At 36.9% G+C, this 116,278-nt stretch overlaps 3 protein-coding genes across 3 annotated transcripts; all 3 read left to right on the plus strand.

The window, feature by feature from the left end:
• The first annotated feature begins 14,850 nt into the window (after window positions 1–14,850).
• LOC140142151 (macrophage mannose receptor 1-like) lies at window positions 14,851–57,318 on the plus strand. The gene is made up of 22 exons (XM_072164117.1): window positions 14,851–14,866; window positions 17,001–17,218; window positions 18,346–18,453; window positions 20,270–20,423; window positions 32,581–32,686; window positions 37,502–37,584; window positions 39,455–39,574; window positions 40,519–40,590; window positions 41,196–41,228; window positions 42,150–42,308; window positions 42,892–42,980; window positions 43,436–43,589; window positions 45,857–46,071; window positions 47,593–47,812; window positions 48,209–48,235; window positions 49,364–49,537; window positions 51,221–51,337; window positions 51,844–51,957; window positions 54,082–54,318; window positions 55,520–55,735; window positions 56,987–57,147; window positions 57,271–57,318. The coding sequence occupies exons 1-22, from the start codon at window positions 14,851–14,853 to the stop codon at window positions 57,316–57,318; spliced, it is 2,841 nt and encodes a 946-aa protein (XP_072020218.1).
• A 1,634-nt stretch (window positions 57,319–58,952) lies between these two features.
• Window positions 58,953–69,712, plus strand: LOC140142152 (macrophage mannose receptor 1-like). The gene is made up of 8 exons (XM_072164118.1): window positions 58,953–58,981; window positions 59,765–59,913; window positions 63,005–63,216; window positions 63,518–63,651; window positions 64,803–64,855; window positions 66,504–66,632; window positions 67,341–67,385; window positions 69,546–69,712. Exons 1-8 carry the CDS (start codon window positions 58,953–58,955, stop codon window positions 69,710–69,712), a joined length of 918 nt encoding a protein of 305 aa, XP_072020219.1.
• Window positions 69,713–70,370: 658 nt separating this feature from the next.
• On the plus strand, window positions 70,371–84,212 carry LOC140142153 (macrophage mannose receptor 1-like). The gene is made up of 11 exons (XM_072164119.1): window positions 70,371–70,468; window positions 71,262–71,359; window positions 71,925–72,197; window positions 76,969–77,120; window positions 77,762–77,861; window positions 78,669–78,922; window positions 79,246–79,417; window positions 80,291–80,533; window positions 81,524–81,697; window positions 83,204–83,356; window positions 83,903–84,212. Exons 1-11 carry the CDS (start codon window positions 70,371–70,373, stop codon window positions 84,133–84,135), a joined length of 1,950 nt encoding a protein of 649 aa, XP_072020220.1. The 3' UTR covers window positions 84,136–84,212.
• Window positions 84,213–116,278: the final 32,066 nt, after the last annotated feature.

Here is a 116,278-nt window from a genome sequence, read left to right on the forward strand (position 1 = left end):
TTATGCCTTAAAGACATACCAAAGGATTAAGAGCACAGAAATAAATCAAATGCTGGAACTTACGTTTCGTTAACACGACGTTTCGTCCGAAACCATCGGACATCATCAGGTGACTGAGGTCGATTGGTCACGTGATCAGTCACCTGATGATGTCCGATGGTTTCGGACGAAACGTCGTGTTAACGAAACGTAAGTTCCAGTATTTTATTTATTTCTGTACTCTTGATTTACCAACTGGATGATTAATCTACACCAAGATATACCAAAGGATTGCGTAGTAAAGGGGTAACATCGCGTGGGGCGATGTTATGCCTAAAAGACATACCAAAGGATTGCGGAGGAAAGGGGTAACATCACGCTGAGGGGCGGTGTTATGCCTAAAAGACATACCAGGAAAGTTGAAAAAGAAGGAGGGAGAACGGAATTATATCCTTGAGATAATCCCGTAGGTAATCCTGTCGCACCTATTCATAGTCCTTTATTCTCAAGTAGTTACACATCTACTTGAAAGTAGCCTTTGATGTGATGTGTGTTGCCGACTACGGTTGATTAATTTTCACTCCAGAATTGAAACCATATCCAATGTTTCTATAGAGAATCCCTTGAAAGTATGACACGTGTGTGTTAAGTACCTGATGTTGCTCTGAAGGGATGCCACACGTGGATACTATAAGAAAGAAATGTAGTTTTGTAAAGATTCAAAAAAATCCGCCAATTTTGGAACATATATTAATTATTTAGGAGAGTGTTTTAGGATTTTGTTAGAAAAGGGATGATTTTTGATCATCTATATTTTATTGTTTTATGTATTTTCCTGTCATTTCCTGCAAACCTAATAAAGATATTTTGATAATTGAAAATAGGCTGTATCATAAATCGTAGAGGTTGAAAGCGTAACCAAGCGTGCAAAATTGTTATTTGCCATGGAACTTCGGTCATATTTTATTTGAAATAAACTGGATGTTAGGATCTGCATGCATGGTATGCTAGTAAGCAGCAACCTTTCCCTAAAACTAGTAAGCAGCAACTTGTGTATCACACCCGTCATGGGTTCGAACCCTTTTGTTGTATTTTATTGTTAAACCTAAATAGCGTGATTGCTTTTGAATGAGCGGCAACACACATATTTTGTTTGAGGATAGCTGGATCTATCTCCTTTCTTTACATCTTCTCTGGACATACCAAAGGATTGCGGAGTAAAGTGGTAACATCGCGTGGGGCGATGTTATGCCTAAAGGACATACCAAAGGATTGCGGAGTAAAGGGGTAACATTACGCTGAGGGGCGGTGTTATGCCTTAAAGACATACCAAAGGATTAAGAGTACAGAAATAAATCAAATACTGGAACTTACGTTTCGTAAACACGACGTTTCGTCCGAAACCATCGGACATCATCAGGTGACTGAATTAGGTCGATTGGTCACGTGATCAGTCACCTGATGATGGTACTAAACTGAGAGATACCTCAACTAAGTCTGAGGAGTATTGTGGTTTTTGGGAGGATACCATTTTGGTGAGTTATATATTTTATAATCAAGAGATATTATTTGGTGAGTCGTGTATATTTTTATTATGCTATGTGATGGTAGTGCACATTCTGTTGGAATCATATTGGGGTTTTTTTTGTCGTAATTTTAAGATCATGATGCATGATACCTTGCCATACATGCGTGCCATGTGTTTGCAAGTGTCATTACTATTAGCATGCGCTGAGCGGGGCTACTATGCCCAATTTTTCGTTTGCCAAAAAGTAGTTGTGTTTTATATAATATTTGATAAATTTTATGATGATACCTTGCCAATACATGCGTGCCATGTGTTTGCAAGTGTCATTACTATTAGCATGCGCTGAGCGGGGCTACTATGCCCAATTTTTCGTTTGCCAAAAAGTAGTTGTGTTTTATATAATATTTGATTAAGATTATGATGATACCTTGCCAATACATGCGTGCCATGTGTTTGCAAGTGTCATTACTATTAGCATGCGCTGAGCGAGGCTACTATGCCCAATTTTTCGTTTAGTACCAAAATAACCTTGCCAATACATGCGTGTCATGTGTTTGCAAGTGTCATTACTATTAGCATGCGCTGAGCGAGGCAACTATGCCCCCGGGACTATGCCCAATTTTTCGTTTAGTACCAAAATAGGCCTTTCATGTTAAATTGTATTAACACATTTTTTCTATTGATTGTCATTCTCGTCCTTGCTGCAGAGAGGGTGCTAGCTGTGTAGTATTGCAGAGGTAGTGGTAGGAGTAGGAAGCTAGAGTATAGGATAGGGGTGTGACTGAGTCTTGTATGTTGTAGTCTGGAAATAAGTAAATAAAGTACTGTTGAAGTTAAATTGGAATTATTTAGATGCACTTCTGTTTGTAAAAGATACTCTGAAGGTGGGGTTCTGCCCCCACGACTTGCCACGTCTCATTACAAAACTTTTCGTGTTCCCATTTTGGGAACTGGTGTCAACCCGGCCACCTGACTTTCATATTCAAAGTTACCGACCAATCAGGTTTCATAATTAAACATACATTGAGACAGTTCCCAAATTTGCATGGGCGTCCTCACATTATGACATCATAGCGATATTATGTGGGGAATGTTTGTACCTATTTCGAGATTACTGGATAGAAGAGACCCATAGCTATACATTAGTACCAAATATAACGGTATACGACGTTTATAATTATAAGGGAGTCGCAACAACCCCCCTCTTCGTAGTGCCTGTTACAAAATATGGCTCAATAGTTCTTGGGTTAATGTCTGGCATATATAACATGAAAATGGAAGGTATTCTAAAAGAGCCATGTACACCAGTAGCGTACCGTGGCCGCTCCTACCCGGGGGGGCTGAAGAAAATTCAATTTTGCCGCCCCTTCCTCAACAGCCCAAAAAGGTTCACCCAATTTTTTTTTGGTGGTTTGAAAAAGTGAAGAGCAAAAAACAAAAAAAAAACCAAAACAACAGGATTTTAGGTGCTAGCGCCCAAAAAGCAACACATTGTACCAAACTGTGTAGACTCTCAGATTGACCAGATTTAAATTAAATCTTAATAACACATTGTACCATTTTTTCACAATTTTTTTACTTTTTCAAATTTTTTCCGCCCTTTTTCTTTACTAATTCTTTTTGCCGCCCTACTTTTTTGCCGCCCCGTTTTTGCCGCCCTTCTTCTTCCGCCGCCCTTCGTTTTGGCCGCCCCCTGCTTTTTACCCTGTGGGGCTCCTTTCCAAAGCTCCCCAACAAAAAAATACTCGCATGTACACGACCCCCCCAGAGTATTTAGTTTTAAGTTTGAGTTTCTTATATCATTGTGTACTGTGTTTATTCCTGATTCAAAGTTGCAACTGGATAAATTTTATGAAAAATTACTTTGATCATTATTCAACATCACTTGCAAAAAGCAACTTGATTTGAAGATCTGGTGCTACATTTATGATAATTATTATATGGTGCCCACTTTTGTGGGCAAAATAATCTACGTTATTGGGCAATGGGCAAGTTGAATTTACAGGACGGGCAAAATAATTTATTGAGTGGGCAAATTAATACTCACCCAGTTTCCTGTTATTTACCTCCCTGAATTCTTTTTATTACTATTTATTGAATTATTTACTTACGATAAATATCTCTTTGAGCTCAACTGAATGCATTTATTGTGATTAAAATATGTTATTGTCTATGAGAGAGAGAGGGGGTAGTGAGTGAGAGAGAGGGGGAGGTGGGGTATATGCAGTCACTAGATAGATGCACACATCTTTATTATCATATTATGGTGTGGTTTACTTCAATTCTCTGTGTCAACTATGCGCTGAACCTGGGTTTGACCTGTTTTGTCGAATTATGAACTAAAATTGGTGAACTAGTCTGATGATTCTTTTTAATATTGTTGTTTTTACACACTATAGCTCTATATAGGTCACACCATACACTCCCTCTTCTGAGTTTAAGTTTCTCTTTTCTTCAGAAACCAAAAATCAGGGGATTCAAAACAGGACTCAGAACTTGTCTGCAATCATAACGCCTAAAGGCTGAATTTATACTACATCGCTGAGCGATAGAGATTTGTTTGTAGCCAATGAGGTAGAGCGCTTTTTGTTGCGTTGGGAAAAGCGCTGCTACCTCATTGGTCAAATACCAAACGCTTTTCGCCCATCAAATTCAAATTCAGTGTAGGCAGGACACCCACTCGTGCATTATAGTAATATAAGTATATAATAATAGCCTATTGTCATGATTGTAAGCATACATATCCACCAAAAAAACGTTGACAACGTTAAGAAAGCAGCAAGTTTAAAAAGCCCCCACCTCGGCTCACTTTTTGAAACTTGGTCCCATTTGTAAAAGATACTGATTTAATCTTTGTCATAATTATCAACTTAAAACATTTCCAGAAGTGTTATGTATCTTTAATGTGCCGATGAGATATTGTTGTTAGCATTCTGGAACGATCAGAAAGGTTATTATGTTGTTCTTGGCCAATATCCTATATATGTTTTTTTTTATAATAATTATTAAGTTCATGACCAATGATTGAATTAAACGAATAACAAGTAGGCATGTTAATGGCAATGATGCTATTGTTTAAACGTTAAAAACACCGATTTGCTGTTGATATTCAAAATGGGACCAAGTTTCAAAAAGTGAGCCGAGGTGGGGGCTTTTAAACTTGCTGCTTTTACGTTGTCAACGTTTTTTGGTGGATTTTCTTTCTTTTTATGAATGTAGCCAAGCAGCTCTAAGCTTGGAAAGTCATCGGGTTACGAAGTACTCCATAAAACGAATAAAACGAAAAATAGATGTTTGAAAATATGTTATCCTTGATTTATGACAGTAAATAATTTAATAAAACTTTATCAGCCGTTTATTTTGTATACTTGCTGGTCACTGCTACCGCGTGACTGTAATGTTAATAGGGATACTTATACATTTTAATATACTTTAATTATTCAAGGCAACTAAGAAAATGTAAATACGAACAACACATACCCAATGTTGACGATACCAGCGAGACACAGAGTCAGTCCGATTTACTTCAAATTGAAACTATGTAGCAAGGCTTATACTACGGAAGCGTCTAAGTGCCACGACTTAGCAAGATAATTATGTTTTAATGATTGTGGTTTTTGTAGCCCTGCGGGGCAATCTAGTTGGATATCCAAATTTCGCGGTTGATAGTTCTTTGTAGCCTGCGGGCCAATCTAGTTGGATTTCCTATTAAGCGGCGGTTGTTGGCGGTCTTTCGCGGTTTGTAGTTTTAATTTCCTCATTCTTCATGCCCTACCTTCAATCGGGGGTTAATTTATAGTTTAAGCTTGTTGGATAACTATACTTCGCGGTGTGTGGTTCTTTGTAGCCCTGCCGGGCAATCTAGTTGGATATCCAAATTTCGCAGTTGACAGTTATTTAGATTTATAAATCTAGTTGGATTTCCCTATTAAGCGGCGGTTGTTGGCGGTCTTTCGCGGTTTGTGGTTTTGATTTCCTCATTCTTTATGCCCTACCCTCTATCGGGGGTTAATTTATAGTTTAAGCTTGTTGGATAACTATACTTCATAGTGTGTGGTTTTTGAAGCCCTGCGGGGCAATATAGCTGGATGTCTCTATTGAGCGGCGGTTGTTGGTTGTCTTTCGCAGTTTGTGGTTTTAATTTGTTGGCTATCTAAATTTTGCGATTTGTGGTTCTTTGTAGCCCTGCGGGCCAATCTAGTTGGATATCCCTAGTGAGCGGCGGTTTTGGCGTTCTTTCGCGGTTTGTGGTTTTAATTTTTCTACTTGTTCAGGCCCTGGCCTCTATCGGTGGCTAATTTGTCTTTTAAACTGGTTGGATATCCATATTTTGCGGTTTGTGGTTCTTTGTAGCCCTGCGGGGCAATATAGTTTGACATCCCTTTTGAGCGGCGGTTGTTGGCGGTCTTTCGCGATTTGTGGTTTTAATTTCCCTCATTCTTCAAGCCCTATACAGTCTCTAGGGGGATTTATAGCTTAAGCTTGTTGGATAACCATACTTCTTTGTAGCCCGCGGGGCAATTTAGGTGGATATCCAAAATTCGTGGTTTGTGGTTCTTTGTAACCATGTGGGGCAATCTAGTTTGACATCCCTATTGAGCGGCGGTTGTTGGCGGTCTTTCGCGGTTTGTGATTTTAATTTCCCTCATTCTTCAAGCCCTGCTCTCTATCGAGGGTTAATTAAATAGCTTAATCTTGTTGGCTATCAAAATTTCGCGGCTTGTGGTTCTTTGCAGCCCTGTGGAAAATCTTGTTGCACATTCCTATAGGCTGTGGGGACAGTCCCTCCTTTCAATAGGCCTTTGTGTATTTTTTTTGCCGCTTTGCTAATTTGTCTTTACGTATGACTTTAATGGCCTTCCATATTTGGTTGTCTCTTTTTTTTTTTTTTTTGTCCCTGCTGGCCTTCCATATTAGTGGAACAATTTTTCACACCTATAGAGTGTATGCAACAAACCAACCGGAACGGTATAACAATTGAAATGACATTCATGTAGGAATACAGTTCTACGATAGCTGAAGATGACAGAGGGACAGGTCTCTAGATCGATTCAACAACCATTCATACATATTACATGTTTTATTGTCCTATTATCATGCGAATCGCCCCGTGGTAGGACAGAACTTTATTTAAATGAGAAAATATTGGTAACCTGATCTAGTTTCTTGTGTTATTCAGATTGTTGTGTTGTTCAGATTTAAATAAATAAAGAAAGTAATAAAGAGATTTCTTTTATTATTTGTTCTAGATGTTTTTTTTTTAAATAGGCCCTTAATATAATAAATAATAAACCTGAGAATCAAACATCTTGCTTTGATAAAAAAAAAAAAAATATCACAATAGCACTGGATGATTAAAATTGTGTTATCCTTGATTAAGGGTAGACGAGGTGTTGTTGGTCGAAGCATCCAAAAATAACACCTTGATGTTTTGCAAAAGTTCATTCTACAAATTATATAATTTGAAAACCTGCTTAATTTATTGTTGTTAATGAATTATGTACTTTTTACAAAAGTGTTGTTGTTTCAGCCCTCTTTACAACATAACTCAAGAACCACAGGACCTACAAAATTATTTCTGTGATATTTGAATTCTTCTACACGCTCGCAAGGAAATGAGCAATGCAATTTTTGCCAAAGCTCATTACCATTCACAAGATGTTGTGAACTACCAAATCGCAACACTTTAAAATAGTGTATTACCTTAATGACAATAAAGTTATTGTTTAATACAATATTGAAAAAAACCAGTTGATCATCGGGTTTCGAACTCGGATCCCTGGATCCGGAGTCGAACGCCGAAACCGTTGAGCTACGGGACTCTGATATAAATTGCTGTGTCGAAGTACATTATTTATTATATGAATGGGTGCATCGTCCGGAAAGAACAAAAGAATTGTGAAAAACTTGATTTTTTGGAGAATGGGGCTCAGAATTTTTATCTAGGGTATCTCAGAAAATGCTAGGGTATAATTGGAAGTAAATCTGAAAAAGTAGTGTGTAGGTGATTGCCCGCTAGTGCTGTAGCCTTCTGGATCAGCATTATTTTCCACTAATTTTCGCTATGAAATACCGGGTGAAATGAAGCAAAAGTGTTTGTTTATTATTAAACAATGGTTGACTGTAGGATTGGTGTCCTTTTTGAATTAATGAGTTGTCAAGATATTACATTTGGGACTCTAAATAACATTATACATGGTTTTAGATACACTTTGTACACAGCGAAAATATCATAGAACAATAGAAGTCAAGTGTTTTAATGTTAGGTGTAAATATAGTCTCGCGGGAGCATCTTATTAGTCTTCTTTAACAGTCTTTTTTTTTTAAAACTTGCTGGTCACGGCTACCGCGTGACTCTAATCCGTCTTTGTGTTATGTTGAATGTAGACAACATGGATCGGATATCAATCACACGCGTGCACGGTGACTGGTGCATTCATAAGCGACATTCAAATGTTTGTTTTGTTTTTAATCTGACAGAATTTCATAGCTCAATATGTAAAACCAACGGGAATCCAGCATTGGATTGGTCTTCATGATATTACCACTGAAGACGTGTGGACCTGGAGTGTGGATGAGGAAGTAATGGACGATGCACAAAAGTAAGTTGTAGGATTTTCAGGAAATGGTATCAGTCTGTGCTCCAATCTCTTATAAAAACTCTCACATAGTATGTGATGCGATCAAGCAAAATCAGTCGGAACCATTCGGAACTCGGCAATCCTAGTTTTGAGATATGGGCGAAATAATATGTGTAGGGGTAGAAAATCAAAATTGATTTTTTTGTTGCAAAAATGAAAGAGAAAAACATTTTTCTTTCACATGAACATAATTTTGATGAAATTCCAAAGGAAAATGGGATTTTTGACCCCATACAACTTCGATGATTGTCAAAAATCGTGAAATTATTCCAAAAGAAGCTCGGATTTAGCGTTTTATTATGCCAAATTTCATAGCCATATCTTAAACCAAAGGTATAGTTGCTAAGTTGACTATGTATTTACATGTATTTTTAGGTGTGCTAAAAATAACTCAAGTAAAGTACTCTAACTTTAAACTTGATTTTCTCCTTTATTTTTTATTTTTTTATTATTACTGTACCGGTATTCACATTGTTGTAACTTTGTAACCAAAGGTCGTATTGAAATGGGTTTTTCACTAATGTGGAGCTTTAATACGCTTAATGAAAATATAAGAATCCCAGAATTGACCTGGGCCTATTTTAGACTGATTTTGCTTGATCGCATCACATATGAAATATCCAGAGGGTTCATTTTCCCCACTACCTAGAACTATCCGCACAGCGTCATCATCCCCATATCTTCGTGTCAAAAATTGCCGGGATAGTACGGCGAATCCTCTCGTTTTTCAATAGCTACGCATGGCGATTTTGTTCGAGATTGGCCGAGTGACTCAGGCTAAGCATACCATTTACACCATACGACTATCATATGAGATACCACCAAGTTTCTATTCTACACATTATTACGATTTGCGCATGCGCTAGTTCCCCATTATAATGTTGTTATTACAAGAAAATTCGATTTGTTTTCATGTAAAACCCAGGTTTTATTTTTAATACACTAACTTGAAATTAAATACACTAATTAGTGGCCATGGCTGTTTGATGTGGATATATTTTACTGCATTTTATAAGTAACGATTTTTAAATCGTAAAAGAAATTGTGATATATTTAATTTTGAGAATTTACAATTATATAAAGGAACACATTTAGCCCATTCACCTAAGATCCAGGTGCTTGTATAGAATATTCAATCATCATGGTCTATAACACAATGCATATGTAAACTTTATTTATCTGTGTCTATTCGCTACTTGCACGGTTCCGCCATTATGCACTATGTGCGGGAGAGCCTCGAACTGGCAGCATACATGAATGGGAATTGAACTAGTCATAACGTTCTGTGTAAGGTTACATAATTCTTCCTTTCATGTATGCTGCCAGTTCGAGGCTCTCCCCGCACATAGTGCATAATGGCGGAACCGTGCAAGTAAGAATAAGGCCAAACAAAAGGTTTGTCTCAAAGCTCACGAGAAATTTAAAAACAAATGCGAAATGCGATTTTTTTTTTTTTTTTTTTATTCCCGACTTTTTTCATGAGAAATAAGTTTGATTTTCACCGATTTTTTATGGAAAAAACTATAAAATTTTTTTTTGTCAAATCTTGCGATTTTGCAAACGCGCGCGCAATCTTTGAGACAAACCTTTTTTTTTTGGCCTAATAGAGTATTGATTTCAATATAATCACCAACGGAGTATGGAGCTGTATGGAAAAAATATTTATAACATAGGGTGTTGACACTGTGCTCCGTAGCTCACTTGTCATTATGCATAAATGATAAATCTGATTTGTGTTATTTGTTCACAATTATTTTCCTGATCTTTACTCCCTTTGTTTGCTTGATACACAAGTGATATGATTTTTGCTCGGGATTTCGCGATCAATAAACTGGTAGACCCCTAAATCAGAAATGTTAGGCAGTATGCAGACTCCGACTAATAGACGTATAATATTTGATGTAACATATCTACGTTATTAAATCTAGTCCCATTCTATTTCCAGTAATGTTTAAGTTCTAACGAATGTTTGATGACGTAAAATCGATAATATGTTACGTATAATATCTAGTAGAAATATTAAAGGGGCATTTCGTGATCCACAGCCTCATCCCCCCACTTTTCTCAAAAAAAGTTGAGATTTTTATATCACTGGAAACCTCTGGCTACATGTTTATGTACAAAATATTTCTTGCAGATTAATTCGTTTTGCAAAGATATCGTGAAATTTGAATTTACAACGCATTGTCTATGGAGCAGTGTAATACACATAATCATGCATAACTCGCAAACGCAAAATCGGAATCAACTGAAATTTTGGGAATAGGTTTTTTTCGTGGATATGTACTGAAAAATATCATCAAAAAGGATGCTAGGATCACGAAATCCTCCTTTAAATAGAAAAGATTAAATAACGTAGATATGTTACATCAAATGTTTTACGTCTAATAAGTCTGCATACGGCCTAAGTATAAAGTAAGCCCTTATTATAATTATAATTATACCAAGACAAGTTGCATTCGTTAAGATACATATACTTTATTGTCATTAATTATATGAACTTTTTATGACCATTTATTGAATACTTTACTTGTGATAAATATCTTAAATAAACTTAAAGATTGCAGGGTTGCCTATAGGTCAAGAGGGGGGTGTCTCATCTCATTTATATTTATCTGTTGTCTTGTCACTCTGTCCTACATTTTTTACTTGAAAATGTTATTGTCTCAAATTGATCAAATTGCTGCAAACACGAAATGTGTGCTGCCTACATGAAACAAACTTTTTTAGCCTTATGATAGTCTAAATCTATAGGCCTATCAAATATCTGCATGTTCGTGTGTTTTCATTGATAGTATGTGGGATGCAGGACAACCTGATAATTATGGTAGTGGCGAGGACTGTGCAGAGATGCGAACAAACGGGAAGTGGAATGACATACCTTGTCCTGCCTATGATCGACCATACATTTGTGAAAGTCCCAATGGTAAGAAGCAATGTGCATCAATTTGCAATAAGCCCAATCGGCATTGTAACTTCCGGTTTTTGAGCGCAGTTTTGGGACACTTTGACCTGTGACATATCGGGAAAATTACTGTAATTATTATTAATTTATTTATGATTGTAATAATGGGTAGCTCCTAATGATGTTATCATTAAACATATATAGTTAAATAATTAATTTATAAAATAACCATATTTTTTGGTTTGATTTTATTCTTGTACAACATTATATTTTGTACACACAAAAACCAAAGAGGGCAAAAAGTAAAAAAAAATGCAGAAACTGTCCCACAATGCATTGCAAACTTCCAATGCCAATTTGGCTTATTGCCAGTGCCCTTCCTCAAAAAAAATATGTACCATTATGATAAATGAAATGAATTTGTTGTTTTTAACGTGTGATATTTCATCTGACGGAGTAATCGATGCAGTACGACGGCCACTCACTTCCAGTATTTTTACCGGCGTGACCTCTGTTTTCAACAAAATGTTGAAAATAAACCGGCAAATACGATGTTTTGGAAAACACTCAAAAATGGAATACATGAGTCGTCGTCGTCGTCGTCGATCTACTCATATCTGAGTATTCGTGACCTTTCTGATGAAGTTTCTCCACTCATGTCGATCTTGTGCTTTGGTGTAACAACTGTAAATTAACATTTTGGTTAACGAAACAATTCCATCTGTCCACCTGAGTCTCTGTCTTCCTCTGCTTCTCTTCCCCTCAACTTTTCCGAACATTATCACTTTCTCTAGATTGACTCCTTCTCGCCTGGCAACATGTCCAAAATACTGTAACTTCTGTTTCCTCACTGAGTTGATGAGTGAGACTTTCTCCTATTTCATGCCGAACACTCTCATTTGTCCTTTTGGCGGTCCATGGGATGCATAGAAGTTTTCTCCAGCACCACATCTCAAATGCTTCAATCCTTCTTTGATCTGCCGCATTGATCACCCACGTTTCACACGCATATGTTGCGATCGGGAAAATCAAAGAGGAGACAAGTCTAATCTTTGTTGACTTGCTGATACTTCTGTCCTTCCATAACTTGTGCATGGTGCATATTGATGTTTTTGCCATTGCTATGCGACGTCTGATCTCAGTAGAGCATCCGCCTTGGTTTGAAATCATGGATCCAAGGAAGTTGAACTGTTTGATGACCTCAATTGCTTGGTTTCCTGCATGAATAGTGGTGTTCTCTTCTTGTTGGTTGATGACCATCACCTTGGTTTTGCTTACATTTAGAAAAAGGCCAAAGTTTTCACTCTCCGTTCTCACTCTTTCAATCAGCTCCTCAAGTTCACAAGCACTGTCTGCTAGTAGGGTAGTGTCGTCCGCATACCGTAAGTTGTTGATGGTTCTGCCTCCGACAGATATTCCAATGCTGCAACTCTCAAGGGCCATTCGCATAATATACTCTGCATATGCATTAAACAGATGAGGAGACAAAATGCATCCTTGTCTCACCCCTTGCTCGATTTTGAACCAGGTACTGTCACCACATGTTGTTCTAACAATTGATTCCTGATCGTCATAGAGTGTCCTAAGCAGTTCTTCCACATGTTTTGGGAAGCCCATTGATACTAAGGTGTCCCACAGTTTTTGATGTTGAACAGTATCAAATGCTTTTGAATAGTCGATGAAGCACATGTAGACTGGACGGTTGAATTCAATAGCTTTCTCTGTAATATTTCTGATGTTTGCTATTTGGTCTCTTGTGCCTCTGCCTTCCACAAAACCGGCCTGCTCTGGGGGAATCTCACGACGCATGTGCTGTTTGATCCTCTCAACCGTGATGTACAGCATGATCTTACTTGCATGGGAGATTAGAGAGATGGTCCTGTTGTTTTTGCATTCTCTTGTGTTGCCCTTTTTGGGGAGTGGTAGGAATATTGATCTGGTCCAGTCTATCGGCCAGCTCTTGTCTTTCCATAGAAGATTGCATAATTTGTGCACCACATCCACTCCTTCACCTCCGGTTTCTTTGATCAACTCTGCTGGGATATCATCATATCCTGGTGCTTTACCTGTCCTCATTTTCTTCATTGCCATCACCACTTCTGATCTCAGTATGTCAGGTTCATTTTCATCAACCTCAATTGGTTCTGTTTCACCTCCTAAACCATCTTTACTTGCATACAGCCCTTGACAGTACTGTTGCCACCTCTGTTTGATTTGATCACTCTCAGTTAGAATTTCACCATCTTCATCTTTGATTACATCCAGCTTTGGTGTTTTCTTCCCTGTGATTTCTTTCACTGCTCTAAAGAGATCCCTGGAGTGGTTGGTAGAAGAATGTGATTCAACCTCTTTGCATTTCCTTTCAAGAAAATCCTGTTTATCTTGTCTGGTTCTGCGTTGAATTCTCCTGCTTAGGTCTTTATACTGCCTTTTGTCCTTCTCCGTTAGTATGCCTCTTGCTTTCACCTGTCGTCTTTCGTCTGCCATTGTACCCACTTCCTCTGATATCCATAGCGATCGGGTTTTCTTTGGTTTCGGCAAGTTGTTCTGTGCTGCTGTAGAGATTGCCTTCTTGGTTTGTTCCCATAATTCATTAGGTGTCCACTCTTCTTCCTGTTCAAGGAGTATCTGAAAAGAGTTCCTGACTTCCACTCGGTACTGTTCATTAATACGATTAACATCATATCTACGTGGAGGAGTGTCCTGTTTGACTGACTTCAGCTTTGATCGAATTTCAGCAACCAGAAGCTGGTGATCTGAACCACAGTCTGCTCCTGGGTATGTTTTTGCTACCTTCACACTCGACCTCCATCTTCGTTTGATTAAGATGTAATCTATCTGATTTCTGGTCCTCCCATCTGGAGATATCCAGGTGTAAAGCCGTCTAGGATACTGTTGGAATAGCGTATTTGTTACGATCAGCTCATTTTCGTTGCAGAAATCAGCTAGTCTTTCCCCTCTCTCATTAATTAGCTTTGCCCAGTCTAGAGCAACTTTGATGACTTATTAAGAAAAGTAAATCTCCCATAGAACACCACAGTTAGGCGGTCAAGATAATAAGTGTTTTCTTTCATTTTCATTTTACCTCGTTATTTCTGCTTTAAATGATACAGAAAACCTTCCTGACAGTTATTTTTTACCCGAAATCGTATATTATGGCTTTAATAAAAGAATATGAATAATAGGATTAAAAAACAAAACGAAATAAAATCAAAAATCAAATAGAGGTGCTAGCGGGGTTCGATCCAAGATCGCACGTCAAATATTTTTCACTAAGCCTAAAACTGAGTGATTCGTTAGATTCGGTATTAATAGCTATCTTATTCTCACTCAGTTGCTCACTTGTGTATTCTATTTCTGGAATGAATTAAGGGGTACTACACCCTGCCCAAATTTGTGCCTATTTTTGCATTTTTCTTTAAAATGATAGCGCATTGGGGACAAGTAAGATATGTATATTATAGGGGAAGGACTACAACAACTTCACTGTAAATTTTATTTCTATTTATTACAATAGGCGGCAGAAGCGGGAGGGGGCATGACCCTCCTTAAGATGAGAAAACTGGGAACAACTATTATGATATTTATTCCCACTTTAGGAGCTTGCAGACCTATTGTACTCTGTTGCCAGGGACTTATGGCAATGGAATTTTTATGGTAAATGACATAACTGGTTTGATATTTAGATAGCTGAGTGGGCACGATTTGCTTCCGCAAACTGTAAATTCTTACTGTTATGTGAATAATCATTCATGTCATATAGTTCATTTGCGTTGGACTGTACAGATTGAGTGAACATGAAAGCCCAGATTCGTAGTAACCAAAATGATGTGACAGGAAAAGGCCTTGGCTATTGCACGACTATTGCGTGCGGAGTAAATATCACAATAGTTGACCCCTAAAATCCTAGTAAAACAGAAAGTAAATAATTGCCCTCTGGTTCAATCAATCTTTATTTCAACACAGCAAGCGAAATACATACTAGCAGGAAAAAACAATAAAGATTGGATACAAATGCCCAGGACATGTACCAGGACATGACAGCAAAGCTGACCCGGATACGGTGCAGGGCTGCACGAAGACAATAAATTAAAACGCAAAACAAGGTCTAATCAAGGCAATATATACAATAATGCAAGAGGCAAATGAACGCAAAACACTTAAAGCTTGAGATGGGGTTGCAAATAGTATAACTGGAGAGGATATCAAGTTTGCTTATGTCCTTTTTGATTGACCTTCGGGTGGTTTGGCTTTGACAAAGGAGAAGATATTTATCCTTTTGATGATATCAGGTGTAAACAACCCACGTGACCCGATTTCTATGCAGGTGAGATTGCAGGTGGAGCCATTCTCGGAAATGTCTGTTATGAGGTCGGTATATTTTTTAGTTTTCCGTTCATGAGCCTTATTAATATTTTGTTCAAATGGGACTGTCAACTCAAGCAAGTGGACATACTTCTTTATATTAAAACAATATCGGGACGGAGTTTTGAGACTATGACATTGACAGGAAGTGTGCCACGTCGGAAGAGGGCATGTCGGAAAAAATCTGGATAGTTGTTGTACTGGCATTTTTTAGATGTTGTAGAAGCTTAGGATTGAATCATGGCGCCACTTCCATCATTGTAAAAATACCGAGTTTTGGGCCAAAATAGGGTAATCTTGCACAATTTTGGGCGTTTCGTGCACTGGTGTATCAAATAGCAAAATAGTCTGAAATTGAAATAATATTTTCATGCACTTCACGCCCAAATGTCCCAGTATTACCAGAATGAAATATACCTAACCCTTGCCCTTACATTTTGATGATTCCACCGCCACTGATTATGACCAAAAGAGTTTATTTCACATGGTAAATCATGGTAAAATGTTCAGATATTTCCAATAAAAAGTATACAATGTAATAATATGAATGTGTACATCAACAAATTCAATCATGGCAACTTCCTGACACCAAAGGATTTTTCTGTCTATAGACTCATGGTTTAGCATATGCCCATCATGAGATTTAATATATGTGACCGTACAGCACGAATGAGCCGTAAATTCCCAAAATTGTATTCTGAGTTACAGTGTAAAACGTGTATGAAGGTCGTATTCGTCGGTAAGGAAGGAGCAAAGTTTAACAAACCATAACCCCGCTTCTGGATATCGTTTGAAGTCAAATGATATACCATTTTAAAGCTTATGATGTAAATTTTCTAAATACGAAATAAAACAAAATTGACCGGGGAGGAATTTACGGCTCATTCGCCGTGTACGGTCACATATGAAAGTTGTCGTGTGGTGACTGTGGTCTTTATCCTGTTGCAGTGGCGTAGATTTCATTTTGACATTGGGGGGATGGGGTTGGAAAAAAATCTTAAAGTATAGTGAATCCAGCACCTTTTGGCGACATAATAAGTTTATGGTACAAATGCGCGAAAATTTTTGCTATTTTGAAGCTAAACTGATAAAATATGGTGCAAAAGTGGAATAGATGCGCGCTAAGTGTGCAAAAATTTGCACTTTTGGGGCTAAAATGGGCAATATGAGGTTAATTTGGTCAGAAACCCATATTCAGATGTCAACATTGGTGGGTGATGATTGTATGGACCACCCCCTGGCAAAATATTGGAAGGTAAGGCATTGGTCCCATGTATACACGTATATCACAGTCAGCTTTGAAAATGTTGTGAAAAGGGAATTTTCTCCTGGTTGTCCCAATACACCTTCATTTGTTCATTGGAAACTCTTAAAATTGGCTGGTGCAGTTATAACATAATGGTGTTTTCTGTCTCACATTGTGACCCATCAAAGGAAGATGCGACAACTTTGATCAATTTTGTCCCGGTACTTTAAGCCACCCTGCATTTTTTAACACGCTTAAGATTAAAATTGCTATTTCGGGTGCCTTCTGCTTAAGCACTAACATCCAAATAAATAAAAATTTCCATTTTAATTTCAGACGTGATTATCAAATGTGATGAGTCTAATGGTTGGATGTCTGCAGCCTCAGCTTGCTATAAATATTACTCAAATGACTACACGTGGACGGATGCTAACAACTACTGTCTAGCTCTTGGAGGAGCATTGATAAGTGTAGAGAGCCAAGAAGAACAAGATCTTGTCACGTTACAGGGATCCACATACAAAACAGACATATGGATAGGAGCAAGTGATATTGTAAGTTGACCGTACCGGTCAGATTTGAAATGAAAAATGTACAAAACCTTTTGTTACTTGAGGCTCTCATTTTCACAGGGTATTTTGGTAGGGTGTTTTGTTTCAATTTCATTACTATTGCAGACAAATTACGTAAATTTATTATCTAAATATCTGCTTTGGAAAAAAAATCTTCAATTAGGTTCTCGTAGGCCAAGCAATCATTTTCATTTGGAGTCATGCACATTATACCAAATCAACCTGGTGTAGATTTTTCAACAATACTTCATTTTTGAGCAATATTACTTGTACGTATTGGGGGTAACGTATCAGTGGTAACGTATCTGTGAAGCCCTTTCCCACCTTTGTCTTCATCGTGCAAGTGTAAAAACTTACTGACTTCATACACATACTTGATCAGTTACCAACCAATGTATTATAGTCTGGTATGGTATTTGGCTTCATTTATCAAAGCGTTTTTTCCTAGTGGAGTAGAATGTAGGTAACGTATCTGTGACAACATGAACGTAACGTCAGGACTTTTTGCCATTAATAGACCTGATTTTTTTTACTTTGAGACCATTGTGATATATATCACATATATAATATATCTATGGAGCCTGATTGATCCATCCCATATGAGAATATTCATCTAGCCAACCTGTTGGACAAATTTAATAACCTGTGTTTTGATGTTTTATACTTTATAATTAGGGCATGATACCGGCTAATGAAAAGTACCTATAATCTATTATATGCGCGCACCTTGGCTGGCGACATCCAGGAAAACAATGGATATGCATAATCAGCTTTATTGTTTTATACTTTCTAGATATGTTGCAACCTCTAGCCCCACACATTTTAGAAAGCAACTCCTAAGTATTAGTTGTATTAATAAAAGTCATTTCTTTCTAATGAAACAAGTCTGAATACGACTTGAATCTATGGGCGACACAAATTTGGCATTTTGAACACTTTATCGGAGAATGAGCATATACCGTCTAGTTGGAGCAAACTGATTAATGGTTTTGTGTTTTTAATGCATATCACAGTTTACAGAAATTAATTTAGTTGTTAAATGCAACACAACTTAAATGTGATTCAGTTTAATAATAATGATATTGTGTTTTCAATGTTTCATATTTCAGACAAGTGGTACATCTGGTGTATATCAATGGCCTGATGGTGTTAACATAGGACCATACACTAACTGGGCACCTGGACAACCTGATAATAGGTTAGTAGGGGAGACCGGGGCAAGTCCGCCCTCCCCGTGTTTCTGAACTCGTGACTGCTGGAAAAGAACAATGATGATGTAATTAGCTGACACACGTCATAGCTAAGTACCAAATAAAACAAGGCAGTCCAACATATCTCGCCACAGAAATTATCGTCAAAAAACGTTTCCGAGTCAAGGAAGTTTACTTTTTTAGAATTAATAATATTGTAATAATCTCAAGACCTTGCAGAGTTGGTTTTCGTTCTTATATTTATTTGGAAGGTGAGCCTTTTGCCCAACATATTATGCAATTAAAAGATCGACATTTTGTGTTTAGTAGGCATAAAACGAGGTAAAGAAAAAATGTACTGTTGGGGAAGTCTGCCCTGTATGTGAAGGGACACGTTCGCCCTGTGTTTTCCCATAGATTTTAGGTATTTAAAAAATCTATGGTTTTCCCCAGGCGGATTCCCGGGGCGGATTCGGCCCATCGGCGTATTATGCAAAATATTGATTATAATACCTTTAAAAAGGTTAAAACTACATGCAAGCATATTTTTATTAAAGTTAAGTGGTATCAGTATTACTCATACCACCATTTATGCCCTAAATCCATAAATGCCGAAGTTGTAAATAAAGGTTTTGCTCATTTTGTACACCTACATTTATCAGCTTACATTATACCCCTTCAATAAATTTAGTATACTCTTTGGAAAAGATTAAGTACCCAATATACCCTTTACTAAACGTTTGCATTAATTTTATCATTGTTATGCAATATTATAACCTTTTCTTTTTTACCAGCACGGGGCAAGTCCGCCCTTGCATCGTGATTTTTATTTTCACTTCTCTGCCGTTACTGAAAGCTCAATGTTCTTATAAATGTGATAGTATTTAGCTACAATATACAGTTTTAAAGTGCAAAACTAACATGAGAATTGCCCTCTCTAGGCGAGATTGAAAAGTAGGGCGGACACGCCCTGGTCTCCCCTATCCATATTATTAACACCTTAGATAAGCGGTGTACCTGGAGGATATACATAGCCTAGTCCGATGGTGTTAACATAGGCCCATACACTAACTGGGCACCTGTACAACCTGATTATTAGATTACTATCCATATTACTTATTACTAACACCTTAGATAAACGGTGTACCTAGTTGATATACATGGTCTGATGGTCTAACCAGTCTCTTACTCAGGAGCGTAGCCAGCTTTTTTGGTCAGGGGGGGCAAAATAAAAATTTTGGGGCACAGACGAAAACAATTACTGTTGCATCATACAATACATAGAGACAAAAGGCTTTATTGGGACGATGTGCGCGCGTAGCGCGCAAAAAATTGGTATTTTACACTATTTTCGCACTTTATCAGGACGGAAAGGGCTTAATCTTTGTAATATGCGCGCGTAGCGCGGAAAAATTGTGTATTTTCGGGCTGAATTTCGGTAGAAAAGGGCTCCTTGCCCCTTTTCTTTTCCTTTGCCCTCCTGATTTTCCCTTTTATTTTTTTTTGTCAGAGGGCACTTTTTTCTTTCATTTTTTTGTCAGGGGGCACTCTGCCCCCTGCCCCCCCCGCTGGCTACGCTACTGCTCTTACTTCCATGGTCTAACATAGGACCATACACTAACTGGGCACCTACATGTACCATGATTCTTACCATGTTGATAAATATATATACATATAGTACTCATTGTGTTAATAAATTCGGTGTTTTCAACTCTGCGCCAATGAGCCATTCACAAAATTTACCAGTTGCCATTTATTACAAATGTAACAATTAGATGCTCATAAACTTAAAATAAGTTTTAGTAATCACTCATTTTTTTGTGATTTTATCACAAATTGTTAGTGGTTTTCTAAGCTGCTAATGACAGAAACTAAATCTTGCAGTTATTCCAGTATGGGTGGAAATTGCGCAGAGGTGGTCAGCACAGCATCAGAGGGACAATGGAATACAGCAGCATGTCCATCAGGAAGAAAATTTATCTGTGAAAAACCTGAAGGTAAGTAAAATATTAATGATACACAGAATGAATACAAAACTAGAAGGCTTTATATTTGTACACAAATACGGCTATACCCGCATGTTATCGGTGTACACAAAATTACAGTCCTTATTTGCTGAGGACTTAGGTTGCTGTTGTCAGTCTCTCTAATTCACAGTGAAGCTATGCAATTTAATAGATTGAAATTCACAATATGCAATTTGATTAGGGGAAAGCTATTCTAGAGGGAGTATGTAAATTAAATGGAACAGCCATTTCAGAGGGAGTATGTAAATTAAATGGAACAGCTATTTTGGGACCATTTCATAGGGAGTATGTAAATTAAATGGAACAGCCAAAGGTATGTAATTTAAATGGAACAGCCTTAACGCTTTACACATGGTATTTCCAATTATCATCATCTATAATTATTATAGGCCTAATACGCTATTGAAATTCACAATATGCAATTTGATTAGGGGAAAGCTATTCCAGAGGGAGTATGTAAATTAAATGGAACAGCCATTTCAGAGGGAATATGTAAATTAAATGGAACAGCCTATTTTGTGGCCATTTCAGAGGGAGTATGTAAATTAAATAGAACAGCCAATGGGTATGTAATTTAACTGGAACAGCCTTAACGTTTATGTTATCTATATTATAATTACGCTATTGTCTGTGAATCTGTTTAGTCCTACGTGTATGGGGTGGGATGGGATGGGCGTTATTAACAATATAATTCTCAGGTGCAATCTGTGTACAAACAATGAGCCCTGAAGCTGCTTTATTTGATGACAAACGGACGGCCATTTTTTAACATTTGGGGACCATAATATTTGACTTGTGAGGCTCATGTACATATGTTGAAGTATAATTCTCAAGTGCTATCAGTAGACTCAAGCTGGGCACTGTAGCTGCTTTATTTACTGAGTAACGGCTGGTTTTAGCGTTTTGGGCCCTGGGGCCAATGGAGTGACATATGGGGCTCATATGTACATATAACAATATAATTCTCAGGTGCAATCTGTGTACAAACTCTGAGCTCTAAAGTTGCTTTATTTGATGAAAAATGGCCGGGCCTTTGCTTTAACATTTGGGGCCCCAGGGCCCATAATATTTGACTTCTGGGGCTCATGTGCATATGTTGAAATATAATTCTCAAGTGCTATCAGCAGACTCAAGCTGGACATTGTAGCTGCTTTCTTTACGGAGTAACGGCCGGCCCTATGTTTTAGCGTTTGAGGCCCTGGGGCCCATATTATGTGACACACGGGGTTCATATATACATATAACAATATAATGCTTTAGACCTAATTAGTGTACCAAATCTAAACCCTGTAGCTCCTTTATTTGCTGAGAAACGACAGGCCCTTTATTTTAACATTTGAGCCTCTGGGGCCCCTAGCCTTAAACATCTGGGGCCAAAATGGGCAAAAGGCCATTTACAACTTAGCGCCCATATATGTGCCACATATGAGCTCTAGTGCCCTTGTAGTTTTATAGCTAGCCTTGTCAATCTGTTGCCCCTTATTTTAACATTTGGGGCCCTGGGGCCCATAATATATGACATGTGGGGCTCATGTATACTTGCATATATAGAGTACCCCTGGATCTATCAGTGTACCAACTCAGGGCCCTGAGAGGCTGCTTCATTTAATGAGAAACAGCATGCTTTGTATTTTTACATTTGGGCCCCTGGGGCCCGTGACCTTGACCTCTGGGGCCGAGATGTGCAAAGGATAAATCTACGGGGTAGGGCCCATAAGTGTACCACATATGGGATCTGGGGCCCTTGTAGTTTTAGCGCTAGCCCTGTCAATCTGTTGCCCCTTATTTTAACATTTGGGGCCCTGGGGCCCATAATATATGACATATGGGCTCATGTATAATTGTATATATAGAGTACCCCTGGGGCTATAAGTGTACCAACTCAGGGCCCTGAGGCTACTTCATTTGATGAGAAACGGCATGCTTTGTATTTTTACATTTGGGCCCCTGGGGCCCGTGACCTTTGACCTCTGGGGCCAAGATGGGCAAAGGATAAATCTACGGGGTAGGGCCCATAAGTGTACCACATATGGGCCCTGTGGCCCTTGTAGTTTTAGCGCTAGCCTTGACAGAATGTTGTGTTTGATTGAGGAGGAAGAAGAGGAGAAGGAGAAGAAACCATAGGATGGCAATATACCCGTTCATGCTTCGCATGCGGGTATAACCATAGGATGGCAATATACCTGCTCATGCTTCGCATGCGGGTATAGCAAATTATAACTCTCTTTCACCAATTATGGGGTGGGGTGAATTATGGACCTTTGTGTACTAAAACTATAAGTAAGGCCCTTAAGGTGACTGTGCACTCTCAGAAATGCATTATTGAAAGTGGTGTAACTTCTTATAAATTATTCATGAAAGATGTATAAAAGTATACTTTTTGGAATGAAAATTAGTCAAGGAATCTAAATATAAACACAGATTTGGTGTAAAATGATTTAAAAAAAACCTCTTTTATCTACTCAAATTTGTGTAAACACACTTTAGAAACAAGACAAATCCAAACTGCTTTTTTGCGTGTTTTTTTTCAATTTTTTCTAAACTCTGTGTACTATAATAAACTAATAAACGCATACCAAAAAGTAATTACCCCTCCCCCCTTCATTACGAAATAAAACTCAAAATCTATGAAAAATATTTAAGAATGAAATAGCAAAATTTTGAATTTTGATACCTCATTTGCCTGGATAGCTCAAAGTTTGTAGCCATGGTGACTCATTGAATGGAAAAGAAGCATTTTCAAAAGTTGCACTAAAAAGCTACTCAAGTCATTGAACCATTACATTCTCTACATGACTGGTCAAAGTCAACAGGGATGGTGCTATGGTACCAAACTTTCGGGGTGGGGGTGGGGTGGTTAGTAAAATTAATGTCTAAATTATCTTGCCAGCTTAAGGTACAGTGTTTCTAACATTCCCTAAATTAAAAAAAAATAAAAAAATAAAAAATTTACCATCCCTGAAAGTTGGTGACCATAGCACCTTCCTTGTGGGCTACTAAAATCAAAAACTGTCCAAAATTTAGGGAATTTTCAAAAAATAAAGAAAAACATAAGAATTGTTACAATTCTTAAGACTCTTAAGGCCAGAGTAATGGAAGACACATTCGTCCATACCCGAATTTGAGATTTCTTGATATCTATCAACACTAAGGTGTATTCTTTCACTTGAAACTGATAAAATACAACTTGCTAATACCTACTCGTATTTTTGTTTGATTTATGTTACTCTTTTCGACTCCAAAAATTCACATGGCTCAAGACAGCTTAGTAAATTCACCTTTTCGGTAAATCCCATAACCCTTTGCGAGTACACCTGAGAACTCGTCATTTTACGTCACGCCGACTTGCAATGCGCAGTACAGCTCAACTGATCATACTTTTCCTACATTCGACCTTGCATGATTTTTGAGTTGACACAGTCATGAAAAATAACTATAGATACTTGACAGACCATTAGTAGCCCCGTTCTGAACCTTTTCATTGATCATTCATAACAATAGGTATCTGATGGATCAGTGAAGATAAGAAGGATTATAATATATCCGTAACCTTGATATTATAGTACATCTCGAGGAAAAAGTGCAATGGACATGTTTTCATTTTATGTGTCAAATATCCCGCGCATGAAAATTGAGTATTTAAATTTATTGGAAATCTGTTTTAACAGATTTTGTTGACATCTTTTTCTGCACTGTATTATACCTAAATTAAGAAATTTGATAAATATTCAAAGAAAATATAGGTCATCCAAAAATGTTGATTTTTACACATTTTGGGGCAAAAAAGGAAAAATAAGCAAAAATATCAAAATCTGTTTTAACAGCTTCATTCATCAAGTCATAACAAACGGCCTACATGCTTAATTTCTAATAAAATATTGAAATTGTGAAAAATATAGGTATTCATTGATTTTCATGTTTTTTCTTGCAAATATGCTAATAATATGCAAATTATGAAATTGCAAAATAAAGTTTCTACATAGCATACATCTTTCAAGTGTGATGTTCAAAATGACAGACATCAAAAAGAGATTCGATGAAATGTAAAGGTGTAGTAACAATTTTGGCATGGACTGTCTGGTTAGGAAAAGTACGGTAAGTTGAGCTGTAACGATGTTCAATAAACGATGCAGGTGGTGGCCGCATTGCATTCTCTAAATTCAGTAAATTTTCATCGTCAACCGTGTAATTGAATGGGATTATTTTGAAATTTTAAAACGCTTGAAATATCACAAACAAATGGGCCTATGTTAATAAGTAATACCAAGGGGGTGACACTAAATTCACGGTTGTTCTATTAGCAACGCAAAATCTATGAAAAATTCAGCTGGTTTACTAGCTAGAAAGTGAGGCCAGTTATCGATCCGTTATAGCTCGTTATGAATAATTCATGTTCGACCCTTGGATCATGTTAATTGAGTTTGGCAAATAACAACGTTGTTAGTTTTGCGAACTTTGCCTGTTCAATGAGAGTATAGCACGCCCCAATACATCTGGGCGCAAACCAGGCGAAAACGATCCAGTTTAATGAAATGGCGGACGGGTATTCCCATCAGGCACCAGTGATATGTTTTTTTCAAAGAAAGTCTACTAATTTGATATGAAATGACATTTTGCAGTAGCAAAGTCAAAATTAGGACTTGCTGTCAATAATATGAAGGAAATATGTGACAGAGGCAAGGTGGGAAATACAAGTAGTATTTAAGTTATAATAACCTTTGATACCCGACCTGACCTTCCATCATGGCGCCATTATTCGTTTTATGTATTTCTATTATGCTCTCAAGTAAAATAAAATACCAATCTGCGCTGAGCAGACAATGTTACTTGGCTCCCAGCATGAATTATTGATTTTATACGGAGGTAAAGAAATGCACAGTGTATGTGCATGATGTGCAAGCATACTCCAAATATTTACGGTAAATCTGAATAGTGGTCACATGGTGACATATCATGTGTTCGTGAAAACACGTGGCAACATTTTAAGATTTCAGGCTTGTTTACTAGTTAATTGCCATTTGTACTCTTTATTATTTATCTTTGTTAATTAACATATATTTTAAATGCTGATAAATCGTGGTTGGCTGCCCATGATATCTGTTAAATTCAATGTTTTATGAATATAATTCTACCACGCAGAGGGGTCACGCAGCAGAATTTCACATCACCTGACTTAGCTAGATTTCGAAGCTCTGCTCTTCAAATTCATGAAACTTTCAAAGTTTATACATTTAATATATTTAATAAGATACTAATTTTTTGTTATAACCAACTGGTACACGAAATATACTAGCTTATCACCTATACAGAAAGGTGATTATCAGCCTTCACTCAGCAAATTCACATGCCCGGCATATATGCAGCCATTCTCCGTCTGGATAACATGACTGTCGCCCTCAATACGTCTGGGCGCAAATTTAAATAACAATACGCTATTTACATATCAATGTGGCCTCATGCTAATTTCTAGCGCCGCTTCCAGGCCTATTCCGTGGTAATACATACTAGCGGGATACCCGCGCTTCATGAGTAAATGGGAGCGATCACTATAACAGGAAAAATACTGAACAGGTAGAATCATTGAATCATTATTTTCTAAATCTGTTCTTTCTTACATTTCCCTTTTAGCATCTTTTTTTTAATTTGCTGCTTGTGATTTCCCGTTTCCATGTTTTTTACTTAATTCTATTCTAATTATTTTAGCTTCTTTTTTTCTTATAATTCCTGATTAGTTTCTTTCCTTCTTTGTTTCGTTCCCGTTTCATTTAGTTACTTTAACCCATTGGCCTATTTACTCGTACCTTTTTTTTTTCTTTTTAATTTAATTTTTCTTTATAGTACCGCTTCATGTTGTTTATACAACACGCATCTTTTCCCGTATTTATTACGTCCTCTCATAGCGTGTCTGCGGACGTGTTCACCCGGTATTCCGTGACCCGTCCATGTACCTTTTTCTCCTTTATTTTTCCTTCTTTCCGTATTATCATGTCCACTGGTCTCTGGCTCGCAAGTCGTGTGGCTCTGCGCCGTTTACGCGCGCATTTGCGCAATACGCACGCGGCGCCGACGCGCTGCCGGCCAGCTGCAGTGACGCGTAGGCTGGTAACCGATTTTCATAACAAAAACCCCGTTTTTACCCATATTTTCACTGTTTTTGCAGCCAATTCTTTATCATTTTCAACCAAATTTTCGCATAACCGTCTCGGTAAGTTACCCGTATGAATTTGGCGACATTTGGATCGATACTGACGGAGCCTTTATACACTATACATAGATACATAGATAGATAGATATTAGATAGATACATACATACAACATTCCCCTATTTATAGTAAGATAAATACAAGCTAAAACCGTTGGGGTTCGATAATGAACCCCACAAAACTAACCGAGTATATTGAAAATGCCATACGGCCGGGCGGTTTCACGAGTTGCCGGCTCGATCATGTCATCCACCACCTGAAACGAACAAACGATGTGCACATCGGCGCAGATAGGCGTGACGTAAAATGACGAGTTCTCAGGTGTACTCGCAAAGGTTTATGGGATTTACCGAAAAGGTGAATTGGCGGGAAATAATGAGTCAGAAATGTGCGAATGCGAAATATCGTGATTACGCGCGCGATTCGCGTCGCGTGACGCAGCGCAACTCTGCGCGTATGTCCAATGCAGTAAAGACGCATTCGATATGTTGTTAACACCGGCAAATGTGGTGTAAATAAAACAAACATTTGCCGTCAAAATGCCACTTAGATTTGTTAATTATTTTGAATTTTGGCGCACTAAAAGCAGACATTATAGATTCATTATGCAAAAAAATACATATTTAGGCCATGCACCAAATACAGCTTTTACAAGCGTGAAAGTCTTACCGTTTTAAGATACAAGAACATTTTGTGCATTTTTGAGATAACTTTTTGCACTATCGTTTTGAGTACACCAAAGTCTAGGGAAGGTTTTCGCATTTTCAAAAATATGCACCATTATGTGCAATTTTTAGCTAAAAAATTAAAGAAAACATTCCCTAAGTTCATGTCTCTTCTTCATGAAAAAAATTGGGTTAAAAAAGTGAATTTTTGTGATTTTTTCAAAAACTCAAAATTGTTGAACACATCTGACATCACCATGGGATTCCTTGACTCATTTCCTTTCCAAAAATGTATAGTTTTATATACTTTGGACATACAATTCAGAAATAATGATGCTCGAAAAGGTCCATGTTCTCTCCCATTACTCCATACTGCAGTTACTGTCCGTTTTCCTATACACAATACACAGTGCTCTCACAATTGACGCGTGACCTTTACAAATGATGTACGTTGCAAGAATGGGCACTTGCCTAGTTAACATCACTGTGTGAAAAATAACCAGCCAATATTTTAGCTATTCTCCAAACTTCTAGCAAATATATTTCTCTAACATGACCTAAAATTACAGCTAGGTTAGATGTTCAGAAATAGTCGCACTTTTGTAAAATATGAGTGAGGGCAAGGCATAGCTAGCCAACTTCCCGTGTTAATTGAATGGAGATTTGACCGAAAATATTGGTATCGGACCGCTCACTTCTGAAGGATGCCACAAAAAAACGGTACAAGCTACATCTTAACTATTCTCTGGCAATCATCATGATGAGTTTCTTATATAGTATGCCGAAATTGGGTACTGTAGGTGATTGACAAAGGGTCGCACTTTTCTGATAAATAAGTGACAGTGAACATGAAATATCAGCGCCCATAAACCCAAGTTAGTAGCTAGTTAGTGGAGGCCGTCACGGGACTGATTATTGATTATTGAAGTGCCTTATTAATAGATACGCAAGATGTAGGGCAAGAAAAAACAAACCGGGACACTTTTGGAGACATCATCATCATCATCATCATCATCATCATCATCATCATCATCATCATCATCATCATCATCATCGACATCATCATCATCATCACTTTCTACATTTTTTCTAAACAACATAGGGCCTACCGTTTTAATAAGATTTTTTTCTTGAAATGCATGTAACTATAATTATTGTTTAGAGCGTGATGAAATAAAACATCACGATTTTCATCACAAAACAAATATAATGCATAAGAAATCGTTTGTTTTAGAGCGTGATGATGAAATAAAACATCACGATTTTCATCCCGAAACAAAGTAATACATAAGAAATCAATTTTTCGTGAGTGATGAAATAAAACATCAAAATTGTCATCACGAAACAAAGTAATACATGAGAAATCGTTTGTTTTAAAGCGTGATGAAATAAAACATCACGATTTTCATCACAAAACAAAGTAATAGGCCTACAAAAGAAATACATTTTTCGAGAGTGATTAAATAAAACATCACGATTTTCATCACGGAACAAAGTAATACATAAAACATCGTTTGTTTGATTGCAATCAACCGCGACAGTTCGTCTCACACACATAACAATGCACTGCGATCAAATAGGTTGATGACAACATTTGATTGAATGGACTGCACTGCGCCATGATTACGTGCACCGGTTCAAATCCTTTGTTTGGAGCCAATCAATAATTTCACGTACAGCCTCTATGCAAATTAGAGTTTACACACGCTGCAGCTGGGGTAATCGACCGAAGCTGGTTGCCGTTAGTAGTGATCGAATGCATGAGCTTATTTGCTTTACTGAATTGATTTACTGGATTAATTTCCTGTTAACTGGGTTTAATGCCACAAAGGTCGAATCGCCTTTGCCATGGACCATGACTGCATCATGCTGGCCTTAAAATAGGTGGGGAAATACTTTTACTTTATAAATGAATAGACCTGATTGATTTGACACAGGAGCTATTTTCCTGTAAGGGTGTTATATCCGAGGCAGCTACCTTAAAGGAGTATTTCGTGATCCTAGCATCCTCTTTTCATAACATTTTTCAGTAGATATCTACGAAAAAAGCTTATTCCCAAAATTTCAGTTGATTCCGATTTTGCGAGTTTACGAGTTATGCATGACTATGTGCTGCTCCATAGACAATGTATTGTAATCTTTGCTAAACGAATTAATCTGCAAGAAATATTTAGTACATAAACATTATGTAGTCCGGGGTTTCCAGTGATATAAAAATCTCAACTTGTTTTGAGAAAAGTGGGGGGATGATGCTCCCCTTTTAAATATAACGCATCAAAATACAGGTCACATTCGACATTATAGTGGCTCGCATTGGCGACATACTAGTATGTGCTGGTATAGGCCACAAAAAAAAGAGATTGACAAAATCAGGACAAAACAGAATTTGTTATCATTGCCACCAATAGAGCTCTCAATAAGCTTCACGTCATTGACCTGAACTTGGGCAACCACTCTACCAAACCATTTGCCAATGTTAAGAATTTAGGTGTTATTATTATTTTTTTATTCCCTGTGCTTGGAACTGATGGAGGGAGAAAAGACATACATAATGGCCATCAGTTCCCAACCAGGGCTGTCAACTTTTTGAAATTGCTTGGCGTGAGACAGAGGCGTACCGGGATTTGCCGACTCCAATGTTCATTTTGTACCATGAATATTTGAGCCACGGCGCTAGGGAATGTGAAAAGCAGGGGGGGGGGGGGGGAGGAGCAACAAACTATTAGCTACTATTCATGACGATGCGTGAGATTTTACTCATTTTCCAGCTTTTGCGTGAGATTTACTACCTAGGCGTGAGATTATACTACCTTGGCGTGAGACCGTGAGAAAGTGACCCAATGCGTGAGACTCACGGCCAATGCGGGAGAGTTGACAGCCCTGTTCCCAACGATCAGAATAATTACATAATAATCAAAAAATTCTTATTGAGCAACAGGTATAAAGAGAGACAGACGAGACAAAGACTATGGACGAAGACAACGATCACTCTAGACTACCCCGTAGTTCACTTGCCCATTGTGCATACTCTGGATATTGTATTTAAGCTTTAAACTCTGATTTAATTAATGTGTGCACAATTGATAGATTTTCACATCTGATCTTTTCAGTCACCCTACTCCCTCTTCCAAGTGGACTACTGACTTTGCTTTGCGGTTAAGATTTTTAACACGGGACTCTATGGAGAGTTAGGCCAATTTCTGGCCTAACTAAAATTGGCCATGATGTAATGCATCTTTAAATAGATCTGCCTTGTGATTGGTCGCCCATATCTCGCTATGGTTTAAATCTTCTGGGCCCGCGCCGTACACAATTGAATACATGAATACAAAAGCCACCTAAGTCCATGCGAAGTTATTTTGAGAGAAAAACCCGTGTATCATTTTAATTCCTTCAGTTAGATTTACCTGGTCAATATGGTAAGTTTTACGTGCAAATGAGTGGATTAACTTGTATTAGGTATGACGATTAGCATTTCAGGGACTTCGTGGGGTTCATTTTAAAGTTTGGACTTAGGTGGTTTTTTGAATCATATACAAAGACAACAATGTTAGAATGAGATTACCACTAGTAAGATAATACAAAATAAAGCACACAGGTATGTATAATGTTGATAAGCATTCTGCCATGTACTATAAACCACACACTTTCCTTTATTAAACCCATTTTTTGTTCAAAAGTCATTCTCTAGCAATGAATGTGTTACAAGTGGACTTTTATACATACTGGATTTCAATCAATGTGTTACAAGACTCAAATCATGGAATTGGGTGATTCTTTCATACATGCTATTTTTCACATGCCCAATAGACACAGAGAATGAATTTGAGTTGTTCTTTCATGCATATGACAGGCCTATGTATAGCAACAATTTCCCATGCTTAACTCAATTTGGCCAAAGTATGGACTTAGGTGGCTTTTGTATTCATATATTCAATTGTCTGTGGTATTTGTGGCGCTTTTGTGTTGACGCGAAAGTTAATCTCTCATCAAACATCCAGCGCGTCCATGCTTAGTACTTGTGGTTAATGGACTGATAAACAGGTATGCTTGACAGTGTGTTTTAGAGAGCAAAGTCCAGGGGGTAAAGTTCTGCTTACAATTCAAAGTCCATAGTCGAATTTTCGGGGTTCGCTATCAATAAACTGGTAGATTCCAAAATCAGAATTGTTCAGTATTAAAGTGAGCCATTATAATTATGCAAGATAATGTTGCATTCAATTACTTTTATTGTCACTAATCATCTGATATTTTAACTCTTTATGACCATTTTACTATTGAATACTTTAATTTTAATAAACATCAGTATAATTTTGAGTTCAACGAAATGGGTTCATCATGACTAATAATAACATATTTTAATAAAATTCGACTATGGCATAGTCTACGATCACTCTCACTCACACAAAACATACAAAAGGACAGAAGACAAACAAGAAAAAAGGATTCATATTGTACTCACACACTTAAACAATCTAGCCATGATAAATACATAATATAAAAGTTACTTGAAAAAAAAAGCAATCAAATTTTATCAATGTCGAAAGAAAAACTTTTTAAAGTGTTTGCCAAGATTGCCATTTTTCTCAGCAATTTTGTACTCAATGTTGAATTTAAGGGATCTAAAATGAGCGTTTATTGCGTTTCGACAGTATTTTTTGTGGGACATGAGAGCACCTCAGACCTATCGAATTGCATTCTGAATACGAAGCATGTCTTTCTGATATCAAATAATTTTCATTTTTGAAAATCACAATATAATACAAATTTTATGACAAATTATAAAAATTTGATATTTTTCAATTTTTTGATATATAACAGTCCTCGAAGTAAATTATATAAATCTAATGTTATATTCTTAAAGTGTATGTAGCAGGGAGGAAAAGCCGACGGTCAATTGAAAATTTTGACCTTTCATATTGAAGATATGGATTTTTTCTGCAAAATCCAGCTTTGTAAATGCTTGTTACAATCATATAAAGAACTGAAAATTTAATATTTCCGAGCTCCGACTGATTTTGCTTGATCACATCACATTATCTTGTCTTATCTCGCATAGATTATGCCAACTTCCTTATGGTGAACGTGGTTTTATTCATAACTTTATTTTGAAACAAGCAACATAAATCAATTTGCTAAACATTTAGTTCTACACATCATTTACGAAATTACAATATCACCCCTTGACCTAATAACATTATTTGTGTACATTTTCTACTAATATATAGTCTTACTATAATGATTGTTATTGTTTTACAGGAGTATGTCCAACTGGCTGGAGAATTTTCCGTGGCAACTGTTACCAAGTCAACACAATGAATAAATACACATGGACTGACTCCAAACATTACTGTGAAACACAAGGGTCTTTCTTGGTTACCATTTTAAGGTTTGCATTCATTTATTCATTATTCATCTTTTTAGTTTTTATTACAACACTTTTCGATAAAACACATAGGCTTAACTATTAGATTTACCTAAAGACTTTGATGTGGAGTGCAGAGTAGTTGTCTGATATTATATTCAGCGTTCAGCCCATCCCAGCTTATTCAGTAGATTAATGTTGTAGGGAATGGGGCTTTTGGCAAATCTGCTAGTATATGCATGTAATTTAAAGATATGAACTGCATTTCTCACCTACATGGACTTCACTTCTACTAGGAGGTCGAGCAACATGTTGGTATGCTTTGACTTAGCAAGCGAATGCAAAAACTTAAGCGAGTGTTGTTCCCTCCTGACAGAGAGAGTCTAGCTTACAAACTAACTACATAAGAAATACGCCCATCGTCAACTCAACGCTGACCTATTTTCACTTTCGTTCCAACGTGAAGTTGATATCTGTTCATAAAGTATGGTGGATATGCAGACTTGGTCAATATGATACTAGTGTACCTGTAGCTGAAAGAGCACCTGTAGCCGTGATAGTGCTCCTGTGATATGGAAAATTACTTTCACCAAGTTTAAGCCAAATCAGATGAAGTTTAAAATGTAGCTCCTGGATGACCTTTGACCTCGGATGACCTCGATTATAGTTTTACGTGTTCCCCTCATATCAAGGACTCCACCCACCAAGTTTGAGCCCGATCGGACAAAGTTTGAAATTTGACCCCTCCGTAATGACCTTTGACCTCGCTTGACAATATTTTATTTCGGGCATATATTCCCCGCGTATCAAGGATTCCACCCACCAAATTTGAGCCCGATCGGACAAAGTTTGAAATTTGACCCCCTACGTAATGACCTTTGACCTCGGTTGACCTCGATTTTATTTCGCGCATTATATTCTTCTTGTATCAAGGATTCCACCCACCAAATTTGGGCCCGATCGGATAAAGTTTAAAATTTGACCTTTGACCTTGACCTCCGATGACCTTTCAAACCACCCCATAAACGTGGAATGCCCGATACCTATCTATATCCGAAATATCGGAACGATGCGTCGAAGCGCAGCGAAACGCATAGCCGGATAGACAGACAGACAGAGCTCATTATTTTATTAGTATAGATTAGGTTGAAAATTTGGACCTTGATACAACATTGATTGGACGTCGATTTGACATTGACGCGAACTGTCCAATACCTCCCTAATCTACAGTAGCAGCCAATTTGCATGCCTCTTCTGCCACATATTTCATATGACAATAAGGTGTTCACATATATTATTTAGGATCAAAGGTTAAGGAGGCTGTGTACTCTCAGACATGCATGTAGTAAAAGTGCAATAACTTTGTAATTATTCGCTCAAGACATATAAAAGTATACATTTGTAATGAAGGCAAGACATCAATAAATCTTAATATAAATACAGATTTGGGGTAAAAACAACAATTATGAAGAAAATCACAAAAAAGTGAGTTTTTGGCAATATTTGTTAGGTACATCATAACAAAGAAACACTCTTTCCAAAATATTTTATTTTGTTTTTAGCTCAATCTTGAGGCTCCATTCCAAAAACGTTTTTTTTTTTTTTTTTGATATTGGCCATATTTTTTGAGATATTGACCATATAAGGCATCAAATTGAACGTTTTAAAATTCACAAACGCCTATTTGCACAAAATGATGCCTAAAATCGGAAATAGACCAAAATATTTAAAAAAATGAGAAAACCGTTTCTTGAGTCGATCATCCTTTTTACGATGATCATATTTGCTGACCTATAGATGCTGTATTTATTGAGTTATCGTGTACCTAAATCGTAATTTTACCGAGAAAATGAACATCGGGTAAATCCACGGCCCCTTGAGAAGTTTGAGCGAAATCCATTCATAACTTGATATTTAAATCGGGGGAAAGAACTTGAAAAACCCCACATTTTATCAGCTAAAACGGAACCATTTGACCACTAGGTTTTGTGCTTCCGTGGTGTTTCCATAAGATGCGCCGCGCATGCAGATAAGCGTCGCGTATGCGTAGCGTATTTGTGCGTTAACAAATTGCGCGATACGCAACGCGATGCGTTGTTGCGTGCGTGTATCCTGCTGGTACAACAAAGATTTTCTTTCCTTTTCAATTTCAAACACGAGTGGAATAGTGAAATAAAATCCTTAAAATATTGCAGTTGGAGTTTGCAAATCTGGATTTTCATTCCTTGTATTTATAAAAAAAACCATAACAAAGTACACATGATGCAGTCATGTCTACAGTAGAATTCATCTCGACCTTTGCAGGACTTAACCCCATTAAAAGCTATTAAACCAAGATAACACTCATTGAAACAGCTCAACTGATTAAATCGGATCTTCTCTGGTTGAGCACAAGTGACTGTTTTTCATGTGCGATATCGCACTAAAGCTCGTATTCATAGCTTCAGTTGGGTAACCGATTATAAAGGAAACGAAAGGAAACAATGTTATGTGTGGCTTTGTTCACGAAATCAGACAATGGCGTGCTTTTTGTAAACCAGCATTCTTGAAAATGAGCAACATAATGATTTTTGACTTAACACGGTTTGGAAATAATTTCTTCATATTTTTGGTGTTATCTGTCGTTTACATGTCCTTCCTAAAACACAAAGGTACGACCCTCTCCAAACACCTAAATTAGCTAAAAATTTAGGACATGTTACAAAACTATATTGTCTAGAATTTTAGAAAAGTACTTTTAATATTGGCCGGTTATTTTTCACACAGCGACGTTAACTAGGCAATGTACTATTACCTATAACATTAACTAAAACACCAAAGTACGAATATTTCCAAACATCTAAATTAGCTAAAATTTAGGACATGTTAAAAACTATATTTTCTAGAACTTTAGAAAAGTAATCTTAATATTGGCCGGTTATTTTTCACACAGCGACGTTAACTAGTCATATCCCCATACTGTTAACGTAGGGCTATTTGTAAAGGTCACGCGTCAATGGGAAAGAGCACTGTGTATTGTGTATAGGAAAACGGACAGTAACTGCAGTATGAAACATATCAAAAAACTCAATTTTGCGAAAGAAACAATGTCTAGAGTACACAGCTGCCTTAAATTGTTCGCTTCCGTTCCGAGACAAAAAAAACAACATTCAAAATACACTTTCTGCCACAAATAACGTTTGCAGAAAACGTTTAAATGTTGGTTTATACAAAGGGTATAAAACGTTTTGATAACATTCAGAAAACATTTCTGAAAAAACATTTTGACATTATGTTACTAGAGTTGACAAAATATTCTGCATAAATGTTTCCCAAACAATGTTTTACAATAACATTTAGACAACATTTTTAAAATGTTGTTGCAGTGATTTTTGTTTATATAAAATGCTTTAGAAATATTTTCATGACCTTTCTATAACCCAAAATATAAATGTTATTTTAAACGTTTTGATCATAACCACAACGGTTATAACATTTTATGAATATTTTTATGTTTGCTGGGTGCCCAGCAAACATAAAAATTTATGAGTTGCTAACGTTTATTCAAAACGTTTTAATTTATGCGCCATCTCCCCATCTCCCCTGCCGGACTTCCGGTATGAGATGAAATACCTTCAATATGCCTCTTCTGCCACAAATAACATAGTTAAATGACACCACTTGCACGCACACATGAAGTGACATTAGCCAATATCTATGGGATGTTCTGTTCACATATTTCTTGTCAATGGTCTTTAAAGGGTAAATTTCCGGTCTAAGATAATATACCTTCTCAATGCCCCTGGTCTCACAAGTAAAATAGCATAGTGTCACCAATTGCTCATCTGCATTGACATAAGTAATTATATAATAGGACCCAGGCCTATGGTGTTTTGGGTGAAAGGTCGATTAGACAGCACAACTGTGTTTGTGGTCGGATACAACCCAGCAAACACAAAACGTTTTCGACATCATTCGCAAAAGGTTATAAAAGGTTGTCAGAAAACGTTTAAATGTCGGGTTATATAAAGGGTATATTAAGAGTATAAAACGTTTTCATAACCTTAAAAACATATTTTGATAATCTACTGCTCAGCAAACAAAAATGTTTTACAGACAACGTTTAAATGTCGGATTATATAAAGGGTATGAAAACGTTTTAATAACATTCCAAAAACATTCTTGAAAACTTGATACAAAACATTCTAAACAGAATGTTATTTTGGGGTTGAAAAATATTTTGCGAAAAATGTTTGCCCAAAATATTTTCAATAACGTTTTAGAAACGTTTTCATGACCTTTGTATAACCCGACATTTAAATGTTATTAAAAGGTTTTGGAAAAAAAACCATTTTAAGAACATTTCTGTGTTTGCTGGGTTCAAACATTTTAACATGTTATTTAAGTATTGACATAATATTTTGCAAAAATGTTTGTAAAAATAGTTTACAATAACATTTTGTGAAAACATTAAAAAATATTGTTGTAGTGTTTTCATACAAAACGTTTTAAAACGTTATCATTACCTTTATATAACCCGACATTTTAATGTTATTAAAACGTTTTTACCTAAACCAAAAGCCAAAATATAACATATTTTAAACGTTTTTAAAACGTTTGTGTGTTTGCTGGGTAGACGGCACAACTGTGTTTGTGGTCGCATACAATCTATTAAAAGCTGTATGAATTTACATGATATTTTTTTCCCAAATCAACCATGATTTTTCATTTTATTTATTTCGTTCTGTGATTACTTCGGTGAAGTTCAGACTTAAATGCGTTTATTTTTCAAATCAAAGTAATTTGTTTTGATCTATGCTAATTAATTAATTGCAGTGCTATTGAGAATAACTATGTTGTCAGCTTATTTGAAGAACTGGAAAATGTTGGTATCACTGATATATGGATTGGAATGTCAGGTAAGGTATCGATCAATCTGTTAATCAATGAATCACTCAATCATGAGATTGGTTTATGAGCTATACTATCCATATCAAATTATCAAGCAATCAATTTAATCAATCAGTCAATCAATCAATCAGTCAATCAATCAGTTGATCAATCAGTTGATCGATCAATTGATCAATCAATTGATTAATCAGTTGTTCAATCAGTTGATCAATCAATTGATCAATCAGTTGATTAAACAGTTGTTCAATCAGTTGATCAATCAGCTGATCAATCATGACATCGTTGTTCTTCCATACTGGCACATTTTAAAAACTTGCCGTTTCGAAAAAAAATCAACTTTATAACTATAATACCTTTCTCAGACACGGTGAAAAAAGTGGAATTCATCATAATTATAACTTCCAGGACACAGTTATACAATATTTCAAATTTAATTTAAACGTGATAATAACATTACCCCCCCCCCCTTGCCAATTTATAGTAATCTTATATACTGTATGCCAGTATATCAGAATATCAAAAAACACTATACTCTTATTGTACAATATGTGTCATATGCCGGTATGTCAAAATGGCAATAAAGTTTAAATTTGTCATACAGCAGTCATATGCCAGTATGTCAGAACAGAAACAATGTGGCGGCCTTATTATTATCCAGAACATAAGTGTTTAACAAAAAAAAGTGTTCATACGTCAAATTAATTAGCCCAATATCTCTTTAATGAATTGCAATTTATTTCTCAAAACTTCATCTGATTGTAGATTAGGTGTCATCAGAGATTCGTAATATCAAATAACTAATAACAAAATCGTCATATGCTGGTATGCTAGAAGAGTGACGAGTAAATGATCAGTTGATCAATCAACCAGTTGATTAATCGATCAGTTGATCAATCAATAAGTTGACAAAGGGTCTTTTTATCTTTTTTGTTTTTTTGCCCCCCCCCCCTGATCAGTCTCCCACCTCCCTCCCCAGTCCCCACTCTCTCCTCTCGAGTTCTTCTCTTTCTAGTCTTACAGTCTCTCCCTCTCCTCTCTTTCTTCCTCACCCCTCCCACTCTCACTTGTTCAGTCTCAATTATTTCCCTCTCTCCCTCCCTCCCTCCCTCCCTCTCCGTCCCTTGTGAAATTTATCAGTATGATCCATGACTGAAAATAAACTCTGCAAAAATAAACATTTAAAATAAACCCGAGCCTTGCATATAGACCCAACCAATTATCAGATTAGCTTGCCAGTGATACGAATGAATAGAATACATTATCTTTACTCCAATGCAATTCTTTTGTTGTATTTCAATATAAAACATGATTACCAAATCACCACTTGTACGCGCCTCATTGGGAGATATTTGACTATTTTAGACGCTCGTTTCATCGCCAATATGAAAAACTTTTGCTTATAACTTGGCAAATGGTTAGTATATATTTCAATGCAAGACAATTTTTACGAGCCACTTACGTCTAGGCGTAAGTGCATATACACCAAACACAAGTCAATTGAAGCTGTACAATTTACCGCGAATTTAGGACCGTAAAATTTAGACTCTTCTTTTGTCTAGATTAGCACCCAACCGCACATCTCAAGGTTTTATGTAAAAAATCTATATAACTTACCAAAACGAAAACTGAAATTCATGAGCTTCAAATTTTCAGTAACTAACAAAAGGCTAGAATAAAAGATTGGCCACACCTGGGAGACTACCACTTCAGAATAACAATGACTTACAAAAACTATTACGGTTACGGAAACAGAAACTGAAAAGATAAAACGACGGAAAGTTCAATAAGTTGATCACTCAGTCAGTTAATCAATCAGCCATTCATTACATCAGTTGATGAATCAGTCAATTAATTACTGTATTTATGTATATTCCTCAGATGTTGCTACTGATGGTATATTTGCTTGGAGTGATGGTTCATCTGTGAGCTATACCAACTGGAACACCAACCAACCATCAGATATCGCTGGCTCTCCTGATTGTGGAACTATATTTACAGGCAAGAAACCTCTTAAGGGATCTGGAATGAGCGTTTGAGCGTTTCAACAGTATTTTTTGTGGGACATATGAACACATCAGACATATCGAATTCCATTCTGAATACGAAGAATGTCTTTCTGATATCAAATAATTTTCATTTCTTGAAATTCACGATATAATACAAATTTTATGAAAAATTATTAAAATTTGATATTTTTCACATTTTTGATATATAACAGTCCACGAAGTAAATTTTATAATGATATATTCTTAAAGTGTATGTAAGCTGGGAGGAAAAGCCGACGATCAATTGAAAATTTTGACCTTTCATATTAAAGATATGGATTTTTTCCCAAAAAGAACTAATTTTGTTTTTGTGTTTTGCGAAAGAAATCCATATCTTCAATACGAAAGGTCAAAATTTTCAGTTGATCGTCGGCTTTTCATCCCACCTACATACACTTTAAGTATAAATCATCAGATTTATAAAGTTTACGAGTACTGTTAAAAATATCAATTTGCCATAAAATGTGTATTACATTGCGAATTTCAACAAATCTAAATTATTTGATATCAGAAGGACATTCTTCGTATTCAGAATGCAATTCGATATGTCTAATGTGCTCTAATGTCCCACAATAAATACTGTCCAAACGTTCATACCCCACCCCTTTTCTCTTAGACCACATAGCCAATATGCAGAGTATAAATGTTGCATAATTGCACTCAAGCAAAGATGGAATTACTACCAGTAATATGTGAGATCTTTTTTTTTTAGTTTTCAGTTTTCCTACATGTATGTGAAAGTAATCACCATTGAAGAACTATCGGCTGATACAATTGTTGAAATATAAGTACCCACTAGAAAATCAAAGAAGACAAAGTGACAACAAGCACTAAATCTTAAACTTTGACAGATTAGAAATATTAATAAATGGTATTGTTGTGGTTTCTCCTTATCAGGCACGGAATCTGGTCAATGGAGCACTGATAATTGCTTTGGTCTTCAGGCTTTTGTTTGCCAGGTTCCTGTGGGTAAGTAGTGCTTGAAACTCCCTTGCAATTGCTTGAACTCGCAAGCATGATGGTGACAGGGCCTTCTCTAATGCTGCCCCTACCTTTGAAATTAACTTTATCGCCATCAAGAATGTCAATACCACCAATTTTCCTTAAAACCCACCTCTTCTCCAATATCTAGTCTCTGGGGTTTCTTGTTATCCCCTGTTTCCTGCTTTGTTTCTTTCTTTTCATGGCGTCTTGCATCCTGTCAGTAATAGCGTTTTACAAAGCCCTTCTTTATTATTATTATTATTCCTTTGTTACTGTTTTGTTTCATAAAGATTTTTTCAAACTAGCAGTCAGTTTCAAGAAGAGTAGAGTAGTAAATGATAATTCTCCTCTATCTTGCTGCTCTGTAATTGACCCAATCTAGGAGAATGGTATCAATCACTGGTTGTGATGGTGTTATCAATTTTTTATGCTTTCTTGTCTATATACTCTGTTAGAATGGAGTGAGTTTTTATTTGCTTGCAAAGGAAAGGAAAATTCAAGGAAAACGCTCGCTGCTATTCACCAGTTAATAATACGAATAATTCTTAATAATTAGTATTTTGTTTCTCTTTCTTTTATTGTCTTTTTAGGTCAACCTGTGAAGCCAGTTCCACCCAATGTGCGTAAGTACAACATCATTTAATCTTAAAAGATATCCAGATCAATTTTTCCCTGGCCCCAACTCAACACAAAAGTTGGTAACCATGAGAGTTACCAAATCTTTCAAAGACCCCCTTTGCAATGATGTTTCATCAAATTTACCCCCTTTTTCATGCAAAACTGAGGACAAAATTTGGCCAATAAAAACCCCGTTTTTGTGGTTTTCAATGACTAGAATTTCCAGAGCCCCTTTTCAATAACACTAAATATTGACATAAAATTACTGGATTTTCCCAAGTACCCCTTTTATCAAAATTTTGCGGAGAGTGCACATTAAATACCCCTTATTTTGCTGATTTCACGGTTAAATTTCGTGGGCAGTGCACATTAAATACCTCCTATTTTACCAATTTCGCAGTCCTCACTACTGGTAAAAAAATTACCCCTTTTCTGCGCTATTTGGTAACTCTCATGGCTACCAACTTTTGTGTTGAGTTAGGGGCCGGGATTTTTACAGTGAAAGCATGGATTAAAGGATTGGTTTTATAACAGAACCATAACATCAAGATAAGATGTTTTCAGCTGATCTTTAAAAAATATCTGTGACGATGTTTCTGTAATATGTTTTCGTTTGGGGACGTACGTTTTTGAATAAAAAAACAACAATAGCAATATCAACGACAACAACTACAGGCCACATGGAGCAGTTTTTAAGTGGGGATGCAGACCAGAGGAGTTTGTGGCCACAGCACACTCCACCTTCTGTAGATCTGAAACACAGACAATTTAACTTTTAAGTGCTATATTACAAAGCTCCACTACCTTTGACTTTATGGTTCATATATTTCATACATGCTTTGTTTCAAATTAATTTTTGTGCTCTAGTTTGCTCTTATACAATATTTATTCTCCGATCACAAGTTGCTTCATTTTTCACCCTATAGCTCTTGGTGATTGCCCTCCTGGCTGGAGTTTGTTTGATGAAAATTGCTACTACCTAGAACAAACCAAGAAGACATATGACAATGCTCGTACAAGCTGTGAAGCTTTTGGGGCTAAACTGACGAGCATACATAGCGCTGAGGAGCAGTCATATCACTCAAGTAAGTTTGTGTGTGTGTTGAAATGGTCACTGCATGTTGAGGCAAACTTCTGATGATAATCTCAGGGAGGGTACTTAAGTTTGACTTTGGTAGGGATATTCTTCCAAGAATCTAAAAGAGAACCCATATTAATACCTATTTTTCCAAGACAATTTGATTGATTTCTTTACCCAAGACCCAGATTACCTCAGAATTTTGGCCAAATGCAATACAATTTTGTGAAATTTCTACAAAATTAAAAACAAAATAAAATTTAGGCTCCAAGTAAGTGACATTAGGCATGTTAGGGTATTGTTTTCGAAACTTTTCAAAAAGTGACCCATTTTTATACCACAATTGAAAAGGAGACCATTGTTATACCAGAGGCATAAAAATGAGACACATATTGGCATGTCCCTGTAATGATCATAATGTACTCGGTATGACCATGATGGCCCATTCAATTTGAATGGAAAGGATACAAAGATGAAGATCATGAAAAATTAAGGCCACTCCCATGCAATAAAATAATGTACTCCTCTAAATGTGAAACATCATAGACCAACAGAGGTCGATTTGAATATTTTCTTCTGCTTCTTTTCAGTGCGTGTGAATACAGTGAATGATTGGATATGGATTGGTTTCCATGACATCACAGATGAGGGACAATTTGAATGGGAGGATGGAACTCCGGTAAGTTACTCTATGGATTTGTTGCTGTTACATTAATTTATAATGACATAATATTATTTATTATGGTGCTATTATGTAATTATTTAAATATTATGTTATGATGGCATCATAACACGAGAAATAAGATGAGAAATGTGGAGACTTGTGCACTGCTATAACAGAAGCTTTATCCATATGATGTCTCAACCATCCTGTCAGGATGCCTGGCAATAGATTACCAAACCAAGTCTATCGCCTTGACTTCACACAGACTGCTGTATTTTAATTTATGCATCTGAAATGTATTATGGTAATGTCATCCTCAAGTAGCAGGGTTTGCATTTTATATAAATTTGTATTTGGGCTGGTATGTGCCTGCAAAGCAACCAGATAAGTGATAGGAATTAGGAAGGTAATGAATTTGCCAGGGATTTCATTTACTCATTTAATATTATTATTTTACATTGATTTCAAAGGTTGACTTTACCAACTGGGCCCCAGGACAACCAGACAACTGGGGCGATGCAGGGGAAGATTGCACACATATGAGGAATGGGGAAACCCAGGCTGGACTGTGGAATGATTTGCCATGTGATTATACATCCTACTACATGTGTAAACTACCCAAAGGTGAGTGAGTTGATCAACATTAAGGGCTGGGGTAGTGAACGTTTGGACAGTATTTATTGTGGGACATTAGAGCACATCAGACATATCGAATTGCATTCTGAATACGAAGAATGTCATTCTGATATCAAATAATTTTGATTTTTGAAATTCGCAATTTAATACACATTTTATGGCAATTTTTGATATTTAACAGTACTTGAAGTAAACTTTATATATCTGATGATTTATACTTAAAGTGTATGTAGGTGGGATGAAAAGCCGACGATCAATTGACAATTTTGACCTTTCGTATTGAAGATATGGATTTTTTCCCAAAACACCAAAAAAATTAGGTCTTTTGGGAAAAAATCCATATCTTCAATATGAAAGGTCAAAATTTTCAATTGACCGTCGGCTTTTCCTCCCTGCTACATACACTTTAAGAATATGTCATTAGATTTATATAATTTACTTCGAGGACTGTTATATATCAAAATTTGAAAAATATCAAATTTTTATAATTTGTCATAAAATTTGTATTATATTGTGATTTTCAAAAATTAAAATTATTTGATATCAGAAACACATGCTTCGTATTCAGAATGCAATTCGATAGGTCTGAGGTGCTCTCATGTCCCACAAAAAATACTGTCGAAACGCAATAAATGCTCATTTTAGACCCCATAAGGACACTGTTATGTCTCGAATTTGCTGAAAGCTACACCCTGAGATCTGGTACTGTTGATTCAGGCTACCATAGACAGATAAGGGTGTATTGAAGAAGCATTAAAGCTATCGATCTATGCTGCATGCTGCAATCATATCATAAACGCACTATTGTGTCTCACGCAATTTGACAGGTGTATCACATAGTGACTTTTTATAGTCGTTTTTGGTATAGAGGTTATAAATATCTTTCTTTCCATTACGTCAATTCCTAAAGCTGTAAATGAAGTAAATAATTTAATTAATTAATTAATTACATTGGCGTATAGTAAGAAAATGGTAAAAAAGCCAGAAAAGGTGTATCACATAGTGGCATATCCATTTTTTCTGTTTATCGAATCACACAGTAGCGTATCGTGAGGAAGTAAATTGATTCTCATACCTATGTAAACAATGGTGCTATTCGCTATAGAAGTAGTGATGTAACAGAAATAATTACCATAGCAATGGATGAAAACAATATTTGAATATAATGCCCTGCACTGTACCTCGACATCGCACCATTGATTATCAAAGAATAGGTATAAAGAACTGGATCATAATTCTATTTGCAATTTCACATGCATAGTCCCTGTACGTTTCACTCTCATTTGTACGATTAGTGCATATGAAAAGGTTTGACTACAAAAACGATTCTCTTATAAATGCATCTACGCACAGTTTCCACCTCGATACACCGAGCGCACAGATATGTCCAAGCACAGCGAGTCTATACTCTACGCAGACTGTGTTTTACTACACGGTGGAGTGCATAGCATCAGAAGAACTGTGTGAGATCTAGTGGAAAATAGAAATCTGTGATTGGTGTTTATCAGGGGCTATTTTAACGTGTCTCACTGTCACGTTCGTGCCGAGATAAAATATTCATGCAGTGACAATTAACAATCCGTGTAGATATACTTTAATAGTAGACAATTTCTTACGGTCACATTCAGGTAAAATGTCAATTTTTAATTTTTGAAACGCACTCTACTTCATCAACAATTTTATCTCATTGCACGAACGTGACGGTGAGACACGTTAAAATAGCCCCTGGTGTTTATCAAAACCTCAAGTGTTCCCTTCATCCAATCAGATCTTTTTTATATCGAACGAAAGCTAACACTTTCCACTAAAACACTTTTTCTCATTAGGTCAACAACAGATAACACAATTCAATATTTATAGCAAGGCGAATGTGGTAAATGTTTGACCAAAATGTAACTTTAAAAGTCAAACCTCAAGTGTTCCTTATATTGTCCATAATTATACTAGCCTCATTTTAATGAGCTATGGCCAATTCTCTTTAAATTGCAAATCTTGTGCATAAATTTACTATTTTCGCCTGTTTTGTCATATGGTTGTAAATTCAATGAACTGTGACTTTGTTAAAGAACGCTTACAAATCTATAATCGCTCACATACACACACATGATAGGTGATGAGTGCAGTCTACTTGTAGTGCAGGGCAATACATTCAAGAATTGTTAACACCTATCGCTATGGTAATTAATCCTGTTGCATCACTACTTCTACGGCGAATACAAAAGATTACGCCTTGTTTATGTTATTTTACTTTCCAGCTTGTGATGAGTATACATCGGGTGATACCGATGAAGATTACTACTATCGCTACCATCCAGCCCAGAAGTCAGTGGAGTACATATATTTTGAAGTGCAAGCTGATAATGATGTACATATAGGCCTATCACCAATAGAAGGTGATGCTGACCCTATGTATGAGATTGTTATAGGTGGATATGGAAATACATTGTCAGCTGTCCGTAGATGTAAACAGGTAAAATTACTGAGCCCATACCGGGAAGTCGGCCATATTGGATTAAAGGTATACTTCAATTTGAGTAAGGCAGTCAAAATCGAGAGCCATGGTTATAATGTATAATTAATATGCTATATGCTAGCTGTCGACACTGGATAGCAATTGACACTTCCAGATGGTCGCAATGTTTATGATATGCACATGAGATATTATGATCAAATCGGCCTATTTGTTGAGCATCTGTTGGTGCAGTCTGACAAAATGATATGAAACATCTTTGCCAATCCCTTTAAACAGGCAAGATTGGTAAAGTTGGCAAAGCCATACACCCAGCAAACACAAAAATGTTTTAAACACGTTTTAAATAAGTTATATTTAGGGTTTTGGTAAGAACGGTTTAATAATATTAAATGTCGGGTTATATAAAGGTCATGAAAACGTTTTAAAACGTTTTGTATGAAAAACACACAACAACATTTTTAAAATGTTTTCAAAATGTTATTTTTGCAAACATTTTTGGCCAAATGTTTTGTCAACACTTAAATTACATTATGTTAAAATATTTACACCCAGCAAACACAGAAATGTATGTTCTTAAAATGTTTTTTCGAAACGTTTTAATAATATTTACATGTCGGGTCATGAAAAATATTTTGGACAAACGTTTTTGCAAAATATTTTTTCAACCCCAAAATAACATTTTGTTTAGAATGTTTTGTATCAAGTTTCAAAAATGTTTTTGGAATGTTATTAAAACATTTTTATACCCTTTATATAACCCAACATTTAAACGTTTTCTGTGAAACATTTTTGTTTGCTGGGCAGTAGATTATCAAAAAATGTTTTTAATGTTATGAAAACGTTTTATATAACCTGACATTTAAACGTTTTATAAACGTTTTGTGTTTGCTGGTCAGCTAAGGAGTACGGGGGCACTCACATGCATTAAAATGTGGTACGAGTATGTATGACAGTCAAGCTTCTATGTTCAAGCTCCGGAAGTTCCTTAAGACCACCTACGTTTGGATCATGCTCCAGTTCTTTGAGCCTCAAAGTCTGACAATTGTAGATCTTTTAGCTCAAATTTGGACATAAATGTTGCCATTTCAATTCATCAAGCCCCTATTTTGCTCGAAAATCAATTCTTATCCCAACATCCTTACCAAAATTTCAGTTTAGTACCACCGGAGCCCCATGAAGACCTACAGCTAGCTTTGACTACATTTATAAATATGCATGTATTATCTCTGCGCTGCCATAACAGCTTGTAGCCAGGAAGTGATCTTTGGCATAACGGGTGGTCTTCCTGTACATTTGAATGCAAAGTAGTAAAGTGACACCAGATTACTTACCAACTTACTTTTGTTTAAAAAGTTGCAATCTTTTTTGTGTTATAGTAGTAAATTGTGTCAGGATTTGGTCACACTTGGTGATCCTGGTATAGCAGTGCCATGGTCATGTGCGTATGTGTTTATGAATTGAAGCTAGCTGACCCATAGATACACTACACCTTATATACAATTGATTCAATAATTTCAGTGTGCCAATGAAATCGATGTACCAACACCAAGCATCTTAAACATAAATGAATGGCGTGGGTTCTGGATCACTTTTAACATTAACACGGGCAAGATGGAGATTGGCAAAGAAGCACAAGCAGCTTTCTTGACCTACACCGACCCTGATCCAATCGACGTCCAATATGTTGGATATTCAACAGGATGGGGAAGTGAAGGAAGATTCAGATTCTGCAATCTAAGTACGTATATATTTTTGACAAATTATATCAATTAAAGTAAGTTACTTTAATCTTAATTCTTTAGTAAATCAATCAATCAATAAATAAGTAAAAATATGTAACATTAAACATTAAGTGCTAATTTTATTAGGTTCATGCAGACTGCCATTTTCTTTTCAAGTTAATACAACTTCTATATTCAAGCTAGATCAAAGTTCATCTCATCAGTGGCGGCACCAGGAATTTTTTGAAGCTGTTCGGGGGCTTGTCACAGTTGGTCAGCAGGCATTATTTGTATCATTTCTTACTTACATTGCCAGGTTTAATAAACAATCACTACAAATAGTTTTGCATTGTTATACTTGCATTTAATGTAAACCAGAGAATTGTTTTGACATATTTTTTTCTTTATTTCAGCTGATGCACCTACCCCTGAACCAACACGTAAGTAAATACTTTGCTCTGCAGCATACGTAAACTGGCTTCTCTGTTACTAATATATAGCTTATACTTATTGTTATAGACCATCCTTAATATAATTGGCACGTTCTTGCCATTGAAGGGGTAAACATCAATATTACATATGATAAAATATTTACAGTATCCAAAGATTGGCGCTCTGTGCGTCAGCATACCCCTAACTTATTGAAAGTTGAGTGCCCCCTGGCATGCCTGGGCCTTGGATATAAAACATGGTAACATTTTCTTGGACAATTGGTATAAAAATGCAAAGTGTACATTGGTATAAAATGTCAGCACATTGGTTGATGACATCAGTAGCCCATCCAGATAGACATACAAGTCCAGTTTAGGAATTGAATACATGAATACAAAACCCACCCAAGTCCATGGGAAGTGATTTGAAAGAAAAACATGTGTATCATTTTAATTCCTTCAGTTATATTTACCTGGTCAATATGGTAAGTTTTACTTGCAAATGAGTGGGTAAAACTGTATTAAGTATGACGATTAGCATTTCAGGGACTTCGTGGGGTTCATTTTAAATTCTGGACTTGGGTGGTTTTTTGAATCATATACAAAGACAACAATGTTGGAATGAGATTACCACTAGTAAGATAATACAAAATAAAGCACATAGGTATGTATAGTGTTGATAAGCATTCTGCCATGTAATATAAACCACACTGCACACTTTCCTTTATTAAACCCATTTTTTTCTTCAAAAGTCACTCTCCAGCAATGAATGTGTTACAAGCGGACTTTTAAACATACTGGATTTCAATCAATGTGTTACAAGACTCAAATCATGGACTTGGCTGGTTCTTTCATGCTATTTTTCACATGCTCAATAGACACAGAGGATAAATTTGAATTGTTTGTTTTTCATACATATGACAGGCCTATGTATAGCAACAATTTCCCATGTTTAACTCAATTTGGCCACAGTATGGACTTGGGTGGGTTTTGTATTCATATATTCAATTATAAGTCTTTGTGAAATGGACTCATGACATAGGTTGATATAGGTCTTCTTGGTAGGTATTCTATAAAACACACATTGTGAAATGGACTCCTGACCTAGGTTGATTATTATGAATATTCAATTTTCAGCTGTTTTTGACCCTCGCTGTGGTCTTGGATGGGAGTTGGACCCTTCCACACAGAATTGTTATCTATTTAGTGACACAGACTATTTGAGTTGGCCTGATGCTGAGGAAGTTTGTAACAAAGATGGAGGCAACCTGGCCAGCATCCAAGGAGTAGAAGAACAGACATATATTAATGGTAGGTGCTTGAATGTACTAAAATTGTTCAGTAGGCCTAACCTTTTAAATGTCGGGTTATATAAAGGGTATAAAACGTTGCAAACATTCAGAAAACATTTTTGGTATTCTAGTCTCTGGCCTTAACTTTCCTAAACTATTGACTACTTTGCTTTCCTAGCCATATTATAACATTTTCAAACAAAATAGATTAGCATTTCTTTGCCATAAAATGTTAGCTTTTACTGTCAGATATATCCCCTTTTATTTTTGAGCCGAACAACTACGGCAAAGCAAAGAAAATTGGAATTTACTACCAGCGCACATGTCGCCACTCCTTCGGCCATGTTATAGTACGACCTTTTGTTGTGTATATCACCGTCCCGCATGCCGTGTACGTACTGTGTGTTATGAACATCGTGTATGCGTTCGACTAATAATTCCATCGTAATAATAAAGCGCCGAATCCGGATTTTGACAAAACTACAGCACCTAGAGTCTTGATTTTTGCAGGCTATATTGGTTTAATAAAGTACAATTTATTTGTGTAAAAAATGAATTAAAAAATTCAGTGAGGGCGTCCTCCTCAGCAAATGTTATAATATGGCTTTTAAGTACCAGCCTATTACTGAATAAGCAAAATGTAAGGTATCATCATTTTGTCAATGGAATGAATAGGGTCAGGTGAAATGTATGTAGGTTAAGTAATTTACAAGTGACCCAAAATGTTGTCTGCATGGCTGCTAGCTCTTCTGTCTGTCTAATAAACATACTGATGTGTGAGTTTTTGATAAGTCAGATGAATTTGCCATCATCCTTAATTTATCATTTTTTTATCCTTGTCAAAATGGTCCATTATATGGTGACATATTTATTACACATCAAGAATAAAATGAATGCAAGTAGTGTCTTGGTCATTTATCATGCATTCGAGCATGTCAAATAGCATCGACGCCATTTTTTGAGTGAAGCACTGCCCCAGCAAACACAAAACGTTTTCGACATCATTCGCAAAAGGTTGTCAGAAAACGTTTAAATGTCCGGTTATATAAAGGGTATATTAAGAGTATAAAACGTTTTCATAACCTTAAAAACATTTTTGATAATCTACTGCTCAGCAAAACAAAAATGTTTTACAGAAAACGTTTAAATTGTCAGATTATATAAAGGGTATAAAAACGTATTAATAACATTCCAAAAACATTCTTTTAACTTGATACAAAACATTTTAAACAGAATGTTATTTTGGGGTTGAAAAAATATTTTGCGAAAAATGTTTGCCCAAAATATTTTCAATAACGTTTTAAAAACGTTTTCATGACCTTTATGTAACCCGACATTTAAATGTTATTAAAAGGTTTTGATAAAATAGATAGATTGATAGATTTGGCAAAAATGTTTGCAAAAATAGTTTACAATAACATTTTTTGAAAACATTTAAAAATATTTTTGTAGTGTGTTTTCATACAAAACGTTTTAAAACGTTATTATGACCTTTATATAACCCGACGTTTTAATGTTATTAAAACGTTTTTACCTAAACCAAAAGCCAAAATATAACTTATTTAAAATGTTTTGAAAACGTTTTTGTGTTTTTACTGGAGCATTCTTTTTGAAAATGAACATCGCTCATTCTTTTAGTTGGAGAGAGAAATAACATTGGCTAGGGCCTACCTGTTGCAAACCATGTCTTGTATCTTTGCAGCGCGACTGAAGTACTTGAGTGAGGCCACCATGTGGATTGGAGCTAATGATTTGTCTGTAGAAGGCGGCTGGCAATGGAGTAGTGGAGATCCATTTAGATATCTCAACTGGAATCCAGGTATGTGCTTAGGGTTAGGGTGAAAAAAAACAACTTTCTCAGATCAACTTCAACTATTATGCTAAAATTGTAATACTATTGCACTGAAATATCAGTAACATCTGAGCATGTTTACAAATCCCTGCTTATTTGCTATTCTTTCCATATAGAAAAATCAGTAGGAATAAAAAAGGATCTGGTCCAGACAACGGCCTATGATTGGGGATTTAGGTCATTGGAGTTCTTGACATCCTCCATGCAGTACATCCACATCTGTCTCTAAATGAGTAACCTGGTGAAGGGTGTCGCCGTAGATAGCTAGTCGGGGTATTTTTACAGGACAGGCAAGTGTAGCCGACAATCCGGGCGTTACCCTGATCGGAACTGACTGTAACAAGGTCTTTTATCATGGATCATCTGGCAGAGCAGAGATATTTTACGGGGGGGGTCCTGCTGGGAATTGCACCCGGGACCTCATGCACCCGGGACCTCTTTATACTTTATTTTATATGGTATTCTCTTTACAGGTGAACCGAATAACTATAATGGTAATGAGCACTGTACAGAGGTTTTTGCATCTAATGGAAAATGGAATGATGATAGTTGTGATACAAAGATGGGATATATATGTAAAAAGACAGGTTAGTCAATCAATTCATTTCGATCAGTAATGTTGATGTCTTAAAATGGCCACTTTGCCCCAATCTATCCATACTTTAACAGCTGGTCATTTGTGCTCTTGAGAGAGGTCTTGTCAGTATCGTGGTCTATTCGGCAAATGATTTCCTGCCATCATTTATCCCCTTCACTCACAGAGTATAAATGTACCAACAGAAGAATTCCACTCCTTGCTCACGGTGCATATATGCGCCCATAACACATGGCTGAGACGGCCATCTTGGATATGGTTAGCAAGGAAAACATATAATATGGCAAATAAATCATTTGAAATGATTATTCTTCATATTTAATAATTCACCTATACTGTACATGGCATGAGCGGCCATCTTGGATGCCAAGGGAATATTTCTATTTATTGGTGGTGTGCAGAAGTGTTAACTCAGTGGGAAATGCTCAGGGCCGCCAGCCGCCGAGAACCATAATATAATGGTATAATGAAGACACAGAGCCCCTTGATCAGCAGCAATGACGTACAGGATTTACTCCCATATTATGATGAACTTTCTTGGCCCAATTTTAGGACATAATTGTCCTTAATTTGATTTGACCCATGTTAGTGTTTGAATAGCAAAATTGTGTTCACTTTGCATTCATTAATCCCGGTAAAATTGTTTTAGTATTGGATCAGTAGGACAGGTTTGTTAATATTAAGGGTCCGTAAAAAGGCAAAGGGCAGATACATTAAAGCCATATTGTAACATTTCTATATTAGTATTTCTTTTCCATAAAATGTTAGCATTTACTCTCAGATATGTCCCCTTTTAATTTTGAGCCGAACAAGTGAGGTGAAGCAAAGAATATTGGAATTTACTACCAGCGCCAATGCGTTACTCCGGCAGTCATAATTCGGATCCGGAACGATCCTTTGATATACGTGTATGGCAAGCCAAGGGGGCCAAAAGCGTGGAACAGCTACGCGTAGCTTCTTTCTCGTTACGAGCAGCTGTTTGACCAATCAAAATAGTCAAATTTAATCACGTGGTTGGGTCGTTAGCTCCGCGTAGTATAGTTATAGGTATCCTCTTTCACAATTATTATCTTGTAATTAATTTACAGAATTAGCATAGATAACGAACGGGTAAAGGAGGCCAAATCACAGCACGTGTCAAAAGAACATGTTGCTAATGCCTGGCTAAAATGACACAAAGCATATTTATTTAGTGTTTCCAAGTTTACACCGTATTCTCTATTAGCCGTGCAGGGGATATGAAGGTCAAACAACTACTACTGATGTAAAGCGCTGTGTAAAGATATTGCAGGGAAAGCGATATCACATGCCACTGTGTAAATATGGAGAGAGTAATGGGTCATCATTTTCTTCGGAAGGGGGGTCCTAAATTTACAAAAAGTCGGCGTCAATAAAATTGCGGCCCTCACTATTTTGGCATCAAAAATGTTATGACCCCGGCTCCCACCACCGAGACACCTTACCCCCTAGACAGGCTAAAATTGTATTGAAATCAGTCTTTTTGAATACAATAAACACATCTTATGACTCCCTACATTTTGTTATTATCAATTTAAGCCTCCCCCTTATTTTGCTTTCCAAAAAGTATGACCCCCTATATTTGGGACCCCCTTCCGAAGAAAATGATAGCCCCCTAAATATAGAACAATCATCATTCTGTTCAGATATTACTTTAATAGCACCTATACCATTTTTTGCTGATATACTACAGATATTTTCATTTACAAAAATTAACAACGTAATATTTGTGAGAGAGGATGTTTACATCAGCTCCACGTGTTTAAAACCGCGAATCTGATTGGTTAATAAGCTGCACGTAACGAGAAAGAAGCTGCGAGTAGCTAGTCCCACGTTCTGAGCCGCTTAGCTTGCCATATACGTGTGTGCCTATCCCGCACGCTGTGTACGTAATGTGTTATGAACATCGCATACATGTTCGACTAATATTTCCATCGTAATAATAAACCATCTTATTAAGACGTTTTATTCAAAATCTCGGATTTTGACAAAACTACGGCAACTTTTCCTGTTAAAATAAGTTTCGATGGTGAAACTGTTGAAACCTGATTTCATGTGTTAATTCCCATTGTTATCTCATATTTTGATTTCTATTCAGGTTACATTACATCTCATTTCACTGTATCACCCAACCTGTACCTGCCTGGCAATGATAATTTCCGTCTACGAGATGTCTACCCAGATGAATGCGCTAGAGCTTGCGTAGAAGAGACCTCTTTCGATTGCCTGTCATTGGACTATAACAAGCTAACAAAAGAATGTGATCTGAGTGATACAACAGGACAGTACAATGGAGAACTGATCACTGACATAAACTTTGATTACTACGAAAAAAGTAAGTATTCATTGCCTTTTTAATCTTGAGCTAGTTAAGTGGTTCTTAATTAGTTTTGATATACAAAAAAAAGTATTTACGGGCCAGAGAGCTGCTGGTATTGGTTTTTGCACATAATGCTAATAATCACACAAAACATAAATTTTCCCTTTAATAAAGCAATGTTTGGTCTGAAATTATCTAAAGGGCCAACAATATTCTTTATCAAATCACATGGACTGCACACACAACTAGTAAAGACAAAAAAAAACATCATGCGAAGAAGTCGTCCACGAAAAAGATCACACATAGCTCATAAAATATTATGATTTTACACAATAGGTATTATAACAGGCTAATAAAATAATGGCTGTTATGTTGAAAAACCTTGCTTATGTAGACTAAAACAACAGAATTAATTTGTTTTTAGGTGGTTTCGCACGGTGCACAAATTACCCAGATTATCAGGCCTGCAATACAAATACGCCTTTGCTTTTTGTGGGTTCGCTGGCTACATGTCAACATCCTTGTAGGCTGGATCTGACCTACAGGCTGTAAATTGAAAACTCTATATTCTCAACCCATACATGTAGTGTAAGGTGAACTAATATTCTCAATCCATCATACATTGTAGTGCAAAGTGTTGGAACGCACTCCATCCCTGTCACTCTTCCACTCAGCTATAGAAGTGATCAGGTCTGAACAGAATATATCAGTCGAGTCGTGGATATTATTAGTTATTAGGTGAAGCGGAGGTATGATACGGGAAATTATCGTGCGCGAAGTGTCATACTGGGTGAAGCCGAAGGCTGAACCCAGTATGACACTGAGCGCACGATAATGTCCCGTATCATACCGACGCTGAACCTAATAACGAATTTATCATACCACTAAGTCATTCTAAATATTGAAATATAATTACGTTTTTAAACATTTTAATTGCTGCTAAATAGGAAAAACATTACAAAAAATAGATGACTGTTCCGCGTATTACAGATTGCGTGTATTTTACGCGCCCGGTTTACGCGAATCGCCTTTATACGCGTACATCGCCGTACACGCGTATCGGGCTTGCGAAATACGCTCTCACTGACTAGATATAAAGCGCAAAATACGCACTCACTGACTAGATACGAAAATATATCCGGTTAGCGGTGTTCTTTGATGTTTCCCTTAGTGGTATGATAATAGCTAATATTTGTCTCTTATTTTTCACCCATAGTGCCAAATGTTGGCCCAGACCCTGACCCTCCCACTCTCCCACCCAGCTATCGATGTGATGAAGGCTGGGCTGGCTACGGCAGTTATTGCTATCAGGTTCAAAATGTACTTCAATCCATGGAAGAGGCTAGGACAAGATGTCGCACACTTGGAGGGGATCTAGTGTCTATCCACAACAAAGGGGAGAATGATTTTGTTCTCAATACTGTGAAATCAGGTAAGATAATATAGCAGCTATCATTTCTTCCAATAATTCTTAGTGTAACCCGTCCCCGGGGAACCCGTCTTGGTGTAGATTATTCATCCAGTAGAGCAAATAGAAATTTGTTAATAAAAAAACTCTGGAAATTAAACTGCTACTCACTATGCTTCATTACGTCTGGGAACACCAGACTGATTGTGGTGTAATATGCAATGATGATAGGGGGCAAAATTTTGGTGCCTGGACCCATGCGTGCGACAGCTGAAGCAGTGTCTTCTTTTCTTGCCATTTTATTCCCAGTTTCTGTTTTATTCATGCGATTCCTAACAAGTATCAGGATATGGAAATAAAGCATTTAGTGAGACAGTTTTCTTCAAATGCAATTGAAAAATAACCTCTTTTTGCTGGTTTAGCTGAATAAGGCATGAAGGTGTGCATCCAAAGTAGACTTAAACACTAACTTTTTAAACAATACAGAATATAACAAACACAGAAATTGAAATACGTTCTTAAAGGGAATCTGTACCATAAACTAATCAATGGCTATATAGTTGCAGCAATAATAAAAACGACAAACAGTAAAAGTCCCAAGCTTATATACGTCCAAATAAAGGCGAAATTCTTAATTCCTTACGACGATTAGCCGTGAGTTTGCGATCCATGGTGGCTGCCATATTGATACCCGATGTATTTTTATTACGCTGTAACGGTACCCCGATTTTGAAACCAGCGAAATCCGTGCCACGAGCCTCGTCCCTCGTGAACTTTGGTGACACGAAGCGAATACTACCAAAGTTCAGATTCAACATTCGTTCAAAAGAAAACGCAACAATTTCTACCCATAAAACTACAGAAGAACATAAAAAAATGTATTTTAAGTAATATTTATGATCAACAATGTCTTTTGAGAACGAAAAGTAAAAACAGCACTAAAAACCAAAATTCGCTGTAGGGGTCGCGAATGCCATACAGCAACACACGCTCGCCGTGGGTCTGTGTGAAAGGTTACACTACCGTTTGTGGCAGAAAGGATTCACAAGCAGCTATCATGGCGGCTCCCTTGAATCGCAGAAACGAAGGATTAAAAGTGCTTTTTCTTTGTTAGGAATATTCCGAAATTCATTTAGAGCGTCTGGTATGTTTAATTTAGGGGTATATAACTATATTAGCCATTGATTAGTTTATGGTACAGATTTTCTTTAAAAAGTGTAATTTTATTGGTTCCTATAGTCATACAACCAAATGATTTCATTCACTTATTATTAGCTGGCTTATCAAGCCCAATTTGGACTGGTCTAAATGACCTGACTCTTCAAAGCTCCTTTGATTGGACGGATGGCAGTGAAGTAGACTTTACGTGGTGGAATACAGGAGAACCAAATAACTATGGCGACAAAGGTGAAGATTGTGTGGAAATGTATGGTAATGTAAGTAAACATAATTACATTAGTCTTGTTTAATAACTTTTTAAATATTAACATTTACTGAGGAAGGTGCCCTCAATATTTTTAATTAACTAACTAACTAAGATATAACGTTACTGTCCTCAGATCGATGTGTCAAGTCTCTGGTCCATCGCACTACGTGCTCTTCTATAGTCTGTGACATAACTATCATGACTCCCATGCTCTAAGGCTAGAGTACATGTGGTTAGGTGCGCTATCAAATAAGACAAGATTAATAAAGGTTTTGTAACTTATTCCAATGTAAATGAATGTATGATTTTTAAAAGAGTAGCTATGTGCTTAAAATTCTTGTTCTGACACCAAGCTCAACATTTGTCTTCAATTATCTTTGTGGCAGGGAGCTTGGAATGACCAGGATTGCTCAGATCGTGTTCCATCTGTGTGTAAGATTATGAAGAAAGACCTACCACCAACTCAATTCCCAGTCACGCCATCTGGATGTAGTCTGGTAAGCTCCATTTTGTTTTATTTAGCAAAACATGATAATACTGTTTTAATCTCAAACATTTGCACATATTTTTCTGGAATCAGGAATATTGCTATCATTATTGATGGCGCTGATAAAGCAATGTGGGTCGATATAATTATTGTCTTGTCTCTAGCTCTGTAGTGCTGGCTTCCATACCAACGTTCCTGTTATTATGTTGAGGATGATGATAAAACAATGTGGGTTGATGTTATTATATCATTGTCCTGTTTCTGTAGGACTGGGTTGCATACCAATATTTCTATGTCGAGAATTTACTATGTCGAGAGTGATGATAAACAGTCGTCTTAGGATATTTAAATAAAGGCACTTGATGCCCACGTGACCAGATGGGCGCTGACATTATGTCTGGAAAAGTGACCTTTGGCACAGCGGGTGGTCTTCCTATGTATTTCATTTGGAAACGCGGGATGCATGTCCACATTTTCTAGCAAATTTGTCATTTTTTTGCAACTTTGTAGTATTATTGTAAGAGTTTCCGCTGATAACTTTTTTTCTGTCGGTAAAAACTTCCAAAATTTAATTCTTGAAAACATACTAAAAGCAGAATCTCCCAATGTGTAATTATTAAAGTTGTTTTATATATTTCAGCATATTTGATGATATTTGTCTGAAAACTTCCTATCTACTGATCACTTGGTGGTCTCGGTATGGCGGCGCCCATGGGTCATGTGGGCATTAAATTTAGTGCCTTTTATTAAATAGCCTATGGTGACTGATAAAGTAATACGGGTTGATGTTATTATATCATTATTGTCTTGTTTCTGTAGGGCTGGGTTGCATACCAATATTCCTGTTACTATGTTGAGACTGATGATAAATCAAAGTGGGCTGATGCTATTGACAAGTGTGACGTCAAAGGTGGAGACTTGATGTCCATTGCTGATAGGTAAGCCAAGATGTGATTGCTATTTGATATCATTGCATTTGATTAGGCCTCAGTGTAATCAGTGGCGGCTCCAGGATTTACGGGGGGGCAATGAATTTTAGGGGGGCCAAAATCGACAAATTTTGTGCAAAACTGCTGCAAAAAGTTGCAATTTACGTAATTTTGGGTTTTTGGCCTCAAAAGTTGGGGGGGGGGGCAAGAAAAAAAATATGGGGCCAACCCCCACCCCGTAGCGCCGCCACTGTATGTAATATTGATTGCCATGGTGGTGGTGGTGGTGGTTGAGCACACTGACCTTGGCAATATGGTAAAGTTTAGATTCAGTAACATACCTCCTTTAAGGCCTGACAGAGGCCTGTTTATACTGAAAAGTCTATTAGATATAGCCCAATGGCTTTGCCTCGTGTACAGGCAGTACTGTAAGTTCACTAGAAGTAATTATATTCCTCATAGATTTCTGTCATCAGATTGGTTAAAACTGCGGTCATTGAATTGCCCTCAAAATGAACTATTGGCCGGTGTGGGTCCTAATCAAACTCTATGCAATCGCAACATCCACGCGTGGATGTGGCAATTGCATAAAGTTTGATCGGGATGCACGTGCGAACATCCATTCGGTATATAAAACAAATATTGACTGCTTTATATTCGAGACATGGTTAAAAATATAGGCCCGCGGTGATCTCAAAACCATGCTATGACCCTCGGCTGCACAACAGGTCATACATTGGTTTGCAGATCACCTTGGGCCTAAAATTTTAATCATGCCCCTCATAGCAGTCAATATTTGTATACTAGAATGCTTAGGGCCTGGCTATGACATCACTGCTTTTGATGCGGCCTGATATGGGGGGGGCTGTATCTGCTTGCTGCAATAAATCATGATTTGAATGGGTGGCTACAACTACCTTCCACTAGGAAAGACTAAACTGTCTACCCCAACCACTGGGAGCCTTGGATGTGCACTGTTCACCCACTATTGACATCCCAGTTGACATAATGTAGCCCCTTGATTCAACTTGTTAAGTGCTTGGCAGTGGCAACTTACCAGGTACTTTTAAAAGTGGTATTTGCTTGAAAAACTTGCTGACCTCTGATCCACTGAAGTATATTGGCCTAGCTTGTGATTGTTTGTAGCTCCTCATTGCATTTAGGAGAGGTCTGGCAAAGAGCACAAATTATTTTTTCTTTCTGAATTTCAGATTTGAGCAATCAGTGCTTGCCAGTCAATTGGGTTTACAGGATGGTCAAATGTTCTGGATTGGATTCAGTGATTTGGCTAGTCCTGGAGAATATACTTGGAGTGATGGTAGTCCTGTGACATACACACACTGGGACCAAGGAATGCCAGGTAAATTTATTTACAGTCAATGAACTAACCCAGCAAACACAAAAACGTTTTAAAAATGTTTTAAATAAGTTATATTTTGGCTTTTGATTTAGGTAAAAACGTTTTAATAACATTAAAATGTCGGGTTATATAAAGGTCATGATAACGTTTTAAAACGTTTTGTATGAAAACAGACTACAACAATATTTTTAAATGTTTTCAAAAAATGTTATTTTAAACTATTTTTGCAAACATATTTGCCAAATATTGTGTCAATACTTAAATAACATTATGTTAAAACATTTGAACCCAGCAAACGCAGAAATGTTCTTAAAATGTTTTTTTAGAACCTTTTAATAACATTTAAATGTCGGGTTATATAAAGGTCATGAAAACGTTTTTAAAATGTTATTGAAAATATTTTGGGCAAACATTTTTCGCAAAATATTTTTTCAACCCCCAAATAACATTTTGTTTAGAATGTTTTGTATCAAGTTTTCAAGAATGTTTTTGGAATGTTATTAAAACGTTTTTATACCCTTTATATAACCCGACATTTAAACGTTTTCTTTAAAACATTTTTGTTTGCTGAGCAGTAGATTATCAAAAAATGTTTCTTAAGGTTATACAAACGTTTTATGCTCTTAAGGGCTGGGGTATGAGCGACCTTGAAGTTCCGGTATCTGGAGAGGGGAAGCAATGAGTTACCCCAAATCACAGCGGCAGGTAGTGACTGGGCCGCCGAGTGCTAATATATATTTATTTTGGAAGGTTCGTGTTTGTTTTAAATTTTGGGGCGTTTTTTCAAAATTTGATATTTTTGGTCATATTTCAAAAAAGCGACATGCCAAAGACAACTCTTTGGGCACATAGTTTGTTATTGTTATTGCAGTTCTTTTCCACATACCTACGTTAACATTCGATTTCGTGATTTACTAATATTATATATTTTATGACTGCAATTTGGCGTTTTCAATGCGTTTTACACGTATCATGAAATTAACGCAAATATCTAGTCACGCTGCTTTTAGAATTTTTACCTGATCGTCGGCTTTTGCAGGCAACAGAATGCAGATTGGCTCACGATAGATGTCGTATTCCTCTATGTGGTGCACTCATTGATAAAATGAGTTTGCATTCCTTGTAACAACACACACATTGCCGTCTGGAAACCGGGTCTGGTACTGATTTTGGGACAGCCAATAGACTTCAGCGCCGTATCAAATCTCATAAAAACCACACGACTGACGACTATGTGTTTATGTTTCCCGCACGAAAGCTTGTGTCTACATCTATTATTATACTTCTTTGGAAACGTTGACCTTTGACCATTCTTTGTATAACGCCCTGATATGACCTTGATATGTTCGCTTGATTGGGTACGTTATAGCATCCATTTCATTGAGGTGTTAGGACTTGGTCAGTATAATACTTGCAGGGATACAATAGTTTAACATGGTGTGTGAGCATGGTGAAAGACTCATTATTGATTAGGCGCGGACATATTAAAGGCACAGGTCCTTTGCGTGTATAGCAGAAAATTATAATAGAATGTGTGAATAGAATGTTTGGAATTTTGCAACTAAAATACTAACTGCATTCTGCATTATGTATTTATTTATTTATTTAGGCCTATGTCTATTTATTTATTTACTGACTTATTTATTTATTTTATTTATTTGGAATATTAGTTAGTAGGCCTAGTTAGTAATATTCCATGATAGGCCTACGTCGGTTTATTATTGATTGTTGATAACTTGACAACTTGATTGATTGATCGATTGATAGTCATTTCACATTATATTCCTAGTTTATAGGCCAATTTGAATAGCATCGTACATTAGATAAATAGACCTATCAGTATTGATTTATTCTATTCAGCAATATCAAGGATTACTATCAAACGTCTCATAGCTGATTGTCAGTTGGCTCAGTGGTAACGCAGTAGGTTTTACAACACCGAGGTCCCGGGTTCGATTCCCACCTCTGCCTATTTTTTGCAAGGCTGAGAAAAAAATGAAATTTCTGGACTGCAAACTTATTTGGCGCGCGATCTGAGCTGGTCCTTTTCTGGTGGCTGTGTCTGTTACAGGCACAATCCCTCTGCATCCAAACCAGGTTCACGCTCATTACACCTCCCTTAATATACCCTTTATATAACCCGACATTTAAACGTTTCCTGACAACCTTTTATGACCTTTTGCGAATGATGTGGAAAACGTTCTGTGTTTGCTGGGAAGGAATGCTCAGTGCTTAGCAGAGCTGTTGCTAGAGTGGAAGAGGAGTGTGATGGTTAGTCTGTGATATATACAGACACGGAATGGGATGAACAAAAATGTCAGTCTTAGAAAGAAGAGAAGGGTTTATGTGATGGTAGTCTGCCTGGGGTAGTCCAGTACAGTGTACACTCACTGTGTGTGGCCGTTTCAGTCTGGAACCCAGGGCACGGTTATTGACAAATTTTCAAAAACTTTTTATCATGAAATGTAAGGTATAACTCATATTAGTTGACTTATTTAAATTTAAAATATATGTAAATAGCGCCCCCAATTTGCACACAAATGTACAGTTTATAGAATTAAAATTGCCACAAAAAAGCAGAAAAAGATGAATAATTTGATATAGAAACAAAAATCAATGTTAAAAATTGCTACAAAATGTGTATATACAGTTTATTAGTGTGATAGCTGTTGGTATTATTCAGGTCTAGAATTGAACATTATAATAATGTTTTGTTAGAAAAAAATCATAAATGATCACTTTAAACAACAGGACTACTACTGATCCCTGCTGACAGGCGGAAATATTGTTTGCCGACTAAAATAGTTAAGTTTTGACCTCAAATTATGTTTGCCAGCTCGCAGAAGAATCTTTACAAAAAATCTAAAATTCTTTTTTTTTTGGTTTAATAGTAACTACTCTTCATCAGTACATGTCCGAATGAACTGCGACAAAGTACTGATGTCACTGTCTCGAGGAAGCCTAATGAGCAACACATTCAAAAAATTTCAAAAAGTTTTGTTAAAATGCTATATATTGTATTATGATTTGTTAAAATGCTAATATTGTATTATGATTTGTTAAAATGCTAATATTGTATTATGATTTTCAGATAACAGCAATGGTGATTGTGTGGCAGCTACTTCTGGTGTTGTTGCTGGTATGTGGCAAGATAAGGCATGTTATGATGAATTGAACTATGTGTGTGAGAAAGGAAGAATTGGCTTCACAGCTCCCCCAGTAACACAACCTCCACCACCAACACAACCCAGCAATCAAGGTTGTGCAACAGGATGGATTGGATATGGGAATAACTGCTTTAGGGTAAGCTTTTGGTGTCTGCCTGCTTTGGGTTAGATTTGACATAATGAATCTAATTGTTTTCAACATAGTGAACCCGCAACATAACAAACCTTCAACATAGTCATAGGCATTAATTCTGTCTGTCCAAGGAGCAAACTTCTGTCCAAAATGATGGGTGAATGGGTGGTTAGCTAACACTGTGATGATAATACAGTTTCAAAGCTTTAAAAAGTAATATCTAACATTTCAAATAGAGGAATCTTTTTTAGAGTGATTTTTTCAACCATGATAATTAACATTTTGTTTCTTTTAAACTTCCCAGGTTGATGAAGTGCCAAATTCGGAAACCTTGTTCTGGGTAGATGCTCAACAACACTGTCGTAACATGGGAGCAGAATTGGCCAGTTTCCATAGTGGAGATGAAGAAGACTATGTAAAGGCACAAGCTAATGTTATGTAAGTAGTTCATTTACAGTCGTAAAACCATTTGTTTTATCTATGAATTTGAGATTATAATTAGATCTACTGGACTTACGTTTTTATGAGTGGCAATATTTCACATCCTATCTCGGATGAATCATCAAGCCAACTGATGTTATCGCGGCAAAAGTTCGTTGACTTATGATGCGGATGTTGTGCCACAGGGCGAAGATGAGGGATCTTCTTGATCGCAGAACAATGGCCCCTGCCAAGTTGTGATGTAGGCCACCTCCTTTTTGCCGCGGAAACCACAGTTGGCCTGATGATGCATCCGAGATATGATGTGAAATATTGCCACTCATAAAAAAAGTCCAGTAGATCTGATTATAATATCAAGTTCATAGTTGTTATTACCTGGATGAATGATAATCTGAATAATAATAATAATAAAAAAATATTAATAATAATCATAATCATAATATTAATATTTAATTGTGTAAGCTATAAAATTGTGTAAGATTCAGTTGATGAAATTGAATATATGAATACAAAACCCACCCAAGTCCATACTTTGGCCAAATTGAGTTAAGCATGGGAAATTGTTGCTATACATAGGCCTGTCATATGTATGAAAGAACAACTCAAATTCATCCTATGGGTCTATTGAGCATGTGAAAAATAGCATGTATGAAAGAACCACCCGGGGAACCACCCAAGGCTTTGAGTCTTGTAACACATTGATTGAAATCCAGTATGTATAAAAGTCCACTTGTAACACATTCATTGCTGGAGAGTGACTTTTGGGAAAAAATGGGTTTAATCAAAGAAAGTGTGTGCTATATATTACATGGTAGTATGCTTATCAACATTATACATACATGTGTGCTTTATTCTGTATTATCTATTATCTTACTAGTGGTAATCTCATTCCAACATTGCTGTCTTTGTATATGATTCAAACAACCACCCAAGTCCAGCATTTAAAATGAACCCCACGAAGTCCCTGAAATGCTAATCGTCATACCTAATACAGTTTAACCCACTCATTTGCACGTTAATCTTACCATATTGACCAGGTAAATCTAACTAAAGGAATTAAAATGATACACAGGTTTTTTCTCAAAATCACTTCCCACGGACTTGGGTGGGTTTTGAATTCATGTATTCAATTGTTTATCTGCTTCCAGTACCCCAGGTGCAGGATTCTGGTTTGGGCTACATGATCAAAGTACCGAAGGTGGTGAGTAGATTTTAAAATCACAGTTGTCAAATAGGACTTATTGTAGTTGTTGTTTTGTTGTTATTTAAATCTGCACTAGCGTAGCTAGAGAGGCGTGACCAAATGTGACGTGTCATGTCAAAAGGAGACACTTTTGGGCAGGATCGTAAATGGTGAAAAAGCCAAAAATCTGCCCAGAGGTGATTTTTTCACAATTTATGTTTGTTGCGAATTTGTGATGTTATTAATGTTAAAAATATTGTCTGGTAGTTTCAGACCGGAATATAATTGGCATCTTGGTTTTTTAGACATTTTGCAAGGTAATTCCTACTCTCAACATTGTCAATAATATTTTTAAAGGCCGATATCTCAATTTCCAATTTTATAATACCATAACTTACAAACTCAATATCTTCACTTAAGAATGTCCGATTTCATTGGGGAAAACGGGATTGTGGAGCAAAATATCTCTATATGTAAACACCTCAAAATTGATAACCTGCCCAAAAGTGTCTCCTTTTGACATGACACGTCACAAATAACCTTGTGAAAGGCAGTTTTTTGTGTTACAAATATGGCTTGTTTAAAGATAAACAGTAAGTATCAAATAAAAAATTTAAATATAGTTTTTGCCCGGAAGTTATTAATTGTTGACCTTATTCTCCAGTTGTCATATCATCTGTGGTCATAAACTAATTCAGACTTTCTAAATAAAGGTTTTGCTGATTCAATTGGATATAGGGTCCATTTGTTTGGTGTAAATGTTCTAAAAACACTAAAACAATATCCGCCGCAAATGTCGTTATCTTGACCAGGACACACGTCACCTTGTCGTCGGACCATTGTTTCTCTCCCGTCTTGATTACGGTAAAGCCCTCTTGTATGGCGCAAACTCACAAGACCTAGTTCGCCTCCAGTCCCTTCAAAACCGAGCGGCAAAACTGATCTTCTATGCATCCAGACTCGATAGTCCATCACCCCTTCTGAAAAAACTGCACTGGTTACCGGTCACAAAACGTATTCAATTTAAGTTATGTCTTCATGTTTACAAATGTCTCAATGACTGTGGTCCTGAATATCTTGCCAACTTACTTGCTCACATAAATCGTCCTTCAACGGCTCCGGTTACATGGTCTGCAACAGACAAGACTCTTCTTGCAATACCATTTAGTAAGAAATGTATAGGTGAACAAGCGTTCTCTGTTGCAGGCCCATCACTTTGGAACTCACTTCCGCAGCATGTAAGAAATGCCGACTCAATTGCAGTTTTCAAAAAACTCTTGAAAACTCATTTGTTTTAATCTGAATTTGTATTTATGTTGTATTATATTTCATGTGGTATTATTTGTTGTATTTTGTATGGCGCCTTGATCATACTGGTTATTGCGCCTTATAAGAATTTAATGTATGTATGTATGTTGTAAAAGTCCACTTTGTATGATGCAATTTTGTTTGAAATAAGTCCACTTTTCTCACACCCCCCCTCAAAAAATGACCAAGCCAAACAGACTTTTTTATTATTAGTCTTACATAATAAATGATAAATTGTTGTAAATTGAATTAAAAAGGAGGGAGGGTGAAACTTGAAAAAAAATGGTTATTTGTACATAGTCATACTTCACTGCCATTTGCATACACGATTTTATACAATACACAATTTCCACTTCAGGTTTTGAGTACACAGATGGTACACCAGTGGATCACACTAATTGGGGCCCAGGTGAACCCAATGACGTAGGGAGTGGAGAGGATTGTGTGGAGATGTTTTTTGGTGATCGAGGCTGGAATGATATGGATTGTAATTACTATAGAAGCTGGGTCTGCAAAATAGCAAAAGGTAACAGAAAATATAGTTACTGAATGTGTATACCGTACTGTGCCTAATATACGCCCCAGGGGTGATATTTTTTTCAATTGGAGGACCTTATTAAAGATGAATTTTAATGAAGAAAAGGTTACTTACTTCTGGTTCGATTCCGGAGTCAAACACAAGATGGCGGCGCCCAAACAAATAGTGTAAATTATCCATAAATATATACCACAAAAGTACATCAACATTGTAATGCAAGAATGTGATTTACTTAGTGAATTCTACTATAATTTGGCAATGAACTGTTTGTAATCTTAAAGGGGCATTTCGTGATCCACAGCATCACCCCTCCCGCACTTTTCTTTTCAAAAAGTTGTGATTTTAATACCACTGGAAACCTCTGGCTACATAATGTTTATGTACAAAAAAGTTCTTGCAGATTAATTTACTTATCAAAACTATCATGAAATTTGAATTATGTTCTGGTACACCAGAAGGAAATTACAACATATTGTCTTTGGATCATAATCATGCATAACTTGCAACCGCAAAATCTGAATCAGCCGAAATTTGTGCAATTTTTTTGTGGATATCTACTGAAAAATGTCATAAAAAGAGGCGGCTAGGATCACCAAATACTCCTGTAAATCTGTTTAAAACAGGTAGCTTTTCACCTTTTTGTATTTTTTTCCATAGGTGTTGTACCCTACACTACTCCAGCTCCACCTACACCTTCTCCTTGTAAGTATACAATACAATATTATTACACTCTTAGCTGGGAGGTTAAATTGGCTGTTAATAAGTATGCAATACAATTATTACACGCTTGGCAGGGAGGTTAAGGGTTAAATGGCTGTTAGTAAGTACAAAAAGTATACAAAACAATTACTACACTCTGTTAGTAAGCAGGGACAGACTTAGGTTTCAATTTTCTACTGGCCCGTCGGGCCAGTGAAATGGCAAATCTAGTGGCCCTGCAATAAATTTACTGGCCCAGCTTTTTCGATATGTTCTACTGCAAAAAAAAAAAGACCTTTTTTTTTTTTGGTGTTTTGGGAAAAAAATTTATATGAGTTTTTAATCATTTGTCATGAAATGTGTATATTGCGAATTTCAAAAAAAAATCAAAATTTTATGATATCAGAAGGACATCCTCGTTTTCAAAATGCAATTCGATATGTCTGATGTACTCTCCCCACAAAAAATATGTGGAAACTTTGATATCCAAGTCAAGCAAACCTTAACATTTTAATTTGTTTTGCACTGAATGTACTCAATGTAGAGAGTGTAGTCACTAACACAAATTCAGTCAGTAGTCCTGCCTTTTTTAGTTCCAAAAGTTCACAAAGGTTCAAATAATTATGTGTTTTTTGCGGTATCGCTATCATCATAAGATAGACCACGCAAGAGATTGGAAGTAGTATGTAGGCCTACTATCGACGTAAAAAGCAGCCATATAGACGTATCCAACGAGCCAAGTCATAGTCAGGATTTGGTCGGCCATTTTTGGGTCCCCGCAGCACCTAACTGGTGTTGTGACTGCCCAATTGGGTGGATTAAGCCGCTTAAAATTCGATGTTAGATTCTTTTGTGTTGTAAACTGTCATCATTCTTTTGTCAACGTGTAACACGGGTGATAGAATGTTTAAAATGACCTTCAAGGCTGCATCATTTCACATTTTAGGCATGGAAATACAAGAATAATTATTCTCTTATTTCCATGTTTTAGGTGAGATAGCTGGGTCCCCGTCGCGGCTATGGCTGCCATTGAGGTGTAGGAATGCGTGAAATTAGATTTGTTTTTTTATATATTTCCAACTTGCTAGCAACACAAGAATATTATAAATATACGAAAAATCATTAAATAAAGATATAAATTACAGTTGACAGATGGAGCAGAAACTGTATGGCCATCACTGATTATATCTTGTCTCAAATGTGTTATATCAGGCTCAAAAATCTAGTGGCCCGCCGGGCCAGCATTGTTGGAAGTTTACTGGCCCGACGCAAAATCCACTGGCCCCGGGCCACCGGGCCACTGCTTAAATCTGTCCATGTTAGTAAGTAAGTATACAAACAATTAATATACTCTTAGCTGAAAAGTTAAACTGGCTGTTATATATAATTATAGTATTTCCAAATACCCAGCAAACACAAAATGTTTTACAGAAAACGTTGAAGTATCAGATAACATAAAGGGTATAAAACGTTTTAATAACATTCAAAAAACATTTTTGAAAACTTGATGCAAAACACTCTAAACATTATTTATGTGGTGGAAAAAAAATTTGCCCAAGATATTTTACAATGTTTTCAAAACGTTTTAATGCTCTTTATAACCTGACATTCAAATGTTATTTTTGAATTTTTGTGTTTGCTGGATATAGGCCAGTTGTGACACAATCAAGGGAAATGAATATAATATCAGCCCGTTTTCAAGAAAAAGAGCTGTTTTAAACTTCTAATTCATGCATTTAGGGGTCCTTTTAGTGTACCCAGTTTGTTTTGTAAAGTTTGTGTTTTCTGATTTGTATCACAATCACCACCCAAACTTTATAAATGTTAGAAAATGATAAGAAACATGTAATAAGTAGTGTATTTTATCAAAAAATGTAAATGTGGTACATTTCAGATTGAAATCCTGTTTAGGGGTACAAATTTGTTTGGGAAACTGCCAAACTCCTGTTTAGGGTGCTTTTTGATAAAAAAGGGTAAATTATCGTTAAAGGTATGTTTTGAAAATCACTAGTGTACACTATTAAACTTGATAGCCTTCCCGGGGTTTCTACTGAGCATGTTATCCGGTATTACTCCAAAACAAACCACATCACCGATCAACCTTTGCCCAGTGGTAACATGCAGTTTGTGCTTGCATGATTATGTCTTTGCTGTGTATTTCAGATCCTCCATGTCCTTCTAACTCTGAATGGATGTTGCGTGGAGACTACTGCTATTATTACAGTGCAGAGATTGATGATAGAAGAGGCTGGGTGGAGGCTAACAGTTACTGTATGGATAATGGAGCCTATCTAGCATCAGTCCATGCAGATGGAGAAACGACTTCTTGACAGATATTGTAAGTTGTAAACTTATAGCCGTAATGTATGAAAATGTGTATAAAAAAAGGCTCAAAATTTCTGAAAAACATTCCACCCTGGATATAAATGGCTGTGCGCACAGAAACATCCAACATTAAAGCCAAAATTTTCCATTAGATTTGTATTATGTTACTCTTTACTCAAATTGCTGAAAAAATAATAGTAATAACTGTTAGGAAAGGTTTCTGTCCATTTTAAGCTGAAATAACAAGGTAAAGTGAAAAAAACCCCAACACTGGCTATTTGGTTGTTTAACATATAGTTCTATGGGGAAATTAAATGTCTGAATACAACATTATGTCAACATGATGAATCTGACTGATTCCATTTAGATGTAAGTTGGGACATAATGTAAGGATGACAAATGAAGACCTGAGCGCAAGAAGACCGTAAGTCCACTTGGCCCCTCAACATGTATACACTAAAGTTATGTATAGTTTCTTAGGGTTTTATAATGTTTAATACATGTTCCAGGGTGAAAACATCATGAAAGGTTGTGAAAGATTTTTTTTGGCCCCTGAATATGTATAAAACATTACCAAACTATACGAAACTATACGCAACTTTAGTGTATACATGTTAAGGGGCCAAGTGGACTTACGGTCTTCTTGCGCTCAGGTCTTCAAATATGACTGAAACCAGATTTTGTGCAAGTGGCCTGTCAGTGACGATATGCATTCAATACCGTCAAGCTGAGACGATAGGTATTTTCGTCTCAAACGTCAAGTAAGGGCAACCAACACTGTACCTCAATATGTGCTCTAACGTACTGTTGCCAATGTGTGATTGTTTACTGCACACATTGTTTGAATTAGAAAAGATTTGCAATCAGCTACTGTTGATAATTTGTCTACATATCTATGAAAGTTGAATCTTTTTACATCACAATACTTTAAAGTTACCCAAACTTCTATTTCAGAATGCACATTTCTTGAAAACTTTTATACTCTGCTTTTGTTTGCAGACTTTAAGAAAGTATGACTACCATTCTCATTGGATTGGGCTAAGGACATATGCTGCAAATGGGAAATATTCGTAAGTAGACAAAACTGAAACTTAATTCAAAGAAGCTAGTACCATATTCTATTTCCATGTAACTTCCTTAAATAGATAAACAGATATTTAAAAGAAAAAAGATAAATATAGAGGAGGGAATGTGAGGGGACAGGAGATTTGAGAAGAGGAGTGGATGAATCAATCGACAACATTTGAGAGAAATAAAGTCACCAATTTACCTTGTGTAAATATGTTTTCCCTACTTTTAGACAAAAAAAGACAAATACCGAGTATTGACTCATCAGTTCTTAGAAGGATTTTAATTCTATGCATTGAATGAAATATACAGATATTTACTTTGTCATGATAAGATGTGGGGAAGGTGATGATTTTAGTTAATTTTAAAAATATCTCCAAATTACAAATTCTGGGGCAGTCAGACCCCTTAAAACAGGTTTTTTTGTCACCTAAGGGTGATCTTACATAATGTATTTGATATCTTTACGCCCTTGTATTGTTTTAGATGGTCTGATGGAACACCTCTAGACTACATCAACTGGTCACCAGGGGAACCAAATGATTTTAATGGAGAAGAAGAGTGTGCAGAATTCTATGTCTATAGTAAGCTATGTGTTCAATTGATGATAACTATGACACGTCAGTCAAGTTAGTGCAGTTGGTAGGGCATCAGAGTCAGTGCGAGAGGTCCCAAGTTCAAGCCCTGGTGTGGTTGGAAATTGTTCTTGTGAAAATAATTGCACTAACTTGAAAATTCCCCTGGACAAGGAACTAGATGCTTTATTGTCTCGGTTTATACTAATACGTTACTCAGGGAGCTGATCCTGGTTGCGATGGTTATATGTGGGTAGACTAGGAGACTGGGCATGCACGTTATATTTTGGGTTAGATGTCGGGGTCTTATTTCTGGAACCAATATGGCTTTTTGGAGGTGTTGTTCATGCCTAACTATAATGAAAATTATGTACTTTTAACAGCTTAGTAAAATAGAGACTAGTAGAATCACAACACCCCTCTAATCACACTTGTATAGTCCTAGGAAAACATTAATAATGTGAGAGTGAAAAGGAGGGGAAAAGAGTGAAAGAAAGAAACTAGAATCAAAAACATTTGGGAGAAAAAAGTTACCAACCTAGTGTAAATATTTAATTTGACTTTTGACTTTCAGCAACATCAGAACCAGGCTCATGGAATGACCTGAACTGTGGAGACAAGATTCCATTTATATGCAAGAAAGCTAATGGTAACATTGCCCCTATCACCTATCCCCCTACTCCGACTCCTGTAGGTAACTGTCCTACAGGAGCCTTCAAATTTGACAATCGTTGTTACCAGTTCTTTGGGGAGGATACAGCAGATCGTGTTGGCTGGCATGATGCAAGAACACAATGCGAGTCATTGGGAATGCAACTAGCTACTCTACATAGTCAACAAGTGCAATGTAAGTATGTTTGTTTGTTTAAGCAATTTAGAAATATGAGAATCGTAGCATTTGTTGGTTATTTCTCTGCAGCCTCTTGTGCCCTACGTAAAAGGTGCTATTAGACTAGGAGCCCAGACAATTTATTCAGCTCAGAAGAGACAAAAGGTTTGATGGTCTGATTATGTTAGTACAGGCCCAAGATTCAATATGCCATATTGCTGCCGGGTCACAGCCTGTACGTTCAGCCTGGGGGTCACAAAATAGGGGGCCAAAAAATGCATTTATTCAGCTCAAGAGAGACATGGACAAAACTTGTTGGATATCACTCCCAGGAGGATACTTTTCATGCCTATAGCAATGACAGCAATTTTGCCCTGTACGGGGGCCCAGACAGTAGCCCCAAAGGGCCCCGCCCATATGGTGTTATTCAGCTGAAGAGAGACAAGGATGAATCTTTTTGCATTGGAACTATTACACATTGGGGTGCACAAAAATACCAATGACAGCAACTTTTTTCCTGTACAGGGGCCCAGACAGTAGCCTCAAAGGGCCCAATGTCCCATAACTGATTTATTCAGCTGAAGAGAGACATGGATGAATCTTTTTGCATTGGAATTATTACCCATTGGGGTTTACAAAAATATCAATGACAGCAACTTTTTCCTGTACGGGGGCCTAGACAGTAGCCTCAAAGGGCCCAATGTCCCATAACTGATTTATTCAGCTGAAGAGAGGCATGCATAAATATTTTTGCATTGGAAGGAGTGCACAAAAATACCAATGACAGCAATTTTTTCCTGTACAGGGGCCCAGACAGTAGCCTCAAAGACCCCGATGCCCCATAACAGGTTATTCAGCTGAAGGAAGACATGCATAAATATTTGTGCATTGGAACTATTACACATTGGGGTGCACAAAAATACCAATGATAAAGTGAACAATAGCCCATGAGGAGTGACACATTCAAGAACTTATATAGGCACTCGATTATATAGGCACTATATAAAAGAAAACTACATGTGCCAATCATTGGTTCACAGTAGCTTAGGAACAACAAGAGTGAAGGGTAAAGCATCAGACATGTGAAATAAGATGCTTATGCACGCTGCTCTCAGACTACCCCATCTGGTAGGCTATTCCAAACATGAACTGAAGTGTGGATGAAGGTCTTGCCAGTAGGTATGGTTCTAGAAACTGGTACTGTGAGAGCATGGCAAGGCATGGACAGGCTTGAGCGGGTAGCCCTTCTGACTACAAATGACTTTAGTGGCTGTGCCTTCAGATCTGGTGGGAACAAGCTGGTGTGCATTTTATAGAGGACTGTTGCTGCAGTCACTTGACATTTTTGATGGAGAGATGTGATGTTCAGCTCTGTACTTGCTTGCTTCTATGATTCGAAGGTCCAACCTCTGGATAGAGTATAGTAATCCTAGAGTGGGTGTGCTGGCCCTCATCTTAGACAGTGAGGTATATTCCATCACACGGCAAACTTTAGCCTTGTAAACAGTTGCTCTGTCTCTGACATCAAGTTTATTTGCAACTCTCCTCAGAGCGCCCAACTCCTGTCCTGCTCTGTATGAGACGTTAGAAATATGCTTTGTTCAGGTCAGCTTGCTGTCGACTGTGAGTCCCGGGATCTCCAGCTCTTCCTTCTCAGCCAGTTTGGTGGTACCAAACAGAATATATATCTTGGTTAGATTTCTCTTTCTTGATATTGCCATTGCCTTACGTTTCGATGTCTCGAAGGTCACCATCCGTCTGTCATGCTTATCTGCCCAGATCCTCATTTTCTCCAAGTCTCCGTTCAGGCTAGCAGGGTTGTCTCTAGATGTAATCTTACAAAACAAGGTGGAATCATGTACGTAGAGGTAGAATTGGGTTTCACACTCATCACCCGGTTCATCAATGAAGACAGAACAATGGTGGGTTCAATATTGACCCCTAATGGAGGATGGCCAGATACAGACTTTGATGGAATGATATGTCAGGTAGCTACTAATCCAGATGAGCAGCTTGCCGGATACTCCTTGCCATGAGTGCAAAGTCATGACAGACATTATTGAATGGCTTCTTTGATATCCAGGGCAGTCAGACGCAGGTCGTCCAAGTCCAGGGAGTTGGACCACTCTTGGGTCAGAATGGTAAAGATATCAGTTATATTGTGGTATGGCCTAAATCCAAACTGTCTATCTGATATCAGTTGGTTTCCAAGGAGGTACTTTTGAAGTTCTGTACAACAGCCTCCATGATCTTGCTGATGGTGCAGAGCAGAGAGATGGGGCGGTACATAGATGAATTAGACTTCGCATCTCTTGTAAATAGAGATGAAAAATGCAGTCTTCCATTGGCTTTGAAAAACTTCCTTGGAGAAGCAAAGCTCAAACAGCAGACTGAGTGGTCTTGCCAGTATTCCTGTATTCCTTCAGGACGCTTGCAATGATTTCATCAGGACCAGTAGCTTTATCTGGTTGTAGATTCCTAAGAAGCTTCCGAAAATCTTTGACCTTGAAGGCTATCTTTTCCTTTGAGCATGACTTGTGTCTTTCTTCCTTTTCTTTAAACAGTTCTCTTGTTCTTTATGCGGATGATACTACTCTCTTCAAGCCTATCTCTGCTGCTGATGACTTGGTTGATTTCCAATCCGACATTGATACCATTCATTCTTGGTTCTCCCTTAATCACCTTTCTGTCAATTCTCACAAAACAAAAGCCATGGTCATCTCCACTAAGAAGGACCCTTTTCCGGATCTCAATCTCACTCTTAACAGCCTGCCTATTGAACGTGTGTCTTCTGCAAAATTTCTTGGTGTCTGGCTGTCTGACAAGCTTTCTTGGAATCTTCACATCGATCACATATGCAAAAAGTTCGCAAAATCATCGGCTTCATTCAGAGATCTTTCCAATCAGCCCCCTTCAGCATCCGTCGTTCTTTGTACTTGGCCTTTTTTCGCCCCATTCTGGAGTATGGCTGTACTACTTGGCATCCTCTGAACATAACCCTTACCAACCGTCTTGAGTCTACTCAAAGATTCGCCTGTCGTGTCATTCTTCAGTCTTGGAACCTCTCCCATGAGGACCTTCTCTTGGATTCCGACCTACCTCTTCTTAGTAAGCATCGTGATGTTGCCTCTCTGTGTCACTTATTTAAAATCTTTGCCAATCTTTGTTCCTCTCCCGACCCTTTCCAGCCTCATCCCAGACCCGGTCTAAGAAACTTCAATTCCCGCGCTGTTCAAGTTCCTTTCCGCCGGCTTTCATTGTCCCAGAGATCATTTTATCCGTTTCCCTCCTCCATCTGGAATTATCTCCCTGAGGCTATTGTCAATGCTTCTTCCCTCAATGCCTTCAAATTGGCCATTCAGTCCCAACTCCTCTAACCAGATCACATAATTTATTTTTTGTTTTTACTTTATTCTGTATTGATTATAATTATGTATTTTCTAGTAATGTTTTGATTTTAATGTAAGGGCAATCCTTCAATTTATTGTGTAATCAATATTGGATCTGCCTGGCCTTGTGCCAAATGTTATAAATAAATAAATAAATAAATAAAAAGAATGCTGAAATTCACTTCAGGAGCAGATTTTCCTGTGCGGGGAAGCTAACATTTAGCGGCAAAGGTCTGGCAAAATGTTTCAGCTCTGACTTTTGATGTAGTGTAGACTTGACGCCCATTCTGCAGCACTGGTATATAAACTCTGATGAACTTTCCAGACAGGGTGCTAAAATTTATGGGATATCAGGCCCTTTGAGGTTACTATACTGTCTGGGCTCCCGTACAGGGAAAAGTTGCCGGCATTTGTATTTTTGCAAACCCCAATGGGTAATAGTTTCAATTCAAAAATATCCACCCACATGTCTCTTCAGCTGAATAACAAGTTATGGGATATTGGGCCCATTGAGGCTACTGCCTGTATTTTTGTAATCCACAATGGGTAATAGTTCCCATTCAAAAAGATTCATCCACGTGTCTCTTCAGCTGAATAATCAGTTATGGGGCATCGGGCCCTTTGAAGCTACTGTCTGGGCCCCGTACAGGAAAAAGTTGCTGTCATTGGTATTTTTGTGCAACCCAATGTGTAATAGTTCCAATGCTAAAAGATTTACGCATGTCTTCCTTCATCTGAATAACCTGTTATGGGGCATCGGGCCCTTTTAGGCTACTGTCTGGGCCCCCGTACAGGAAAAAGTTGCTGTCATTGGTATTTTCGTAAACCCCAATGGGTAATAGTTCCAATGCAAAAAGATTCATCCATGTCTCTCTTCAGCTGAATAAATCAGTTATTGGACATTGGGCCCTTTGAGGCTACTGTCTGGAAAAAGTTGCTGTCATTGGTATTTTTGTGCACCCCAATGTGTAATAGTTCCAATACAAAAAGATTCATCCTTGTCTCTCTTCAGCTGAATAACACCATATGGGCGGGTCCCTTTGGGGCTACTGTCTGGGCCCCCGTACAGGCCAAAATTGCTGTCATTGCTATAGGCATGAAAAGTATCCTCCTGGGAGTGTTATCCAACAAGTTTTGTCCATGTCTCTCTTGAGCTGAATAAATGCATTTTTTGGCCCCTATTTTGTGACCCCCAGGCTGAACGTACAGGCTGTGACCCGGCAGCAATATGGAATATTGAATCTTGGGCCTATACTAACATAATCAGACCGTCAAACCTTTTGTCTCTTCTGAGCTGAATAAATTGTCTGGGCTCCTAGTCTATATATATAATTATGTTATTCTATGGAAGTGTGTATATATTTTATGAAGTGTGTATATTAATGAATCTGTTCTTATAGCTTTCTTGACCACCCAGCTAAAGACTGTCACATACCGTATGTGGATTGGACTCAGTGATGTTACCACTACTGGTCAGTTTCGATGGGCTGATGGCACAGCTGTAGATTTCACCAACTGGAATAATGGAGAACCTAACGAAGCAGGTGGTGAAGTAAGTGTGCATTTGAAACACACACACTACATGCAGCTACAGTGTGATTTAAGTGTTTCTCTGGTTGACATCACAGACCTCATCAATACACCCCTTTACTGGAAATACCCAGGAAACACAAAAATGCTCTTAAACATTTATTCAAAACGTAACATTTAAATGTCAGGTTATACAAAGGTCATGAAAACGTTTCTAAGACGTTATTGTAAGATATTTTGGGCAAACATTTTTGCAAAATATTTTGTCAACACTTAAATAACATTCTGTTTAGAATATTTTGCAGCAATTTTTCAAAATGAATTTTGAATGTTATTAAAATGTTTTATACCCTTTATATATCCCGACATATAAATGTTTTCTGTAAAACGTTGTTTCCTGGGTATGTGTCAACCATGGACCAAAACAGCACTGGGGAAACGTGGACCCAAATTTAATAACCAAACAGTGGACCTATTGAACCATAGACTGACCCTATAGAGGATACACTGTTAAGTGCATTTTTAGGCTTTTTGTAATCTTCAAAGGCAAGTGTTCAGCCTTCCACGGTTGGTAAAGTGGCCACCCCAGTGGCCATGGTGTATCAGAATGTAACAGAAGAGTGTCCATTCAGCCTCATTATGAAATCATGTTATTTTTTGCAGGAAGACTGTGTAGAAATGTTAAACAACAAAGATGATGTTGGTGAATGGAATGACAATGCATGTGGGAAATTGAATGGATTTGTTTGTCAGAGGAACCCAGGTAGGAACAAATAAAAGTAATGCCCGTGGCATAGCATCATAGGGGGACAGGACTCACAGGAGGCATGTGTCGAAAAAAATTGTTTTCACCTCAAACAGGCTTGGTGCCCCCCACCCCAAACTGATGACTCATGCTACATTTCTCACTCTTGTTTCTTGGCACTGTAGCTGTGTCTTGCTCTGTATCTTTCAGTGCATGTGACATGGAAATGCATACTTCTTGAAAAACTTTTAGACACACTTTTCTTAAAAGAAACTGTAAACAACCACTATTCACAAGTTCCTCCAAATTTTGATCAATCATTCATGTAATTATTTTGTGTAAGCTAATCCTAATCCTAACCCTATAAATCCTGATGTAGTTACTGGTAATTTAATTTCTGTATACTGGTACATGCTTTGAATTGCACAAGTGTGTGCAGGCCATTGGATTTGTGTTGTACTCATTTTGATCATGGTCCAAAGATGGAAGATAGCCTGAACAAGCTTGCTAAGTGATGAAAAGGCGCCGCTGTGTGAATATCCAAGATATTGTAAAACCTAAATAAGACATAATCTGATCAATCCACACCAAAGTCAGAAATTTTGAAATTGAAATGTAAGCAAATTAAGGAACAGAAAACAATATAATGTATAAGACCAACTTGATCCCATTGCATGCTATACCCTATTCACCCATTTTGTATAAATATATTGTACAAATGTTCAATGTGTAAGTCTGTTCATCCCAAATCTCAAATCAAGTCTCTGATGTTGGCTGCAATATTGCAATTGTCAGTCTCTACATAATTTCCATTGCCTCATACAGATCCAAGTCTACCTGATCCAGGTGATCTTCCCAACAGCTGCACAAAGACAAACTATGTCCAGTACTATGACAGTTGCTTCCGAGTCATTACATCACAGTCGTCAGGAATGTCTTTCCAAGATGCACAGAGTGCATGTAAGTCGGATGGCACAGATTTGGCTAGTATTATAGATAGTTATGAACAAGCTTTTGTGGAAACTCGACTACACATCATGGGAGATAATCCACTGTGGATTGGATTGGTGGATGATAAGGTAAGCTTGATTAATGACTGGATTGCATGATTATTTGCAATATTTACACATAAGCAGTCAAATAGCTAACATTTTTGTCAGTGAAGCAATTTCCCCCATCAGGGCTCCAAAACACACGTAATTACAAAATTGTTTCCAAGTTCAGGATGTAGGCCAAATATCTTATTGGTCTCGCTATGAGATTTAAAATATTGGGCTCGATTCGACTTTGTCTTGCCCAATATTTTTAACTCATAACTCTGCCAATAAATATGGGCTCAATGGATCCAATTTTATATCAGTAATTGGTGCGAAATACAAATTCTTTTGTTTTGACCTTGCAGGTTGCAGGGGAGTACAGTTGGGTGGATGGTTGGCCTGTATGGTATACAAACTGGGGTCAAAGTGAACCAAGTAAAGGTCCAGGAGAGGGCTGTGTGGCTGTGGAATTTGACGGGTCTTGGGATGACACAGACTGCAGCAGGAAACTTATGCCTCTCTGCAAATATTCCACTGGTAAGTGACAAATTCATGTTTGTAATTAAAAGCAATATTGTAATATTTCCATAAAAAGTAGATTTTTATTTCTTGTTCACAGAATATTAGTTTTCACTTGGTTTAAACTGTAATTTAATTCCAGTGCCTATATTGCAAATGCGTGTATCAGTCTGTTGATCATTAATGAGGTTGATTGGTGTAATGAGTTATGAACATCCAAAGCAACGAGACATTTCGTCAGATTCATCATATAGTGTATATCATGAGAAAAACTGTGAAATAAATTTTGGAAAAAAATAAGTTTGAACAAATGCTGATAGGGTTATATTATGTGTTTTTGCACTAATTTCAAACTGTTCTTAAGTGTTCAAAGCACCTTCCAGTTCTATGTAAATTTGAACTGTTAGTTTTTTTGGTAATGTGGCATTTTGTGAAACAGATTCCCCCCAATACAATAGCTGTATTAATAGTGGTGCATTTATGATAGTTTTAAGTAATAGTAAGCATATTACGCCACTATGTGATACACTTAAAAAGTGTATCAATAGTGGCACATTGTACAATTGTGTCATACATTTACTCTGTGATACACAATGTTTTTAATATTGGTCATACTTAATTTTGATTGTAATGTATTCTACAAATTCAATTGTTACAGTTTTTACAAGACGTCAGTAAAATATTGAATCAATTATTGTTTGTAAAATATGAATGATTGTACACTACTTTAATAAGAGAACACGAAAGCAGTTACAAACTTGCTTGCTTGATTATATCACAACAGACCAATATATTTTGTACAAGTAGGTTTGCCACACTTGAAAAATAGCTTTATCATTTTTTTAATATTTTGCTATGCATACTGAGCTCAATCCAATACATATATTTCAGCACCCAGACCTACCGATCCACCTATTGCCCCTGGAACATGTGACGATGGTTGGTCAGCCTACGGCAGCTTTTGCTATAGTCTAAGTGCAGATATGAAATCATGGCCTGAAGCTGAGTACCAATGTGAGAAGTATGGAGCTACAGTTGCATCGGTACATAGCAGACAAGATAATGAGTTTATTAAGAATCTAGCTAAGGATGGATGGAGAGATTTGTGGATAGGATTGCATCGTGATGATAATGGTAAGCTTTAATAATTAAAGCCATAATATACAGTATTTTTTAACATTAATGTCATTCTTTCTTGTTCATAACTGATTATTTGCACATTTTTTACACAGGTTTCACTTTAGACCTTATTTGGAACTAGTGTAATTTGTGTGTATTTGTAGGAATGTAGAGCTACTTGATATTATTATTTTCATAATTGTTGCATGGAAGAGATGTCTGGAAGAGATGTCATCCCCTAATACAAGAACCACAATAATTATATAATATTGAATGGCTTTGATATAAGAATATATTTTTGTATTGAGTGCAATATGTTTTTGTATTGAGTGCAATATATTTTTGTATTAAATGCAATATATTTTTGTATCACACAATAATAAGCCATTCAATAATATCATTATTAAGATTTTTATTTGACTGACTTGGTAAAAATAAATTAACTTTGACTAAGCACGCACATCTTCTGCACATACAATATTTTTGTAAGATTGCAGTCATCCGGGTACTTTGAAGAAACTCTACGATACATGGATTTTGTACCACTCGGAAGGCTGATATAAATAATAATCACTTTTATTGGCTTAAACCAATCACATGATTACTTATTTTGTTAATCTAGTTACAAAAGGAAAAAATAATGTCAGAAAGCATTTCTATCGATTTTAAGGCCAAATAAAATGAAAGAAAAGTCAATTATATTATCTCAACCAAATATGTCGAAGAGGAAGATGTTGTGGCACCCCTAGGTTCCGGAGGTCAGTAGGTTGTCCCCAACTGGGTCAATGTCAGTCTAACCCTTTGTCACGGTTTAGTCTGGGTCTTTTAGCTCTGATATGGATAGCTTCCAAGACCCTACGAGGGAAGTCCTTTACGTCATCTACATCTGTGATGTCATCGGAGGGGTCTCAACAAGATCACTAGCAACAACAAATCTTCAGAGCAATACCATCCGCCACAATTCTATATAATATGACAATCTTTCTATATTTGCACATATTTTAGGTGCTTTTATGTGGCATGATAATACAGCGGTAGACTATGTGAATTGGGCAGAAGGGGAGCCAACGTGGGAGTGGAACGGTGAACATGAAAATTGTGTAGAGATGTGGTCTAGTGGATATTGGAATGATATTGACTGTCTCTATGACCAGGCTTATGTCTGCAAGAAAGACAAATGTAAGTTGTTTGCTTTGCTAATTCTTTTGCTCAAAATACTTTTATACACTCGGATCCCATTACTCTCCAAAAATGCAGATGCTTGGGGGAAAAGGTGATTTTAAAATTCTTGTTGATTCTAGATAGGAGTATATTTAACCCTGGTCTTTTGGTCAAAAAGCTTCTTAATTGAGCGTGGTTTTGAGTGATGGTATGAATGATAAGTCACTTTATAATTTTGTAGAGTGTACTAATGAACTTTGTGTATTGTTTATAGAGGGGGATACATTAAAAAGATTGTATAACACAAAAAGAGGCCCCAAAATTAGTAATTCGCGAAAGGTTTTTTTTTTTTAAATTCCTTTCCACAAGCATATGTATTTGATGTGTATCTGATACGATGGGACCAGATGTACAAATCTAGACATAAACAGTAAGAAAATATGCAGTAAATTTGGTATGGGGTAAGTGTACAAGGCCATGCGTAGAGTACATTGCACAACTTCAATTTTTAGTAGCCAATTAGTCTCCAACCAATAGTCATGACTGCAACGACTAATAGAGTAGCCAACTAGTCTGCAACCAATAGTCATGACTGCAATGCCTAATGGAGTAACCAAAAGTCTGCAACCAAGAGTCGTGACTGTAATGACTAATGGAGTAACCAACTAGTCTGCAACCAATAGTCATGATAGTCATGAACTAGTCTGCAACCAATTGTCATGATAGTCATGACTGCAACGACTAATGGAGTAACCAACTAGTCTGCAACCAAGTGTCGTGAATAAATGACTAATGGAGTAACCAACTAGTCTGCAACCAATAGTCATGACTGCAATGACTAATGGAGCAGCAAACTAGTCTGCAACCAAGAGTCGTGACTGTAACGACTAATAGAGTAGCCAACTAGTCTGCAACAAATAGTCATGATTGCAATGACTAATGGAGTAGCCACCTAGTCTGCAACCAATAGTCGTGACTGTAACGACTAATAGAGTAGCCAACTAGTCTGTAACAAATAGTCATGACTGCAATGACTAATGGAGTAACCAACTAGAGTGCAACCAATAGTTATGACTGCAATAACTAATGGGAGTAATTAACTAGTGCACAGTCATATGACTGGAATGACTAATGGCAACTCTTTGGAGGACAAAATCTTACTAAAACTCGGGTATCTGAGTAACCAAAATACATGAATGAAAAAATATAGAAGTGTTGTCAAAAGTGCGATTAGTAGCGAAAAATAAGCCCCTTCCCATGTGCACTCCAAGCCCCGGATTAGCCAATTGCAGGACATGCCTCTGCAATAATACAGCTGCTGTGCAACAATTCATTGCTATAAGGGCAATATCAACCAAAATGCATAATTAATCGTTACTGACGGTTGCCATCAAAACAATTATGCTGAATTGATTGTCTGCCCGATTGGGCAGTGTGTATGTTTGTTCACACTTGTTAGCAACCCTGTATCATGTGTATTAAGTTTTACCTTTCTCATATCTTATGTTCTTTGTTGATGTCCAGCACCCTTTGAGACAGACAAACCTTCACCTGGCACTCTGCCGCCAACAACACACAAACCTCCACGTACCTATCCACCAGGCTGGACTGGCTCAACAGAAGCAATTCCAACAACACTACCACCAGGAACACCAATAGACCCAGGAAAACAAACTAGTAGGTTAAAAGCAAGGCCATAAGTCGCGGGGGATGACAGATAGACTCTATATCCCCCACCCCAATCTAAGACTGGGGGTGATTGATGTAATCATAATAATAAAGTTACAGACATTTTATGTTGGGTTAATGGTATGATTGTGACTCAAATAGGAGTTCTTTTTTGGAACCTTTTACACAGCCGTGACGTGTCTTTTTTTCTTACAGATTCTTCCTTCTTCTTTTTATCTTCTGTCGACCTTTACATTTGCTCTAGCATTCATATAACTTGGTCACAACCATCATTGACCATGCCCCTACATGTCACATGAAACGTGTGGGGCCAAAGGTCACGTAGGGTCACAGGGGTAAAAAAACATGCATACACACGACCATCGTTACAACCCTTACCTAGGTTAAGATTCTCCATTTGATTTGTTTAAATGTACCCTTAGGGTGGGCTTCAGAGTAATAAACTTGAATAAAAAAGTTACAACACAATGATTTCACTTCCCCATGATTTCTTTCTCATTTTAACTGCCAACACTTCACTATTATCTATTGCAGGCTTATCATCTGGCGCCATTGTCGGCATTGTCATAGGGATCTTAATCTGTGTGGTGTTGGTTGGTACTATCATCTTCTTTATCTTCAGTGGAGGAATAAGCTTACCAGGCAAATCTAAATCCCCTCTTGATATTGGCAGTGTGGGATTTGACAATGCTTTGTATAATGCTGGCGCTGGATCAGTACAGGTTAATGACAGTGCCACTGTAGGAGATCCAACCAGTGTGGCATAATTACTGTCTGCCATTATTTGTTTTGACTCTACTTTTGTTTCAATAATGTGTTTAGTAAATTCAATTATAGAAAAAAGTGACGGTTAACATCTAAATTCTACATGAGCTGTAGATAGATAGATATAGCATACTTGCATTGTTTTCTCAACATATAACAAGGTTAAAACAAACTGAATCTCATTTAATCATTGATCTTAAAAGTTATTCTCTATTTTTCAAAGATTTTGGATGACTTTGTTGTGTTGATTTTAATCAGTGCAAACTTGTATCATAGAGCAAAATTTTCAATTCGTCTGAACCGACGGAAATATTGTTTGCTTACTAAAATTTAAAATTGTTGACCCAGTTTGGTTTTATTGTTTAATAATTGTTTTATACAATACAAAGTCCAATATCACCAGCAATGAAAGTTCCAATTTTAAGACTAAATTTAATACTACAATGGGAGAGCAATTGTGGCCATTACAGCTATTTCATCCCATTATAATACTTTACCGTATTTACTTTTGTCCTGGCATTTTTGAGCCGTGGCAACATGCCTCCGGTTAATACTCCTGTACACCTCTGATTATAAAAAATCCCCAAAAGAGATCATATTTATTTGATCACAAATGAGGGGAAAAATTAGAAAAGATTACATTTTTATTCTCACTTTTCATTTGTTCTTAAAATTGATCAGGCCATTGTTTTTTCCACAATAAATTTACCAGATAATTTTCTTACAGTTACATAAATGTAATGATTTACATTTGACAGTTCTTATACAAAATTTATTTTTGTAATAAAAAAAGACAAAAATGTATGAAAACAACCACAATATGGAGTAAGTACTTTATACACACGTTTGTGGTGTAGTTTAGCTCATTTATAAGTTTGTATTATTTTGATGGAAAGAAAATCAGATGTGATTTGATAAATAAGCTTATCTATGTACATTGGTTCTGTGACTAATAAATGGGCATCTGTATTTAATTGCATAATGGTGTGCTGCTTAAATGTGTGTAGAATGGGTGAAGGGTATATGTACTTTAATTACTTTTGATATGGTGCACTTCTCAAGTTTCAAAACTTTAGCCCCCTTCCTTTACTCAAAAACAGCTCAAGTTTGTTGAATTTTCAAAACATGGCATATACGACCCAGTGTACAAACTTGAAGAATAATGTTTAGTCGCACTACAGTTTAAGATATAAAAAGGATAACAGGAGCTAGCAACAGAAAAGCACAAATCATTTACCCTAGCTAGCGCCTCCCCCATACCATTATATGTACTCTTTATTACCACTGCATAAGAAACAAATTTCTATTATTTTTCACAAAAGCCTTTCATTTACCGTCGGCCTTACATGAACTGACGCCCATGATGAGCGGGCACGCCCCTCCCCCTTACTGGCTACGCCACTGTGTGTAGGCCTAAATACTGCGAAACCAATTGTTATTGCTGTATAATCTTTCCGTGTACAGCCACTATGAACACGCTCTAGAATTTAATCACACAATTTAGCTGCCAACGATAACAGTGCCGGATTACTACCCCTTGATACTTCCGCGTTATACCCCTGGGTTGCCAAGTGTAGGATTCACCACTGCATCTATTATTATTACAAAACTTGCAACGTGTAATATCGCTCGACACACAGGTTCAGTGTTTACATTCGACACCTTTGTATAGCTAATCTACAGCCAAAGAGCAAGAGCAAAGTACATTTTTTAAAATATCAAATTAAATCACTGATAAATAAATAATTCGCAAATCTTAATTCACAATCACGACACAGGCCTCCAAACATGTATAGTCATTCATTTCCCCGTGTATAGAGGTGGAAAAACAAGATTCGGACTCCCGTTCTGTCGCATGCAGGGACTTTTTGATCTTACCCGATCATAGTTTCCCATTTCTGTTACGGACAAGGATTTGTTGGAGTCTTGTAGGATACTATATACAGGAGGAAAGCGAAAAAGAGCCTTCCTGGTAGATTTTTCACAGTATATATTTTAACATCATCGCCAGCATGAGGCTTTGGCATTTGGTGGTGTTAGTTGTCGCTATACCAACGGGTAAGTTGATTTATAGAATATCGTAAAATATTATTTTAATCCGTAAAGGTTCGCCTAATGGCGCTATGGGAAATGTGGAGGAGGGTGCCCTTTATTTGCACATGAAATTTACCCCATGCAACGGAGCCCTAGTGCGCCATTAGGCGATTCTTTACGGTATCTCATCTTAACAAAATATAAAATTTGACAATGAAAACTAATTTTGACCTAACACGTCCCTCCCTTGTTTAAAATCTTTCACAGAAAGACCCCTAGCATTGCCTAGTTGGGAGCTACACACATACATACACACACCTCCACACACACACACATTAATCCACCAATTCAAGTAAGTGCCCATATCCATGTAGAGCCTGAGATTATTATTATCAGGTATAATAGTCTTAGGTAGAGTTTTGGAAAGTCACAGGGTGACCCAGAATGATCTATACCGGGAAAGTTGATTTTTTAGGTATGAAGAGCATTACTATTTGGTGGTATTGTTCTTAATTCTCAAATTTACATTATATTTAGCATTCTTAAGAATTTTGGATTTTAGAAATTGGACGTCATTTTAAAGCCATATTATAACATTTCCATAAGAAATAGAATTGTATTTCTTATAAAATACTAGTTTTCACTGTCAGATATGTCCTATTTTAATTTAACAGACGAGGCAATACAAAGAAATTCGAACGTGAGCAGTGTCGGTTCTTTTGAAATGTGACGACTGCCCGCACGCCATGTAGTACTGTGTTATGCACATTGTATACACGTTCGACTAATATTTCCATCATCTCGAATTTTTAAAAAACTACAGCACCTCAAGTCTTGATTTTTGCAGAGTATGTTAGTTTACTAAAGTACATAACAATCGTGTCAAAACAGAATTTTGAAAAATATTGAGGGCGTCCTCCTCAGCAAATGTTATAATAATGCTTTATATGCCGACAGCGATGGTTTTTCATAAGTTTAGAGAATGGTTTTCCTTGTCGCAGCATTTATTTATATCCACAGTATAATGGCAAACCCACAGACGATTAAAATTTACTGCGGAGGATCCTTGAAGTTTTATCCTCTGTAATAATAACATTATTGGGTAAAAATTTTTGGGAAGATCTCAAAGACTGGATAAAAGACAAGATCAGTATAGATCTAGCTATGACCCCTCAGTTAATTCTTTTTGGATCTAAATATGATTTAATTCTAACATTGATTTTGACTATTGCAAAATTACATTTGTATAGAGTAAAATGACAGAGAAACGACCAAACTTAGATGTTTTAAAAGGGAACTTAAATGTTATTATAATGTTTTGAAATACCAAGCAGTATGTAGCCTAAAGTTACAAAAGTTTAATAATGAGTGGCAATCCTGGCAACTATTAATGTTATGATATAATTTTTCATTCCTGTGTATTTTTAATCCATAGTAAAGAAAGTAAAATATGCTCAACATGCTCAATGTGTGGTGGAGGGTGTCGGCAGGGTGGGTCAGGTGGGGCTCATTGTTGATTGTTTGTTTTTTGTTTTCTACTCAATTTGAGTACAAAATAATCAGCAGTTAGTTCTATTCGCTCATTCTGTTGCTCTTTTCCCTTATTTTTGTTGCTTGTTTTTCAATCCTCTTATAACTCTCTTGAAATGACTATGTCACTAATATTAATAAATAAAATGCACGTTTAATGTATTTAAGGTCACTGATTAAGTGACAGTACTATGTATTAAGAAACTTTTAATAAAGACAGCTGTCTACAAAAAAGAAAAAAAAAAAAATGTGTTGGACGTCACATTATAAGTACGTTTTTAAACTAAATATCTGAAGTCGTATTGAAATGTTTCACTTAATCCCATATCAAGAATTATTCAGCGTTGTAAGCTATACATCTGTGCCAAATTTGGTGTATTTCCTATAATAGAATGTAGGATTTCTCCAATATGTTGCACGGTACGGCTGGACAATGGTGATAAAGCAGCTATATGTGTTATGACGCCTTTGCGCTGTAAATTATACCAACGCAGTTTTCGCCCATTTTCAGTAAATATCAATGTCATGCCAAAACGAATCAAGCTTTTTCCATGAAAGTCACAGAATAAGGACATGTGTGCCATTGTATTTTTCTTATTGAATAATATTATATATTTTTAATATTTTTTAACACGGTATAGATCATTATGGGATACCAAATAAACAAAATCAAAACTTTATTATTTTCATAGGATTTACTCTTTGGTATTTTTAGGGGGAAGGAAGCATCAATTAAATGGAAAGTTTTATACAGCGTTTTGTATTGTATCTTTAAAACTCAAGAAAGGAAACGGAATATAGAAATCGGACCTTGCCTCTTTAAAAGTAAGAGTTATGATGATAAGTACATAAAATCACACATGTTCAGAAAGGAAATGATGCAATTATTGTTACGCCGTGTTTAATGGTTTGGAGATAGGGGCCGAGCGACTCAGGCTAAGCACGTCACTTGTACGATATATTGATACGTTTATTTCCCAGTACAAATGCGCCGCTCAAAAATCAGCTGTATGGACCCATTTTTACGAAATGCGAAAGCTAATTACACATCTTTAACATTACCAAGTTAAGAAAATTAAGATTTTTTGTCAGTTTTTGTTTGCAGTTCAAAGCACAGACAGGAGCTTGCCATATTCTTTCAACACATATCCAATTGCAAGTGTTATATAATATGTTTATAACGGGATATATTCAAAGATTTTATTATTGTTATTGAATGCTGCCTAGTGTTGTTATGTGTTTAGTTTCTATTATTATTATTATTATTATATTATTATTATTATTATTTTCTTTATTCATTCCTTTCGTTTCCTTTCTCTGCACTTATTCTTTCTTATGCCTACACTTTAGGGCCTATCACTCCTTGGGTCTCCTTCTCCCTCTTCCCCCCTCCTCTCTAATCGCGATCGCCCATCCACTCTTTTCACCTCACGACCCCTCATTCACTCCTTCACTTGCCCTTGGCTTTTTTAATGGATAATAAGAAACCCTTTTGACTTAATTGAATAGACATATAACCAAGATACTGCGAAATAGTTAATCAATAGAAAGTGACGCAGATAGACATGGACCTATACCTGGCAGCCACGTCACGTTACGGATAATCGATCAGCAACTCTAGGCGCTTAAATTAAGGTGGGCGGTAAATGACTCATTTGAAAAGGTTTGGCTGCAAAACGATTCTCTTCTAAATGTATCTACGCACAGTTTCCACCACGATACACCCGAGTACACAGATTTTTCCAAGACTCAACCACACCCGTGGGTTGTGCGAGAACAAAAGGTACCCCTCGCTCAAGTGGGCGCTTTCACATGGCTTTCTTTTGGACACTTATTGATAGTAGCCTGCTTGGTAAAGCGTTAATACGCTGTCGGATCAGTTATCGATTTAATGGCGGAACCCTTTTGTCCTGAACAAAAGGTACCTCTCGATGAATAGCTTGTCGGCAAATCAAATATGCACAAAGGAACAATGCGTTACGTAATCTATTGCTGCTCCATTTTATATAAGCTTTATTGTCCGGCGTTCAACAATAGGAGTTTGCCTGGCTATTTTAAAGGACAACTTATAACTTAACAGTATTATGATGATTTAATGAATGTAGGATTTGGCAAACAATTTAAGCACTCTAAATTAACAAAGAAACCGAAAGCAAGAAAACACCGTATGCAACATGTGCGGCTCACTACGCTCAGTATCAAATACCATCAAAAGCTTCAAATCTACCGTGAACACCACACACGTGCAAATTGAGGGTGACAAGAAACTCGGCACGCCGAGGTGGTAAGCCTCTTTAGAAGACTGATTCTGCAGAGGGGGAGAGACCAGACTTGTAACGAGTTATTATACGGGACTCGAACTTTCAAAACTGAAATGACTCGACTTAGATTTCCCCATAGAGTTTATACAGTGACTCGAATCAAATCAACTCAAGAAATTGCTAGAAATGACTCGACTGACCCCATGAAATAACTCGACTCGTTCCCAATCTGAGCGATGCTAACAATTTGGCGAGCCATTCGGAGAAATCACCCTCCCTTGGAGAGAACGTTCCAAACGGTCCTGTTAGAACCCTTTTTGGTTCTTTAAACAGGCTGCAGAACCTGTAATGGTTCTCTAAAGGAATCTTGATTTTTTTTCTACGAGTGCAGGGATAAATAAGGTGGCATATTTTCTAAATTACAGCTCAATTAGCTAAGTGAGCAGCTTTTGGTATTGATGTCTTTAATAATTACAGCGGCCCATCCGTCCAAGTAAATTATTTTTCTTAATTATTGGGGGAATAAACCTCTCCACCCTAGTATTAAGGTGGTACTACACCCCTTGATAAATTTTAATAAAATAATAACACACTGGTAACAAAAGTTATATATACATGCTCATGTATATTAATAGGGACAAGGAATCCAGTTTCGACACTGGAATTTCAGTGACTCAAGACTCAAGACAAGCAGTACGTTATTTATGATAAGAAAAGAGGTACCACGAGAATCACTGAAATTTCAGTGAAGTAATTGGATTTCTTGCCCCTATAATATACATAACTTTTGCTACCAGTCTGTAGTTATTTTTTTGAGAAAAATGCAAAATTAGTCACTAAATTTATCAGGAGGTGTAGTACCACCTTAAGCAAGCAACAACTGATTCTTTAATATTATATTATATTTATATAATATACAATCGCATTAACACCCCTTCAACGATAACAAGGTACCACGGAGTTCCACTGAGGTCAGTTTTGAATTTGTGATCCGATCAAAGTCTGTTTTCTTATTCATGATATTAAATAGATCAAGTCAATATTACAGTACAGAGCAGTCCCGTGTAATTTTTGCGTCGTTGGACTTGGACAGAAGATTCAAATGGACAAAGTCGAAAAATATTTTCTGCCATGTTGTCATTTTGTAACCCGTGCGTTCTAAAAGCCGTTTCCATGGCATTGGTCACGCTAAAAAGATAGGCCTCTTTTAAAACAAGTATCAAGTATTCCAGTATATTAAAGCATACTTGATGAATTCCCTCCATTCAACCTTGCTATAAAGTGCAATAAATTCCCGTAACAATCATGTAAATCATGTAAATTTCTGTATTTGCCAGAGACAGAGTACTTATAGCGCCGATCATTATTATAATATAGGCTATAGAGGCATTTCAACAGCACCTTTATTTGGTACGAAGATGTCGCAGAGATCAAGTTTCAGAAAAAAGCATAGTTTGATACACGGTTACGGAGTTATGAGCAAAAAGGTAACATTGAAAAAAAAAAAATGCTTCGATTTTGTTGAAAATGGTCCCAAATTATTGATATTTCCATGATAAATCAGAAAAATAATAGTTTGTACTATGTAGGATGTTTCGTTACCTCAGTAAACATAAAAAACCGACCATACCCATTGAGACTTATTGCGTTCTATTGAATCAATTTGACCTTGACAAATTGTTGCGTTACCTGGGTAAGAAAGCACCCAAGATAGTTAATATTATTCTTTTTCTTGCAACAAGACAAAATAATTTGAGAGCAGTTTCATCAAAAATCCTAGCGGGGTCAAATGTGGACCTATGACGTCACAGTGTTACTCTTTATCCATAACTCCATAACAGTACAATCATGTATAGATAGGTCAAAGTATACTTTTCTGAATCCTTATTACCAGAGGATCACGATGGTGTGTGTTTTGAACAGGTTTGAGTAATTTTGAACTTTGAGGGGATACCTTTATTCCTCTAGTATCACAATTCATAACCTTGATCATTTGTTATGGATCACATGTTTTAAAAAAGAGTTCAAATACCCCGGGTGTCATCTGTTGTTATGGAGGTCGTCAAGGACTGACGTCATAATTAGCTAATTAAGCACAGCACCGCCACTTTTCCTATGGGTATTTTGTACAGGTTTTTCATGAGATCATAAGAAAGTTTGTTTCGTTATTTTCCAGCAATGATTTGGTGTTGTAAAGTTGATTAAAATTGATTAAAAGTATTGTAGATGATATTGAAGTTAATAAATAGGTTTCAAGTTAGTATTATTTTCTAAAAATTCAACAATGGTTACTGCGGAAAGACATTCGGGAGAGTACATGTAAACTGAAATCAATTTCACTACAGTGAATTTTGACTGAAGTAAAAGATCTGGAAATACATGTTCTGGAGTTGCAAATAAACACACCACTTTCAAAAAGCAAGTTGATTTCAAGAGATACATCATGCTCCTATATAGTTTTATGGTAATTATTATAACAATGTTGCCAAATTTTTGGTTGGCAAAATAGATGAATTTACTGGGTGGATAAAATAATTTACTGGATTTCCTGTTATTTATCTCACACAGGGGCTCGAACCCGGGATCTTAGTGGTGCAAGTGCGTGAGGACAGAACCGCTTTATAAATAACTAACCCGTCCTGTTTCGTTTCCCATACCCACTCCCCCTGTGCCCATGATATTGAAAGAGTCACCATTATTATACACTAAGCCAAAAAAGAAACTTATAATTTTTCACCAGGCCATATCTTAAAATCCTGTCCATCAAAATTAACCAAAATTACACACAGGATTGCCTCAATACTCTACTCTAAACACATGTCAGTAACCAATCAGTTGACCAACTGACACAACAGCAAAATACACTGATATGGGACAACTTCCTGGACCACATTCACAGCCCTATTGGCACCCAGCAAAAGAAATCTGTGAGAATGGCATCTTGAATCACAGGTCACAGCAACCAATTTTAACAACATTAAGTTAAAAACATTAAAGAGAGTCAAAACAAACTTACCAGGATCATTATGTCACATGTCCAAACAAATAATGAAGTCCTTTAGTAACGAGAAGCATGGGCCAATCTTCCCCAGGATATCATCAGGAACGTGGTTGGAAGCATGAGAAGCAGGTGCACAGCATGCGTGCAAGCGCACGGTGGACATACCCGTTACTAGTGGACTTCATTATTTTGTTTGGACATTTGACATGATGATCCTGGTGATTCAAGATGCCGTTCTCACAGATTTCGTTTGTTGGGTGCCAATAGGGCTGTGAATGTGGTCCAGGAAGCTGTTCCATATCAGTGCATTTTGCTATTGTGTCAGTTGGACAACTGCTTGATTAATGACATGTGTTTAGGGTAGAGTATTGAGGCAATACTGTGTGTAATTTTGGTTAATTTTGATGGACAGGATTTTAAGATACGACCTTGTGAAAAATTATAAGTTTCTTTTTTGGCTTAGTGTATGTATTTCTGTTTTTTCTTTTCTCACAGTATTTTGTCAAAGATGTCTGACTGGATGGATGCAATACAATAACCAGTGTTTCCAGTTATTTTCAAATAAACTGAATTTTTATGAAGCTCGAATGGCATGCCAGGGACTTGGTGGTGATCTAGCAAGGTTAAAAACTAAGGATGTTAATGTAAGTAAATGGACATTATAGAGTCCAGAGAGCAATAATGTCGCATTATGCACAGGAGTATTTTCTGATTCTAGCGCATCCATTACTCCATATGCCACTGTGCTGTAATTTCGTTCTGTTAACAGAACATAAATACAAATGAATTTGACAGAATTTTTGCTAAGCGAATAAAGTTGCAAGACTATTTTGTTGCACACAAACATGTGTAGCCGGATATGTAGCCACAGGTTTCAGTGGTAAATATCTCAAGTTTTTTTGTTGTTGAGAAAAGTGGTGGATGAGGCAATAGATCACGAAATGCCCCTTTAAAGTCATCATGTACGATTTCGGTCAAATTTTCATTTTTTATTTGATGTCAAAACTCCGTGGAAATATATGTTTGATCGTGTGTATCGAGGTGGAAACTGCGCGTAGATTAATTTATAGGAGAATCGTTTTTGTAGTTTTTGTTTGATTTCTTAAAAATCTATAGTCGATCCACAAAATGTGTGAATTATGTGTCAACTATGCGACGAACATTGTCATGACACTTTTTGTAAAATTATGAACATCATGAACTGGTCTGTTATTTGGAGAGGGGATTTACATGCCATTATGATTCTTTTTAATTTGGCAGAATTTTATAGCTCAATATGTGATGCCAACTAATCAACATCATTGGATTGGTCTTCATGATATTTCCACTGAAGGCCAGTTTACCTGGGTGGATGATGAAGTATTGGACGACGCACAAAGGTAAGTTGCATGATTGCAGAAAATGGTATCGGTCTCTTAATTATGACAACTCGCTACTCCCCAATTCCAGACCTGGACATAATGGGAGTCATGGGAGCTGGAGGCTTTAGATAACCTAGAATTAGACTGCGGCAATTGTAGATTGTTTGATAAATAAAAAATATTATGTTATTAATGATAATGACGAACGCATTCAGTAAGTGCTGTACCTGTCTTCTTCAGAAACTTCAATTTGAAAATATCTATTTGTAATATAAAAAAACTTAAATGTCTGTATGCTTGTATGTTTTTTATTGATAGTGTGTGGAATCCACATCAACCCGATAATAACGGTGATGGTGAGGACTGTGTAGAGATGGTAAAAGAAAGCGGAAACTGGAATGACTTACCTTGTCCTAACTATCAACGACCGTACGTTTGTGAAAGACCCAATGGTAAGGAAGAATGTGCATCAGTTTGCAATTTTCAGTAGCCTCCTCAAAAATATGAGAAGAGGTCCAATTTTAGAAAGCAGTAGAAAAACCAGTACATTACGGTATGTGGGAACCTGTAGCAGAGTGAAAACATCTGTCTATCTGCTTTGTGAAGGCACATAACTATACACCACATTAGAAAGCTTACATCTACTTTCTAACTCAGTTCTGCCAAGACCAAACACAAAAAAGTAAAACTGGAATTACCCCAGCTATAATTAAGTCATGCTGCAACATTTATCTTATTATAGCAACCCGGACTTTACCACATCATGCAATACGATGAACATTCTGGAAATTTACTAAGATCCAAAATGAGATATGATTGGTTTTTTTAGTTCAAAACAGGATTGCATGAGAGGGAATTCCCAACATTTAATTACATATCGAACTCTTGTAAGGGGGTTTTCCATCTCTCACATCTCTCATGAAATAGCTTTGAATTAAAGGGCATCAGCAATAAGCCCAATCGCCATTCTAACTTCCGGTTTTTGAGAGCAGTTTTAGGACACTTTGACCTCTGACATATCGGGAAAATTTACGTAATTATTATTAATTTTCTTATTATTGTCACAATTTTGATCATTAAAAATACCAAATAATTAATTTATAAAACACTAATATTTTTTATATTTGTTTTAAATATTGTAAAACATTTTTAGATTATATTTTGTACGTACAAAAACCCAATACTTCTGAATTTTCTGAAAGGTCAAAGGACAAAGTGTCCTAAAACTGCAAAAACTGTCCTACAATGCATTGCAAACTGCCAATGCCGATTTGGCTTATTACATTACATTACCCTTACTATGTTTTATGTCGAGATTATATCTTGCAAGGTCAAACTCTACCTCCCAGTCTTTGGTTCTTGTTCTTCATCCTGTTGATGAAGGTGAGGGATTGTGGTCTGTGAAGACAATCACAGGGTATACTATGGTACCCAAATGCACATCTAAATGAAGTAATGCCAATAGCAATGCCAGACACTATGTGGAGTGATTTATCTGGTGCTTGTTAATTTCATTGTATCACAAACAGTCAGTCAACTTGAACTGCTTCTGAAAATCAGGTACAGAGAGTACTGGTGACCTTGTGAAAAGCACTTTCACATTCCTCTGACCAAATGAATTTTGTATTCTTTTCGCCAGCACATAAGGGGCTGGTATCTGTTTCATAGATAGGATTTGTGTACAGATTATAGCCTTCTTCTATTGGTATGAATTGAAGTTTTTTTTGTGGTGGAAATGTTTTTGATGTTTGCTATTCGATTTGTAAGGAAAAGAAAGTATGTTTTGCCGTTTCAACGAATGAAAATGATTGAGTATTGCCAAAGTTATGTTTGGATTAATTATTTGTGTACAGATTATAGCCTTCTTCTATTGGTATGAATTGGGTTTTTGTGGTGGAAATGTTTTTGATGTTTGCTATTCGATTTGTAAGGAAAGGAAAGTATGTTTTGCCGTTTCAACGAACGAAAACGATTGAGTATTGCCAAAGTTATGTTTGGATTAATTATGACTTAAAAAGTTATCATATGTTAGGCCTACATATAACAATAACTTGTTCAGCAATCAGCATATCAACATGGTCAACAAGGTAATTACCGGGGGTATATCACCAATGAGGTCATATCAGTGGACTGTTTGGTTGCCTGTGAGTGTGAGTGCATAATTGATATGTTGATAACAGATCTAGTAAATAGAATCATACTAGGCTTATGATTGAAGTCAAAGTAATTATCTATCCTATCCTGTATCGTTTTATGGATAAAAATGACTCAAAATGTTATTGATGATATTATTGCTATCTTAAACATCAGTTTTGTCTTTTCAACGTGAAAAATCAGATGGATAATAAAGTTTTTAGGGGCTAGCTATAATATTGGCACAAGCCTATAGTATTGAACAATGTATCCCATATTTTGACATGCACTTATAGAAAATAAATTAATTATTGTCTTACTTTATTAATTATAAATACTGTAAAATGACACATAACTAAAGTAAGGCCACTTTCTATCTTTTTTATTTGATTCATAAAATTACATTCAAAAAAATGATTGAAGACCGAGAAAACACACAATGCAGACTATTACAGAATGGAGTAGGTAAGATGTCATGTCCATAGCTTTGCAGGAGTTTCGGACTAACAATCAACACATTCAGAAAAATACAGTTTAAAAGTGAAGATTTTTGTGAGTGATCAGTCCTTTATCATGTGCTTGCCACTATCTACTTTATAGTAAACTAAAATCATTTTAAAATAGAATGTGCATGTAAGTAAACTAACAACTGCAGTGTATTTCTTGATTTTAAAAATAAGCATGGGTAAAAAGCAGAAAAGACAAAACGACAGAACAATTTGGAGTAATGAATTAAAGAGTTGGCAGGAGTTATAGGAATTAATGTTTTTGCTGTTTCGGTGTGCATGTTCTCATCATCGATGGTTTGGTGGACTGTCGTGTAACATGGATGTAAGCGTGATCCTGAAAATGCCTTTCACGGTGACCCAAACTAATTACAAGACCTCTCCTACATTGAGGCTGGCCTTCCCTTTTAAAGGGAATTTTTATTCAGCATATCAGTCAAAGGACTTGCTCTGAAAGGACATCTCTAAAAAGTTGGGACAGAACTTTCTGTAATAGCCAACCATTCCTATCAAGCTCATGAGTGATTTCTTGTTTGCAGGTGTGGGGTATTGCTCATATATTGCTTCAGCTTTGGCTTTGATAGGTTTCACCTGACCTTGACCTACAACATATCCTAAGACTAGAATGTGACTGTAGCATGCCTCAGACAGCTTTTTAAACAGTTGGTGGAGTTGTTCCCAAGTTTGGCTGTAAACAATCAAATCATCTATTAACGCTTCACAACCCTCTGCCGCAATTTGACTAACCATTCTTTGCTGGCGCATTTTTCAAACCGAATGGCATAACTTTGTACTGCCAAATGGTGTACAAAAAGTAGACATTTTTTGGCACGGTCTTGGAGTGGAACCTGCCAGTACCCTTCCAAAAGATCAAATAATTTGTTAACAAAATTGTTATAAAAAACAAGATTTTGAAAGTATTTGCCGACGTACAAATATTCTTGATGGAAACGTTTACAATAATATCATAAAAAACATGGAAAAATATACAATTTTGCTGCACAATCTGGCATCGCTTTACCGCTTTTCAAATGTACAGGAAGACCACATACCGTGCCAAAGGTCACTCTGCCAGACTTCCTGTTTACAAGCTGTTATGGTAGCACAGAGGTGGTCATGTACATATTACTAAATACATATTTACAAATCTAGTTGAAGCGAGCTGTTTAAGATTAGCATTGCTATTTGGGTACCGCTTCTGCTGAAGCATTAACATCGAAATAAATTCAAATATCCATTTTAATTTCAGACGTGATTATCAAATGTGATGAGTCTAATGGTTGGATGTCTGCAGCCTCTGCTTGCTATAAATATTACTCAAATGACTACACATGGTCGGATGCTAACAATTACTGCCTAGCTCTTGGAGGAGCATTGATAAGTGTAGAGAACCAAGAAGAACAAGATCTTGTCACGTTACAGGGATCCACATACAAAACAGACATATGGATAGGAGCAAGTGATATTGTAAGTTAACTATGTCTGTCAGATGTGAAATGAAGAATGTACAGTCAGTTTCTAACAAATTATGATTTGAAAAATCAAGCGGGTGTCACATAATACTTTTTGGTGTGTCAATGGTACACAAATTTTGAATGATTGAGTTTGAAATAGTAAAAAAAAATAGCAACGTTCATAAGGGGGGGGGCATGTCTACCCTAATTTATCCATGGGAGACGTCGGCCCAAAGTATGGTAAGATTGTTAATGTTTATTTGCACGCACTGCATTCTTTCCGCGTTTTATGCGCGGAAATGGCAAATGTCCCATCAAACCAGCATCAAATATGCTCATTCCCTCTAAATTTTAACACTTACGGCGCCACTTTTCCATTTCATGCGTCCATGATTTGACAGAGTGAGATATTTTAAGTGTTTAAGATTAAAACGTGACAAAACATGTACATTACGAATTTTTTATTCAACATGACTCGCACGATTTCCTAACACTCGTGTCCATACTTCACGCGCGGCGTGGCTGCATATTTCATTTTCATGTTTCATATTTCAGATAAGTGGTGCATCCGGTGTATATACATGGCCTGATGGTGCTGACATAGGACCATACACTAACTGGGCACCTGGACAACCTGATAATAGGTTAGTATCAATATCACTGACAGTAACACCTTAGATAAGTGGTGTACCCGGTTTATATACATAGCATGAAGGTGTTAACGTAGGACCATACAGTAACTGGGCACCCGGACAACCTGATATGAATTTTTTGTTTTTACTCTCCTCTACTCGCTATGATCATTTCATAGCGAGTGTGTAGAAGAATTCAAATATCACAAATGTACCTTTGTAGGTCCTGCGGATCTTGATTTATGTTGTTAAGAGGGCTGAAACAACAACACTTTTGTAAAACGTACATAACTCATTTAACAACAATAAATCAAGCACGTTTTCAAAGTATATGATTTGTAGGATGAACTTTTAATCTACCCTTTAGCCCATTCGGGACTGAGTTTAAAAATTAGCCCCTGGATAACCTTTGACCTCGGAGGACCTCGATAAAATTTTGTTCCTGCTCCCCTCATATGAAGGATTCCATCCACCAAGTTTAAGCTCAATTGGGTGAAGTTTAAAATTTAGCCCTTAAATGACCTTTAACGTCTTCCGACTTTAAAATTAAATTCACGACATTGCTTCAAAGAAATCACATTTTTGTCATTATCTAGGCACATGGTGGCTGCGCCAATGAGCCATGCGCAAATTTATCAACTGTCATTGCCAATGTATCAATAAGGTTTAGTAATGACTTGTTAGTGGTTTTCTAAGCTGCTAATGACAGAAACTGAATCTTGTTATATTACAGTTATTCCAGTATGGGTGGAAATTGCGCAGAGGTTGTCAGCACAGCAGCAGATGGACAATGGAATACAGCAGCATGTCCATCAGGAAGAAAATTTATCTGTGAAAAACCTGAAGGTAAGTGTACAATTAATGATACACAGAAAATTAAACAATAGTCCTCTTTTCACCAATTATGCTTTCATGGCTATTGGGGATGTGACTCAGAGACCTGATCAACCTTTGTGTTGTAAAACTAGGTAAGACCCTTAAAGGGACTGGATCGTTTCTGCGTAATTAGAGAGGGCCTGGGGATTCATTCTATAATTACAAAAAAAATTCAAGAAATTAAAGAATCCTTGGAATAAAAATTGTAGTGTAATGATTGACAGACACAATTTCAATCAGTGGTAAAAATGATAAAAAACAAACGTTTGATCTCAATTTGGAATTCCGCCTGAATCCGTAAATATGGCACCTCTCATCCCTTTTTAGGGTAAAGCTGTCAAGGCATCAAGGATCAATAAATGATACAAGAGGTCACCTTGAATATGAACATCAGGAAAGAAAAAGAACAAGGTACATCAATATTTTTTGGAAAGAATCTAAATATAAACACAGATTTGTGTAAAAACAATCATGCTAATTTTGGAAAACAATGTACAAGAAATACATTTTTTGCCTCAAATTTTTGTAAACACACTATAGAAAAAGAAAAAAATCCATGTGTATTTTTTTGTGTTTGGAATCTTTTTTTCTACTGCTAGTAAAAATCATGCATTTAGTGGTGTGGAATCACAAGGGCATGTATGTGACTGCTGTTTTAAACAAAATCAATACCAATGTCTCTTTTGCTTAGCTATCATGGTTCTGAAGATTCTCAATAATTTCTCGTCCTTCACGTTCTCAAAATGATTTTTCACACAAATCAAGCCGAGTTATTTGCAAAAAGGTGTTCAAATCATTATGTTTGTTATTGCTTTCATTAACTGATCAATTGTCTGTAACTTGGTAGCTAGAATTTTCAAAGGGTTTGCATCAAAATGTAACATTTTTGGAGGGCTAGTAACCAATGCAAGTAACTTGAATTGGATATTTTTGGGCATTTGACCAATTTTCCATGACCGTGTTACATTATTTCCTGCCCATGATTCACCCTATGGCAAGCATGATAATGAATGCAATGGCTGCATTATTGCAATGAAGTGGAAATGCACAAATATTTGCTGTTTTTGAATCAATGATGTCATTTTTATATAACTTTATTTTGAAACAAGCATCGTGAAATCAATCTGCTAAACATTTAGTTCTACACATCATTCACAATAACATAAAATTAATATTTATGTACTTTTTGTACTACTATAATCTTACTATATATGATTGTTATTGTTTTACAGGAGTATGTCCAACTGGCTGGAGAATTTTCCGTGGCAACTGTTACCAGGTCAACACAATGAATAAGTACACTTGGACTGACTCAAAACATTACTGTGAAACACAAGGGTCTTTCTTGGTTAACATTTTAAGGTTTGCAGTAATTTATTCATTATTCATCTCTTTAGTTTTGAACTACATGGTTTACCTAAGAAATTGTTGTGGAGTGCTGAGTAGTTGTCATGGAGAACCCAGATGCACTCAGCCCATCCCAGTTGGCACAGTTAACAAGTCGACATCAAATCAACATCGATTTCACTTTGACGTGTCAACCTGATGGTGAAATGTGGGTGAAAATCATGTCCATCTTCATTTCAACGCCAGCATATTTTCAAAAACATGATTCTTTGCTCAAAAGCCTCTTTTGACACAAATAACATATCACAATAAGGGGTTCACATATTTTGGGTCAAATGTCAATAACTGTTCACTTCCGTTCTGGGACGAAAAACTTCAAAATGCCTCTTCTACCACAAACAACATAGCTACTCAGCAAGCACTAAACGTTTACAGAAACTTTTACATGTCTTGTTATAAAGGGAATAACAAGTTTAAATAACATTCAGTAAACATTTTTGAAAACTTGATGCAAGTTGATGTTTATATAACCCGACATTTAAATGTTATTAAAACGTTCTGACCAAAACACATTGATAACGTTTATAGCGTTTCAAAAATAAATTATGTTTGTGTTTGATGGGTAAATGACGCCACTTGCACGTGCACTCATGAAAGAAGAAGAAGAAAATGCAATGATAGTGTGCTACCGAGATAACCCCATAGGGTGATGAGTACAGTATTGAAGCAGAAGCAGAGGGCACAACGTCTAAATGTTGCTCCACAAGCCTCAGCACACTTTACATTAGCCAGTGTCGGGGGGGGGGGGACATTTACACCCGATCTATTAAAAGCTGTAGGGATTTACATGACTATGGCCATGATTGTTGTTTTTTGTTCTGGTTCTGTGTTTAGTTCTTTAGTTCTGTGAAGTTCAACATTTAATGCTTCTATGTTCTAAATCAAAGTAATATGTCCTGATCTATGATGTTTACTTAATTGCAGTGCTATTGAGAATAACTATGTTGTCAGCTTATTTGAAGAACTTCAGAATGTTGGTATCACTGATATATGGATTGGAGTATCAGGTATTGTATCAATCAATCAAGCTATTGGCCAATTAATCACTCTATCAGGAGATTGGTTTATGAGCAATAATATTAAATTATCAAGCAATTAATCAATCAATTTAATTAACCAGCCAATCAGTCAATGATTGATCAATCAATCATTTCGTCATTGCTCTGCTATACCAGCACATGTCAAAATTGTCAGTTTTGGGAATATTATCTCTATAATTTTGTGCTTTTCACAGACACAGTGCCAACAAGTGGAATACAATATGTTAATTTTTGAAATCCAGGATAATGCAATATTCTATTCTAATTAATTTGAGTAAAGGTAAAGGTAAAGGAGACGATCCTGTATAAACAGTGATCGGAGTGCCCATCTCTCTTTCATTGGCGATTGGGCCAGACTCCTCCATGTAATGTTGCTATAGGGGGATCAGTCAATTTTGCCGCCTCTTCCTCAACAGCCCGAAAAGGTCGTCTCGGTCGTTTGAAAAAGTGAAGAGCAAAAAAAAGAAAAAAAAAGGGGTTTCAGGCGCAAACGCCCTAAAAGCGGCTTATTTTGATGTATAGTACCATTTTATGCGCCCTTTTTTATTTACTTATTCTTTTTGCCGCCCCTTCGTTTTTGGCGCCCCTTCATTTTGGCCGCCCCCTGCTTTTACCCAGGGGGCTGGCGCCCCCAAAGTCCCCCCCCAAAAAAAATACGCGCATGGGGATCGCTACACCTCCTCTACAGCGAGTCTGTTACCTTCCCAGCATTTAAGAATGCCGGTACCCATTTAAACACCTGGGTGGAGAGGAGTAATCGAGATAAAGTGCCTTACTCAAGGGCACAACACGATTAATTTAAACATGATTACAACATTGATTTCCTTGCTAATTAATAGTAAGTAAGTAAAATTACATCCCAGTATGTCAGAAAATCGTATTATACACAGTATGTCATACGCCGACATGTCAGAATAACAATAACGTTGAAATAATGTGAGTCATATGCCAGTATGTCAGAACAAAAAATTATCCTCTCAAAACTTCATCAGCTTGTAGATTTGGGGTCACCATAGATTCATAATTTCAAATAACTAATTTTGTTAAAAAATTGTGCCGAGTTGATCAATCAATCAGTTGATCGATCAATCAGCCATTCAATCCTACAATTGACATGATTGATGAATCATTGAATTAATTACTGCATTCATGTATCTTCCTTAGATGTTGCTGCTGATGGTATACTTACTTGGAGTGATGGTTCATCTATGAGTTATACCAACTGGAACACCAACCAGCCATCAGATAAGGCTGGCTCTCCTGATTGTGGAACAATATTTACAGGCAAGAAGCAATTTTTTAAACAGAGGCAGCATTTTTCTGCTGCTGGAAATTAAAATGGTGGTTATATCCAATACGTAGAGTGTATGTTTAATTATTGGACTCTGAGATGGGAAAGGCTAAAATAGCTGCCCAGCAAGTAATGTGAGCCCGGAATGTGAGCTCCACTGAGTTTTTCCACATGTATGGGAAAGTAGACACCATGGTCACCAAAGTACTATCAGCTGGTGTTATATTAATACCCACTAGAAAATCAAAGAAGGCAATGTGACAACTTGACAAGGATTAAATCTTAAGCTTTGCCAGATTAGAAATATTAGTAATGGTATTTTTATAGAATATTAGTAATGGTATTGTTATTGTTTCTCATTTTCAGGCACGGAATCTGGTCAATGGAGCACTGATAATTGCTTTGGTCTTCAGGCTTTTGTCTGCATGGTTCCTGTAGGTAAGTGATGGGAGCTCCCTTGTCATCACTATGATTCGGAAGCATGATGGTTACAGGGCCTTCTGTATTGCTTCCCCGTCTTTAAAATCAACTTCCTATCGGCATCAAGAATGCCAACACCACCAGCGCTGTTTAAAACCCACCTCAATTCTGCTAAAAACCCACCTTGTTATTTGTGTGTGTGTGGGGGGGGGGGGGACAAGCGGGGGCAAACATTATAAATGAGGGGACAGGCATCGTTCATGCTGTTTGATTTTTAAGCGCGTCAACACCCTCGTCGCACTGGGGAACACGGGGGGGGGGGTCTGAGGAGTTTTTGGATATGCTTGGAATGTGTCCCCAGAACAGTGGCATAGATTTCTTTTTGACATTGCGGGATAACGTTGGTAAAAAAATGGGAAAGTATATTGAATCCAGTATCCTTTTGTAACAAAAGATGCGCGAAGCGCGCGAAAAATCCTAAATATAATATTGCTAAACTAGTGACATATGATACAAAAGTGGAATAAATGCGCGTTAAAATTACCAAATATGAGGTTAATTAATAACTCCCAGAAGTAGGCCTACTTTACCTTTTTTCATGGGGGGGGGGGGGCAGGGGCAAGGGCTATGTCACTGCTCTCATGCTTATTTTCTTTTGGTTCTTTTTCTTTTATTGTAGGTCAACCTGTAAAGCCAGTTCCACCTAATGTGCGTAAGTATGTTTTGGTTTTGGTGAAGTTGTGAATTGTGAATAACAATAGCAATATCAACAACAAGAATAACAGGCCCCATAAACACGTTGAAGCCATTTTAAAAGTAGGGATACAGACTATATGAGAGGAGTTTATGGCTTGAGTATACGCACCTTCTGTAAATATGGAACACAGACAATGAAAATAGTCCTATATTACAAAATCCACTACCTCTGACTTTATGGGTCATATATTTCATACAGGTGTATCAAAATGATTGGTACCCGTCAGTTTCCTGTGCTTATGGACAAGACTAGCTCAACAAAATGCAACATAGGAGCTACCTTATTTATAGATGAATGTTATGAAAGATCATAAAACTATCAATCATGGGCATTCCAAGAGGATCCAATGTCGCACATTGAAGAACAGACTTGTCAATAAACACCCAAAACTGATGGGTACCAAACATTTCATACTGCATCTTCTGTGTTTCAAATTAATGTCTGTGTTCTAGTTGACTCTTTTATAATATTTTGTTCTCTGATCACCAGTTGCTTCATTTTTCACCCTATAGCTCTTGGTGATTGCCCTCCTGGCTGGAGTTTGTTTGATGAAAATTGCTACTACCTGGAACAAACCAAGAAGACATATGCCGATGCTCGTACAAGCTGTGAAGCTTTTGGGGCTAAACTGACCAGCATACATAGCGCTGAGGAGCAGTCATATCACTCAAGTAAGTTTGTGTGTGTGTTGAAATGATCATTACACGTTGAGGCACACTTCTGATGATAGCCCCAGGGAGGGTACAAAAAAGATTGGTTTTAGAAAAAGTGACCCATTTTTTATTCCAAAATTGAAGTAGAAAAGGAGGCCATTGTTTTGCCAAACGCCCAAAAGTGAGACACATTATTTGCAGCATGTCCCTGATCATATGTACTAAGTATAAGCGTAATGGCCCAATTGGAACGGAAAGAATGAAATAGATATGAAGATGAAGATCATAGAAAATTAAGGCCACTCCCATGCAGTAAAATAATGTACTCCCATAAATGTGAATCATCATAGACCAACAGAGATCAATTCTCGCTATTCACAATAAGGGCGCCGCCAGCGGTTTGCGATGTAATCGTGATGTATCATGGGAAAAGGTCAACATCCAAGTCCGCGCAATACGAATATTACCATGCTATTACATAGGAACACGTGACAATATTTTTTAGTTTGTCAATATAACGGTATTACACGCAAATCGATAGAGAAAAAAATGAATTGTGCACATTTCAAATCACATTATTTAGTATTATTGCATAATAGCGAGAATTGAAATATTTTCTTCTGCTTCTTTTCAGTGCGTGTGAATACAGTGAATGATTGGATATGGATTGGTTTCCATGACATTACAGATGAGGGACAATTTGAATGGGAGGATGGAACGCCGGTAAGTTAATCTATTGCTATTAGATACCAGAACGAAACAATCTGCAAGAAATATTTTGTATATAAACATTATGTAGCCAGAGGTTTCCAGTGATATAAAAATCTTTTTTTTTTTTTTTTTTTTGGGGGATGATGCTGTGGATCACGAAATGACCTTTTAATATGTAATGTTATGATGGCATGATAACATGAGAGATATGATGCGAAATGTGGAGACTTGTGCACAGCTTAATGATAACAACTATAACAGAAGATGATGTCTCAAGTGGTTCAGCCATGTCATCATGCCTGACAATAGAATACCGTCTATTACCATGACTTCACACAGATGAAGAGGCTATCCACGACTACTACATTGAAAGGAAAACTAGATGCCCAGCTTCTGGTCTGCAAAGCAAAACAAGTCTGGAATGGGTTATTCAATCTAAAATTCACAATACCCTTGTGGAAGATGTTGGAAATATCTCTGACACAGGGAATATGAATTCTAACTGAAATTAGGCAGTTCCATTTGAATTTCATACACACTCTGAGAATGATTCAACCTGAATCTTCAACAGAGGGAAGGATAGTTACAAGTAGAGTTGGCTAATGTTGTGGCCAGAATTTGTTTCTGTAATTTTATTTTAGAGTTTTGATGTAATTTAATGTGAACAAAATAAATGAAGTAAAATAGGTGCTTAAACAAAATAATGTCGAATTAGAGTCACGCGGTAGCATGACCAGCAAGTTTTAAAAAAAACGACTGATAAAGAAGAATAAGAAGATGCACCGCGGGACTATATTTACACGAAACAAAACGCTATTGTTCTATGATATTTTTCGCTGGGTACAAAATATATCTAAAACCATGCTAAATCGTATTTACTATCCAAAGTGTAATATTTTAATAACTCATTAATTCAAAAGTTACACCAATCATACAGTCAATCCGATTGTTTGATAATAAATAAACATTCTTGCTTTATTTCACGCGGTATTTCATAGCCAAAATTAGTGGAAAATCATAGCTAATCATACTGATATCCACAATCTTTCGTCACTGCTACAGCCATACATGGCTGTCACTGTCGCACTACCTTTTGAGATTCACTTTCAAATATACCCTAGTATATTCCTGGATACCCTACATACAAATTCTGGATCCCATTCGCCAAAAAATCAAGTTTTTCGCAATTCTTTTATTCTTTCCGGACCACAGCATACATTCATATTGATAAATACTCCACTTTCACACGTCGTTATAACGGGTCGTCCCCGTGGCGAAGCGGTTAAGGTCCTGGACTTCTAATCCATTTATGAATTTTTGCTCAGGTTCGAAACTTCCCACCACTTTTTTTCTTAATGTTTTATTAACCAATGTATTGTCATAAATCAAGAATAACACCATCTCGAACATCCATTGCTATTATGATATTTTTTTTTTTCAAAACAAACATGTCTGATTTTTTATTCTCATCTAGGCCTAGGCCTACTTTCACCATCCAGATGCTTTCACCATGCCTGACTATCATGACATCTTCGTTATTTAAAACACATTTATCATTGGCTCTGTTCACAGTTCAATCTGAAATTATATTTGCAATAAATATTATAAATTGTCACAAATTAAAATCACAAACCGCGAAAGATCGCCAACAACTGCCGCTGAATATTGATATCAAACTAGATTTCACCGCAGGGCTATAAAGAACCACAAACCGCGACATTTGGATATCCAACTAGATAGCCAGCAGGGCTACAAAGAATCACACACCACGAAATATGGATATCCAACAGGCTTAAACTATAAATTAGCTCCCGATAGAGGGCAGGGCCTGATAAGGGTAATTAAAATCACAAACCGCGAAAGATCGCTGACAACCGCCGCTTAATAGGGATATCCAACTAGATTGCCCCGCAGGGCTACAAAGAACCACAAACCGCGAAATTTGCATATTGCCCGCAGGCTTATCGATTATAAAGAACCACAAACCGTGAAATATGGATATCCAACAAATTAAGACCACAAACCGCGAAAGATCGCCAACAACTGCCGTTAAATTTGGATATCCAACTAGATTGCCTCGCAGGGCTATAAAGAACCACAAACCGCGAAATTTGGATATCCAACAAGCTTAAACTAATTAACTGCCGATAGAGGGCTTGATAAGGGAAATTAAAATCACAAACCGCGAAAGATCGCCGACAACCTCCGCTTAATAGGGATATCCAACTAGATTGACTGCAGGGCTACAAAGAACCAAAAACCGCGAAATGTGGATATCCAACAAATTAAGACCACAAACCGCGATAAAATGAAATGAAATGAAATGAAGAGCCACAAACCGCGAAATTTGGATATGCAACTAGATTGCCCCACAGGGCTACAAAGAACCACAAACCACGAAATATGGATATCCAACAAGCTTAAACTATAAATTAGCTCCCGATAGAGGGCAGGCTTGATAAGGAAATTAAAACCACAAACCACGAAAGATCGCAGATCACCGCCGCTTACTAGGCATATCCAACTAGGTTGGCCCGCAGGGCTACAAAGAACCACAAACCGCGAAATTTGGATATCCAACTAGATTGCCCACAGGCCTATAGATTATAAAGAACCACAAACCGCGAAATATGGATATCCAATAAATTAAGACCACAAACCGCGATAAACGAAATGAAACGAAATGAAGAGCCACAAACCGCGAAATTTGTATTTGCAACTAGATTGCCCCACAGGGCTACGAAGAACCACAAACCACGAAATATGGATATCCAACAAGCTTAAACTATAAATTAGCTCCCGATAGAGGCCAGTGCTTGATAAGGGAAATTAAAACCACAAACCACGAAAGATCGCAGATAACCGCCGCTTAATAGGCATATCCAACTAGGTTGGCCCGCAGGGCTATAAAGAACCACAAACATTCAAACACGATTATCTTGCCTAGTCGGGGCATTTAGACGCTTCCGTAGTATAGGCTTAAATATATGCGCATTTACCTGTTCCAACTTGGAAGTAAATCGGACTTACTCTCCGTATCTCTCTGGCATTGTCAACATTGGGTGTGTGCTGTTTATATTTACATTTTCTGTACATATTTACGTTGCCTTGAATAATTAAAGTATATTAAAATATATATTGATCATTGTGTACGCCTCAGTCACGCGTGACGAGCAAGTATTAAAATAAACGACTGATAAAGTTTTGTTTAATTATTTATTGTCATAAATCATGAACAGCAACTTCAAACATCTATTTTTCGTTTTATGGAGCACTTTGTAACCTGATGACTTTCCAAGCTTGGAGCTACTTGGTTACATTCATAAAAAGAAAAGAAATCTACCAAAAAACGTTGACAACGTAAAGAAATCAGCAAGTTTAAAAAACCCACCTCGGCTCACTTTTTGAAACTTGGTCCCATTTTGAATACCAACAGGAAATCAGTGTTTTTATTTTATTTCAACAGAATACAGCGTTTCCAACAAGATTACAAGCCTACTACACTTCTGGAAATGTTTTAAATTTATATAAATATGATGAAGTTTAAATTAATACCTTTTACAAATGGGACCAAGTTTCAAAAAGTGAGCCGAGGTGGGTTTTTTTAAACTTGCTGATTTCTTTACGTTGTCAACGTTTTTTTGGTAGATATTTTAATACAACCAAATAAATGTAGAGCTTAAAACTGGCTTTTGACCCCAAATTTAGGTGCTGATCTTCAAGGTAGCCATATTGGTCATTATATCAATTTCCTGATGCCAATTTATTGATCACTCAAGTCAAGGTTGGGATTTTACATGTAACATCATAGCTTACATGATCCCTTAATAATTATAAACTTCCAAAATTTGCCAATTTTCCCAATTAGTTTGTTTTAATTTGGTGTACTTTAATTTGTACACCAATGAAATGTATTATGGTAATGGCAACCTCTAATATAATTTGTATGTATAAATAACTCATTTAATATTGTTATTTTACATTGTTTTTCAAAGGTTGACTTTACCAACTGGGCTCCAGGACAACCAGACAACTGGGGTGATGCAGGGGAGGATTGCACACATATGAGGAATGGTGAAACTCAGGCTGGACTGTGGAATGATTTGCCGTGTGACCATCCATCCTACTACATGTGTAAACTACCCAAGGGTGAGTGAGTTGATCTACATTAAAGATGCTGTTAAGTCTTGAAATTGATGAAAGCCACACCCGGAGATCTAGTTACTGCCAAATCAAACTACCGTAGACAGAAGAGGGCACATTGAAGAAGCATTAAAGCTATTGATGCACGTAGAAAAACATTTGTGTTCAGACTAATCAATCATAATATAAAACACTATTGTTTGACAATGTAAACTATGGTGTTATTCGTTCAAGTAGTGATGTAACTTGAATAATTACCAGAGCAATAGATGAAAACAAAATTTGAATACAATTCCCTGCACTAGACGTACACTGTACTTCAGCATCGCACCATGCCATTGATTATCAAAGAATAGGCATAAAAAAATTCTATTCGCAATTTCACATTATGCAGAGTTATGTTCACCTGTATGATTATCTTTAAAATGAGCGGTATTGTATTCAACCTATGATCGCTCACGTACACTATAATGAAAGACAAAGATAAAAAGACTAGTTTGCGTCTGACGTCACTGTCAATCAAATTCTCTACGATCCTTTATTGGCTAATAACGCGTATAAGGAAGGTCGATTCATCTGGCTGGTGCCGATCGGAGAAAAGGAATAGCAGTGAATGGCGAGGATGGCGAAAATGACGTACTTTTACCACACGGCGAAAAGCAGCTTTTCTAGGCATTGTGGACATGGTGCCTTCAGTTAAGAAAGTTTCCTTCTATAAAGACCTAACTTTTGAGATGGTTTGCATGTCGAAAGGTGCAAAATTATAGGCGCCCGGTTATAAATCCGCGTTCAGCAAGTCATCATCACGACACTTGTAAACAAACCGTGCTCGGAGTTTGATTGACAGATGACGTCAGACACAAACTAGTCTTTTTATCTTTGCCTTTCATTATACACAGACATTACAGGTGAGTGCAGTCTACTTATAGTGCAGGGCAATGCATTCAATAATTGTTATCACCTATAGCTATGGTAATTAATCCTGTTACATCACTATACTTCTACGGCGAATACAAAAAAAAATTACGCCTTGATTATGTTATTTAATTTTTCAGCTTGTGATGAGTACACATCGGGTGATACCGATGAAGAATACTACTATCGCTACCATCCAGCCCAGAAGTCGGTGGAGTATATCTATTTTGAAGTGCAAGCTGATAATGATGTACATATAGGCCTATCACCAATAGAAGGTGATGCTGACCCTATGTATGAGATTGTCATAGGTGGATATGGAAATACATTGTCGGCTATCCGTAGATGTAAACAGGTAAAATTACTGAGAGCAGACCAGAAGTTAATCTAGAGACCAAATAGCCCCATGATATGGTAAATCTGCCATATTGGGTTGAAATTATACTTCAACGTGAGTGAGGCTGTCATATTCGGAAGCCGTGGTTAATGTAGGCCTACATTACGCTATAGACGAATCCAACGAGCCAAGTCATGGTCAGGATTTGGTCGGCCATCTTTGGGTAGCCGCTAGCACCAACCTGGTGTTTTGAGTGCCCAATTGTGCAAATAAAAGCCGCCTAACACCTAGAGAAGATGCAAGGACGAGGAAGGTTAATAGAGTAATATATACAATAGAGATAATTCCGCAGGTAATCCCGTCGCATCTTTTCATACATAGTCCTTTTGTTCGCAAGTACATCCATTTGTAGCGTTTGATATGGTGTATGCATACTGCATAGATACAGCGTGTAGTTATTCCGATTATCATATGGCACTTCAACAGCGAATAGACATCGACCATGTAGAAGCTGTGTGTTTTGCCGAAGGGAATTGTATTGTGTTGTAAACTCATTCTTTTGTCTACCTGTGTTTTCGAGGAAGGTGTAGCACGGGTGATGGAATGCAGTTTAAAAATTCCGCCAAGGCCGAATCATTTCATATTTTGGGTGCATTGTAGCCGACGGCTACCCAACTAAAGGCTGCTAGTCAGGTGTAGGAATGCGTGGATTTGGATTCGTCTATATGCTAGCTGTTGACACTGGATAGCAATTGCCAATTGACACTTCCAGAGGGTCGCGATGTTTATGATATACACATGAGATATTAATATGATCAAATCGGTCTATTTGTTGAGCATCTGTTTGTGCAGTGGGAGTCTGACAGAGGGGACATTCACATGTTAAGGTGGTACGGGTGTGTGTGACGGTCAAGCTCCCATGTTCAGGCTCTTCGGAAGTTCCTTAAGACCCACATTTGGATCATGCTCAAGTTCTTTGAGCCTCAAAGTCTGACAATTGTAGCTCTTTAGCTCAAATTTGGACATAAATGTTGTAGTTCATCAAGCCACTATTTTGCTCGAAAATCAATTCTTATATCCCAAAATGTGGTGCTCCGTGTCGCACACCCCTACCAAAATTTTAAGTTTAATGCCCTCACCTCCCGGAGCCCTCATGATGACCTACAGCTAGCTTTGACTATATTTATAAATACGCATGTGGCCATCTCTGCGCTGCCATAACAGCTTGTAGCCTGGAAGTGACCATTGGCACAACGGGTGGTCTTCCTGTACATTTGAATGCAAAGTGGTAAAGCGACACCAGACTGTGCAGCAAAATTGTCTGATTTTGCAACTTTGTGATAATATTGTCAGAATCCCCAAATGTGTAATCATTTTGCTATTTAAGGCCAGAGTAATGGAAGACACATTCATCCACGCCCGAATTTGAGATTTCTTGATATTTATCAACACTAAGATGTATTCTTTCACTTGAAACTGATAAAATACAACTTGCTAATATTTACTCGTATTTTTGCTTGATTTATTTCACTCGTTTCAACTCTAAAAAGTCACATGGCTCAAGACAGCTTAGTAAATTGGCGGGAAATAATGAGTCAGAAATGCGCGAATGCGAAATATTGTGATTACGCGCGTGATTTGCGTGGCGTGACGCGGCGCAACTCTGCGCGTATGTCCAACGCAGTCAAGGCGCATTCGGTATGTTGTTAACGCCAGCAAATGTGGTGTAAACAAAACAAAAATTTGCAGTCAAAATGCCACTTAGATTTTTTAATTATTTTGAATTTTGGCGCACTGAAAGCAGACATTACAGATTCATTGGTGCAAAAAGATGCATATTTAGAGCATGCACCAGTTACAGCTTTTACAAGCGTGAAAGTCTTACCGTTTTAAAATATAAGTACGTTTTGTGCATAATTTTGACATTTTTTTACTAAAACGTCGATTTCTCAGAGTTCACTTTTGACAATATTGCACGATTTTTGTGACAAGATAACTAGAAAAATATGCAAGCAAAAGGTAAACTTTTTGCACTATCGTTTAGAGTACATCAAAGTCTAGGGAAGGTTTTCTCATTTTTTCAAAATATTTATTTTAAACAAAAATATACACCATTACGTGCAATTTTTACCTTAATAGAGTGACAAAATTGCTTTTTTCACATGTTTTTTCAATATTTCGAAAAAAGAGAGACGAATTTCTAAAAATAAAAAACCTTCCCTAAGTTCATATCTCTTCTTCATGAAACGCTTACTGAATTTTTTTTTACTCAGAACGGATTTTTTTCTAAGTTGTCACAAAAAAATTGGGGTAAAAAAGTGATTTTTTGTGATTTTTTCAAAAACTCGAGATTTTTGAACAAATCTGACGTCACCATGAGATTCCTTGTCCCATTTCCTTCCCAAAAATGTATAGTTTTATATACTTTGGACTTACAATTAAGAAATAATGATGCTCGAAAAGGTCCATGTTCTCTCCCATTACTCTGCCCTTAAGTTATTACTAACTTACTTTTGTCTAAAAAGTTGCAATCCTTTTTTGTATTATAGTGGTCAATCGTGTCAGGATTTGGTCATACTTGGTGCTCCTGGTATAGTAGTGCCATAGTCATGTGCGTATTTATAAATGTGTTTATGAATATCGTTGAAGCCAGCTGGCCTATCGATATTTTCCCCCTTATACGAGGGGGTATCAAAAAGTTTTTGAAATCGCCCTGAAGTGAAAGAACTATATCAATGAAATTTTGACACTGCAATCACAGGTCCTTATGTACACTATGGTTCAATGGTCTCATAAGTATGTTTACTTTTTTTTTACAGGTGGCGCTAGATGCCAATAATCTGCTGCCCCAGTTACTGTGCATAAACTGCAAGATTGAGAAAATTGAGGCAAGCAGCGTTATTAAGATCCTGCTTTTGAAGGAAAAATGCCTAGAAAATCGATGATGAAATGAAAGTTATCTTCGGTGGTGATTGTGATATGTCACTGTTGCTTTTTGGAAAAGGAATTTTTATTTCATCACAGATTTTCTGGGCACTGTAACCCTTAAAAAACTTAATCATGCTACATGCATCAATATTCTCCATTTTGCTGGTTATGCGGTTACATAGGCAGGTACTGACATCTAGCGCCTGTAAAAAAAAAGTAAACATACTTACGAGAGCATTGTTGCACCATAGTGTACATAAGGACCATTGATATAGCTCTTTCACTTCTGGGCGTTTTCAAAAACTTTTTGATACCCCCTCGTATACAATTGATTCAATAATTTCAGTGTGGCAATGAAATCGATGCACCAACACCAAGCATCTTAAACATAAATGAATGGCGTGGGTTCTGGATCACTTTCAACATTAACACTGGCAAGATGGAAGTTGGCAAAGAAGCACAAGCAGCGTTCTTGATCTACACCGACCCTAATCCAGTTGACGTACAATATGTTGGCTATTCAACAGGATGGGGAAGTGAAGGAAGATTCAGGTTCTGCAATCTAAGTAAGTAGTAAATATTTGGGAGCAACTTACCTCAATCTTAATTCTTTAGGGTCAGAGATCAGGCTCGAGGTTACACTCACATTGATACGCATTGGTCACGTGTCCAGAAAATTTTCCCGTGAAAATTTACCTATTAATGTTGACTGCTTAAGACATACAACAACTACCATACCAGCAGTTTGTACGTTTGATCAATCACCCTAGCAAGATACTTCTCCGAATCATTTTTAATAGACTTCGACCTCAAGCAGAGAGAATCTTAGCAGGAGGACAGGCAGGATTCAGAAAACGACGCAGCACATTGGAACAAATCTTCAATCTGAGAATTCTGAGTGAGAAATTCCGCACAGATCAAAAGCCACTTTTCCACAACTTTATTGATTTTAAAAAAGCATTTGACCATGCTTGGCAAGAAGCAATGTGTGAAATCCTGAGAAAGTTCAACAGCAGTAATGGAATAATGCAATTGAAGCATTGTAAACTGCATCTAAGAGTGCTGTACTGCTAGGAGATGAAATCACCGAGTGGTTTCTTTCCAGTGATGGAGTTCGACAAGGTTCTCTTCTGTCGATGTCACTAACCATCTTTAACATCTTCCTCGAGGAGTATACCATGATGGAAGCTTTTGATGGATTCGAAGGAACAGTCAATATCGGAGGGCGAAGGGTTACCAACTTGCGATTCGCTGATGATATTGACCTCTTGGCAGGACAACCTGAAGAACTAAATGACCTCGCAAGAAGGCTGGATGACAGTGCATGGCAACTTGGCATGGAAATCAGTGCTGCAAAGAGCAAGACCTTGACGATGGGGTCTGATGGAAATGTAGAAGTTCATGTTTGTGGTAACCCATTTGGAGAGACAAAAAGATCTCACTGGCAGCAAGAATGAGGCTCCTGAGAGTTTTCGTTATATAGAACTGCATCTTTACAAGGGGCAGGCAGTTAAAGCATCAGTAAAATTAATACCAAATAGCAAGGAAATCTTCTAAACAATCAATATTATCTTGAAATAAAAGTAAAAACTAATATTATTGGGTTAAATTTAATTTGAAATATATGTAAATAGCGCCCTCAATTTGCACACAAATATACAATTTATAGAATCAGTATTACCACAAAAAGGCAAAAAAAGATGAAAAATTTGATAAAAAAAGGAATATGTATGTTAAAAACAGCTAAAACATATT

This window comes from Amphiura filiformis, chromosome 20, assembly GCF_039555335.1.
Source record: "Amphiura filiformis chromosome 20, Afil_fr2py, whole genome shotgun sequence".
Taxonomy (NCBI): domain Eukaryota; kingdom Metazoa; phylum Echinodermata; class Ophiuroidea; order Amphilepidida; family Amphiuridae; genus Amphiura; species Amphiura filiformis.

Coding starts and splice junctions, on each gene's coding strand:
- LOC140142151 (XM_072164117.1), top strand. Junction 37,585..39,454: donor TATATGGATTGGAATGTCAG/GTAAGGTATCGA, acceptor TATATTCCTCAG/ATGTTGCTACTGATGGTATA. Junction 51,338..51,843: donor ATATCTCAACTGGAATCCAG/GTATGTGCTTAG, acceptor TTCTCTTTACAG/GTGAACCGAATAACTATAAT.
- LOC140142152 (XM_072164118.1), top strand. CDS start 58,953: ATGGCTTTGCCTCGTGTACAGGCAGTACT. Junction 63,217..63,517: donor ATGGGAATAACTGCTTTAGG/GTAAGCTTTTGG, acceptor TAAACTTCCCAG/GTTGATGAAGTGCCAAATTC. Junction 63,652..64,802: donor AAGGCACAAGCTAATGTTAT/GTAAGTAGTTCA, acceptor ATCTGCTTCCAG/TACCCCAGGTGCAGGATTCT.
- LOC140142153 (XM_072164119.1), top strand. CDS start 70,371: ATGACTGAAACCAGATTTTGTGCAAGTGGCCTGTCAGTGACGATATGC. Junction 71,360..71,924: donor TGCAGAATTCTATGTCTATA/GTAAGCTATGTG, acceptor TTTGACTTTCAG/CAACATCAGAACCAGGCTCA. Junction 81,698..83,203: donor TGTCTGCAAGAAAGACAAAT/GTAAGTTGTTTG, acceptor GTTGATGTCCAG/CACCCTTTGAGACAGACAAA.